This window comes from Xenopus laevis, chromosome 5L (assembly GCF_017654675.1).
Source record: "Xenopus laevis strain J_2021 chromosome 5L, Xenopus_laevis_v10.1, whole genome shotgun sequence".
NCBI lineage: Eukaryota > Metazoa > Chordata > Amphibia > Anura > Pipidae > Xenopus > Xenopus laevis.
This window is the reverse complement of record NC_054379.1, coordinates 169952705-170096883: the sequence shown is the minus strand read 5'-3', so window position 1 is coordinate 170096883 and position 144179 is coordinate 169952705. Positions and strand designations below refer to the sequence as shown.

Here is a 144179-nt window from a genome sequence, read left to right as displayed (position 1 = left end):
TTATCACAACTGGTTCTGTTGGAAGAAATAACTTCCCCTTTTTCAGATTGTGTGGTTGACACCACCACTGTAACAACTTTTTCAGTCTCTCCGTCACTCTCATGATTTTTTGTAAACCTGACACCTTTCGGTTCTATGCTCCCAAAATTTTTGCTTGCAAGGTTCTCATCTGGGCTTTTGCCCATGGAACTGCCTCTATTGCTGCTGTGAACAGCCCAAGAAGTTTCATCGCTTTGCGAATTGTCACTCTTGATCATCAACTTTGTCTCTTGAACAATCCTGTTCAACTTTTCTTGTGGCAGAATAATCGCCATGCTCTTGGTATTGATGTGAAAACCCAAGAATTTTACTGAAGTTGATGGCAGAAAATTTGATTTTTCTCTGTTCAACAGCCAGCCATGTGCTTCTAGAGTCTCTACTGTTTTTTGTAGATTTTTTTCCATTTCTTTGACGTTGGACCCCTTCAACAACCAATCGTCTAGATAGGGTATGACGTAAATACCCTCCTTCCTCAAGGCCGTTGCCAACACCACGATAATTTTTGTAAATACCCTTGGTGCTGATGTTATGCCGAAGGGAAATGCCTTGAACTGAAAATGCTTGAGATTCCCATCCAGGAATACCGCCACTCTCAGATATTTTCTGCTTTCCACATGAATTGGCACATGCAGATAAGCGTCCCTTAGATCGATAGTTACTATCAGATCTTTCTTGTTGAGCAAATTTTGGACTGACCTTATAGTCTCCATTCGGAACTTCTTCTTTTCTATAAATTTGTTCAGGTACCTTAAATCGATAACCAGTCTTACTTTGCCGCTGGTCTTGGGTACCAGGAACATTGTGGAATATATCCCCCTCTGAAGGGTTTACCTCTTCCAAAACGTCCATATGAATAAAGTCTTTTACCGCTGTTTGAAATGTTTTGTCTCTTTGATGCGAGACTATAAACCTTTCTGGTGGCTTGTGAAAAAATTCTATTTGGTATCCTTCTTTGATTGTTCCCAGAACCCATCTGTCTGTTGTGGTTTTTTGCCATTGGCGAAAAAATTTAGATAATCGGCCCCCCACCTTCTTTGGTTGAGGCCTGGCGTCAGAATTCCCACTTCTTACTACTTGTGTCTTTGGTCTTGGCTCTCTGCTTATTGTCTCTACCTGACTCAGTCATTCTTGTTCTCCTGGAACCCCTGACGAACTCTCTATTCCGAAAGGGTAACCTTGGTCGCTTGGATCTTGGTGATCTGCTTCTTGATCTATAACGAAAAAAAAATTCTCTTTAATGCTCTCCTGACTCTGATTCACCTGACACCTGGTCAATTACAATCAGGTCATCCCTATTCACATCCTCTGCCTCTCATTTCTTCAAACGTCTGTGACATCATGTTTTTAAACCAATCAACGAAGCATTCTGATTGTCGCGCTTGGTCTTCTCCCACAACAGATCTCATGTATGTCATACACATTTTCTGAACATGGTCGTCAGGCAATGGCTGTTCACACGCCAAACAAGCTCTATGCTTTAACTTCTGTGTCTTCTTAGCAGGAGACCTAGACATCTAAGGCAAAAATCTAATTAGACATGAATACACCCTGTATGCAAAACTAACTACACCTTTAGGCTGCTCCTTACCTCAGGTACAGCCTGGCAGCCCTGGATCCTCTAAGGTAACGCAGAAAAAATACTGGAGAAAGGAACAAAGCACCACCCAGTCTACTAACTGCAAGAAACCTAACCTATCTGCAAGAAAACCAGAGATATAAATACCTTAGGTTAATAGAACGCCGCAGAAACGCTGGTTCCAGCCGTTTTGCCCTTCTTCCTGTTTGCCTGCGTAAGGGCGGAAGTGACATCACGCCACTGCACTGCCTTGTCTGTGAGCTCTGTGTACTGCTGCCTTCAGTTCCCCCAACAGAGAAAACTTTGGCCAGCCACATCAATCGCCACCATTAGTGATCTATCTGCCTAGGAATGCTGCTATTCCCCCAGGGCCTGACCTACAGGTAGTCCCCAGTCGGCCTTCAAATCCCTCAGGACCTGGATCTTCATCCACTTCACTACCCCATTGTCAGGGAACCGGGAGTTCCCTCTGGGGAGGTTGTCTGGATCTAGGAGGAAGCCCCTCAGGAGGGATCAGGATCGCGGTATCCAGGGATTAAGCAGAAGGGGTAATAGAGTTCAGGCAACAGGTCAAAAGGCAGGCAGGATACAAACAGAGTCCAAGGTCCAGGCAGGGGGTCAACAACAAGAGATCAAATAGGAATAGCAACAGGGAACCCAGGAATCTACTCAGGAACGAGATCCTATTTTCGGGCGCCATCTTGGCGCCTCAGGCATCCTTTTAAAGGGGATTTTTGGCGCCCTTGCGTCAGCGTCCGTCGCGCCGTTGTGATGTCTTCGCGCCTGCGCACTCTGCGCCGGCGCCGCTACCCACGTGGCGGCCATGGGCGCTGCCATTTTGGGAGCGGCGTCGGAAGTGGAGGCTGCGCCGCCCGGAGCTCCTGGTCCTGCTCCGGGCGGCGATCGTGACAGTACCCCCCCTCACGGGGGGCCTCAGGATCACCGGGACAAGGCTTCTGGGGAAACTTGGCGTGAAAATCCCTCACCAGACGAGGAGCGTGAACATCACGGTGTCCTTCCCAGGAGCATTCTTCAGGGCCAAAGCCCCTCCACTGAATGAGGTACTGAAGGGACCCTCTGGAGATCCTGGAGTCTAGGATTTTCTCCACCTCGTACTCGAGTTGACCCTCCACAGAGATGGCAGGAGGAGGAGATTGACCGCCAGAGAACCGGTTGGTGATGGCGGGTTTCACCAGAGAGACGTGGAACACGTTGGGGATTCTCATCTCTGGTGGAAGCTGGAGTCTGACAGCCACAGGGTTGATTATCTCCAAGATGGGAAATGGACCCACGAATTTTGGACCCAACTTGGGAGATGGTATCTTCAACCGGATATTCCTGGAAGAGAGCCAGACATTATCACCCACCTTGTAGGGAGGAGAGGATCTTCGACGACGATCCGCGAAAGTCTTATGAACAAGAGCGCTCTTCTCTAGGTTCAACTTGGTAGCAGCCCAAATAGCAGACATATGGGCTGCGGAATCGTCAGCAGCCGGGACGTCAGATAACACAAAGTCTTGGGGAAAAGCTTGAGGATGCTGACCATACACCGACATGAACGGAGACCTTCCTGTAGAGGAATGACAAGCATTATTATGAGCGAATTCCGCCCATGGGAGGAGATCAGACCAGTCATCCTGGCAGAGGGATACGTGGTTCCTCAGGAACTGTTCCAGGGCTTGGTTGACTCGTTCAGCTGCCCCATTCGTCTGCGGATGGTATGCAGAAGAAAACTGAAGAACAATTCCCAAGTCTTTGCATAGGGAACGCCAGAATTTGGCAGTAAACTGGGTGCCTCTATCGGAGACAATCTCCACCGGGAAACCATGCAGGCGGAAGATGTACTGGATAAATAGCTGGGACAACTCCACAGCAGAGGGCAACTTCTTCAGGGGGATGAAATGGGCCATTTTGGAGAATCGATCAATGACAACCCAGATCACAGTATTCCCACAAGAGGGAGGAAGTTCGACAATGAAGTCCATGGACAGGTGGGTCCAGGGACGGGAAGGAACCGGCAAAGGCTGTAGTAACCCACTGGGGCGAGAGTGGCTTGACTTAGATGTGGCACAAACATTACAAGCAGCAACAAAGTCCTTCACATCTTTGCGGATATCAGGCCACCAGACCAGGCGTCGTAAGAGTTCAAGAGTCTTAGCTGGGCCAGGGTGTCCGGCTTGCCTGGAGCAATGGGTCTGTTGCAGGATAGGCAAACGCAGCTCAGGAGGAACAAATGCCATTCCAATGGGAGTATCTGAAGGAGCAGAAGACTGACCAGCCAGGATTTGGTCGGCAAACTGTGGATACAAGGAGGCAATAATCTTGACTGGAGGGATGATTGGCTCTTGTCTCTCAGGAGAGCGATCCACCAGAGTGAAGCTACGAGACAAGGCATCGGCCTTCTGATTCTTGGAGCCTGGGCGATAAGTCAAGATAAAATTAAATCGAGAGAAGAAGAGAGCCCACCTTGCTTGTCTGGGGTTTAGCCTCTTGAGGGACTGGATGAACTCGAGATTCTTATGATCGGTGTAAATCTGAACAGGAATCAAAGAACCCTCCAGGAGGTGACGCCACTCTTCAAGGGCAAGTTTAACAGCCAAGAGTTCTCGGTTCCCGACATCGTAGTTCTGCTCTGCGGACGAGAACTTCTTGGAGAAATAAGCACAGGGATGCAACTTCCCATCAGCGGGGTGTCTCTGAGACAGGATGGCTCCGGCTCCGACTTCAGAAGCATCCACTTCGATGCAGAAGGGTAGTTCGGGATTGGGGTGTCGGAGGACAGAAGCGGACGTGAAGGCCTCTTTCAAGGACTGAAAAGCTTCAATGGCAGATGGAGGCCACAAGCTGGGTTTACCCCCTTTCCGGATGAGGGCCAGGATAGGTGCAATGCGGGAAGAAAACCCCCGGATGAACTGCCGATAGTAGTTAGCAAATCCGATAAATCTCTGGATTGCCTTGGTACTCAGCGGGAGAGGCCACTCCTGGATGACACTTTCACGGGATCCATCTCAAATCCCTCAGGAGAGATAATGTATCCTAGGAAGGGGACCTTGGACACCTCGAAGACGCACTTCTCCAACTTGGCGAAGAGAGAGTTCTTCCTCAGACGAGAGAGTACCTCCTTCACCTGGGAGCGATGGCTTTCTAGGTCTTTAGAAAAGATCAGGATGTCGTCCAGGTACACGACTACGAATCTTCCTAGGAGATCCCGGAACACATCGTTAACAAACTCCTGGAAGACGGCAGGGGCATTGCAAAGGCCGAAGGGCATAACGAGATATTCATAGTGCCCGTCACGAGTGTTGAAAGCCGTTTTCCTTTCATCACCCTCACGGATGCGAATGAGGTTGTACGCCCCCCGGAGATCCAACTTAGAGAATATCTTCGCCCCCTTCAGCTGGTCGAAGAGCTCTACGATCAAGGGCAGAGGGTACCTGTTTTTTACAGTGATTTTATTCAGGCCCCGGTAGTCTATACATGGCCGAAGGCCTCCGTCCTTCTTCTCCACGAAGAAGAACCCAGCCCCTGCAGGAGAGGTAGAAGGGCGGATAAACCCCCGCTGGAGATTTTCTTGGATGTATTCTTTCATTGCGATAGTCTCAGCAGGAGAGAGAGGGTAAGTGCGGCCTCTGGGGGGCATGGCTCCTGGCAGGAGTTCGACAGGACAGTCGTAGGAGCGATGTGGAGGAAGGAACTCCGCCGACTTCTTACAGAACACATCGGAGAATTCTTTATAACAGGAGGGAAGAGACTTTAACTCAATTGAGGAGATAGTTACCTTCTTGAGAGGTTTAGCAGGAAGGCAATGCTGTAGGCAGAATGGGCTCCAACGAGAAACCTGCCCTGTGGACCAGTCTATGGTGGGATTGTGCAGGCGCAGCCAGGGGAGACCCAAAACAATTGGAACAGCGGGACAAGAGATAATAAGAAACGAAAGTCTCTCTTTATGCAGGGTCCCAACCTGCACAAGTAGTTCGCCAGTGGTCATCGTGAGTACAGACTCCAGGGGTTTATCATCTATGGCGACAATCCTCATGGGAGAAGGCAAAGGAAATAGGGGGATTCCCATGTACTTAGCAAAGAGAGCGTCCATGAAGTTACCCCCGGCTCCGGAATCGAGGAAAGCATTCCCGAAGATGGTCTTATCAGTCAGACGAATCTGGAAGGGAAGGAGAAACCTGTGTGAGTTTCCTTGAGTCTTCCCCTGAGACTTTTGAGTAGTGCCCCCTACATGAGTTACCATAGACATACCTCGGGGTACAAAACTCTTAGCCTTTGCAGGACAGGCATTGGCAAAGTGGGAATGTCCGCCACAATACAGACACAGGCCTGACATCCGTCTGCGGAGTCTCTCTTGTTCAGTGAGGCAAGTTCTTCCCACTTGCATGGGTTCCTCCTGGAGAGAAATGGATGCTTGGGCAGGTGGGGTGACAGGAGCCTGCAGGAGAGGCCTCTTGAAGCGGGGTGCCAACATGGGTTGAAACTTCCTGACACGATCTCTCAGGGTTTGATGCTCTCTCAGAAGAGTGTCCACCTTGACAGCCAAGGCGATGAGGTCTTCAACTTGCGTGGGTAATTCACGGGAGACCAGGTCATCTTTGATGCGGAGGGAGAGACCATTATAAAATGCAGTATGGTATGCGTCGTTGTTCCAACGAGTCTCAGCAGCAAGTGTACGGAATTCAATAGCATACTCCGCTACACTGCGACTCCCTTGGCGGATTTGGAACAGACGGGAAGCAGCGGATGTCACCCGGCCGGGAGCATCGAAGACGATCCGGAATTCTTTGAGAAATGCTTCTGCGTCATCCATTAGTGGGGACTGCTTCTCCCAGTGTGGAGATGCCCACTCGAGAGCTTTCCCTGCCAGACGAGTAATCACGAACCCCACCTTGGCACGTTCAGAGTCAAATTCAGTGGGGTATAGGGCAAATCGAATCTGGCACTGATTCACGAATCCTCGACAGGCTTGAGGATCGCCATCGTAGAGAGGCGGAGCAGGAGTATGTGCACCAGAAGTGGAGGACTGGGTAGCCATGGCAGCAGCCGCTTGCGGAGGAGGTGCCGGCAGGGAGGTCGCTGGTGTCAACAAGGAGAGCTTTTCCAGGATCGCCTCCAGCGTGTGTCCCACGTAATTCTGCCGGGCTTCATATGCCTCCATGCGGGAATGCAGGCCCCGAAAGGCCCTGCCGAAATCTGGCTGAGCTTCCTCAGTGGAATCCATGGCCCGAAAATAATGTCAGGGAACCGGGAGTTCCCTCTGGGGAAGTTGTCTGGATCTAGGAGGAAGCCCCTCAGGAGGGATCAGGATCGCGGTATCCAGGGATTAAGCAGAAGGGGTAATAGAGTTCAGGCAACAGGTCAAAAGGCAGGCAGGATACAAACAGAGTCCAAGGTCCAGGCAGGGGGTCAACAACAAGAGATCAAATAGGAATAGCAACAGGGAACCCAGGAATCTACTCAGGAACGAGATCCTATTTTCGGGCGCCATCTTGGCGCCTCAGGCGTCCTTTTAAAGGGGATTTTTGGTGCCCTTGCGTCGGCTTCAGCACGTCTGCGACCGACGCGCTGCGCCTGCGTCCGTCGCGCCGTTGTGATGTCTTCGCGCCTGCGCACTTGCGCGCAGGCGTCTCTGCGCCGGCGCCGCTACCCACGTGGCGGCCATGGGCGCCGCCATTTTGGGAGCGGCGTCGGAAGTGGAGGCTGCGCCGCCCGGAGCTCCTGGTCCTGCTCCGGGCGGCGATCGTGACACCCATCCACAGGTAGGACAGGAAAAAAACATGATGAAGGAGGGGTTAAGAGGGTTGTTAAAGGCTGACTAATTATTTATGCTACCTACCTACCTGTCCTACCTGTCCTATCAGGAGGAACTGGAGTTTAACCCTTGGTGTGCTGCCTGTAGGACGCAATGGAATAAACTGTACTGCACATATTCATCCTACATGCCAAACACACAATGAGAGAAGTAATGCTGGAGAAAGATGATCAAGGACTTAAGATCTATAGAGGAAACATCAACAACCTACAACTGTGCTCATAGGTGCAAATGAAGTGGACCTGGAAAACTTGTCTTTGATAACAAATGTCAGCATTGGGTAGGCTATGGTATTGGTATGATTTTTTGCTCTATATACTAAACATTAAGGGAGAAAAAAAGAAGAGGATGACCATGAACAAGAAGGACAGATTCAATCACAACGATCACAAATATGGCATTGAGAAGGCCAAAGAGACAGAGAAACGATTGTATATTTGTGAGGAGTCAAAACCACCTTGAGAACAATTATTATTATTTTTATTGAGTTAATACATTGCAATAAATAATAACACCAATAAAAAATATGCTTGGTTCACAATCATTTATTAGTGTCTGGCCACCAGTCAGTACCTGAAACTGCTTTAGACTGATATTGCACCCAAAAGGTTTTGAGTTAACTTTTTGTATGAGATTCTTTGGTGGCCATGCTTCCAGTATGTATCACACACATTACAGAAGAGTGAAGGGTTAATGTGAGAGGCCAGCAGACAAAGAGTTAATAAAAGATCCCCCAAGTGTTACCCTGTGCAATCCCTGGCCCTATGAAAGTTCTGAGCCTGAGAAATGAGAGGGAAGAGTTAAACTGGCAGTGAGTATTTGGGGAGAGGCCAGGGGGATTTGGCTGATCTATAAAGAATAAAAGACACATGATAAAGATAGAAGTTTTAAAATATATAAAAGTGGCAGCTGCAAATGTAGCCCAGATAATTCTCTGGTGAATGAGCTCACGATTTGGAACACACAGACCTTATATACTCCCAGTGTTTTACTCTGTACTAGATACCCCCAGTCTCACTGACCAGAGCCTCTGCACATGGGGGAGTCATCACTTTCCCTCCTGCTCTTCTCTATGGATCCTTCTCCCTTCCACCCAGCCCTGGCTCTGCTTCCTCTGATCAGACAATTCAGCCTTTTCGTTGTGCTCCTGGCCCCGGCCCTTCCTGCTGGAAACCCCTTGAATCTCAACTGGCAGTTAGGAAGTGCCTATGAGGAGGGGTATTACAAGGAGGGAGATTTCCTACTGGGGGCAGTAATAGACCTGCACCATCTCTGGAAAGTTAAAGTTATACATAAGAAAGAAAAGCCGCGCCAGATTCGGTACTATACAGAGTAAGTGATTTTTCCATTCTGCACATTATTGGGGTACAGCACAGCCATTTCCATTCTATCCTTACAACACAGATTATATTAACACCAAACATATAAATCCATCATTAAATAAACAGTTCATTATCAGTAAAACCACACAGAATTCCTAACACTTACTGAATTAAAGTGCCAAAGCTTCATATCCAATCACTGAGCAGAACAATTCCTTGTACAATAAGAACTAAATGAATAAAGTGCTGGTTAGACAAGTGACTGCTCATTGTACAGACCAACAAGTGTCTCAGTTACACAACTCATTACTAATCATACAACTCATGGCAAACCCACTGACTGCCCACTCAGCCCACCATGACTATAGACTGTGTTGTATTGTATATGGGCTGTATATATGTTACTTTAGGTATATTGACTTCATATTGCACAATACTAAGATATAACACACATACAAGGCTGGGCTGTGGGGTAACTGGGACCAGACGAGCTGATGGACTTGTACCCTAACTGCCCTTGGTTGTACAAACACCCTCTGTCATTTCCCTACAGTGAGTACCTGCAGCATTTTCGCCACCATCTGGTTATTATTTATGCCGTAGAAGAAATTAACTCTAATGAGAAGCTCCTGCCCAACATCACCCTTGGGTTCCACATCTACGATTCTTTGGCTTATGAGTCTCAGGCACAAAAACAGATTTTAAGGATATTATCAGGGGGACGTAACATGGTCCCTAATTATCTCTGTTCAAGTGCTGGGATGTTGGCAGCATTTATTGGGGACAAGTCTTCTCCAAATTCTCTATCAATGGCCACCCTCATTCAGATGTACCACTACACTCAGGTGAGGGGAAATGCTTATACTGGCACTGAGTCTGCTCAATAGAACTAATTGTAGATCTAACTTCTTCTATAATAAGCATATGAAGGTTAATTAGGAAAGTGTGTTTTAATCAGGTCAGTTATGTAATTCCATATATGAATGGCAGGGTCACATGGTACAAACATGGACTGGGTTTTCACAGGATAGAATAAATTAGGCTTTTCCTTTACCATAATAGGACTTGATTTAAATGGATTTCAGGGCACATTTTGTTTGTTGAGATTACAGTGGACTAATATTGCCTCTTAAAGGAGAAGGAAAGAGATATTATACTCTACATAATGGGGGTCATTTATCATCACTGGGAAAAATTGCCCATGTGCAGTAACTCATGGCAACCAATCAAATTGTTGCATTCATTGTTCTACCTGCAGCTGGCTGAAGAAAGCCACTCACTGATTGGTTGCTATAGGTTACTGCCCATGGGCAAATTTGCCCATTGTTGATAAATGAGCCCCAAAGTGCCTCAATGGCAAACATATAGAAATGAAGTTATAGTAAGACTTTCCTTCTCCTATAAATACACGAATATGAATTGAATTTGGCCAAATAGTATATTTTGTCATATAATTGTGCAAAATGAAACCTCTATGAACAAGCCTTGCTATATAGGGCCACTGCCATGTGCAGCTCCTTGGAATTCAATCAGCTGGCCTCTTTCAGCCAAAAGTAAATATAGATCCCACTTTATAAAGCACAAGCACCGTATGTGATCCATTGGTGATTCATTGCTATGGGTTAGTAGACCTGATGCCTCATCTCTCTGCATGTGAATCTCAAGTTTATTGAGGTGAGGGTGTAAGCCTTTTTTGACGGTATTACCTCGTTCCTAGCAGAACTGTGACCCTCTTTCTCAACGTGGAAGAAATGTTTTAAGAAGCTGTAACTCACAACAACTGAGTAATTTATAAAATGTCTGGGTGCCACTGATTCTTAACCAATAAGATAATTTACTGATCAGAAGTAAAGGTATCTCCGAAGTATAACAATACAAAATACGAGAATACGTGGTATAGAAAAGAGTTACAGTCTACATTGGCTCAGATACCCATAGAACTTGTGAAGGATTAGTGTAATCAGACAACACTCTGACTAAAGAGGAAGAGCCATGTGCTGTCTCCTATTATACAACCTATGGACACAACCTGCAGTCGCCTACTAGGGATGTCTTCTACATACAGGTCATAGGTAATAGATCTGAGACTTTCCGAAGAGTAGAGAAGAGTAGAGAAGCTTCATCCCTTTGATCACTTACAAGTGTACATCAATGCTTTATTCTAACCTTTGTGCGGCACCTTTCTATCACCTTTTTTGAATCATCAGAAGATAATTCATTTTCTCACAGTACTATGTGTTATGCATAAATGTACAACCTTGGTGCCCACAGATCAGCTATGGAGCAATGGATCCCATCTTGACCAACAGACTCCGCTTTCCTTTCTTCTATCGCACAGTCCCAGATGGATACACTCAGCACAGAGCCATCATAAAGATCCTCCAGCACTTTGGCTGGAACTGGGTTGGGATCTTAACTTCTGATACTGAAAGCAATCAGAGGGGGAGCTGGGAACTCAAGGAGCAGATTATCAGAAGTGGGATGTGTGTAGAGTATTTGGAAACAGTTCCTGACAAATTCAACTTGGAAACAGGAAAACTTTACAAAATGAAAAGTGTTCTCACACATGCAACAGCAAATGTGATTATATTGTACAATTCTTCTGAAAATGTAAAATGGATTCTACTAAAATTGACATTCATAGAGATGCCGACCCCTGTTTGGATTAATCTTGCCTCAGAGTTTTATCCCACTGACTTGGAACATGGTTTTCTGGTGACATTGTTCAATGGTTCTCTGGAAATTTCCTTAAAAAAAGGAAATATACCTGGATTTAAAGATTTTCTCTATAGTTTATCCCCAGAAAAATATCCTGATAATATAAGGCTCAAATGGGCATGGTCTTGGACCTTTAGGTGTCATTATAATGGTACTAATCCAGCGTTAATAGCATGGGAAACCCTTCCCTGTACCGGCTCTGAGTCTCTGCAGGACCTTCCCAAGAATAAGTATGATACATACACCTTCAGGACAACCTACAGTATTTACACAGCTGTCTATGCCCTGGCTCATGCATTACACACAATGTTCTCTGAGACACCAAACAAGGACACCGCCAGACTGAAGAAGGACTACCAGCCATGGCAGGTAGGTCTGAGATAAAACTATGCAGATAAATTAGATAAATACTTCAATCTAAAGCATCATCTGGTGCAGGTGGGTCCAGAGTTGGACTTCTGGTGGAATATAATCATGTACTATGGAGTAACCATAATATATAATATTATGGAAAGTTCTTTCTGGCCGGTTGTGTAAATGCACTGCAGCCCTTTTACTTCTCTACTTGTTTTTATCTAGAAAACCTTGTGAATCGAAACTGCATGAAGGGCTAGGGCATGATATAATAGTTACACATGTAAGGACATCCTGACATGTCTGTTAACCTCAAAGGAAAATGGTTCTGGAATACAGAGGGGTTCACTTTATTGCTTAATGTCAGCCTGTGTGGGGTGAATGGGAATGGAATGAGTAGGTGATATGATATTAAACTAGGGACTTCCCAACCAGAACCAGTCACAGAATAGAGAACTTTTTACGTGTAAATTCAACATATTCACAATGGCAGATGGCAGCCTATGGGTGGCACCAAACCTCCTAAAGGACAGACATTCAGACTGGTACATGAGGCAGATTGCAATGGCAAACACTGGCATATCCCAATCATGTTAACTGGCCAACATATCATATAAAGACAAGAATTAGCGTGTTCCTCTGTACACCCCACTCCACATGCAATTCTTACACACATGACACCTTCTGCCTTAGACTTCTGAGAAAAGGTCTCAAGGGAACACAAAAAGGTAAAAATAAACAAAAAAAAAAGAGGAAAGAAAAGAAATGTGAAAAGAGATAAGAGAAATATTAAAGAAAAAGAGAGTGAAATGAAGAAAGTAAAAACAACAAAAAGAGGGAAAAATTAGAAAGAAAAGTATAAAGTAAAAATAAAAAAAAGAAGAAATAAAGAAAGATATATAAAAACATATAAGAAATGAAATAAGAAAATAATAATATAAGAAGAAGAAATAAAGAATCAAATAAAATAATAAAAATGGAAAAAAAGAAATAAGAGGAATTAAAAAGACAAAGAAAAAAAATTGAAAATTATGGAAAAAAAGAAAAAGTACTTGTGATTTTACTGATTGTATCACACGTAAGTAACATGGGTGTTACACATATGTGGAAGTCACTATTAGAGTAACACAGTGAGGAGTTGGTGAGGTAAAGCAATAGATGGACTTGGTGGAAAATTGCCTCATCAATCATATTACACTTTTATTTTCTTTTGATTTTCATATGCAGTTGTTTCATTTTTTTGTTTTCATTATTTTTTTTTTGGTATTCCCCTCCCCCCCTCTTTTTTTTGGTTTATTTCTTATTTGTTTTCCCATATTTTTTCTTTTTCTATTTTCCTTTTTTTCTCTTTCTTCTTTCTTGTTTGTTCAATATACTGTATGTTTGTATCTTTGCAGCTCAGACATTACGTCCAGAATGTTGGCTTTGCCACTGCCAGTGAAGAGTTCTTCTTTGATGAGTATGGGGGGCGGCCGGCATTTTATGATATTGTAAACTCAGTGGTTCTACCTGACCTGAGCGTCACACGGGAAACAGTTGGACACTTTGACTCTACTGCTCCAGAGACCCAACAACTCCACATCAATGACAGCGCCATCCGGTGGCACCATGGGTTCTCACAGGTAAAAAGAAAACTGTAACTTAACTGTATGAAGTGAGGTAAGCAAAAATAGTAACATGCAGTGCCGGAACTAAGGATTTGCTTCTAAAGGAGCAGAGTTATGGAGCAGGGTTGGTCCGATCTGGGCCATGGTGACTGTATGGGGCCCACAATTCCTCATGGTAATCCGGACTGTCAGCATTTTGTCAGCTCTACAAGTTATGCAGACTTGAATCTCTACAGAATCTATGGGATATCTACAGGTTTTAGGTGGCACATTTTTAAATTAATATTTTCATTATTTTTAAAAAATAAAATATGTTTCAAATTCTTTTTATAATTTTTTAAAAAATATAGATGAAAAAAATTATTAAAATCACGAAAGCATTACTGCTCCCAATTTATTCCCTTGAGAAATAAATGTAGAAGCACCAAGAACCACCCTATATGGCTTATTATAGAAGCAAAGAAGTTAATAGGAATGAAGAGAAAGGCATTTAACCCTTTCACTGCCAGCCAATATAGTGTTTCTGGTACTTTTATTGACAGTTTTTTTACTATTTTGCACTCTTTTACTATAAGGTGGGTGACTTTTAGTTTAACTAGGAAAACTATGGGTTTTTTTTCAGGACAATCTAAACTTTCACACTATGCAATAAGCTCTGTGTAATTCCACTTCTGTAACAAGATATAGGCTTCTAAAAAAATGGAAAAAAAAAATATTCTTGATATAAACACATATATCATAAAAGAGAAAATTAATTAATACTTACCGAGATTTTCTTTTCCTGGCCATACCCCCTGGCAGCATAACAATTTGGGTTTTATCCCTGTACTGGTCGGACACAGAAGGGTTAACCTTACAAATACCCACCCCCTTCCCGCCCTCACCAGTCTTTACCTGATGTACTGGACGGACAATGAAAAGGGTGGGCATGCTGCCAGGGGGTATGGCCAGGAAAAGAAAATCTCGGTAAGTATTAATTAATTTTCTCTTTTCCTGGCCATCCCCTGGCAGCATAACAATTTGGGTTAGTACCCTAGCAATTAAATGGGAGGGCAACTGAATGATGCTTGATAACAGAATTTAATTAGGTTACAGCTGCGGCCTGCAGTACTGAACATCCAAACTGTGCCAAAGACGCAGATCTAATATCTAATTTGTAATGTTTAATAAATGTGTTTGGAGTAGCCCATGTTGCAGCCCTGCAAATTGACTCAGGTTGTGCTCCTGCTTCTGCTGCCCATGACGATGCAACGGCCCTTGTAGAATGTGCTTTGATCCCCTCAGGCACCGGCTTACCCTGTTCTTTATAGGATTTCTGTATTGCCGTCACTATCCATCTCCTCAATGTTGCCGTTTTGGCTGCCTCTCCCTTCCTAGCCCCTGCTGGGACTATAAACAGCCTATCAGTCTTCCTGATGCCCTCAGTCCTTTGGAGGTACATCCGTAGACAGGCATGCACATCTAGAGATCTCCATCTCGATTCCTCTTGTGTCCCAACCTCCGGAATGAAGGCTGGTAAAACAATCGGCTCATTCATGTGCAGAGAAGAGACTACCTTAGGCAGGAATTGTAATATTGGTCTAAGGACCACTGAATCCGCTTTGAAGATAGTATAAGGAGGCTTAGATGATAAAGCTTGTAGCTCACATGCTCTCCTGGCTGATGTCAGAGCTACTAATAGGACAGTTTTTAGGGTGGCATTCCATAGTGTGGCCTGTTCAAGAGGTTCAAAAGGGCTATCCACAAGAGCATTCAGGACTAAAGGCAAGTCCCAAACCGGAGTGAGTGGCTTAAGTGGTGGAACAATCCTGATTGCTGCTTGAAAGAATCTGGAAACCAAGGGTTCCACTATCCATCTTCTTCCCAGAATCGCGGATAATGCTGACAATTGTACTCTGAGTGTACTCAGGCTCAGACCCTTCTCTAGGCCTGACTGTAGGAACTCAAGAATGTTTGGCACTGATGGGTTCCACAAATCCACAAAATTCTCACTTGCCCATGCCTGAAACACTTCCCAGATCATGTAATACCGGTGAGACGTATTTGCCTTCCTTGACCTCAACAATGTGTTAATCACAGCCTCAGAACAGCCTTGTTGTCTTAACCTTCCCCTCTCAGCTTCCAAGCCATCAGGTTCAACCTGGCGGGGTTCGGATACCACAGAGACCCCTGAGACAGAAGATCCTCCCTGTCTGGTAGGCGAAAGGGATTGTCTGCCGCCATCCTCCTCAACAATGGATACCACGGGCGACGTGGCCAGTCTGGAAGTACCACCACTGCTTCCATCCTGGTGAAAAAGATCTTCTGTAGAACTCTGAATATCAATGGAAAGGGGGGAAAGACATATGCACATAGACCTGTCCAATCCTGGACTAGCGCATCCACTGCTGTCGACTGGGGACAAGGGAACCTGGAGAAGAAGTTCCTCACTTTCCGGTTCAAGGCTGTAGCCATCAGGTCTACCTTTGGGCATCCCCACCTGGTTATGATCATAGTGAATACTTCTGGGTGAAGACTCCACTCTCCACCGTCGATCCGCCTCCTGCTGAGGAGATCTGCCTGTACATTCATTACTCCCGGTATATGAAGAGCAGTGATGTGTAGTAAATGATTTTGAGCAAACTCCATGATCGGAAGTAATTCTGTCATCATACTGAGGCTCCCTGTGCCTCCCTGTCTCTTTATATATGTGACTGCTGCCACATTGTCCAAGCGGACTCTGACAGAGTGACCTTGTAGCTCTTTCCTGAAAGCCTGAAGTGCACATGCCACTGCCCTCAGCTCGAGGATATTTGATGGAAGATAGGACAGCTCCCTGGCCCAAGTCCCTTGGACTGACAGATCTGCTATGTGGGCTCCCCATCCTTGACCTGAAGCATCGGTGAACAGCTCTACATATTCCGGCTCCTGCAGAGGCATTCCTCTCCTTAGGTTGAACAGAGTTGCCCACCACTGCAGATGATGCTTCAGCTTCCAAGGCAACCATATTGTCTGATTCCAGTTCAACTCTTGATGCTTCCATTGGTCCAAGAATACACGCTGGATTGGGCGCATTTGCCATCTTGCCCATTTGACCAGTCCTATTGTTGATGTCAGGGAGCTCAAATATTTCATTAATTGTCTGGCAGATAGATAGTCTAGTTCCAGCATGGTCAAAGTCATCTCCCTGACCTTGGAGATTCTTGCCTGAGGAAGAGATATCATTCCTAAGACTGTGTCTATAGAAGCTCCTAAGTATGTTAATCTTTGGACTGGACTCAACTGACTTTTGGTCTCGTTGAGAATCCATCCGAACTCTTGGAGAGTTGCTTTGACCTTGTCTCTGTGCTGTATTAAGATGTCTTTTTGTCTTGCCACTAATAAGAGGTCGTCTAGATAGTGATATAATTCTAGACCCTCTTCTCGAAGCTTTGCAATAACCAGCACCAGCACCTTGGTAAATGTTCTGGGAGATGTGGCCAGCCCGAAGGGCAGGCAAGTGAACTGTAGATGATGACAACCTATTGCAAAACGAAGAAACCTTTGATGTTCTAAGGCCACCGGCACATGCAAATAGGCGTCCTTCAAATCGATTGTACAAAGCCAGTCTCCCCTGTGTATGGCTGCCTTTATAGTCTGAATCGTCTCCATTTTGAAGCTTTGGATCTTTAGTCCCCTTCATAATTTCCCTGCTCGCCACAGATCGTGGCCAAGGGGTAACAAAAAAATTGTGAGGGATTGGCTTCTGTATGAATTCCAGCCGGTAACCCCTTCTCACAATGGACAGAACCCAGGAGTCCTGAAAATGTCTCGCCCAGACTTCCTGAAATTGAAGAAGCCTTGCTCCTACTCTTGGAAGCTGGACAGGCCTCCCGTCATTGTGACTTCTGCTGGGACTTGGGAGATCTTGGGGCCTTGGCCTTTCCACCTCGAAAAAAACCAGACTGCCCTGTCTTCCAAGATGATGACCTAAAAGTCTCCCTACCAGGCCTATAAGCTTTAAAGTCGTCCTTTTTCTTTGAAAAATACCTGTCTGATTGACGTTTTGGGGGATCTTTAAATCTCCTTGGAGCCTGTGGAAGGAATGTGCTCTTTCCTCCAGATGATTTGGATATTATATCCTCCAAAGCTTTGCCAAATAACATCTTGCCCTCAAACGGTAGCCTGCATAATGCATTCTTTGAGGCAGTGTCTGCAAACCAGTACTTAAGCCAAAGGGCTCTACGAGCCACTACTGATGAGGCCATAGATCTCGCAGACAATCTTGTTAAATCGCCAGCGGCCCCCAGGCAAAAAGATGTCGCCAGTCTCAGATCCTCCAGAGCTGCCAAAATCTTCTCACGAGGCTCCCCTTCTCTGGTCCTCTGCACTAAATCCTCTATCCACATTGACAGGGCCTTGATCACTGAAACTAATGATACTGCCGGTCTCAACATGGCTCCAGTCATCATGTATAACTTTTTTAATTCTGTTTCCATCCTTCTCTCCATTGGCTGTTTCAGGGCGGAAACATCGTCTATTGGTAGTGCAGTCTTTCTGGACAATCTAGCTACTGGAGCATCAACTGTTGGAGGATTGCTCCAAATTTCCTGGGATTCTGGAGGAAAGGGATATAGCTTCTCCATCTTTGCCTCTACCGGAACTTTCCTAGACATCCTTTGCCATTCTGCAGAAATGACATCTTGCACCTCCTTATGCACTGGGAAGACATGTTTTTTCTTCCTGGCAAAAAACACACCTGTGTCTGTTTGGTCCTGCTCCTCAAGGACTAATGTGTGTCTCACTGCCTTAATAAGGTCTGGAACAAATTTCATATCAAAAAATGAATTCTCTTCCTCCTCATCTGAAGAAGAAGAGTCTGAGTTAATCACCTCAATCTGATTAGAATGCGGGTCAGCAGGCATCTGATTTTCAGAACCCTTTGCCTCTTGAATTCCTAAGGCTACTGCCTGTTTAATCCAGGCTAATAAGTCTGACTGAGAAGCATCCTTAGACGTTGAAGGAATGTCTTGAGCAGGTATACGCTTCTGAGCAGGTGGAATATCAGCGTCACCTTCCAAAATCTCTGCAATACAGTCACCACATAATCTCTTGCCCGGTAATGTAGGCTTTTTGCAAGCTTTACAGGCTCTAAAGTCCTTATCCTGAGATCTTTGCCTTTTCCTGGCAGTATCTTCAACAGGTGAAGTAAGCCTAGAGTGACAAACACCCAATTAGTAATGCACTTTTTTCGACGCAAAAACACTCAGTAGCTCTAAACCCACCGTGAAGCCTTCGAGGTAGCAGCTTTCTCGGCAGCCGGATCCATCACAGATGCGTCAATGCGGGTGCAAAGGCAAAACTGCACCCGTTCGGAGGCAAAATAAGGCGCCCTTTGATGACGTATATGCTTTCTTGCGCCACTACAGACGCAACCTCCCCCCGGCTGTACAGGGACCCACTCCTGAGAAGGCGCTATGGCGATCACAACGGAGGGGCTTCAGGCAGAGAAAGTGCATGAAAAACTGTGCCTGGAATCTGGTCCCGAAGAACCAAGTGGGTAGAGCATACAAATCCCCGGTCCGGCCAGGACAGAAGGAAAAAAGACTGGTGAGGGCGGGAAGGGGGTGGGTATTTGTAAGGTTAACCCTTCTGTGTCCGACCAGTACAGGGATAAAACCCAAATTGTTATGCTGCCAGGGGATGGCCAGGAAACATAATTTATTTTATGCAGAAAAATTTAACTCATTTGGAAAGTTCAGCTTCTTCTGAATGTGACAATATTAAATATGTATAGTTTTACAGAGATTTCTGACTTGTACAGGTAAAATGAACTCCCAGCAGTACATTAACAAAGTTGCCCTACTGAAATTAGCACTGCTCAAAAAATCTGTATTTGTCAGATTTCAAGGCCAAACATTCCACTAACAGTAGGTTTACCCTAGCAAACAATACATTTTTGGAAACAACAGATTCTGGCAATCCAAAATGAGTACATATGTCTTTCTACTCCAAGTACCCAGTTGCAATGCTTTCCTAAACTTATTGGTTTTTATAAAGTTTTCTGAAATTTTTGAAAAATGACCTCAAAGCTTCTAGTTTACAACATCTTATATCCTCGAGGTCATTAGGTACCAAGATAGACCAAGATAGACCCTAAATATGAAGGCCAAGTCTCCACTGGACAGTTTGATGCCCAATGTGCATAGGTTTACCTAAGAATTTGTCTTTTAGGGGCCCCCATGAAGACACCCCATATGAGCTATCATTTCTGTCATCCCACCTACTGCAAAATCAACACATATACTGTATTTTATGTAGGGTAAAAATACAGTACATTTGGAAAGTACACATTGTCATGAATCCAAAATGGGTAAATATATCTTTAATATATCTAAATATCTAAATGTATCTTTCTGTTCCAAAGTACCAAACCACAAAGCATTCCTAAATAGGTGGTTTGGATGATATTTCTTAAAAACGCCACAAAGCTTCCACTTTTCAGCATCCTATTGTCTACATATCATTCCGTACCAAGATAATTTACCCTAAATATGAAGGCCAGGGGTCCACTGAACAGTTTGATGCCCAATGTGCACAGGTTTATCTCAGTATATGGTATTTCAAGACCCTAAAATGTACCTTGCAGATACTAATTCCATGGCATACATTTCAACTAATTCAGAAATTCAGTCTTTACAGTTTTATGTGGGGTAAAAGCTACAAAAAAGTATGCTGACCCATGAAAACCATATATTTTTGGAAAGTGCACAGATCTACTAAAGAATGTGGCATTTAGGGACCCAAAAATGAAAAAAGTGCATATGATTTTTTTCCAGCTGCCAATTCAGCTTCTGCAAACATGTCCCTAACGTGCATATTATTTGTTGTAAGACCCCCCCTAAAAGCACAAAGACCCCAGAAAGCCATACATTTTTGGAAAGTACACATTCTAACAAATCCAAAATGGGAAAATATGTCTCTCAACATGTAAAAACTGCAAAGCGCTGCTAAAAATGTATTAGGCAAAAACAATAACAAAAATGGAAAAGAAGAAGAAGACAAAGATACCTAAAAAAAAGTGAATGTGTGTGTGTACGCATGAAAAAAAGGGTATAGGTGTGTGTCTGTGTGAGTGTGCAATTGTGAGTAAATATAAAAACTTGGGGGAAAATGAAATAAAAACAAATATAATAAAAGAATGTGAAATATGGGTGAGGATTGTGCAGTGTGTGTAGAATAGTGCAAATGTCAAACCTTGGAGCAGACAAAGTAGATAAATCAGCAGGCAGCAGACATCCAGACATTCCAGGAGCAGCTCAGCAGGAAGGGGCAGTGCTGGGGGTCTGCACTCACATTCCCCAGTAGCAGACACATGATATGTCATGGGGTTGTCTGGCATGTGATCTGATTGCTCGGATTTGGGGGAGAAGCCTCTGCTCATTACTTAGGTGATCCAGGTACCTGCCAGTGGCTGTCTGCGGCCCAGGGCAAGGGGACTGCGGTTGGAGTACGTGATTTTCTTCCCCAATGACAGACATGTTTATTATGTGTCTTGCTGTTGGGGGGGGGGTAGGGCTGCAATTGGGTGGGCAGGAGGGTTAATGAGCAGCCTCTTCTAATTCCCTATAGGATATCTGGAAGCTTTAGTATTCTGCGGCTAAAACTGAGACATTACTTAAAATGCCAAAGAACTTATTTTATACGTTCTTGGCATTTAGAGCCTTTGTCTGCCAGCAGGCAAAGTGATAATAACTACAAGTCTGTGGTGACAGAAGCTGCATTTAATGAATATTAACACTATAATAAATGTTGTAAAACAGCAATCCAGAAAGCAAAGATTGGAAATGAGGAGCACATTACAGAAGAGGCTAAGACTAACCCCAACATTTTTTAAAGTATATTAATAGTAAAACGATGTAAAAAATGTGATCTTAAATCATGGAAAAATGTGATCTTAAATTTTAATATATTTGGCCCTAGGAGTTGAGGTTTCATTCCCTTACAGAATTTCCACATAGACTGTCAGCAGAACAGGTCTAATGGGTGTTTCGGAGGAGCAGGTTAGACTGAAGATAAGTTTGCCAGTAATGATGTAGGTAGGACCAGGGAGGAGGCTCAGTGGCAGGCTGGCACCTGGGCTGTTGCCAATAATGTCTTGTCAGGGGTTGATATGATTTGCTGTTCTCTTCCCAGTTCCCCCAGTCATTGTGCACTGCACCCTGTGAGCCTGGATACAGAAAGTCTCCCCAAGAAGGAAAGCCCCATTGCTGCTATGCCTGTGTGCAGTGTTTGGAGGGAGAGATCTCCAATACAATGGGTGAGTTGGTATGTCGGATACAGTTGAGTTATTCTCTAGGCAGTTGGTAGCAGAGATGCGAGCAGATTGCAAGAGGGCAGTATAGAAAGAAGGAAGGACAGTAAGAAAGGACGAGAGCAAAGAAGTTAGTTAGACCAGTTTTCTAGGTGAATTAAATATATTGCTGCAGCAAATACTGTATGAGATACTCAGTAATGTCTGTTACCTTTACAGACATGGACTCCTGCCTGGCCTGCCCTGAAGATCATTGGTCCAACCAAAGACGAGATCGATGTATCCCAAGACTTAGAGACTTTCTCTCCTATGAAGACCCATTAGGTGCAGCCCTGGTGTGTGTTGCACTTGTGCTGACACTAATAACAGTGTTAGTGCTGGGGGTATTTATTTTATACCGGGACACTCCTATAGTCAGAGCCAATAACAGGAATCTCAGCTACATGCTCCTCCTCTTCCTCATGATGTCCTTCCTCTGCCCATTGTTATTTATTGGACCCCCTGACAATCTGACCTGCCAACTTCGTCAGGTAACTTTTGGGATTGTATTTGCAGGAGCCGTCTCTTCTGTCCTGGCTAAAACCATCACAGTGGTCTTAGCCTTCAAAGCCACAAAGCCGGGGAGCAAGTTAAGGAAGTGGCTGGGAAACAGAATGTCCTTCTCTCTGGTCTTTATCTGCTCACTGGTCCAGACTGTTATATGTATCATGTGGCTGATCCACTCTCCACCATTCCCAGACTATGACACGTGGTCAGTTAAAGGGAAGATAATATTACAGTGCAATGAGGGCTCAGTCACTGCTTTCCATATGGTGCTGGGTTACATGGGATTTTTGGCAGCTCTGAGTTTCCTTGTTGCTTTTCTAGTGAGGAAGGTCCCAGACAGATACAATGAGGGCCAACTTATCACCTTCAGCATGTTGGGTTTCTGCAGTGTCTGGGTCTCCTTCATCCCAGCCCATCTGAGCACCAAAGGCAAATACACTGTGGCTGTGGAGATATTTGCCATCCTGGCATCTGGGGCCGGCCTCTTGGCCAGCATCTTTATCCCCAAATGTTATATTATCTTGATCAGGCCAGAACTGAACAGAAAGGACAAACTTATCAGAGTAGACCTCTCTGTAGAAACAACAACATGACCATCACTTATATTTTTCACGCTCATCTAAACCTCTTACACCTCTGGTTTTCTCTCTGAATATCTGGGAAATTATTAAGGTGAGAAGGACTTGGTCTGCCTAGATGAAGTGAGCCTACTCCTTTATATATACAGACTGAAATTATTTGAACTCCTAGCTATTTAATACCTCATTCTCTTTGGCTGTTTGTAGGTTCTCTAGGCCTGTCCAGTGTGTACATACTGTGACTCTGAACTCCTACACTTGATTTTGGCCTGTTATTCTGACTACTCCTGAAACCTTCCTGCCTTTACCTGTGGCTGGACCTTAACCTCTGGAGGAACCATGATATTGTTCCCATAAGGGACCAAGGGTTTAACTATAAAGAGAGAAGAACCTGTGACTGCCAGGGGTGCTTAGAAGTATAGGTGGTCAGTGGGGCACTGTTTTATTATATGTTAATTCATTAATTGTCATATTACAAAAGTATAGGGGATCCCTAAAAGGATTTTGTTGTGGGACCTGATAACTTGTAGTTACATTACTGTAAGAACTAAACTTCAGCCTCTTTAAAACCAAACTTAAATCCTGCTTATCACAATAGAATGGTATGTGGTCTAATCATGGCACTGATGGGCTTGTGCCACATTTTATTTAAACTACTTATTTCCCTTCCCCTTTCTAAACATGTTTATTACATTTTCATAAACAAGTCAAAATCAAAGACAATATTTAAAAAGTATTGCTAATAGAAAAAAAAATGTATATAATATTAATACAGCACTCACAGGAAGGTCCCCATAGGCTTGGCTAACTTTTTTTGGTCGAAGGATAATCCTTCGATCGTTGGATTAAAATCCTTCGAATCGAACGATTATTCCTTCGATCAAACTATTTGCGCAAAATCCTTCAACTTCGATATTCGAAGTCGAAGGATTTTAGTTCCCAGTCGAATATATTAACCCTCGATATTCGACCCTTGATGCATTTGCCCCATATTATGTTATTATATTATGTTATTATGTAAAAAGACATCTTACATATCACATCTAATAATGCACACAAACGGTTAACGCCTTATTCTTGTTTTTAAACAAGAAAGACCCCAATTTACTCCATTGTTGAGAAATGAAAGGTCCGGACCAAAAAGCGTAAAATAAATAAATTGATTTTCTCTGCATTACACTTTGGACATAAAGAAATAGAATTATAAAATAAATAAAATGTTGTGGCCTGTATAGACCAATATATATATATGTGAACAGGCGGGTGTGTGACTTACATATTGGGCCTGACGTTTTACCACAAAACATTGGATGAATTCATTTATGTCCTGACTACGTCAAATGATTATTACTCTAGTCAGGTAGTAGAAATCCTGAGTTTTTATGAGCAAACTCTAGTTTCTGCCTACTTCAAAGTATTATCCACCCAGTAGTCTCATCTACTGTGATTGTGAAATTGTGAAGCACTGATATGGCCACTCATACATTTGGACCATCTATCAGCAAATTTTGGAGGGGACAATTGTCTTTTATACATGAATCCAGACATTTTTATTATTATATGATTATTGCAATGAGGAAGTTCAATTATCTCAACAATTACATATGACCAAAAAGATAATATATAACCATATGGGGCTTGCCATAACTCTATATCAGGATTAGTATATCTATCACCACCATGAATCCATTCAATCCCATAGTAGCATCTTAATATCAAAGCCATATTAAGGAGTTTAATTATATATTATTTTTGTTTATTTCCACAAAAAAAATCGAGTTTTCAAGGGTATTTTTTGGTCAAAAATAGATTTTACGGGCTAAAAAACTCCAATCTTTGGAGATTTATTATACCCCAAACCTGGAAGTAGCTTGAATCTGAAAATACACCATCTAAAACCTGTCTGGGTCATGTAGAAGTCAATGGCAGAGGTCCCTTTAACCATTTGAAGATGTTAATAGCCTTAATGATGTTCGGTGGGTTTCCCTTGAAAACGCAATCAATTTGAGAGATTCAGGGGTTATTTTGCTGAAAACTTGGTAATTCCAAGTTTTCAGGTTTCTCAACTCAAATTCAATGATTCAAGCTTTTTACATTCAAGTTTTTCTTAAATTAGAACCATTTGCTCACAAAGCTCTAAAATTCGATCGTTGATAAATAAACTCCTAAATTTTCCTAAAATCTGCCAAATTTTGACCACCCTTTGGAAAATGAAAATCTCAATTAAGACAAAGCAATCTTTGTTTTTCGGAGTTCCAAATGAATGAGGAAAGGGATTAATCCAAAGATTTGATGTCCGAATGTTTGTGTAATAATTGTAAACTTATCAAGGGATAAATTAATTTAAGAAATACCCTGTGAGGTTACTTTTTGAATGGCAGGAGAGATATTTAACAAGTACACATGAATCTGTTTCAATTAACTGAAGTTTTTAATTCCAAATAAAGTAAGTGATCCTTGGGGGGTTTTCAAGTTAATTTTTTTCAATATTGATTTAGAGATGGAGCCTATAATATATAAGATTTATGATGAATTTTGTTATTGTCCTTATTTGATGTTTTGTTAACAATTTATTGTTGCATACTATTTATTTTCTTATTTTGTAATTGACAGTTATTATTACTTTGTTGCTCTTTGTTTTTTTTGTTTATTCAAAAAATGTCAATAAAAAAAGTAAAAAAGAGAAAGAGGTGACTATTGACAAGAAAAATACCTTTAACCTTTGGTTTCTGTACGAAACTGTAATTGAAAAATCCACTGAGCATAGACAAGTATAAGATCTGTATAATCTAAGCATACAAGAAACTAAAACATCAGTAACAAAAACAAAACCCAAAGTAACTTTGCAAGTCGATCTAAAAATATGTGACACTTGACTTCCTTTTTTCTTTTGGAGATAGAGGGTCAACACTTCCCTTCCCAACGGAGAAGCCCAAGGAACTCAGCTCACACTTCACAGAATATTCAAAACATTACGTTGGTGTCTTCATATAGGTGTGAAGAGTTATGTCTCGGATAACTTGGATACCTAGATCTTGTTCTCTGAGTATTTTCTCTAGAATTCTTCTCTTAAGACACTTTGTTTCTTTTAGTATGAGAAAATTCAAAACAAATTGACTTCACATCTTGTGAAACTCTCTCGTTTGAATATGTGGAAACACTGGATTAAGAAAACCTGGTGGTCTAGTGTGGCGGGGGCGATTGTCTGCAGCTTCTTTTCCTCTTGTGCACCAATCCACGTTTGACATGCGCTCGCACTGCTTCCAGGTTTTGACATTCATCTGTATCTGGCGTCATATCTATTGGCAAGAAATTTGAATATTTTAAGGGCCTATGGCCAATTAATGATGGCCCAATGTAATGTTATGTAAGGTATCCCAAACCCAAAACAAACCCCAAGGTACCAGCCTTGGATCACAATTCCGCCTCTAAAAGCTGCCCTTCGCTTTGGGATTAGCCCCCCACTGCTCCACCAGGTATTATAGTGAGAGGACCTAGGAGTGACTTCGGGGCAGACAAGGGAACCAAATGTGGTTATGGATCAAAGCTATCAGTATTGCAGTTCCAAAACTGGATCCAAGAGAATGGTCAATAAACAGGCAGATGTCAGGACAGGCAGAAAACTAGGAATGATCAGGAACAGGTTAGGTCAGGAACAGACAAGACTAGAAACCGCACCCAGGAGCTATTGAAAAAAGACCTACCTTGGGCAATGATTGATTGGCAAGTGCAATTACGCCAGATGAACGTTAAAACCTGGAAACAGTGTTGGTGTGCTTCAAACGAGGACCTGCGCGCAAAGGAAACGGTGGACATCCCCTGCGAGAGTGCGATGGGCTTCCCCACCACACTAGACCATCACGTAGTCTCACAGTTGCTTTTCCAGTTGAAGAACAAACTGTGCGGCTTCCTTAGGGTTATTGAACATATTGCTAGATGGCAAAATTATATTTTAACTTAGCAGGATAATTTAAAAAAAAGTTTAAAGAAAGAGAATAAGCTTGAAAAATAAGTATTTTTTTCCTTCAGTTTCTAGGCAAATTTCCCATTTGTAATAATATGTTTTTTTCAGAATAATCTAAAAGAAAAAAACCTTGAAAAGGGCAGATTATATGTAGTCTTTCCAGTTTGAAACCACCAGTATCTAGAATGAGACCCAATTTTTGAGTGATAGTCAAAGCTATTAAGAAATGTAAAGGATTTAGTAGTCATCCAGCTTGCGTTGCATTTCTTTTGCAAATTTTTCCAAAAATTATTGTTGGGTATTAATTGAGTCATCATAAATTGACAACACCATATCTTCCAATTCTCTGAAATTTGGTTGATTTTTTATTGGAGTTTAATCAAAGATTTTTCAATAGTAGAGTCTATTAGAGGATTAATTTTGCTACCTCTGAAGTTTTAGCCAGTAATCTTCATTTGTTGTGGCTTTTTGAGTTGGTGAATTATGAGAAACAACTCTAGTCTGGTCTTGTTCTACATTTTTTTTAGTTTTTAAATCTATTACCGTTTTTTATAAGATATACCAATGTGTTCAGCAGAAACAAGTATACCCGTTGCAGTGAAATCCATTGGGAACATTGTTAAATAGTTAAGTTGGGTTGGAAAAAGACCAAAGTGCATCAAGTTCAACCCTCCAAATGAAACCCAGTGCCCATACACACACACGCTCACACCAACCCTCCATATACTCACATTAATTCATAGGCAGCAGAATATGGTTCTAGTTGGGGGGGCCCAAGAAATAAGCCACGCCCACGTTATTAGTGCCACGCCCGCTGTATTAGTGCCACGCCCCCTTGAAGGGCACACCCTGCCTCATGTTAAATCTTAAGTGATGTTTATGCTTACCCCCATCTGAAAGCTGAAGAAAGGCAGAAGACAAAGTCTATAAAAATGACCAATTGAAATGTTACTAAGAATAGGATACAGTCATACTCAAATTTAATAATGGATCCCGTACCTGTACAACACAATAAGTTATCTTGAAGGTGAACCACCCCATTAAACTATTTTTTATAGTAAAGAATGGCCAATTCTATTTAGTTTTTTCTATTTTTTATTTACGTTTTTCAAACACTTCCCAGGTTTCAAATGTGGGTCACTGGCCTCATCAGACAAAAAAAAATAATAAAAAAAATAAAATAATATATATATATATATATATATATATATATATATATATACACACTCTGTGAGGCTTCAATCTTGTTGTTGCGAGCATAATTTGGATCCTAGTAACCAGATAGCTTCTAACATATAAAAACTAGACAGCTGCTGGAAAAAGTCAATAAAAGAGACCAATTGCAATTTTATTAAGATATTCAGTCTACATACAAAAACTTTTTTTATGCGGAACAATCCCTTTAAAACTTCATCATGTAAACTTCCCACAAAGCACACTACAAGCACATATGTTACATTTATATAAAAATGCACATTTTTAGTTTTCAAACATGAGTTAAAAAAAAAACCTGATCATTCAATAGCAAACATTTCCATTGTAAACATCTAGTATTGTTAGCATGATCTGTTCTACTACACAAAACGAGCTCTTCTGACATACAGCATTTACAAATGTTTCCCCTTAACCAAGGGGTTAAAAAACGTAAAAGATATCCAGTAAAAAGTAGATTATCAGCCAGGACAGCCATTTAACCCCTCATTTTCCTGGAACCTGCCCAGCAAAGTCTGAACCAGCAGCTACTAGCCCAACCTGTTGCCTTGTGCTAAAAACATTTGTTACAATGAATAAAGCAGCCACTCTCTACTGTGTGGCACTGACGATGAACTGAGGTATAGTCAGCCCAGGCCTATAACAAGTTGCCACTTTGACTGTGTGGCACTAGTGTTGGCTTAAAGTCCCCAGCCCAACAATTTTTATTTAAAATGGGGGAGCAGTGGGGGACTCATACTGGGAGTGAAAACAAGTTGCCAGCCCAGTGCCACCCAACCAACCCAAAGTCAGCCAGCACATGTGCGAACCGTTTTGGGCTTTTACTAAGTAAGGTAAGAGATGGAAGGAGGGGGGAGGCAGGGAGCAGCAAGCAGGACAAAGGTGGCCATACACGGGCAGATAGAGCTGCCGATATCAGTCGTTTGGACCAATTTGACAGCTTATCTGCCCGTGTATGGGGCAGGGGCGTAACTATAGAGGAAGCAGACCCTGCGGTTGCAGGGGGGCCCAGGAGTGTAGGGGGCCCAGTAAGACCCTAATTAATGAGCAATTTTAATATATCTTGGTAAAATAGGCCAACTTATAAATATTTTGGGGCCCTAAATTGAATTTGCTATGGGGCCCAGTAACAACTAGTTATGCCACTGGTATGGGGGCTTCCGACGGGTCTTCCAGATTGATATCTGGCCACTATATCGATCGGGAAGGTTTGATTTTTAACCGACCTACCCGTCGGAGCCCCTTGGCGCATCGTAATTCGATCGTACGGCCGAACGTTCGAATTACCCCCGATATAGCCATGCCGTTAGTGGCATATCGGGGAAAGATCCGCTCGTTTGGCGATGTCGCCAAATGAGCGGATCTTTGAGTCTATGGCCAGCTTTATTCTTACCACAGTCTTCTCACAGAGCTGCACGGCAGGTCCTCTCTCTCCAGGAAGCAGCAAAGGGGTGACAAGCTGCACCCGGAAAAGCCTAATTTGGCAGTCTATTAGCAAGTGAACTTTTTTGCCCCATTATGCAAATTAACTTAGCGTGATTGGTTAGTTTTACTCATACATGCTATCGGCTTGTTCTCCCTCAAAAAAGCAAGATAAAGGCTGCAGTATTTGGCGCAAATAGGTAAAAACCACTGGGCACACAGTTATAAGTAAAATTGGTAAAGAACAAAAATTTGGGGAGAATTTTTTTTGGGGAGGCTGTAGCCCCTGTGGCCCCCCTGGTTCTAACGCCTATGCATAAACTACATATACCAATATCTATACTAATTGTAAATTTTATTATCACAATAGCCTTTGATATTATGTCTTTCCTCATTCTCTGGGTACTGTTCCTCAACTTCCCTAAGGTTTACCATCCTTGGGACCTTTCCTTACTTCAACTTAATGGAGAACTAAACCCTGCTCCCCCCTAGCCTAGCTGTTACCCCTGGTAAATGCCCCTCGGTGCAGATTCAGGGCATCGGAATTCACAGGCGCAATCTTCTTCTCCTCAGTAATCTTTGATAAGTAAGTGCTGTATTGGTGCATGTGCAGTTGGAGCAATCTTCAGCTTTACGACAACTGTGCATGCGCCAAAAGTCACAGAAATTGCTGAAGCGCCGGAAGAAGACCCAAAGATTACCAAAGAGAAGAAGATGACGTCCGTGAACTCTGATGCCCTGAATCTGCACCGAGGGGTACATAAAGTTAGGGGCATTTACCAGGGGTAACAGCTAGGCTGGGGGAGCAGGGAGGTCTATGTAGGGTAGGATTTTTTAATTAAGGGTTTAGTTCCCCTTTAAGTCCCAGGCTCTCAAGCAAACATGTATCTTCCTCAGTATGTAGAAGCGAAAGGAAGAGTACATGGTGCCTCTCCTTTTGTTATAGGAAATAGGAATTATATCGTCTTATTTGGGCAATCTTAAACATTTTTGGAAGGTGCTGTTATGTATTTATTGTAAATGGTTTTAAACCTTTTTTTAATCTTATTGAGGAGTGTTTGGTGGAACGAAATTTCAATACACTGTAACAAGTTATAGTTAGTATTGACAATAAAGTATCTTTGTAACCCTTATAAAGCCTTAAAGGGGAAGGAAACCTAGTTGGCGCAAAAACCCTCCCCCCCTCCCGTGTGTTGCCCCCCCTCCCTCCTCCCCCCTGGCCTACCCGTCCCGCTGGGCAAATGCCCCTAACTTGTTACTTACCCTTCTGCGCAGGTCCAGTCCAGGGAGTTCACAGACGACATCTTCTTCCACGCGATCTTCTTCCATGCGCAGTAGGAGCATTTCGCCGGTACGATCTAGATGTCGTCTGTGAACTCCCTGGACTGGACCTGCGCAGAAGGGTAAGTAACAAGTTAGGGGCATTTGCCCAGCGGGACGGGTAGGCCAGGGGGGGAGGAGGGAGGGTGGGCAACACGCGGGAGAGGGGGAGGGTTTTTGCGCCAACTAGGTTTCCTTCCCCTTTAATGACAATTGCATTTGCCATTAGTAAATACATACTGCCCACCAGTTCCTGACAGCCAGCAGTCCAGAATTCCACATTCACTTTTGCGCAGGCTTCAGTAACCAACGCCGTCCATTCAGTTTGGTAGAATTACTGCCCAACACAAGCAGCCGACCGCAGACCAGAATCACCCACTGTCCACAGTCACTGGTTTCCCAGGATGTTCCACACACAGGACTGTCCTTCTGTCTGTTATTGTGTCCGACGTCCAGCCGCACGCACAACACACTCCACCGTCTCCACCTGCAGTCTGCACAGCTGCACTCGCGTCTACGCTATTAAAGCCCCAGTCACGCTGACGCCGCCCACAAATCTTGTCATCATCACGCGAGAGTGCGCCGCAGTGCAGCCCACATAGCTGAGCTGGGGAATTTGGAGCAGGGAGGGGGGAGGGAGCAGCTTAAAAGTAAGTGGCATTTCTCCACGCAAAAAATTACAGGCCATGTAATTGCCAGTATTATCTTAATACCGGCACTGGCCTCGATACCTGGTTTACCGGCTAGGCCGGTAAAATCCCGGCTGGGTGGCAACCCTAGATGGGGTCAGTGACCCCCATTTGAAAGCTGCAAAAAGTCAGAAGAAAAAAACTAATAATTATAAAACTATAAAAAATAAATAATGAAAACCAATTGAAAAGTTGCTAAGTTTTGGTCATTCTATCACACTACTAAAAGTTACCTTAAAGGTGAACCACCCGTTTAAAGCAGGAACAGGAAACAGTTCCCCCTCCCGCCTGTATTTCAGGCCCCAGTTCGGCATCTATAACACTGAGGGATGCTGGGGATTTGACACAGCCGTGTGACGTCATTTCCGGTGTCTCTTGTTCCTGGAATATAATAATAAGAAGCACTTTGAACGCTATGATGTTTATACTTATGTGTTAAATACTAATTGGTCGACACCAGACGGTTCCATGACAATGTGACAAACTTCGTGTAACTGTTTCTTTATGAGTTTAACCATACCTCCCAACTGTCCCGTTTTTAGAGGGACAGTCCCTCTTTTGACAGCTCAACCCGCGGTCCCTCATTTGTACTGGAAAGTCCCTCTTTTCTCTGCACTGAACGGCCAGAAAAAGAAACAAAGTTTCTCACTTAATTGGCTTTTAGTAGAGAGCCCAGAACAGCTAACAGGTGCAAATAAGATACTTTGTAACAATTTTGAGACACAAAAACACAGTTTAGATAAGGAGAAATATTTTCAAACGTTGAAAACCTGCCAAATTTTTTTTGTCCCTCTTTTTACTTCCAAAATGTTGGGAGGTATGGTTTAAATAAACAGCTGAATTTAATAAGAGAAATAGACGGAGCCCCGCGAGCTGCATTTATTACACGTGACTGTCCCCACGCTATGGCCCCGCCTCTCAATCAATAATATCCTCATGTTTCTCTCAGTGAGTGACCAGTAAATAGCGCCTCAAATTACCCCCGGGGTCACCCTAATAACTACTGACCCTCCTTCCCAATTGGACATTCCAACCCATCAAGGACCACGACTCCCAGCATGCCTCACTCCAGCCGTAAAACAATGAGACTACTGAGTAACGTCGCCCATTATCTGCCCCTACGTAACATGGCGGCCGGTACCTCGCCCGTACGTCAGTGAAGGCAAATTGTGGGCACCCTTTACAACTATTTCCCTGTCCCGCCGCTTGTTTGCCCATATAAAACATGGCCGCGGTAGGACAGCACGTGGAGGAAGTCATTGCATTGCAGCTCACTGATTGGTGGGCTGTTACATCTCTAGCTATGGCCGCGCTTCTCGTCATATGTACGCATGCGCAGTGAGTACGGGGAAACATTGACAGTCGGGCCGGCATGGACAGGAGAGGGGAGAGCGAGCAGAAGGCCGGTAAGTGCTCGGGAGGTTCTTACTTGGCTCCTATGGGCTCTGCACTTACCCCTTGTCTGTGTTACCCCTCAGTGAGACGGGAGTGTGAGCGAGTCCCAGTTACCCCTCCCAGGGGCAGGAAGGCTTCACTTTATACTTCTGTGCGACTCTTACCCCTCCCCACCGACTCCAGCAGCTGCCACTGACCCCACTGACTGACAAACACGTGATTCACTCCTCCCAGGGGCAGTCAGGTGTTATTTACCCCTCCCAGGGACACAGCCACTTGTTATTTACCCCTCCCAGGGGCAGCCAGGTGTTATTTACCCCTCCCAGGGGCAGTCAGGTGTTATTTACCCCTCCCAGGGGCAGTCAGGTGTTATTTACCCCTCCCATGGACAGTCAGGTGTTATTTACCCCTCCCAGGGGCAGCCACTTGTTATTTACCCTTCCCAGGGGCAGTCAGGTGTTATTTACCCCTCCCAGGGGCACAGCCACTTGTTATTTACCCCTCCCAGGGGCAGTCAGGTGTTATTTACCCCTCCCAGGGACACAGCCACTTGTTATTTACCCCTCCCAGGGGCAGTCAGGTGTTATTTACCCCTCCCAGGGGCAGCCAGGTGTTATTTACCCCTCCCAGGGGCAGTCAGATAAGTGGGCCCGTATATCCCAGCACTTACTGGCTCCTCAGGGTCAGGCCTAATTTATAATACTTCTATGTTATGGCCCCATATAGGTCATTACTGACTAATCCGTTCATTCATCATTCACTGGCCTGTCTGTCTGTACTGTAACTCCCTGCCTGGGCCCTGACATTAGTAACTCCCAGCACCCACAGGACTGTGCCAGGGAATACATGTTGTGCTTCAGGCTGAGCAGAAAGTGCAGTGTCACCCACCCACCCACGGATTCCAGCCCAGAGCTCCCCCACACTGGGCCCTAAGGCTTTATCAGGCTGGGAGTTGCTCCTCCATCAGTTATAAGTGATTGAGTCACAACGAGGCAGAGACTCCCTGTATCCTGACCCACTGGGCCTTAGAGATCTGACGGCTTATTTAATAACAGGCCGTAAAGGGCATTTACTGAGGGGAATTATTGATATTTAAATAGCAACTCAGCGAAGCCCAAAATGTTGGTGTTGTTGGACTACAACTTCCAGCTGACAGGTGGAGAATTGACTGGGGGTGTAGTTCAGCAGAAGCTGGAGGGTGTCAGGCTGGATATAGCAGGTGAATGTATCGTCATTGTGAGTACGGGAGCTGCCATGGCTTCTCAGTGTTTGCTGGACTGAGGGTGCTGGGAGTTTCAGCTGATGAGCACTGGTACCCCATGGGGGGAATCTTGTTGTGGCCTGGCCTGCTGTGAAAGCATATGGGCTTCTAGATGAAGGGATGGCGTTTGGGGTGGATTGTGGGGGTTTGGCTAATTGGGGGCGTGGCCATGCTGGTACAACGAATCTCCAAGGAAGTCCAGGTTGCCGGAGAGAAATATGAAATCTAGGGTTACCTGTGTGGGTGGGGTCAATGTGACATATTTACATTTCTCCTACAGGTGGTGGTGGTAAAGTAAAGAAGTCTGAGTCTCGCCATGCCAAGGTACAGTGCTGGGCATATTATTCACTGTGTGCCCCTCCCTCTGTGCCAGTCTCAGCCTGATGTACAGCGTCACCCCATTTATTGTAATACCATTAGATAACTCATGCGATAAAGGGGAGATGTTTAGTGAGTATCTTATAGACAAGTACTGGGGGGCCCAGACATAAAGACCAGCGCTGCGATTGGATGATGGGTCTGTAGGCATCTCCAGAACCTTCCCAATGTCCAGTGATGGAAATGATCTGCTGATACTATAACCTTTTATGGGGCACATATATACCTACACCCATGCAGAGAGCCTCTAGTCTGGTTCTGTCCTCTAGTCTGGGACTAGTCCAATTGCCATTTTGGAGTCAAGAAGGAATTTTTCCCCATCTGAGGCAAAAATGGGTTTTTTGCCTTTCTCTGGATCAACTGGCAGTTAGGCAGATAAAAAAACAACCAAAAAAAACTAAAACGTTGAACATGATGGACGTCTGTCTTTTTTCAACCTTACTTACTATGTTACTATGTTGAGAGGGAATGGGGTCCCCCCTAATGTTGGTACTAAATGTCTGTCTCTGGCAGGGGGAAGGGCAAGAGATGAGTAAGGAGGAGAAGCTTCGTCTGCGCAAAGAAAAGAAACAACAGAAGAAGAACAAGGAGAAGGCGTCATCTGAGCCAACCAAGGAGGCCCCAGTCATAGAGAGAGGTTGGCGTGGGACAGGGCATTGCTACCCGGGCACATCCATACAAATTGTAACCCATCACCTTGTTTCTCTTTCCCTTAGATGCTCCGCCTAGTGCCACAAATGCCACCTCTCCATGCTCTTTGCCCCATGTACCTGCCCCAGTGGCAGAGGAGGTGACCACTGATAAGTCAGACCCAGTAGCCAAGGCTCCTGCTGGGGGAGGAAAGGGCAAGTCAGAGGCAGTAGGGGAGGCGCCCGCTGGAAGTGCAAAGAGCAAACCTGGGGCAGGAGCAGAGGGATCTACTGGGGGTGGAAAGAGCAAATCTGAGCTTCGGGCAGAAAGAAGAATAAAGCAAGAGGCTGAGCGGGCACAGAAACTGCTGAAGAAAACAGAACAGAGTGCAGGGCCTGGGCAGGGCAAAGCCAAGGCTGTTTCCATTGAGGGACAGACAGGTGAGGCACCAATTGGCAGACTGGTAACAGTTGTGTGTCCTGGAGAAGCTCTGGCAGGACTGTTGGCAAGAACGGAGGAGTGTGTCTGGCGCATGGTGGGAGGGTGTCTGTGCTAGTTACAAATAGGAGGGGTCTTGTGACACTTATGAGGAATTACCTGATGAAACGAATTCTGAAGGACCAATGAGTAGCCACTATGGTAGATTAGCCAATCCGCTGTGTCTGTGCTTTGTCTCCAGTGAAACGACTTCCAGAACACATTCAGGTGGATGATCCGGCAGCACAGAAGAAACTTGCAAAGAAACTGGAGCGGCAGCAGGTAGAGCCCATATTATGTACTAACGTGGCCCCTGAGTCTTACACACAGGCTGCACATGATAGTAGGCAGATATGAGGTAGAGTTGGATAGAAGTTTTCCAAGATGGGGCCTCTCATGCTCTTTTCTGCTTCCCAGATGCAATTGGTGGAGCCCCCCACACGAGGTCCTTTGATGCAGGTTTGCCCGGTGTGTGTGTATTGTGTGTTGCGTATGTGTGTGTGTATTGTGTGTGGGTATTGTGTGTGTGTGTGTATAGTCAGTAGTATTAGAGCAGCTCCGGCAACAAGAGGCGGCCCTGAGATCTGATTGTCTGTCCGTATTAAAGTAATCAGGTTCCATGGAGAGAATTTTCCTTCCTCTGACTCTTCTGGGATGTCCCCGAGGTTGAGTTTTACTATGTGAGATTATGTGGTTTATGGGCCAGAGAAGAGAGTAATTCATGTTGCAGGTTTCTGTACAGCAGCAGATATCTACAAGAGCCCATTCCTGCTTGCTTAAAGGGCATGTAAAGGCAAAAAAAATTATATCCCATTTTTACTTTCTTTAATGAAAAAGAAATCTATCTTCAATATACTTTAATTAAAAAAGTCTACTGTTTTCATAAAAAACCTGACTGTATGCAGTGAACTTCCCCCTTCATTTACTTGCTCTGACAGCTGCGGATATGAAACTTCAGACGGTCCCTAACTGCTCTGCAGGGAAAGGATCATACTTTCAACCACCTTACTTCCCTGTTTGTTTCCCTGTAAAGCATCCAGTGATTGTGTAGGAATTTGTATCCGAAGACCCAGTGCTATATCAGCTTATATGGCAGATATTATTTGACATGTGCTGTTTTGATCATTTATGACGATCCTTAAGCAGCCCAGACCACACTGAGCATGTGCACAGTCTTGGTCTTGCAAAGATGTATAACAAAGTTACAAGATGACAGCCCCCTGTGGCCAACTTCGAAAGCATAAATCATTTGTTTGATTAGGCTTGTGGTGCAGTAAGTTTATGTTTAGTATACAAAATACAGCATTTCTAGCATTATTCTATGTTAGACTTTATTTCCCCTTTAAATATCTAAGTACTGCCAACCTTCCTGATTTTCACTACTTTGGGAATGTTTTGACTTTGCTTTGAACCTTGGCTGGTACCTTGTTGGGATCTGCAGCCGTTTCTGGATAATGTTGCACACACATTGCTGGGAGCTACAGTGTTGAATTTGGTAGAGTTAATGTTGACTGTGCAGAGACACATTGCTGGGAGCTACAGTGTTGAATTTGGTAGAGTTAATGTTGGCTGTGCAGAGACACATTGCTGGGAGCTACAGTGTTGAATTTGGTAGAGTTAATGTTGGCTGTGCAGAGACACATTGCTGGGAGTTACAGTGTTGAATTTTGTAGAGTTAATGTTGGCTGTGCAGAGACACATTGCTGGGAGCTACGGTGCTGAATTTGGTAGAATTAATGTTGGCTGTGCAGAGACACATTGCTGGGAGCTAGTGTTGAATTTGGTAGAGTTAATGTTGACTGTGCAGAGACACATTGCTGGGAGCTACGGTGCTGAATTTGGTAGAATTAATGTTGGCTGTGCAGAGACACATTGCTGGGAGCTACAGTGTTGAATTTGGTAGAGTTAATGTTGGCTGTGCAGAGACACATTGCTGGGAGCTACAGTGTTGAATTTGGTAGAGTTAATGTTGGCTGTGCAGAGACACATTGCTGGGAGCTAGTGTTGAATTTGGTAGAGTTAATGTTGGCTGTGCAGAGACACATTGCTGGGAGCTACAGTGCTGAATTTGGCAGAGTTAATGTTGACTGTGCAGAGACACATTGCTGGGAGCTACAGTGCTGAATTTGGCAGAGTTAATGTTGACTGTGCAGAGACACATTGCTGGGAGCTACGGTGTTGAATTTGGTAGAGTTAATGTTGACTGTGCAGAGACACATTGCTGGGAGCTACGGTGTTGAATTTGGCAGAGTTAATGTTGACTGTGCAGAGACACATTGCTGGGAGCTACGGTGTTGAATTTGGCAGAGTTAATGTTGACTGTGCAGAGACACATTGCTGGGAGCTACGGTGTTGAATTTGGCAGAGTTAATGTTGACTGTGCAGAGACACATTGCTGGGAGCTACGGTGTTGAATTTGGTAGAGTTAATGTTGACTGTGCAGAGACACATTGCTGGGAGCTACGGTGTTGAATTTGGTAGAGTTAATGTTGACTGTGCAGAGACACATTGCTGGGAGCTACAGTGTTGAATTTGGCAGAGTTAATGTTGACTGTGCAGAGACACATTGCTGGGAGTTACAGTGTTGAATTTGGTAGAGTTAATGTTGGCTGTGCAGAGACACATTGCTGGGAGTTACAGTGTTAACACTTCAATAGTAACTTAAAAGTTACAATAAATATTTTTTGAGTTCACTATTGGATAAATAAATGTGACAGTGTTTCCAGTCTATAGATTTCAGCAGGAGTAGTTCACCTTTAAGTTAACTTGCAGTATGTTATAGAATGGCTAATTCTAAGGAACTTTTCAGTTGGTCATTGTTTTAGCTCTTTCCAGCTTTCACTGACCTTTATTTAAAAAACAAATGCTCTGTAAGGCTACAAATGTATTTTCTATTGCTAATTTGGACCGCAGCATCCAGATGGCTGTAATTATAAACTGAAGAGCTGCTGAATAAAAAGCAAAATAAGTCAAAAGCCAATTGCAAATTGTCTCAGTATCCCTCTATATCGTATCTAACATATCACTATCATATCTATAGTTAATTTAAAGGTGTATGTGTCCAGATAAAATCCTCCACACCCACTTCTGTGAGCCTATAGCAGTAAATGTATGTATTCTTCACAGTCGTCCAATCACAATCCTGTATGGTTCCTCGCTGATCCCTGAAGGTGGCGCTCTCCTGTATTTATAAAGGGACAGTGTTGTACCCCACACATCTCTATGGTTCCTTGGCTAAAAGCCTTGGCTTTACCTGAGATTTGTAACTTTATTTACCTGCACAGGTTCCTCTGCGGCCAGACTATGGCACAAAGGTCAGTCTGTTCTCCCACCTGCACCAGTACAGTCGCAAGTTGCCCCTTACTCAGCACATGAGGTGAGTTCTTTGCACATCCAATGGCTGAGCCACACATTACACTGGCTCTCACTAGATTTACTAATGGGGGGGGGTCCTGTCTGTGTTGTTGTTGGTAAATAAACAAATCTGCCTCCCTCCTGTCCCCGCGCAGTATTCCTTCCTCTGTCATACACCCAGTGGTGGTGAGACTCGGCCTGCAGTACTCACATGGGATCATCAATGGCTCCAACTCCCGCTGCATCGCTTTACTGCACTGCTTCAAACAGGTAATAGCCTCACTGTCCTGCCTCCACCCTTCCCTCCCTGTACCCCTGCCCCCACCTGTCCTCCCTCCCACCCTGCACTCCTGCCCCCCTCCCTCCCTCCCTCCTGTCAGTACTTTATTTCTCTCTGCCATTCAGTAATAAGCAGGAGGGCCACAGTCTGTAATAACTAGAGAATTTGCAGCACATTCCAAGTGGAAACACAGTCTATGAAGAGGGTTCCTGTTCTTGTGAGGGGCACATTATTACCCCCCCCCCCCTTTGTTCTCATCACAATAGTTGTTCCCTGTCTCTCAACAGGTCATTCGGGATTACACGACCCCCCAGCAGGAGGAGCTGTCCCGGGATCTTGTGAATAAACTGAAACCTTATATCAGGTGAGATGTATGTTTGATTGGGGTACCAGTATATATATGATTGACATGCTTACATACACTCTTACATTTACCCTTACATTTACCCTTACATTTACCCTTACATATACTTTTCTTTCTTGCTTGTGTAGTTTCCTCAATCAGTGTCGCCCCCTGTCAGCCAGTATGGGAAACGCTATTAAATACATAAAGAAAGAAATCTCCAATATCAGCCAATCAAAAGGAGAGGAGGAGGTGAGGGATGAACTAGTGAGGCTTCCCCTGCGATTTTTATTTCCACCCCTGTCCATCCAACTAATCATCTTCTTCCAAACACAGGCCAAGTCCGACCTCCTCTCCTGCATTGACAGATTCATCCATGAAAAAATCTTCCTGGCAGCGGAAGCCATCTCTAAATCTGCAGCAGAGAAGATCAGCGAGGATGACGTCATACTGGTCTATGGATGGTACGTGCACCCCAAAACTGGCCTTCTTATTCTGACACTAAAAGCACTATTGGCCCAATGTGTTCTTCCCCTCTGGGTCTCACACTTAGGGGCCTATTTATTATGCTGTATAAAACTAAAATTGCACATTGGCTTCAGACCTTGCAGAATACATTAATGCCAATGGGGAAAATTATAGTTAGTTATTCTCTGGGAAAAACCAATGCAGCAATGGATGAAAGTCGTATTTTCCCATAGCATTTTTATGCAGTTGCTTTCAGTTACGCCACATTTGTACACAAAGCACAACTTTAGTATGATGTGTCGCAATTTTATTTTTAAACAGCTTAATAAATTGGCCCCTTAGTACTGAGCTGTGATATGTTTCAGAGTTCTAAAGGGGTCTGGGAAACTTACAAGTTAAATGGTTTGGGGATAAATGGAGATAGAGGATGAATAGGAGGAGCTGGAGTGGAGGGTTTGGGTGCAGATGGGAGGATAATTAGGAGGAGATGATGGGATGATTACAAGGAGAATGGTGGGTTGCATGGAGATGGGAGGATGAATAGGAGGAGATGGTGGGTTGGATGAGTAGAAGGAGATGGGAGGACAAATAGGAGGAGATGGGGATGGGTTGCATGGAGATTGGAAAATGAATAGATGGAGATTGTGGATGGATTGGATGGAGATGGGAGGAGGAATAGGAGGAGATGGTGGTGGGTTGGATGGAGATTGGAGGATGAAGAGGATGCGTTCTCCTAACCTATTCTCCTGACCTATTTTTGTTGGCAGTTCCTCATTGGTGACATGTACACTCCAAGAAGCTCACAGGAACGGGAAGAAATTCCGTGTCATTGTAGTGGACAGCCGCCCACGGCTAGAGGGACGAGAGACACTGAGACGACTTGTGAATTGTGGAATCCACTGCACGTACATTATGATCCCAGCCATCTCCTACATTCTCCCCGAGGTGAGTGGGCACATTATACCTCATGGCAAGGCCCGGGGTCTCCCTTTCAGTTGTGGGAGATTAAATTGAATCTCAGCCTTTGGGACCTACAGAATCAGGGGCCTCAAGAAGCCACAAGTTCATACCAACTTCTCTTACAAGTCAGGATATGGCTGCCTGGTAATTCTATTGGTGTTAACTTACCCTGTATGATACTCATGGTCATCCTGCTTCCTACCCACAGGTAATTCTATTGGTGTTAACTTACCCTGTATGATACTCATGGTCATCCTGCTTCCTACCCACAGGTCTCCAAGGTGTTTCTAGGGGCACATGCCCTTCTTGCTAATGGCTATGTAATGTCCCGCGTGGGCACCTCTCAGATTGCTTTGGTAGCTAAAGCCCACAATGTCCCAGTCCTGGTGTGCTGTGAAACCTACAAGTTCTGTGAGAAAGTTCAGACTGACTCCTTTGTGTCCAATGAGCTGGGTAAGTACATGGGGGCCAGGGGTTCCCCGCATACAAGCATCATAGTAACTGCAAGAAGCTGGGGGATAGTTGGGGAGATTAGTGTTACGAGACCCACTATTGAGCAGAAAAGGGGTAAAACAAGGGCACGCGGAACATTTTACTATTTATTTCCTGCTCATTGGCCACTGGAGGGCACATGTCCCCCAAAGTCTGCAGCATAGTTTATATAAAGCTAGCAGTGCAGCAGCAGTGTTTTCTTAGTAACAAACAATGGCGTAAATAAGTCTCATGAACTACATGGCCAGTATGAAAATAACGGCAAGTTAAATCCTGTGTTCTAATGTGGGTGTAGTTTGCCTTTAATAACTAATAGAACTGAAGGAAGAGGGTGAATAAGACTTATTGAGGCACACGCAGCAGAACTCCTACATAAAGTAGCGCAGCAGCTGTAAGTTACTGTAAGTCGTCCATTTAACTGACTCTTTGTGTCCAGATGACCCGGACGAGCTGATCTTGAGCAGGAAGGGACGGTGTCCCCTAAGGAATTGGCAAAAGAACTCGTCCCTGCGGCTGCTGAACCTGGTGTACGACGTGACCCCCCCAGACCTGGTCGATTTAGTTATAACAGACATCGGCATGATCCCCTGTACGTCCGTACCAGTCGTGCTGCGCCTCAAGAGTGGGGAGCAGTAGCTGCTCTTGTTGGGGTGTAATAATTAACAGTCTCAAATAAAACAAAATCTGACAGTTTTCACTTGGTTTGTTGACACTGATGGGGCGGGGCTTATGTCAGACTATTAATTGTATTTATGTTGTTTCATGTTAATGTGAAGGAAGGAACACACACAGTGACACACACAATCACTAGCACTTTTATAGGTTATACATGTACAGGGCTGAGTATATAAAGAGATACCTACTGCATCACCACTGGCTCTACCTACCTCAACTAAAGACCCAAAGACAAATGAAAGGCTACATAGACTGGAGATGCCCCCGATACCTTATAAACACAGGAGCTGATCCCCATCATGTGAATAATGCAGGTTTTCAAATCTGACTCAGAAGTAAAACTCGGTATCGATACACACTCACTCAGTATCGATACTCGCTTGGTAACGATACTCATTCAACACACACTCAGTATCGATACTCGCTCGGTAACTATACTCACACATTAATATTCTATCGATACTCTGCACTGATGTGAATATTCTGGAATTGGATCGATACTTTGCTACAACATTAATAGTTTATTGATATCCTGCAACAACATGAGTATTCTGAAATTGTATCAATACTCCATAACAACATTTATATTCTGGAACTGGCCAAACCAAATACATGTATGGGACTTATTATCCAGAATGCTCAGGACCTGGGGTTTTCCAGATAACTGATCTTTCTGTAATTTGGATCTTCATACCTTAGAGCAGTGATCCCCAATGAGTAGCTCATGAGTAACATGTTACTCTCCAACCCCTTGAATGTTGCTCCCAGTGGCCTCAAAGCAGATACTTATTTTGGAGGCAAGTTTTGGTTGTATAAAAACCAGGTGCACTGCCAGACAGAGTCTCAATGTAGGTTGACAATCCACATAGGGGCTACTAAATGGCCAATCACAGCCCTTATTTGGCACCCAAGAACATTTTTCATGCTAGTGTTGCTCCCCAACTCCTTTTACTTCTGAATGTTGCTCACGGGTTCAAAAGGTTGGTCTTAGAGATACTGACATCAGAAAATAACCTTTTTTTTATTATCTATCATAACATTGTCTTTGAATGTTATTTATAATTTTTCCATAAAAGTATTTGCCTGATGCTTTTACATTCCCTTTCTTACCCCCAATGTTCCTGTATGAGGGGGCGGCCATATTTGTGCAGCAGGAGTCCGTTACCATTAGAAACGAACTGACAGGCTGAGAAGGGACAGTCAGGTTGACAAAACTGTCAGGTTTAGGAACTTTAAGTGACACTTACAAAATTATCAGTGAAAAATGATCAACATGACCTATAAGTAACTTTTAATGTACATTAATATTTTGAAAAGAAAATTTTTAGTGACAGCATCACTTTTAACTCGAAAATCATATAAACATTAAATAAAGCCAATAGGCTGGTTCTGCTTCCAATAAGGATTAATTATATCTTAGTTGGGATCAAGTACAAGCGACTGTTTTATTATTACACAGAAAAAGGAAATCATTTTTAAAAATTTCAACCTATACGGAAAAAAGTGTTAATTCTTCCTCGTGCCACTAATGTCGGCCCGTGGCTGGGGTTCAGATTCAGTTCAGTACTTGGATCTGGAGAGGAGGGTTTAGCTGAACATTGACTTGTAGGGTCTGGTACAACCCTTATTCTGCAACATCTTGAATATTCTCTGTGAGAACATGAACATGTGGAATTGTATTGATACTCTCTCACACAACATGAATGGAATCCCCAAGATCATGTGAACCCCCTGTACTTTGATACATTCCGATCATTCGATTTCCCTTGAAGAATAGTAACTAAGAACAAAAGCTGGTTGTTGTAGGTTTGCATTTGTGGCTTGAAATACTGACTTGTTCCCCGCATTCTGCAAACAAATTTGGCACCTTTCCTGTGTAAATCCTTCAGTCGTTATTAACACTGAGACTGCAGACATCCATGACCGCTACTAATAGACACCCTAATGTCACCCATGACTGCTCTTCCCCAAAAGAACCGGCCACACTTAGAAAAAGGAAATCATTTTTTTAATATAGTCTGATATTCTATGTATCCTGCTAGAGAAATTTATCATTTCCCGATATGCGGGGATCAGCATCATGTACAGAAAATACAGCAGAATCTTAAATTTAAAGGAGACATATTGTATGAAAAAAAGAATGTATCAGTGCATTATACTCTCTTCAATATAGTCAAGTAAAGTCCTGAAAAAGTAGTGTTTTGGGTTGACCATGAAAATGTCCTCAAATCCTCTTCCGGTCCCGCCCACTTGCTGCTGCCTACTTTCCCAGGCTGTGAAGGGTGGTTGGCAGGAACCAATCAGCAGCTAGGCAGACTTGATAGGGAACTGAAGCCTGTCTTTGCTTGTGTGACTGCAGGGCTGTGATTGGCTCCCCCCCTTCTACTGTGTTTTTTTTTTTTTGCAGGGACCTTTCAGACACCCCCACCTCTCGCTTGATACTCTAACCGTGACTGTAGCAGATGTATATGGAGCTCCAAAAAAAGAGGCTTTTTTTTAAAGTGGACCTGTCACCCAGACATGAAAATCTGTGTAATAAAAGTCCTTTTCAAATTAAACATGAAATCCAATTTCATTAAAGCATTCATAGCTGTTGTAAACTCATTAAAAAAAATCTCAGCTGTCAATCAAATATTGTCTGCCCCTCCTCTATGCCTTAGGCAATTACTTTCACTTTCCATTCAGCACTTCCTACATGTCACTGCTCTCCCCACATTCCCCCCAATCTCTTCACCATTTAATTGTGTAGCCAGGACATGGGGATGGACATCAGGTCCCCCAATCTCTTCACCATTTAATTGTGTAACCAGGACATGGGGATGGACATCAGGTCCCCCAATCTCTTCACCATTTAATTGTGTAACCAGGACATGGGGATGGACATCAGGTCCCCCATTCTGGTGCACAAACAAGATTCTGAGATGATACAAGACTTGTCTTAATAACAGTGTCCCACAATATGGCTCCTGTCTGCTTGTTATAATTATGAATTCCCCGACTGAAGGAAACAAGATTCAAATAATTTATACAGTGTAATTAAAGTTCATTTTGCTCGACTAATGTGATAAAATAGGTTTTTGAATAATTTTTTTGGGTGACGGGTCCCCTTTAAAGATATTAAAGGAGACATATTGGATAAATGAAACCCCCCCTTATTTTGTAGGCAATCATGTATAATATTTGGGGCTGAGGTTTACTTTTGTTTGTAAATTAACATCTTCAAAAATGGCCCCTTGATGGGAGCTCCCTATAGATTTTCTTTAGTCCCTGTTTCAAAGAAAGGTGGGTGTATCCTAACAGTCCCTGCCATTGAGGGACAGCCAATCACAGCCCTGTAGTCCCACAAGCAAAGTGTTATGAGTGGAGTCCAATACCCTGAGCAAACTCCAAGGTCCCGGCTCACTCTTCCGGCTCTAGCAACCACTGTTGGCATCGGAGGAGCCCTCTTCTACTTGGGTGCCGCCACTGTTGCACGCAACATTCACTGTCTAACAAAGTCCCAGGGCATCGAGTCTCTTATTCAAATGGCAACCGCTTTTTTAAAGTGAGTTCTACAGTGTCGGCGAAGGCTACTCAGGAACCCAAAGCACCGCCCACATTTCGAACAAGAAAATGGTTTCTCTCCGGTGTGAATTCTAAAATGCCTCTTCAGTTCCGACTGGCATTGAAAATTCTTCCCGCAGTGAGAACAAGAAAGCGGCTTCTTCTCATCGTGAATTCTTAAATGTCTGCTAAGGTCACGCTCACACTCAAAGCCCCTCCCACACTCAGGGCAAGACAAGGCTTTCTTTTCTTTGTGAGTTCTAAGGTGTCTGTGAAGGTCGCTCTCAAAGCCAAAGTCTTTCCCACAGTCGGAACAAGATAACTGCTTCCGTCCCGCGTGGGTCGTACTGTGTCTGTTAAGACCGATCTCACGAGCGAAGCATTTGCCACATTCGGAACAAGATTTCTTTGTGACGTGAATCCTTAAATGGTTGTTAAGATGAGTCTGAAGCACAAAGTTCTCTCCGCAGTGAACACAGGAGAACTGCTCCTTCCTCATGTGAAGGCTGAAATGCCTACGAAGGCTGCTCAGAAACCCAAAGCGTCGGCCACATTCAGAACAAGCGAATGGTTTCTCCCCCGTGTGGATTATGCGGTGCCTATTGCAGTCGCTCTGGGAATGGAATCGCTTCCGACATACAGAACAGGAAAATGGCCTGTCCCCCTTGTGGCTCTTCATGTGTCGGTGAAGATCGATCTGATGCACAAAGCACATTCCACATTTGCTGCACAAAAACGTCTTCTTTCCCGTGTGGATCCTCAGGTGCTTGAATAGATCCCTCTGGCTCACAAAGCATTTCCCACATTCGTAACAAGTGAAGCTTTGCACCTCCGCCTGCATCGGGGACGCGCTTTCAATCACTTTATTATATTCGGTGCAATTCTCCGCCAGCAAACTGTCAGTCAGGCTGGTTCCCATGGTATCAGCAGACGGCTCTGTTCCACGCGGCTGTTCCGTACGTGTATTGGAGTTAAAATCCGAGGGTTCTCCTTCTATTTCCCAAGGAGACGCTTCTCCATTACTGCAATTTGATAAGCAGTCGGGTAAATGATCAGCTATAGAAATGTCAGTATTTGGGGGGGCTCTTTTATCCCGAGAGGCCGCTCCCCTCATTATACTAAGATATCCTGCTGCTCCGTGCTTTAGGCCTATGATATCAGTGGGTTGATGCTCAATACTGGTGCTGGAATCTTCATTCCAAGAACATGGCTCCTCTGTGATGTCATCCGATATATAATTGGCTAATAAACCTCCCTTTACGTTGGATCCTAGATCAGCAGATGTTTCGTTCACTTGTCTCTGTATTAAAGGGAAAACAATGCTACAATCAGAATCTTCCCTTGAAACTGGTTCTGCTTTCATTCCAGGCGATACATAGTTACCTGAGGAGCTTTGATTTAAACTGGAAGGCGTGAGGTCACCAGGAGGGATTGTTCTCTTTATTCGTTTTTTAATTCGTTTAACGTTTGAATCAGAATGTTCTCTTAATTCCCATAGCAATTGTTCCCCGTAACCACGTCCTGATTGGTCAATTGCTTCCACTGTGTCAGTAGGTGGGTCTGTGCCCTGGAACTGTTCTGTAGGGGGATTCCTGCTGCTGCCTAAGTCTCCTCCTTCCTCACATGAAGCCGATTCCTCCTTAATTCCATGAGAGATACAGTTGGTCAGGGTTTGGGGATCAGTTGGGGAAATGTCAGGGTTGGGGGGTTTCCTTCTCCCCAGGAATAAAGGGCTCCTTTAATATCACTATCATTATCTGATTGGCTGATATTCAGGTGGGAGCCCACAGTGTCAGTAGGGGGGTCTGTGCCCTGGATCTGTTCTGTAGGGGGATCAGTGTTCCACTCACAATGTTCTTCCTCTTCCCATGATTCCTCCTTAATCCCATGAGAGATACAGTTGGTCAGTGTTTGGGGATCAGTTGGGGAAATGTCAGGGTTTGGGGGGTTTCCTTCTCCCCAGGAATCTGCTTCTTCTGCCTCAGTCTTGTCTGGTTTATTTGCATTGCGCACATCTGCCCCCACATCCCATTCACAACCTGATAGAAATACGAGAATGACATCATTGATATTTTTATCATTAAATTCTACTCCACATTATTTTGTATCATCATTAGAAGTATTAATATTGAGTCTGTGCATTTGCAGTAACCCTCTATATAAGGTTCATCAGCAGGTTAATTGTTTCCAATGATCAGTATTAATGTGACTGACAGCTCTGCTCTAGATAAGGGGCTCCCCCAGCTGCACCCACAGTCCCCTGTGTAGCAAATTAACCCCGTGCATTCTATGGCTCCGATAAACAACAATGTCATTACATATAATAATATATATAATATAATGCACCAGGAGAAGCTGAGGCTGCTGCATCCACATCATTGCCCAATGGCCACTACATCTGCTACTAGAATATATAATATCAGGGCTACCAACCCTTCTAATTGGATTATTACTAAGTACTGTAACAAACATTACTCACCCAGTGGGCGGAGCTGCTCCCAGTTCTCCTTTATCACTTCCCTGTAACGGGTCTTGTTCCCCTTTAAATACTGCCACTCTCCCAAGGAGAAATAAGAGGGAGACGTCCTCACACCTTATGGCAACCTGGCACACACAATGGCACAGTCACCCCCAGCCAGAGAAAGGGATTATCATACACTGTTACTAAGCAACAAGGGATTATTGGGGGGCTGCTGTACCCACCTCTCCAGTCAGCAGCTGGATGATGTTGGACATCAGTTCCAGGATCTTCTTGGCATTTTCCTTCTGTATGACGGAGCCAGGGGGAGGGGCCACCGTTGGGCTGGTCACATGGTGCCTGCAGGCTCCTCCCAACATACAGTCAGTGCAGCTCTGTGGGAGGGGCATGTCATCACCTGACTTCTTTGTAACACTGTATCCCTGTATATTGGGGAGATGATTAGGGACCCCTCTACTGCTCACCCTCCCCACTCAGCTGTCTCACTGCCCCACTCACCTCCCCACTCAGCTGTCTCACTGCCCCACTCACCTCTCCACTCAGCTGTCTCACTGCCCCACTCACCTCTCCACTCAACTGTCTCACTGCCCCACTCACCTCTCCACTCAGCTGTCTCACTGCCCCACTCACCTCTCCACTCAGCTGTCTCACTGCCCACTCACCTCTCCACTCAGCTGTCTCACTGCCCCACTCACCTCTCCACTCAGCTGTCTCACTGCCCCACTCACCTCTCCACTCAGCTGTCTCACTGCCCCACTCAGCTGTCTCACTGCCCCACTCACCTCTCCACTCAGCTGTCTCACTGCCCCACTCACACTGACACTCACCTCTCCACTCAGCTGTCTCACTGCCCACTCACCTCTCCACTCAACTGTCTCACTGCCCCACTCACTTCTCCACTCAGCTGTCTCACTGCCCCACTCACACTGACACTCACCTCTCCACTCAGCTGTCTCACTGCCCCACTCACCTCTCCACTCAGCTGTCTCACTGCCCCACTCACCTCTCCACTCAGCTGTCTCACTGCCCCACTCACCTCTCCACTCAGCTGTCTCACTGCCCCACTCACCTCTCCACTCAACTGTCTCACTGCCCCACTCACCTCTCCACTCAGCTGTCTCACTGCCCCACTCACCTCTCCACTCAGCTGTCTCACTGCCCACTCACCTCTCCACTCAGCTGTCTCACTGCCCCACTCACCTCTCCACTCAGCTGTCTCACTGCCCCACTCACCTCTCCACTCAGCTGTCTCACTGCCCCACTCACCTCCCCACTCAGCTGTCCTCACTGCCCCCAAATCACCTCTCCACTCGGCTGTCTCACTGCCCCACTCACCTCTCCACTCAGCTGTCTCACTGCCCCACTCACCTCTCCACTCAGCTGTCTCACTGCCCCACTCACCTCTCCATTCAGCTGTCTCACTGCCCCACTCACCTCTCCACTCAGCTGTCTCACTGCCCCACTCACCTCTCCACTCAGCTGTCTCACTGCCCCACTCACCTCTCCACTCAGCTGTCTCACTGCCCCACTCACCTCTCCACTCAGCTGTCTCACTGCCCCACTCACCTCTCCACTCAGCTGTCTCACTGCCCCACTCACCTCTCCACTCAGCTGTCTCACTGCCCCACTCACCTCTCCAGTCAGCAGGTAGATAATCTCCAGTGTGAGAGTCAGGATTGTCTCATGCAGCTTATCTGGATCCTGGTTCCCCATCACTGGCTCAGTGGGTTCCTGGGAGATTCCCATTTGGTCCCTGTGGAAGTGACTGAGCAGGAAGCAGCAGTGAATAGAGATGTATAAAGGGAATTATTGCCAGTGTATATTACAGGACACACATATATATATATAATCCCTGGATATTCACCAGGAGAAGAAGCAGATTGAGGAATTGACTAATTCCAGTGGCCGGTCTGTATATAAAGGGCCAGGGAATTAGTAGTAATTAACTAGTGTTTGTACAGGGGTCGGGGATTAAGAATATGATAAAACAAATGTGTCAGAAGTCAGACCGGGTACATACGGCGCCTCCAGCAGAGAAAAGTCCAATAAAGACCGATTCCTATACGTACCGACTCTCACACCTGGGGATCCCTCTCAGACCCGCTCACTACTCTGTATTTACAGGAGGTTCCGATTGCTTCCACTTCCGGGTATTGCGTTTCAAGCCTCGTCTGACCATCGGCTTGAAGAAGAACAGAACACCCTACTTCCGTTATTAGCGTTACAAGCCTCTCTCCAATGAGCACAGCGAAGCTGCACGTTCCATGCGTGCACGCAGCATCCAATCAAACTGGGCTCCTCCCACACGTACAACCATTTCTATCCTCCCGGAATCAAACGCAGCAGGTGAGCCGGCCTGGGGCAATGGTGGGCGTGTCCCTATTAGCATATTAAAGGAACAGTTCAGTGTGACAAAATAACAACTGGATAAATAGATAGGCTGTGCAAAATAAATAATGTATCTAATATAGTTAGTTAGGCAAAAATGTAATGTATAAAGGCTGGAGTGAGTGGATGTGTAACATAATAGCCAGAACACTTACATACCTCCCAACATTTTGGAAGTAAAAAGATGGATAAAAAAATTTTTCCCGCATGTAGCGTAGCAATTTTCTGACCACACCCCTTTCTGTGGCCACACCCCCTAATTACCATGTTTGTTTTAGAAAATTTGGCAGGTTATGAAAGTTTGAAAATATTTCTCCTTATCTAAACTGTGTTTTTGTGTCTCAAAATTGTTACAAAGTATCTTATTTGCACCTGTTAGCTGTTCTGGGCTCTCTGCTAAAAGCCAATTAAGTGAGAAACTTTGTTTCTTTTTCTGGCTGTTCAGTGCAGAGAAAAGAGGGACTTTCCAGTACAAATGAGGGACTGCGTGTTGAGCTGTCAAAAGAGGTACTGTCCCTCCGAAAAAGAGACAGTTGGGAGGTATGTTCCTGCTTTTCAGCTCTCTAACTCTGAGTTAGTCAGTGACTATAAGGGGGGCCACATGGGACATAACTGTTCAGTGAGTTTGTAATTGATCCCCAGCATTCAGCTCAGATTCAAAAGAAACAGCTATGAACCATGTGACCCCTCGAGTCTCTGATTGGTTACTGCCTGGTCACCAATCAGTGGAAAGCAAGAGAGCTGAAAAGCAGGAAGTAGTGTTCTGGCTATTATGTTACACATCCACTCACTCCAGCCTTTATACATTACATTTTTGCCTAAGTAACTATATTAGATACATTATTTATTTTGCACAGTCTATTTATTTAGCCAGTTTTTATTTTTATACTGAACTGTTCCTTTAATGAAACCTGCCCTCACTGGGGTATAGTGGGAGTTCCATGTGCAGCTCATTTCTGACCTGAACTGCAACCCGCTGGCTGCAATTAAACAATGTAGGAAAACCTTTTTTTTTTTTACTTCAATAAATTTTTATTGTTTTGCAACATTTGTATACACAACTATTTTGTGACAATAAACATCTGTAAAAACAAAAACATTGTCTGGTTTCATTGTGGATTATACAGCCGTTATTATCCAATCCGACATATTCATTTGCAGAACAGACGACAACAGCAGAATCTTTACTAATACTCAAAATGTAATTGTTCATGAAGAATATCAACATTTTAACCTGTCACTATTTTTCACAGGAATAATTCTTATAACAAAATGAGCAAAAAAAAAGGAAAAGGACAAGAAATAAAAAAAAAATAGAATAAAATTATCAGTAAGACTTCAAGGGGCCCATTTACTAAGTTCGAGTGAAGGATTAGAATGAAAAATACTTCGAATTTTGAATTTGTTTTTTGGCTACTTCGACCATTGAATTGGCTACTTCGACCTTCGACTACGACTTTGAATCGAATGATTCAGACTAAAAAACGCTAGACTATTCGACCATTCGATAGTCGAAGTACTGTCTCTTTAAAAAAAACTTTGACCACCTACTTTGCCACCTAAAACCTACCGAGCACCAATGTTAGCCTATGGGGACCGTCCACAGTTTTTTTGCTTGAATAGAAATCCTTCGATCGATCGCTTAAAATCGTTCGAATCGTTTGATTGGAAGGATTTTATCTTTCGATCAAACGATTTTTATTCTATCGTTCGATCAAACTTTTTGCACTAAGGATTTTACTTCGAGGGTCGAATTCGAGGGTTTTTTAACCCTCGAAATTGAACCCTTGATAAATCTGCCCCTGTGTGTTGTTTACGTCTTTAGGTTTTGAACCCAACAGGACTATTCCAGGGTCTCTAGGAATGGAAATCCCAAGAACAGAAAATATCAAAGTAAAGATTCTGATCCAAAACCTGCGGCCATTAGGGCACGGCCACCAAATATGGAACATTGTACCTATTTTCCCACACCCCCGAAAACATCTGGGGCTAGCCGCGGGGGAGAATTTCCCAATACGAGCTGGGACCAGGTACCATCGAAGGAGGACTTTATAATTAGTTTCCTGCAAGGATCCATTATTTGAGGATTTCTTAGCTGTGTTCCAAATTTAATCCCAGTCCTCAGGATCCAACTCTCTATTTAGGTCCAGGAAACCTTTTAAAGGTAACATCATACGACAAAAGTGTTTCAAAGAAATAAAAATATAATGCAGTGTTGCCTTGTACTGATACAGGATACACAGTAGATAACAGATAAGTACTACTATAGTTTATATAAACAAGCTGCTGTGTAGCCATGGGGGCAGCCATTCAAGCACAGGATACACAGTAGATAACAGATAAGTACTACTATAGTTTATATAAACAAGCTGCTGTGAGCCATGGGGGCAGCCATTCAAGCACAGGATACACAGTAGATAACAGATAAGTACTACTATAGTTTATATAAACAAGCTGCTGTGTAGCCATGGGGGCAGCCATTCAAGCACAGGATACACAGTAGATAACAGATAAGTACTACTATAGTTTATATAAACAAGCTGCTGTGTAACCATGGGGGCAGCCATTCAAGCACAGGATACACAGTAGATAACAGATAAGTACTACTATAGTTTATATAAACAAGCTGCTGTGTAGCCATGGGGGCAGCCATTTCAAGCACAGGATACACAGTAGATAACAGATAAGTACTACTATAGTTATAATAACAAGCTGCTGTGTAGCCATGGGGCAGCCATTCAAAGCACAGGATACACAGTAGATAACATATAAGTACTACTATAGTTTAATAAAACAAGCTGCTGTGTAGCCATGGGGGCAGCCATTCAAGCACAGGATACACAGTAGATAACAGATAAGTACTACTATAGTTTATATAAACAAAAGCTGCTGTGTAGCCATGGGGCAGCCATTCAATCACAGATACACAGTAGATAACAGATAATACTACTATAGTTATATAAAAACAAGCTGCTGTGTAACCATGGGGGCAGCCATTCAAGCACAGGATACACAGTAGATAACAGATAAGTACTACTATAGTTTATATAAACATAATATATATAAAATATATCTAATCTATACATTATTTATTGTAAGTATATCTAATATATACATTATTTATTGTAATATATCTAACATATACATCATTATTGTAACTATATCTAATATACACATTATTTAGTATATCTAATTATACACATATTTATTTAATATCTAATAATACATATTTTAATGTAATATATCTAATATACACTAATATTATTATTTATATGTATATATCTAATATACAACATTATTTATTGTAATATATCTAATATAACATATTTATTGTAAGTATTATCTAATATACACATTATTTATTGTAAGTATATCTAATATACACATTATTTATTCTATTATATCTAATATACACATTTATTGTATATATCTGTATACATTATTTATTGTAATATATCTAATTATACACATTATTTATTGTAATATATCTAATATATACATTATTTATTGTATATATTATCATTATTAGTAATATATCTAAATATATACATTATTTATGTAATAATCTAATATTATACATTATTTATTCTATTATATCAATATACACATTATTTATTGTAATATATCTAATATATACATTATTTATTGTAATATATCTAATATATACATTATTTATTGTAATATATCTAATATACACATTATTTATTGTAATATATCTAATATACACATTATTTATTGTAATATATCTAATATACACATTATTTATTGTAATATATCTAATATATACATTATTTATTGTAATATATCTAATATACACATTATTTATTGTAATATATCTAATATATACATTATTTATTGTAATATATCTAATATACACATTATTTATTGTAATATATCTAATCTATACATTATTTATTGTAATATATCTAATATATACATTATTTATTGTAATATATCTAATATATACATTATTTATTGTATTATATCTAATATACACATTATTTATTGTAATATATCTAATATACACATTATTTATTGTAATATATCAAATATACACATTATTTATTGTAATATATCTAATATACACATTATTTATTGTAATATATCTAATATATACATTATTTATTCTATTATATCTAATATACACATTATTTATTGTAATATATCTAATATATACATTATTTATTGTAATATATCTAATATATACATTATTTATTCTATTATATCTAATATACACATTATTTATTGTAATATATCTAATATATACATTATTTATTGTAATATATCTAATATATACATTATTTATTCTATTATATCTAATATACACATTATTTATTGTAATATATCTAATATACACATTATTTATTGTAATATATCTAATATATACATTATTTATTGTAATATATCTAATATACACATTATTTATTGTAATATATCTAATATATACATTATTTATTGTAATATATCTAATATACACATTATTTATTTAATATATCTAATATACACATTATTTATTGTAATATATCTAATATATACATTATTTATTGTAATATATCTAATATACACATTATTTATTGTAATATATCTAATATATACATTATTTATTGTAATATATCTAATATATACATTATTTATTGTAATATATCTAATATATACATTATTTATTGTAATATATCTAATATATACATTATTTATTCTATTATATCTAATATACACATTATTTATTGTAATATATCTAATATACACATTATTTATTGTAATATATCTAATATACACATTATTTATTGTAATATATCTAATATATACATTATTTATTGTAATATATCTAATATACACATTATTTATTGTAATATATCTAATATACACATTATTTATTGTAATATATCTAATATACACATTATTTATTGTAATATATCTAATATATACATTATTTATTGTAATATATCTAATATACACATTATTTATTGTAATATATCTAATATATACATTATTTATTGTAATATATCTAATATACACATTACTTATTGTAATATATCTAATATACACATTATTTATTGTAATATATCTAATATACACATTATTTATTGTAATATATCTAATATACACATTATTTATTGTAATATATCTAATATACACATTATTTATTGTAATATATCTAATATATACATTATTTATTGTAATATATCTAATATACACATTATTTATTGTAATATATCTAATATATACATTATTTATTGTAATATATCTAATATACACATTATTTATTGTAATATATCTAATCTATACATTATTTATTGTAATATATCTAATATATACATTATTTATTGTAATATATCTAATATATACATTATTTATTGTATTATATCTAATATACACATTATTTATTGTAATATATCTAATATACACATTATTTATTGTAATATATCAAATATACACATTATTTATTGTAATATATCTAATATACACATTATTTATTGTAATATATCTAATATATACATTATTTATTCTATTATATCTAATATACACATTATTTATTGTAATATATCTAATATATACATTATTTATTGTAATATATCTAATATATACATTATTTATTCTATTATATCTAATATACACATTATTTATTGTAATATATCTAATATATACATTATTTATTGTAATATATCTAATATATACATTATTTATTCTATTATATCTAATATACACATTATTTATTGTAATATATCTAATATACACATTATTTATTGTAATATATCTAATATATACATTATTTATTGTAATATATCTAATATACACATTATTTATTGTAATATATCTAATATATACATTATTTATTGTAATATATCTAATATACACATTATTTATTTAATATATCTAATATACACATTATTTATTGTAATATATCTAATATATACATTATTTATTGTAATATATCTAATATACACATTATTTATTGTAATATATCTAATATATACATTATTTATTGTAATATATCTAATATATACATTATTTATTGTAATATATCTAATATATACATTATTTATTGTAATATATCTAATATACACATTATTTATTGTATTATATCTAATATACACATTATTTATTGTAATATATCTAATATACACATTATTTATTGTAATATATCTAATATATACATTATTTATTGTAATATATCTAATATACACATTATTTATTGTAATATATCTAATATATACATTATTTATTGTAATATATCTAATATACACATTATTTATTGTAATATATCTAATATACACATTATTTATTGTAATATATCTAATATACACATTATTTATTGTAATATATCTAATATATACATTATTTATTGTAATATATCTAATATACACATTATTTATTGTAATATATCTAATATATACATTATTTATTGTAATATATCTAATATACACATTATTTATTGTAATATATCTAATATACACATTATTTATTGTAATATATCTAATATACACATTATTTATTGTAATATATCTAATATACACATTATTTATTGTAATATATCTAATATACACATTATTTATTGTAATATATCTAATATATACATTATTTATTGTAATATATCTAATATACACATTATTTATTGTAATATATCTAATATATACATTATTTATTGTAATATATCTAATATACACATTATTTATTGTAATATATCTAATCTATACATTATTTATTGTAATATATCTAATATATACATTATTTATTGTAATATATCTAATATATACATTATTTATTGTATTATATCTAATATACACATTATTTATTGTAATATATCTAATATACACATTATTTATTGTAATATATCAAATATACACATTATTTATTGTAATATATCTAATATACACATTATTTATTGTAATATATCTAATATATACATTATTTATTCTATTATATCTAATATACACATTATTTATTGTAATATATCTAATATATACATTATTTATTGTAATATATCTAATATATACATTATTTATTCTATTATATCTAATATACACATTATTTATTGTAATATATCTAATATATACATTATTTATTGTAATATATCTAATATATACATTATTTATTCTATTATATCTAATATACACATTATTTATTGTAATATATCTAATATACACATTATTTATTGTAATATATCTAATATATACATTATTTATTGTAATATATCTAATATACACATTATTTATTGTAATATATCTAATATATACATTATTTATTGTAATATATCTAATATACACATTATTTATTTAATATATCTAATATACACATTATTTATTGTAATATATCTAATATATACATTATTTATTGTAATATATCTAATATACACATTATTTATTGTAATATATCTAATATATACATTATTTATTGTAATATATCTAATATATACATTATTTATTGTAATATATCTAATATATACATTATTTATTGTAATATATCTAATATATACATTATTTATTGTATTATATCTAATATACACATTATTTATTGTAATATATCTAATATACACATTATTTATTGTAATATATCTAATATACACATTATTTATTGTAATATATCTAATATACACATTATTTATTGTAATATATCTAATATACACATTATTTATTGTAATATATCTAATATATACATTATTTATTGTAATATATCTAATATACACATTATTTATTGTAATATATCTAATATATACATTATTTATTGTAATATATCTAATATACACATTATTTATTGTAATATATCTAATATATACATTATTTATTGTAATATATCTAATATACACATTATTTATTGTAATATATCTAATATACACATTATTTATTGTAATATATCTAATATACACATTATTTATTGTAATATATCTAATATACACATTATTTATTGTAATATATCTAATATACACATTATTTATTGTAATACACAGGTGTCAGTGAGTCACGTGACAGAGTTGCCTCAGCAGCAGCAGTTACACAGCTTTATTATTAAATTATACACAGTATATAATACATACCTCCCAACATTTTGGAAGTAAAAAGAGGGACAATTTTTTTTTTCCGCACGTAGCGCAGCAATTTTTTTGACCACACCCCTTTCTGTGGCCACACCCCCTAATTAACATTAACAACTCTTCTGTCTCTAAACTTCTTTCACTAACCTCCTCCCTAGGCTTATCTTTGTGCTCAGACTCCCCCTCTCACTCCAATGGTAATGCTCTGGATCTCATATTTACCAGACTCTGTTCAACCACCAATTTTACTAACTCACCATTTCCCCTCTCTGATCACAATATGCTCACATTTCAACTCTCACTAACTCCCTCCTCACCCCCTGCTATTCCCCAAACACGTACCTACCGTGACTTGCAAGCTATAGACGTGTCACATCTCTCTTCTTCCTTTGACTCTCTTCACTCTAATATCTCAGCCATCTCATGTCCTAATGTGGCTACCTCTGTCTACTATAGTACTCTCACCACTGCCCTAAATGAGCTTGCTCCTTTAAAAACTAAACGTTCTAGACCCAAACCACTTCAACCTTGGCATACTGCTCATACAAAAGCGCTCCAAAGACACTCACGTGCACTTGAGCGTCGCTGGCGCAAATCCCGTTCAGAATCAGACTTTTGGAGCTACAAATCTGCCCTGCGCTCCTTTAACACCAGCCTCTTCCAAGCCAAACAAACATACTTTACTTCACTCATTAACTCCCTTTCTAAAAAACCAGCACAACTTTTCTCCACCTTTAACACTCTCCTTTCCCCTTCTCCACCCCCTCCATGCACATCTGTCTCTGCTCAAGATATTGCTGAGCACTTCAAAAACAAAATTGACACTATCAGAAGGGACATTACACTACTCAACCCCCCTAGACTTCCACCACCCTCCCTCCACACTCCCCAGTCCCTCCTGTGCTCCTTCACCCCTGTCACTGATGAGGAAGTCTCAAAGCTTCTGGCCTCTTCTCACCTTACCACCTGCCCGCTTGATCCAATTCCCTCAAAACTTCTCCGCAATACCAATCCGTGTCTAATCAAAGCCTTAACTCACCTATTTAATCTTTCCCTCTCAACTGGACTGTTTCCTTCTCAACTAAAACATGCTCTTGTCACCCCCATCCTGAAAAACCCTCTCTTGATCCCTCCAATCTTGACAACCTCCGACCTATCTCTCTGCTACCTTTCATCTCTAAACTACTTGAGCGCCTAGTCTACAACCGACTTACCTCATTCCTCTCTGACAATAACCTGCTGGACCCCCTACAATCTGGTTTTAAGCCACAACACTCCACGGAAACTGCCCTGACTCGACTGACTAATGACCTTTTAACCGATAAAGCCAACAATCACTTCTCACTACTAATACTGCTTGACCTCTCAGCCGCATTTGACACTGTAGATCACCCTCTCCTCCTCCAGTCCCTCCAGTCACTTGGCCTTCGTGACACAGCCCTGTCTTGGTTCTCTTCTTACATCACCAATCGTTCCTTCAGTGTCTCCTACAATGGAGTAGCATCTTCTCCCCTACCTCTTTCTGTTGGAGTTCCCCAAGGCTCTGTCCTGGGACCATTACTATTCTCCCTCTATACTTCCTCCCTTGGCAAATTAATAAATTCTTATGGTTTCCACTACCACCTCTATGCTGACGATACTCAGATCTATCTCTCATCTCCTGATCTCAACCCAGAACTCCTAACTCGCGTCTCCTCCTGCCTGTCCGCTATCTCTACCTGGATGTCACAACGCTACCTTAAATTAAACCTCTCTAAAACTGAAATGGTTCTCTTTCCTCCAACTAACAACAGTAGCATCCCCGAAGTATCCATCATAGTTAACAATTCCACTATCACCCCCTCTCCCAGGCCCGGTGCCTTGGGGTTATCCTAGATTCTGCCCTGTCATTCACTCCTCATATCCAGTCACTTATTAAATCTTGTCACTTCCACCTAAGGAACATATCCAAAATACGATCATTTATCACCCAAGACGCTGCCAAAATTCTTATTCACTCTCTCATCATATCGCGTCTAGACTACTGTAACTCTCTTTTAATTGGCCTCCCCCTCCAGAGACTGTCACCTCTCCAGTCCATAATGAACACTGCTGCGAGGCTCATACACCTCAGCAACCGCTCCTCCTCTGCCTCGCCATTCTGTCAATCCCTGCACTGGCTTCCGTTACCTTTCAGAATCAAATTCAAATTAATGACACTGACTTTCAAAGCACTTCATAACTCTGCCCCACCCTACATCTCTAAACTCATCTCTATATACTCACCCACTCGCTTACTACGCTCCTCTACTGACCTGCTACTCAACTCTTCTCTCATTACCTCCTCACATGCTCGCATTCAAGACTTTGCAAGGGCTGCACCCCTCCTCTGGAACGCTCTCCCACGGTCTGTCCGACTTTCTCCCAACCTTTCTACTTTCAAGAAATCTCTGAAAACGCACTTCTTTCGAGAAGCCTACCCTCACTCTGCTTAACTACCAAACGCAATACCACATTTCTCACCCACTTAATTCGATCTTGCCCACTCCCACACCTTGTGTATTACTCCCTTCCCTTTAGACTGCATGCCTATGCTTAGGGCCTTCCTCACCTTTTTGTACCTATATTGATTGTGATGTTTATTACTCCATATATTCTATGTATGTAATTCATGTGATGTAGTTGTATAATCACATTTACTTTACAGTGCTACGCAATATGTTGGCGCTATATAAATACATGTTAATAATAATAATAATAATAATAATAATTACCATGTTTGTTTTAGAAAATTTGGCAGGTTATGAAAGTTTGAAAATATTTCTCCTTCTCTAAACTGTGTTTTTGTGTCTCAAAATTGTTACAAAGTATCTTATTTGCACCTGTTAGCTGTTCTGGGCTCTCTGCTAAAAGCCAATTAAGTGAGAAACTTTGTTTCTTTTTCTGGCTGTTCAGTGCAGAGAAAAGAGGGACTTTCCAGTACAAATGAGGGACTGTGGGTTGAGCTGTCAAAAGAGGGACTGTCCCTCCGAAAAAGGGACAGTTGGGAGGCATGTATAATATAGAAATGTAGAAATGATAGAATTAATATAAATGAACAAATGCTACTCAGGCCATTCCATTAGAAATTTCCTCAAATCAATTTAATTAAAGCCACTCCCCCCATAGGACACATTCGCTGTAAATCCCGGAAGTAAGGCTGCTGTACTGTCACACACAGCTGGGACGTCACACCCGCTGCAGCCAATCACAAGTAGCGTCTGAAAAATAATTCAAAGCTGCAACAGGCGGGAAAGTTATATAGAGCAGCGCCTCATTCCACCAGCCTCAGCCATTACTGACATTCCTTAGTTCAGCGCCTGACAGAACGTGTAATAAGCGCAGTGCATGCTGGGAAATGTAGTTTCGACGTTGCTTCCACCAGGAAGTGAAATCTGCGCGCTGCATTCTGGGAGGCGAGGACGCCCACTTGCCTCAACCTGCCGCTTCCCCTCCCAGCATGCACTGCGACTGAAAGATGTCAAGTTTAGTGATGGAGACTGGAACTACCGAGAAGGATGGGGATAACGCGAGGGCCCGAGCGCGCAGGTGAGTCACAGACACGGGGAGATATGTGAGGAGACTGGGCAGATATATGTGAGGAGAGACTGGGCAGATATATGTGAGGAGACTGGGCAGATATATGTGAGGAGACTGGGCAGATATATGTGAGGAGACACTGGGCAGATATATGTGAGGAGAGACTGGGCAGATACATGTGAGGAGAGACTGGGCAGATATATGTGAGGAGACTGGGCAGATATATGTGAGGAGACTGGGCAGATATATGTGAGGAGAGACTGGGCAGATATATGTGAGGAGAGACTGGGCAGATATATGTGAGGAGACTGGGCAGATATATGTGAGGAGACTGGGCAGATATATGTGAGGAGACTGGGCAGATATATGTGAGGAGAGACTGGGCAGATATATGTGAGGAGAGACTGGGCAGATATATGTGAGGAGAGACTGGGCAGATATATGTGAGGAGACTGGGCAGATATATGTGAGGAGACTGGGCAGATATATGTGAGGAGAGACTGGGCAGATATATGTGAGGAGAGACTGGGCAGATACATGTGAGGAGACTGGGCAGATATATGTGAGGAGAGACTGGGCAGATATATGTGAGGAGACTGGGCAGATATATGTGAGGAGAGACTGGGCAGATATATGTGAGGAGACTGGGCAGATATATGTGAGGAGACTGGGCAGATATATGTGAGGAGACTGGGCAGATATATGTGAGGAGACTGGGCAGATATATGTGAGGAGACTGGGCAGATATATGTGAGGAGAGACTGGGCAGATATATGTGAGGAGACACTGGGCAGATACATGTGAGGAGACTGGGCAGATACATGTGAGGAGACTGGGCAGATACATGTGAGGAGACTGGGCAGATACATGTGAGGAGACTGGGCAGATACATGTGAGGAGACTGGGCAGATATATGTGAGGAGACTGGGCAGATATATGTGAGGAGAGACTGGGCAGATATATGTGAGGAGAGACTGGGCAGATATATGTGAGGAGAGACTGGGCAGATATATGTGAGGAGACTGGGCAGATATATGTGAGGAGACTGGGCAGATACATGTGAGGAGACTGGGCAGATACATGTGAGGAGAGACTGGGCAGATACATGTGAGGAGAGACTGGGCAGATACATGTGAGGAGACACTGGGCAGATACATGTGAGGAGAGACTGGGCAGATATATGTGAGGAGACTGGGCAGATACATGTGAGGAGAGACTGGGCAGATATATGTGAGGAGACTGGGCAGATACATGTGAGGAGACTGGGCAGATATATGTGAGGAGACTGGGCAGATATATGTGAGGAGACACTGGGCAGATATATGTGAGGAGAGACTGGGCAGATATATGTGAGGAGACACTGGGCAGATATATGTGAGGAGAGACTGGGCAGATACATGTGAGGAGACTGGGCAGATATATGTGAGGAGACTGGGCAGATACATGTGAGGAGACTGGGCAGATACATGTGAGGAGACTGGGCAGATATATGTGAGGAGACTGGGCAGATATATGTGAGGAGACACTGGGCAGATATATGTGAGGAGACACTGGGCAGATATATGTGAGGAGACTGGGCAGATACATGTGAGGAGACTGGGCAGATATATGTGAGGAGACTGGGCAGATATATGTGAGGAGACACTGGGCAGATATATGTGAGGAGACACTGGGCAGATATATGTGAGGAGACACTGGGCAGATATATGTGAGGAGAGACTGGGCAGATATATGTGAGGAGAGACTGGGCAGATACATGTGAGGAGACTGGGCAGATATATGTGAGGAGACTGGGCAGATACATGTGAGGAGACTGGGCAGATACATGTGAGGAGACTGGGCAGATATATGTGAGGAGACTGGGCAGATATATGTGAGGAGACACTGGGCAGATATATGTGAGGAGACACTGGGCAGATATATGTGAGGAGACTGGGCAGATACATGTGAGGAGACTGGGCAGATATATGTGAGGAGACTGGGCAGATATATGTGAGGAGACACTGGGCAGATATATGTGAGGAGACACTGGGCAGATATATGTGAGGAGACACTGGGCAGATATATGTGAGGAGACACTGGGCAGATATATGTGAGGAGACTGGGCAGATATATGTGAGGAGAGACTGGGCAGATATATGTGAGGAGACACTGGGCAGATATATGTGAGGAGACACTGGGCAGATACATGTGAGGAGACTGGGCAGATACATGTGAGGAGACTGGGCAGATACATGTGAGGAGACTGGGCAGATACATGTGAGGAGACTGGGCAGATATATGTGAGGAGAGACTGGGCAGATATATGTGAGGAGACTGGGCAGATATATGTGAGGAGACTGGGCAGATATATGTGAGGAGACTGGGCAGATATATGTGAGGAGACTGGGCAGATATATGTGAGGAGAGACTGGGCAGATATATGTGAGGAGACACTGGGCAGATACATGTGAGGAGACTGGGCAGATATATGTGAGGAGACTGGGCAGATATATGTTCAGCATGAGAGCAATTTCCTTGTATTAAACAACCTTAACTTTCTAACACCCTGTTCTGCCAATCCACTGATTGTGTAATATAATAAATATCCATTCCCACATGAGCCTCCTGCTGATGAGCTGCTCCTTATCTCCAAGCCTATCCCTGACTCACTTTATATACTCAGCAAGTTACTCTCTAATGGAAAGTGAGCCTTTCATATATACGTGGCACTTTAATAAGTTCCTCACACGCTTCCATTAGTCCCTTTTTTTTAATTAAAAGAATAGTTAGAAGACATTTTAGACACAAGTCCAATTTGTTTTGCTCATTTTTAGCAAACGTGTATTTAGTCCTTTTAATTAGAATAAGGGGCTTGGAACCTAATAGACTATACCAAGAGCTTATTTCCTCAGACTCATTTTCATCTGTATGTTACCTACACATTGGAGAAAAGTTGTATATTGGGAAGTTGTATCAGGAGTCAGAGGCAGCAGTGCAGAGAAAGGGACAGACACAATGACAGTTACACAGAACTATAAACCCAGTGAGAATGAGGAATGAATGGATATTGGGAAGTTGTATCAGGAGTCAGAGGCAGCAGTGCAGAGAAAGGGACAGACACAATGACAGTTACACAGAACTATAAACCCAGTGAGAATGAGGAATGAATGGATATTGGGAAGTTGTATCAGGAGTCAGAAGCAGCAGTGCAGAGAAGAGAAAGGGACAGACACAATGACAGTTACACAGAACTATAAACCCAGTGAGAATGAGGAATGAATGGATATTGGGAAGTTGTATCAGGAGTCAGAGGCAGCAGTGCAGAGAAAGGGACAGACACAATGACAGTTACACAGAACTATAAACCCAGTGAGAATGAGGAATGAATGGATATTGGGAAGTTGTATCAGGAGTCAGAAGCAGCAGTGCAGAGAAAGGGACAGACACAATGACAGTTACACAGAACTATAAACCCAGTGAGAATGAGGAATGAATGGATATTGGGAAGTTGTATCAGGAGTCAGAGGCAGCAGTGCAGAGAAAGGGACAGACACAATGACAGTTACACAGAACTATAAACCCAGTGAGAATGAGGAATGAATGGATATTGGGAAGTTGTATCAGGAGTCAGAGGCAGCAGTGCAGAGAAAGGGACAGACACAATGACAGTTACACAGAACTATAAACCCAGTGAGAATGAGGAATGAATGGATATTGGGAAGTTGTATCAGGAGTCAGAAGCAGCAGTGCAGAGAAAGGGACAGACACAATGACAGTTACACAGAACTATAAACCCAGTGAGAATGAGGAATGAATGGATATTGGGAAGTTGTATCAGGAGTCAGAGGCAGCAGTGCAGAGAAAGGGACAGACACAATGACAGTTACACAGAACTATAAACCCAGTGAGAATGAGGAATGAATGGATATTGGGAAGTTGTATCAGGAGTCAGAGGCAGCAGTGCAGAGAAAGGGACAGACACAATGACAGTTACACAGAACTATAAACCCAGTGAGAATGAGGAATGAATGGATATTGGGAAGTTGTATCAGGAGTCAGAAGCAGCAGTGCAGAGAAAGGACAGACACAATGACAGTTACACAGAACTATAAACCCAGTGAGAATGAGGAATGAATGGATATTGGGAAGTTGTATCAGGAGTCAGAAGCAGCAGTGCAGAGAAAGGGACAGACACAATGACAGTTACACAGAACTATAAACCCAGTGAGAATGAGGAATGAATGGATATTGGGAAGTTGTATCAGGAGTCAGAACCAGCAGTGCAGAGAAAGGGACAGACACAATGACAGTTACACAGAACTATAAACCCAGTGAGAATGAGGAATGAATGGATATTGGGAAGTTGTATCAGGAGTCAGAACCAGCAGTGCAGAGAAAGGGACAGACACAATGACAGTTACACAGAACTATAAACCCAGTGAGAATGAGGAATGAATGGATATTGGGAAGTTGTATCAGGAGTCAGAAGCAGCAGTGCAGAGAAAGGGACAGACACAATGACAGTTACACAGAACTATAAACCCAGTGAGAATGAGGAATGAATGGATATTGGGAAGTTGTATCAGGAGTCAGAAGCAGCAGTGCAGAGAAAGGGACAGACACAATGACAGTTACACAGAACTATAAACCCAGTGAGAATGAGGAATGAATGGATATTGGGAAGTTGTATCAGGAGTCAGAAGCAGCAGTGCAGAGAAGAGAAAGGGACAGACACAATGAAAGTTATGTGGAATGACATTCAGTTCAGAATTTGCCAAATCCGAGGAAATCACGTGACTTCAGATTTCTGGGCAGTGGAAGGTGGAGATTTATTTTTAGTGTTATTATGGTTATGTGATTTAACTCATATTCATATGCAAATGAGTGACCAGATTCAGTTTGTCATTCTGTTAAATATTTTGGGCTGGATTCAGTGCAACATCACATTTTCTTTCATTATCTAAAAGAAATTGTGTTTTGGGTGGAGTTCCCGTTTAAGTAGGAATTATTTGAAGTAAAGTTTGATGTGTCGCATACAGTGCAGTTAAGGGGTGTGTAGGACACAGGCTACTCCTGCTCCGTGAGTTAACCCTTGCAGCACAGGGTGTAAGTCAGTGCAGCACATGCAGGAATGGTCTGTAATTCACACTCTCTGCCTGTCACACCCTGTGCTGTGTGAGTCTGGGGGGTGGGGGGTTAACAGTGAAACTTCCAGAGAAGCAAATAGTATTGTCCCAAATTTCACCCTACTTGGTATTCAGTTTGGGAAATCTTTCCCTATGGGTATGTGTTAGAGTGTGGGGCAACAGTGCAGTGGCAGTCACACTTACTCCCGTACATTCAGATCTCGCTGCTATTTTTATGCTGGAGCTGCAGGTTGGCTGTTGCCTATTTTTGGCAGTGACTCCAGAGCTGGAGGTTTGTTTACACTCAATGTGTGCGTGTGAGCAGCAGCCAAGCAGTCGGATTCCCCTGGGCCTGACTCTTCTTCTGTCTCACAATGAACCCTGTGGGTGCAGAGTGTTATTTTGGGGCTGTTATATCTGGCTGCTCCAGCCTTCACCCACTGCACAGGTAAGTGACCAGAAAGCTACAGGAAGAGAATGGGAGTCTGGCCTTGGTGAGAAGTTTGTTGTGTGCAGGAATGGAGGAGAGGGAGCTGAGAGCACAGGAATGGTGGAGAGAGAGGGAGCTGAGAGCACAGGAATGGAGGAGAGGGAGCTGAGAGCACAGGAATGGTGGAGAGAGAGGGAGCTGAGAGCACAGGAATGGTGGAGAGAGAGGGAGTTGAGAGCACAGGAATGGAGGAGAGGGAGCTGAGAGCACAGGAATGGTGGAGAGGGAGCTGAGAGCACAGGAATGGTGGAGAGGAAGCCAAAAGTACAGGAATGGAGGAGAGGCAGCGTAGAGCGCATAAATTGAGCAGAGGGATCGGAAAGCGCAGGAATGGTCGGAGAGGGAGCTGAGAGCACAGCAATGGTCGGAGAGGGAGCTGAGAGCACAGCAATGGTCGGAGAGGGAGCTGAGCGCGCAGGAATGTCTAAGAGGGAGCTGAAGAGCGCAGGAATGGCAGAGAGGGAGCCGAGAGCGCAGGAATGGCAGAGCGAGAGCTGAGAGCGCAGGAATGGCAGAGAGGGAGCCGAGAGCACAGGAATGGCAGAGAGGGAACCGAGAGCGCAGGAATGGCAGAGAGGGAGCCGAGAGAGCCGGGAGCGCAGGAATGGCAGAGTCTTGGAGGCTTGTTATAGAGTTAGACAGTGATAGGGTTAGTTCCTTACACATTGCACTGAATGTAAAACCAATGACATGTTTGTTTTTGCAGTGACAGCGGCGAAGACTCATTGGATAATCTGCTTACTCGTCTGCCCCTCACTCCTTCTCTTTCCCCTCGCAAACGAACCACCAGTCAAAGCAAGACAGAACCCCCACTGCTGCGCACCAGCAAGAGGACCATTTATACTGCTGGCCGCCCACCCTGGTACAATGAATCCGGGACACCTTTTAAAGAAGCCTTTGTTATAGGTAGGTGCTGTGTCGTGGAGGGTGTCCAGATTGGCACCAGGGCACAGACTGCAGCATGTTGCATGGAGTGTACAGGCTGTGTGGCATAGTCTCTCTGGTATGGGGATTACAGACTGGAATGTTGGCATAGAGCGGTTATAGTGGTTATATACTGAAATGTGTTGCATACCTCCTGGCATGGGGTAATGAGACTGAAATGTGACAAACCCATTAGCACAAGAAAGGGGAGCTGTGACTGGAATTTGTGGGATAGACCCATTGGGACAAGGAAGGGGAGCTGAGACTGTAATGAAGGAGACAGACACATTGGCATAAGGAAGGGGAGCTGAGACTGGAATGTGTGGGGTGCATAGCAAGGGGGTACAGACCCACTGGCACAGGGCTGCTTGTACTGGAGCATAGTCTACTCACCTGAATGGATAATACTGCACTGGGGGTTCCATAATGATAAATATGTGTGAGTGAACAGGAAGTTATCATGTTGGACACAGTATTTGGGACATATTTAACTTCAGCCTGACAGTTCTAAACCACAGGGCACCCTTCACCTTCAGCTGCTGTAACAGGGTCACCCCATACTGACTGGTTGTGTGCACAGCTGCTGTAATAGGGTCAGCGGCTTTAGTATCACATTGGGGTTCAGTTGCAGGCTACTGAAATTCCTTCTGACAGATCAGCTGTAGATTAGGCCTTCTCACCCGGGAGTTACAGAGGACTGTATATGCCACTTACTGTACTGGAGTAATATGATCTGCAGGGGGCTCTGTGTGATAACTAAACACTATTGTCATGAATGGGGCAATAGAGTATGTTCTGCCCCCCTTAGGATTCTGTAGAAATCTGCAGAGAAGGTTAAGGAAACAAAATATTGTGACTCTTCCAAATTATTCCTAATCATTCATACTCCATGTCTTTGCTCTCATACTGTAGGTCTTTGTGGTGGGAGCGCTTCCGGCAAGACCACAGTGGCCAATAAGATCATTGAAGCTCTGGATGTTCCCTGGGTTGTTCTTCTGTCAATGGATTGCTTCTATAAGGTGGGCATGGCTGGGCAACATGCTGCCCTTCTTTTATGTATGGGGTGTAGTCAGCTGGAGGGCTGCACGTTTCATATTATTGCACATTCTTTTTATACACAAAACTGGAAAGTTATTTCAATTCCAGATTAAATTCCAAAGCATTATAGGAGTGTTGCCCTGACCACCGTATATATATATATATATATATCTATCCTCATACAAAATATGTATATTCTAGCTCCAGTTCAGACTTTAGTGTCTGTCCACTCCCAATGGGCGCTTGCTAAAAAGGCATCCGACCCTTCCTTGAAGCTATCTAATGTGTCTGTCTGTACAACTGCTACAACTTTCACTGTAGTGCACACATGTAAGGTAAGTGTCGGGATCCACTGACTTTAGCTGATTAGATTTGCCCACAACATCGCAGATACACAGATAAGTAGTGACTTACATCTGGCCCTACATCTCCCATGGCAACTGCAGTGTTCTTTTCATTGCTTATTGGGTACTGAAATCAACCAACCTGTAATGAGGTTTTTTTGGGTGCACCCAGATACTCAGTAAGGAGGAACAGCAGTTCGCTGCCAAAAACGAGTACAACTTCGACCACCCTGACGCGTTTGACTTCGATCTACTGGTAAATGTGGTGCGCAAACTCAAGAAGGGGAAAAGCGTGAAAGTTCCGGTGTATGATTTTACTACACACAGTCGCAGGAAGGAGTGGGTAGGTCTGTCTTTGTGTTTATGAGAGAATTCCTGGCTACATTTACTTTATATTCCATGTTACAGCGAGCCTTATTTATCTGCCCTGTTAGTAATGTGGGAACTGCAATACTGCTGTCTCTGCTGAGAGCCAGTGGAATGAATGGATGAAAGTGTGATCCCTGGAAGGGGAATGAGCTTGATAAAGGAATGCTTGCGTGTGTTTGCTGTAGGGATGCACCAAATCCAGGATTTGGTTTGGGATTCGGCCTTTTTCAGCAGGATTTGGATTCGGAAGGATCCTTCTGGCCGGCCAAACCAAATCCTAATTTGGATATGCAAATTAGGGACGGGGAGGTAAAGCGTGTGACTTTTTGTCACAAAACAAGGAAGTAAAAAATGTTTCCCCCTTGCCACCCATAAGAATCGGTTTGTTATTCGACCGAATCTTTCATCCAAGATCCGGTGCATCCCTAGTTTGCAAGGTATCTACCAGGCACAAGGTTGTTATATTTAACCCAGCAAACACTGCTCTAAGTAACATCGTATGGCTTTTTTCCTCTGCAGAAAACCGTCTATGGAGCCAATGTGGTGATATTCGAAGGGATCTTGGCATTTGCCAACAAGGAGCTACTGAAGGTCTGTCTGACAGTCTCTAAACTCTATGTGCAACGTTTAGTCCATTAGGTGTTGTACTACAACTCCCAGCATCCCTTTATATAACCAGACACTGCACTATGTATACAGTACATTGAGTGGCTCATTTCTCATAACCTGTGATGGGCAGCTCTGTCTGCCATGATGAAGGTTCTTTTATGGCATTTGGAGGATTCTGGGATGAGATTGCAGAGAGAAGGGAACAAGAAGTCCTCCTTATATTTGGAGGTGATTTTGGGGCTAGCCCGGGATGTGACTTGGGGACTTACCCAAGATTCTGGTGTTTTTTAGGCCCTACATCTGTTCCCTACTGTGTTCCATTTGTCGTTTTGCTAATAATTTCCTCTTCTCCAGCTCCTTGATATGAAGGTGTTTGTGGATACTGACTCTGACATCAGATTGGTGCGCAGACTGAAGCGTGACATCACTGAGCGTGGCCGTGACATCGTAGGAGTGATCAAGCAATATAACAAGTTTGTGAAACCGGCCTTTGAGCAGTATATAGAGCCCACAGTGCAGCTGGCTGACATTGTGGTACCCAGAGGTGAGTCAGAGTTTCACCTTCCCACTCACACATGCACCTGATATATTAAGAAGGAGGGGGACTGTGATTGGCTGCCTGCAATTACTCTGTAATCCTCTTTACAATTTACATCGTCTGGCACCTCATTGTTTGCTGGCTGGGGCTAAAGACATGCATTTAGTAAAAGGGTTCCTTTATCTTGTTGCTGGTTCCCCCATACTAAGAAATCTGTAGGGCCCTTGGACAGTCCAGGGGTCCTTAGCAAACAACATTATAGGCCTTAAATTCTCTGGTTGGGGATCCCTGCTCTTCAGAACTTTAGATGTGCAGAGTGGGTCTGTATGTGTTTGACTCAGCGACTCTCATATATTCTTTGTATTTTTTAGGTGGAGAAAACTTTGTGGCGTTGGATTTAATTGTGCAACACGTGCATAGCCAGCTGGAAAAGGTAGGGGCAGATCTGCTATGTGTGGGGCAAATGTTCTGCTAGTACACCACATAAAATCCACTTAACCAGTTTATAATATGCTCTACGCTTGTCTATTAGAGAGAGAGAGAAAAGAAAGACAGAGTGGCTAATACATAAGGGAGGCAATGAATAAGGCTTTGACTCAAGTCACCAGTCTGCCAGCATTAAAGGATAAATGAGCCTTATTATTTTAAAATCCCTAATTAGACTCTAATAGCCCCCAAAATGACATACCTCTCTCCCTATACTAAGTTTATTGTCTTTAAAAAAACCTGTATATAAAATCAGTCATTTCCTTATTTAATGTGAATCCCAGCCCCCTTTTGTATACTGAGCTTACCTTCTAATTTAAACTGGAAGTCGGTCAGAAAGGTGTTTACTGCACTTGCTTGCTGCCCTCTACGCCCATGGAATTCAATCAGGCATAAATATTACTCATACATACTACACATACATACTACACATCTCTTTTACCTACTTCAGATTAGAAGGTAAATTTGCTGTGCTAAAGGGGCTGAGCTTGAAACTGGATAAAGAAGTTAGTGATTTCTGCTACAGGCATCTGTTTCTATCTTGGAAAAGACATCATACAAGATACAGAGAGAGGGGTTTGTCATTTGGGGGGCTGTTAGTCTTTGTAGGATTATTACAATAAAAGGTTTAATTATTCTTTAAGCTTCTCCGATCGCTTCCCAATATGATACATGTTATTGGCAGTTGGTGTGGGAGTCTTTGAATGTCCAATATCTGCTCCATACCCCGACATGTTTAGGTCCAATTGCATTGAGATTTGGTGCAAGAGCATCTTTCTGATTCACAGGTCACTAAACCCATGGCACAATGTGTGTTCTCTTACCGACTCCCCCAACCCCTTACAGAGTTGGGTGCCACTTTTGGTTTTCTCTACTCTCTCATGTTGTTGCCCTGGGTACCATACAGTATATAGTACAGTCTCCGTGCATGAGAGTTGTGTATATACAGGCATGACACTAACAATCACTCTTTGTTATGATAATGTTCCACTAACTACTGTTGGTGCCCTTATGTGCCAGGATGTCGAGTGAAGCTGCCATATTAGCATCAGGCTCTTCCCAGGCCTCTGGGGTTGCGTTAAATCAATACCACTGGGCTTTGTGCAGTGGATACAGAAAACAAATGCACTGTGGATTTGCATGGTTTGATATTTAATATATTTTATGTTTTTCTCTTTTCCCTTTATCATCTCCACTTTCCCTGAACATCCATCTTATTCTCCTGCTCACCCAATGATCATCATCCCCTGTCCCCTTAATCGTTCCTTCTTTCTTGTCCAAACCTCCCCTGATCTTCCCTCTTACTCTCTGACACCCCTCACTTTCCCCCACCACATCTACGGTCTTGGTCCCCGTGTTCCCCTTCCTTCTTCTCTCCCCATGCCACTTGGTGTTTTGCCTGTGATCCGCCTGCTGTGACCCTTAACCCTTGGTTGGCCTGTGTCTTGCTGTGTCAGCGAGAAATCACTGTCAGGTAGGCTCCTAACTGGGGAATAAATACAGGGGGCACTGTTTGTTTGGGCTGCATGTGTTCTCTAACACACAGTGGGTGTCTGCGTGCTTTTCAGGCACCAGCATGCTGTATATTTGTGGCACAGTGCTCCCTCCATATACGGCCTGCCTGAAACCCAGGCTACAGCTGCCATTATAAAGTGTTTGGTTGAATAAGAGGAACTCATTTAACAACATTAATGCAATTGACTGCACATTTGGTAAGAAGCAGGTAGTGAGGGCAGTGCCATACATGATAGTGGTATAAGGAGGAAGCACTGTATCCATATTTCAAACGTAGCCTATGTAACATGTATCTGTGATTTGGTCTTACTGTGCACACCTGCTGCACTTGCACTATACTTCACCAGTCTGATAAGCTCCCTGTACCTATCCTTATATAATCTGCCTCTGAATTGCAGCCTCCTTCTCTCACCCACCCAATTTACATACTGACTGTACCCCTTTTTCCCTCCCATGGCCTACAGACCTGAACTCCCTTCCACTTCTTTTACCCACACTTCATCCTTCCTCTCCTGCATCCGTGTCCCTTCATACCTTCCCTCCCTCCTGCATCCCTATTGCCTGCACCCCTACCCACCCTCTTGTATTCCTGAGCCTGCAACCCTACCCACCCTCCTGCATCCCTGAGCCTGCACCCCTACCCACCCTCTTGCATTCCTGCCCACCCTCCTGTATCCCTGTGCCTACACTTTTATCCACCCTCCTGCATCCCTGCGCCTGCACCCCTACCCACCTTCCTACCCAGTGCTCGCTTGCCTAGCCTTCCTTGCTTCCCACAATATCCAGAAATGCCGTAGATCATTTTACTTTGCCTTATTGTGACTGTATGGCACATTCTCATTTATCTATTTTGTTTGTCCTGTCTGTGCCCCTCTTCCTGTATTCCATTCCTTCTGTATTTCACAGCGGATGCAGCGATGGGACATGTGAGCTTCTCCTTATTGCATGTCTGTATGGGTGGGGAGTTGCTTTGTTGTTTGAATTGAGTATTGGAATTCTCTTGAGCAGTTTTACAATTGCCCTGCAGTGTTATCGTATCAGTAGGATGTATCTAGTGCTTACTTTTTGTGACATTATCAGTGGGATGTGGTTAGAGCAGAACTGGGTGTGTATATTTATATGTATTCCTCCTGCAGGTTGCACTGATGGCAGCTCATACAGGATCTATGGATAATTAGCTATATTTAGATCAGTTGGCATGGGGCCCTTCTACTAGCCAGAATGTGACCAGTGCCCAGCCAATAGCCATGTCCATTAGAGCAATAGTATGTGTGTGGCACAGCATTAAACAGATACAGGTCCATCAGTAGCCAGACGTGTGGCTGGGAAGTGTTGCAGTGTTTGCCCTATGATTGAGTGGTGCTGCTTATTACCCTTTGTGGGTGTTGCCACAGCAGTTTAACCCTGTATTTGGGTGGAGTGTGTTACTAAATTAAAATCTGCCCCCCCCTCCCCAGCCGTGTGCATGTCTCACTGCAGAGTTTGCATGAAGTGATTCTTCTTATACATCTGCCCCCCTTTTCCATTCAATACAGGGCCAACATCTTGCCCCTCCCACTGCAGGGTCAGGATATGTCACTAATAGAATGACTCAATGACACATTTAGCATGTCCCTCCCCCTGCAGGGTGACACAGAGGAACTGTGGACATTAAGTTAGCCCCTCCTTCTACAGGGTGGTTCCTGTCCTCGGTTTCTGCACTTAACCCCGCCCCAATAGAACCTGCTTCACCTGTTGTGCATGCATGCAGTCAGACCCCGCAGTGCAAGAGCGCTACACTATGTGTGTGGGGAGGTCATGGAAGAGGCCAAACTCTTATTTTCCTTCTCTTTCTAGGGCTGCACTGGCTTCTGCTCACCAGGGACAGCCCCTTCCTGACACCCTCAGTGTTCTGCCAAAAACCCCTCAGGTACGAGGGATGCACACCATTATCAGGTAAGGACCCCGAAAGAGTGATTATAGATAGTGACCTGCTTGTTCTGTTAATCATGAGATAAGGAACAGAACTGTAGCCTCATTCCCAGCTACTGCCTGGCCATCCCAGCGGTGCCCAATGAAAGGCCAACAATTTGGGAGTTTTAATCTTAGAAAGGAAGTTACTAGAATTCTTAATGCATCAAAATTAAGTTTAGGACTGGCCAGACAAGGATGAGTGAACCTGTGTAACTGCCAGTTGATCCAGAGGAAGGCAAAAAAACCCATTTAGAGCCTCTCCAATTTGCCTCAGAGGGGGAAAAATTCCTTCCTGACTCCAAAATGGCAATGGGACCAGTTCCTGGATCAACTTGTACTATGATCTATCTTCCATATCCCTGTATTCCCTCACTTGCTAAACACCATCCAACCCCTTCTTATACCTATCTAATGTATCAGCCTGTACCACTGATTCACTTGCCAGCTCTCCCTGTAACACCCCTTTCCCTCCTCTAATCTCATTGGCTCCCTCCTGTCTGCTGGGAGGAGCTACTGGTGAATAAAGCATCCGACCCTTCCCTGTACCTATCTAATGTATCAGCCTGTACCCCTGATTCACTTCCCAGCTCTCCCTGTAACACCCCTTTCCCTCCTCTAATCTCATTGGCTCCCTCCTGTCTGCTGGGAGGAGCTACTGGTGAATAAAGCATCCGACCCTTCCTTGTACCTATCTAATGTATCAGCCTGTACCCCGGATTCACTTCCCAGCTCTCCCTGTAACACCCCTTTCCCTCCTCTAATCTCATTGGCTCCCTCCTGTCTGCTGGGAGGAACTACTGGTGAATAAAGCATCCGACCCTTCCTTGTACCTATCTAATGTATCAGCCTGTACCACTGATTCAAGGAGACAATTCCACATCTTCACAGCTCTCACTGCAAACCCCTTCCCAATATTTAGCTGGAACCTCTTTTCTTCTAATCAGAATTGGTGACAATTGTGTCAGCTGGAAGAGGCTACTGGTAAATAAATCATTAGAGAGATTATTATATGATCCCCTTATATATTTATACATAGTTATCATATCTCCCCTTAAGCGCCTCTTCTCCAGTGTGAACATCCCCAATTTGGCCAGTCTTTCCTCATAGCTAAGATTTTCCCTTTACCAGCTTAGTTGCCCTTCTCTGTCCCCTCTTTAATACAATAATGTCCTGTTTGAGTGATGGAGACCAAAACTGTACGGCATATTCTAGATGGGGCCTTACCAGTGCTCTATACAGTGGGACCCCCTCCTCCCGTGACTCTCTGCCCCATTTAATACAAGTCAAGACCTTATTTGCCCCTGATGCTGCTGACTGGTATTGCTTGCCAATGAGCTGCTCCCTATTGCAGAGTGACCAGAGCTTATTTGTAGGCTGGTACCTTGTATAACTCCCAGCTCCTCTGCAGTGACCATAGATGGTAAAAAGGCCTCTCTCTGTCTTTACTGACCAGGAACAAGGACACCAATCGGGATGAGTTCATCTTCTATTCCAAGCGCCTGATGCGACTCCTAATTGAACATGCTCTTTCCTTCCTCCCCCTCAGTGTAAGTTCCTTTGTACCAATCCCTTGTGGCCTTTCATGTCCCTCATAATAAAGTAATTTTACTCCCACTGACACACTGCCCCAATTGGTCTCTCACCCCTCCTGATCTTGCTTATAGCCTGTGACTGTGGAGACTCCCCAAGGCACTTTATACCAAGGGAAAAGATTTCATCGACAGAGGGTAAGTGTCAACCAGACAGGTGGAATCAGTAGATCTATTGGGATTTTCTGGGAGGAGTAGAGAAATCAGTAGATTTGTACAGTTATCTGACTCTCTTGGGGTGTTTGGTGGCAGGAGGCAGTTGGTACAGCAGATGGGGAGAGGATAGGGCGGTTGGTGCAGTAGATGGGGAGAGGATAGGGCAGTTGGTACAGTAGATGGGGAGAGAATAGGGCAGTTGGTACAGCAGATGGGGAGAGAATAGGGCAGTTGGTGCAGTAGATGGGGAGAGGATAGGGCAGTTGGTACAGCAGATGGGGAGAGAATAGGGCAGTTGGTGCAGTAGATGGGGAGAGGATAGGGCAGTTGGTACAGTAGATGGGGAGAGAATAGGGAAGTTGGTGCAGTAGATGGGGAGAGAATAGGGCAGTTGGTACAGCAGATGGGGAGAGAATAGGGCAGTTGGTACAGCAGATGGGGAGAGAATAGGGCAGTTGGTACAGCAGATGGGGAGAGAATAGGGCAGTTGGTACAGCAGATGGGGAGAGGATAGGGCAGTTGGTACAGCAGATGGGGAGAGAATAGGGCAGTTGGTGCAGTAGATGGGGAGAGAATAGGGCAGTTGGTACAGCAGATGGGGAGAGAATAGGGCAGTTGGTACAGCAGATGGGGAGAGAATAGGGCAGTTGGTACAGCAGATGGGGAGAGAATAGGGCAGTTGGTACAGCAGATGGGGAGAGAATAGGGCAGTTGGTGCAGTAGATGGAGAGAGAATAGGGCAGTTGGTACAGTAGATGGGGAGAGAATAGGGCAGTTGGTACAGCAGATGGGGAGAGAATAGGGCAGTTGGTGCAGTAGATGGAGAGAGAATAGGGCAGTTGGTACAGTAGATGGAGAGAGAATAGGGCAGTTGGTACAATAGATGGGGAGAGAATAGGGCAGTTGGTACAGTAGATGAGAGGATAGGGCTGTTGGTACAGTAGATGGGGAGAGGGTAGGGAGATTTAGTACATTAGTTAGTGGTATCACAGAGTAGAAGTGAATCAGTAAATGACTAACCATTACTAGTTGTCTCCCTGCAGCTGACCGGTGTGTCTATTCTCAGAGCTGGAGAGACCATGGAGCAGGCGCTGATGGCAGTGTGTAAGGACATTCGCCTGGGGAAGATCCTTATACAGACCAATCACAACACAGGAGAGCCAGAGGTGAGAGCAGAGCAATGTGATGTCTCTGCAGGTTCCACTTTTCACCAATAACATATGGCCCGAGAGCCTGTTAACAACTTTCTGGCCTCACCCTCTTAGTACAATAGCCATAGTGCAAAGCTCTTATTACAATACCCATAGTGCAATGCTGTTAGTACAATACCCATAGTGCAATGCTCTAATTTCTCATCCTGTACCGATAACTGTCCTGTCGCATGCTGTCTCTGCAGTTGCATTACTTGCGTTTGCCTAAGGAGATCGGGGAGGATTATGTGATGTTGATGGACAGTACTGTATCTACTGGAGCTGCAGCCATGATGGCAATAAGGGTGCTACTGGTAAGTGCTCATTGGGATGTGTGTTGCCCTTACACTGACACAGAGTCTGTTCTCCCACCCCCTGTAATGTACCATTGTGCCCAGTAAACCCTGTCCTGTCTGTCTGTCTATACTCACAGGACCATGATGTTCAGGAGGAGAAGATTTTCTTGCTGTCGCTGCTCATGGCAGAGATGGGGGTCCATTCGGTGGCGTATGCCTTCCCACGTGTCAGAATCATCACCACAGCAGTAGATAAACGCGTCAACCAGGAGTTTCACATCATCCCCGGCATTGGTAAGATGTCGCCCTGTACTGGGAGGGGCTCTAGTCATGCCTAATGCTCTAGTAAAGGGGTCGTTCAGCTTTAAATTAACTGTTAGTATAATGTAGAGAGGGATAATCTAAGACAATTTGCAATTGGTTTTCATTTTTTATTTGTGGTTTTTTCTTTTAGTTATTTAGCTTTTTCTCTAGTCGGCCCTCCTGTTAGTGCAAACATGTGGATTAATGTCAATCTCATCTCTGGAGGCGGGACAGAAGAATAAGACTCTTGACCCCTCCCCTGGTATATAAGTTGTGGCTCCACCTCCTATTGCCAGTTCTTTGTCCTGCCTCGGAGGTGAAGGACAGGCTTTATTACTGTATTACATTCTTTTTCTTATTTTATCATCTGGATCACTTTAATTCTACAGAACAAAGGCACAACACGTAGAGGACACGCAGAGCTGTCCATCAGGTGTGCTCAGCAGTCGAACTGCAGAATCTGCCCAGGAAGGGCACAGATTAGGGTACACAGAGCTACCCGCTGCATTCCACAACTGCTGTTGCAGAGGCAATACATGGCACGCAGAGCTGTCATATGGCACAACCTTTAGGGTACGCAGAGCTACCCGCTGCATTCAAGGGTTGATGCTAAACCTCAGGACAATGAGAGTCCATTCTCCTTACAGTGTGTTGTACAGCAAGTGGATCCACCTAAAGATATCAGCCCTGGATGGAACAGAGAACATTAAGGTCCGTAATTCCTTCCCTCCTCATATTACAGCAAGAGGAATCAGTGAACACCAGGCTGCTGCTAGGCCTAATACTATTCAGTAGCACTTGTATTACAGTAACAGGTATGCTGAGCTGCCTATTATTACTCCTTATGGCCAACACTGTCTGTGTATTAGAGTAAATGGTATGCTGTGCTACCTAGTATCACTCTCTGTGGCCAACACTAATAAGGTTAGAGTAAAACAAACTACAGTTTCTTATAATTACTCCCTTAAGGCAACCAGGTTGATACCTGTGTTTTGGCACCTTTTCTCACAGAGCTTTTGGCGCCACGTGCGTCATGCGGGCGTCAATTCAGGACGCGGGCATCTCGATTTCGATGCCGGCATCAGTATGAACATGGGCGTCCAGTTTCTCCCAGCGCCGGCGTCAAACCTTGGCACGAGCGTCAGAATGCCGCAACACAATGACGCCACAAACTGTACGGACTTCTCAACACTGTGTCACACACACCACAGAGAAGTGCAGCAAAGACGCATAGAGTATATTACACTCTGCACCACAAGACTCTACATCAATGTGAGTTACTAGTGGCCATAGCACAAAAGCACAGAAGGCTTATAACACTGCTCTACAGTGATAAGTGGGTCACCATTATGCTGTAGCAGCTCTATGGAAAGCCAGATTTCCTACAGGAACTTATGGTGATGGATGTTTAGACTGCCAAATCCACAGAAAGGCCGAAAAAAGGGCTAAACTGCAAAAAGTTGCATACACACCCACTTTGGAAAAATCCAAACACAATTATTGTTCTGACAGTATTACATCCAAGGCACCAATCTTATCACACATCACTACTACTCCAGAGAATAACTCTCTGTTTAATACCTACAATAAGGGGCAACAGCAATGTACTACCAGCTCCCCTACAGGGTTAACTTAACTCCCCAGTCTAAATCTGAAGGAACAACTATCCACATCCCAAATGCTCCTGCATGAAGCGGACTTTATGGGAAAAAAAAGAAAAAACCTTCCAACCTCTACCTCGGCATACACACGTGCTTCAGTTGAACTGAAGAAGCTGCTCGGATGAGTAGTGAAACATCTTCATTGATTACTCATCAAGTCCAGTTGTTTTTTTTTAGATTTACCTATACTAGAAACTTTTCTAGTATTTAGGGTAACTACTCTAACTATAGACATTGAATGGTCACAGCCAGAGTGCAGCTCAGCCTTGACCAAGCGATTTTACAACACATTACCCTATTCCAGACTAACAAGGCAAAACAGGAGACAGACCCTCAGGTTGATCCTGCAGTTGCACCCGTATCAAAACAAACTGCAGCTTTTACAGACCCCATGGTCATAAAGGTGGAATCAGCTCTCAAAAGAGCCTATTCACAGTCAGTAGCCCAGTAACCGCAGCTGCGGGACAGGCAAGTACTGCCAAACACTTGGCCCAGGAACTACTGTTTCAACCATCTCAATCAGCACAAGTTTTAGCTGCAGAGGTGAGGAATCTCCATGCTCCACTCGCTCTATTAGCAGATTCAGCTTTACACATAGTTCCACTAATGGCAAAATCCACAGCCAGGACAGTGGTTGCCAAAAGGGCTCTATGCCTATTGCACTAGTCAGCTTCTCACCATACCAAACATTTCCAGTTTTCAAACTAGAACAAACTCAAAATTTTAAGAAACCCCCTGTTTAAACCAGATTTCAACCAGATCCTTACAAAGGTGACAGGAGGTTATAGCACATGCCTTCCAATGGGAAAGAAGGGACAACTAGAGCAACACCAAGCGCTACTATAGTGCAGTGACTTGAAGCAATGCTTTGCAATGCAAATTTTTTTAATAACAAAACCATGGTCGTCTCCACAGGGATCGTGGAGAAATAGACCCCTATGGCAGAAACCAGAAGGCAAACCAGGAAATCAGTTGTCTCAGAATCCATATTCTCAGGAAGGTTGCCTAATACAGTTACCCCCTCTACTGGTAAACACATGTCATAGCAAGGGGTGCTGCACTTCATCCAACTTGGATATAAAAAATCCCTTCCCAACCCCCCTCCAGAACAATTTGTTTTGGTTTTGCTCTCTCCACTAAGAAGAGAGGCATTACATTGAGCAGTCTTTTCTCTGCTATGAGCAGAAGACATCGCTCCATTTCCAGAACTTAAAAAGTTTTGAGGGTTCTATTCTACCCTCCTTCTTGAGAGATAGAAGGTAGGCTCTTTCACACCAGTCCTCAACGTCAACACGTTAAACGGAGTGTTTCCAAACACAAGTTCAACATGGAGTCCATACGCTCCACCATAGCCTTCAGGGAAGCTGACACTTTCATGATGTCACACAACTGCAGGATTCGTACTGCACATCCCTATTCATACAAGGTCACAGCCATGCCTGCGATTCAATGTCTAAGACCAGCATGTCCAGTTTACAGCACAACCTTTTTAGCCTCTGCATGGCTCCAAGGGTATTACAAAAGTCTTGGCACCGGTTAGGGCACACCTACGATGCTCAGAAATTCACATTCTGCCATAACTGGACAATTTACTCCTGAGAGCTTAGTCTGTAACACAGGTGTCAGTCCACACAGAGATCTGTATACAGGTCCTACAACAGTAGTATTCATTTCCAGAGTCTTAAACTGGGAAGCGGACTTTCGCAGCAGACAAAAATAGACCAACGGAAATGAGCACTACACTGGGAGGTATTGGCACATCTAGTACAAAAGTGGGACCTACCAGACATAACACAGTACTGCTGGATGAGAAACCAACGCAAGAGCTCCCTCATGCCGTCTCTAACTATTCAGATTCTAAGACTGATGTTCAACTCCAGTCAACAAATAGTTCAGATTACACAACTACTAAGTTATATAGTGACAGCACTAGAAGTCAGACCTTACACAAGGTCCCACATGCGACTATACAACGCAACTTCCCTCAATGTGGACACAAAGATCACCAAGATCTTCAGCAGGTCATTCCATACTTCCTTCAAACAGAGTGAGATTATCCTGGTGGACAGTGTGTACTCGTTTGTCCCAGGGCAGAAGCTGGGATCAACCACAGTGACAGATAAGCTACAACGCCAGCAAGTTCGAATCGGAGTAGGTTACCACACCTTCACAATACAAGGGTGTCAGGAAACCCGAAAATCACAGCTCCCTATAAACATCCTGGAACTACGAGCAATAACCCTAACTCTCCGGGGCTAGTCCTCCAGAGCCGCCCACTACAAGTACAATCCACAGCGGTGGCTTATGTCAACAAACAGGGAGGTACGCGGAGCAGTCTAGCTATACAGATGCACTGGTTATTCCATAGACTTTCAATAAAATGGCTGCATTCCCTCTACTGGCGATTCTACCGAGGATAATTGCCAAGATCACATAGGGAGTCAACCAGACTGCTTGGTCTACATGTCACAGTCCAAAACATGGCGACTGCCTCTACCATGGGAACTTCTCACAGCCTGGCCATGCTCAAATAGATGGTCTGGTTCGGGAGGCCCAATTGTATCACAAAAAAAAAAAAAGATGTTGTAGCTCAAGGGTTTTGTGCCGTTGCAGTGCAAAGGTTGTTTTCAACACAAAAGCATACCACAATTCTTGCCTGGTGTTCAGCCAAACACTTACTGTGCATGGACAGTACACCACAGGTACAGAATTCCATACAGATGGCCCAAGCTCTCAGTTTTCAGCCTTGTCAGTTCTCTCAACTATTCATTGGGCACAAGACACCACTATATACCTTTTTACAAGGAGTCGCACAGGCCAGTCCGCCACGCTGCAAAGACCACCTTTTGAGATCATAGTTCATCTCTTGTGACCTTAGATGGTTGTCACTCAAGGTTGCATTCCTCATAGCCATAACATCAGCTAAGAAGGTATCAGAAATGATGGTTCTCTCTGGTAAAGAACCATGATTGGTTACACATCAGGATAAAGTCATCCTCTGAACAGTACCAAGTTTTCTACCAAAGGTCGTAACCAGTTTTGACATTAATAAGGAGTTGGTATTACCATTCCTGTGCCCAAATCCAGCGAATGATAAAGAAAAACAGTTACACAAACTAGATGTAGTAGGAACAATCCGCATCTATTTAAAATTGGCTGCAGTCTTAAGGAAATCAGACTCTCTGTTGCTATCTTATTCCAGAAATCACAAAGGGCAAGGAGTTTCAAAAAGAACCATTGCTAAGGTGGTTAGTAGAGACCATCAATTTTGCTAATGAAAGTAAAGAAAAAAAACAAACAAACAAAGCCCTTTCAAGTCAAGGTTCACTCTACTAGAGCACTAAGTACTTCATGGGCCTTACACAACTTGGCTACACCTGAACAGATATGAAGGACAGCCACTTGTTTTTTTTTTTTTTCCCCAATACTTTTATAAAGTTTTATAAACTACGTTTTTGCTTAATTTTGGGCCGTGGTTGGCACAGTTAAGCCCCTGTGGTAAAAAGACATAACCGTATTCTTCTTAAGTTTTATTGTTGCCATGATAATACTTGCATTGTTTTATTGCAAACAGTATTCTTCACTGTGTTATTGTGGGCTTCGTACTGTTGCATGTTTATTGCATTATACAGTAAACTTAACATTGAGTTATCTAGTATAGGTAAATCTAAAAACAACTGGACTTGAGAAGCTGCTCGGATGAGTAGTGAAACGTCTTCATTGATTACTCAGCAAGTCCAGTTGTTTTTAGATTGACCTATACTATATATACCATGACCTGTATGAATGAAAATCTTCATTGACTTAACATGGAGTTGTTATGAAAAGTTTCTATTATTACCCACCCTAAATTACGGGACAGCTTTTGGACGTCCCCACACATTTGCACTGACCGGAGGGCCAACTAGAGAGAAAGGGATTTTATACTTACTGGAAAATCCTTTTCTACTAGGCCCGAACTGTCCCAACAATAAGTCCAGCCCAGACTGATTTTAGTAATGGGTCTGTGGACACAACATTTTCTATATGTTACCTACTTTCCTAATACACTCCACCTTATCAAGCTTTACAAACCAACTGGCAATGGGAGGTGGAGCCACAACTTATATACCAGGGGAGGGGTCAAGAGTCTTGGGAGGTGGGGCCACAACTTTTATACCAGGGGAGGGGTCAAGAGTCTTGGGAGGTGGAGCCACAACTTTTATACCAGGGGAGGGGTCAAGAGTCTTGGGAGGTGGAGCCACAACTTATATACCAGGGGAGGGGGTCAAGAGTCTTGGGAGGTGGAGCCACAACTTTTATACCAGGGGAGGGGTCAAGAGTCTTGGGAGGTGAAGCCACAACTTATATACCAGGGGAGGGGTCAAGAGTCTTATTCTTCCAGAGATGAGATTGACATTAACCCACACGTTTGCACTGACAGTTCGGGCCGACTAGAAAAGGATTTGCCAGTAAGTATAAAATCCCTTTTTATTCAGCAGCTCTCCAGTTTGCTATTTCAATAATCTGGTTGCTAGGGTCCCAATTCCCCTAGCAACCATACACTGATCTGAATTAGAGACTGGAATATGAATAGGAGAGGCCTGAATAGAGAGATGAAAGATTTCAGCAGGTATGTGGTTGCTAAGGTCCACATTCCCCCCTAGCAACCATGCACTGATTTGAATAAGAGACTGGAATATGAATAGGAGAGGCCTGAATAGAAAGATGAGTAATAAAAAGTCACAATACATTTGTAGCCTTACAGAGTATTTGAAAGCCGGAAAGAGTTTGAAGAAGAAGGTTAATAATTAAAAAACTATAAAGAACAGAAAAATGAAGACCAATTGAAAAGTTGCTTAGAATAGCCATTCTATAACATACTAACAGTTAACTTAAAGGCGACCCAACCCCTTTCAGTCACCCTGAAGTAGGAAGGGCAGACTCCAAGTCGAAAATCTCCCTTCTACTTGTGTCTCTTGCAGTGGGAGGAGCTAACTGTATTTACCATTTCTTTGCGGTCACATTATTGGTCTGTAGTGGGAGGGGCTTGTGATATACTTATGCACTTCCTTCCTGTTAATGTCCCGCCTCTATGTTTGCAGGTAACTTTGGGGACAGGTTCTTTGGTACAGACGCCCCCTCTGACTGGCATGAAAGTGATGAGTACAACATGGATTACTGAGCCCCTCAGCTGGGGGCACATTAACTCTTTCCTGTATTTATTGCTCATTTGAGCTGATGCTTGGGGGTTATTGTTTGAGTGACAGGTTTCCTTTAACCCATTCCCTGCCTGCTGATGTGAGCGCACCATTCCCTGCCATGTTTGCACTGGCCACTGCCCCCCCCTCGTGCGTCTCAGATTCCCGGCAGTTTTCTTTGGAAATAAAGTATTTTTAGTTAGTGAGTTTGTGCTGGTGCCATTCTGTGTGTCCTGCTGCAGCCTGAGCTGGAGGGACAGCGTGTTTGTTGCTGCACATACTGACTTTCACCAGCAGGGGTCGCACTCATCCAGCAAAATACCAAAGAAGCTCCCTAACTGCACTGGGCTTAGTCTGTGTGCTCCGCATTTCTGCCTGAGATCCCAGATTTTATTATGGATCCACATGGATTTGTTCCCCATTTTGTGTGTTACTGAGTGGGCGGGAGTTTGTGGTGCAAGTGGCTGCTATAGGGCAGCAAGTTCCGGCCAGTCAAATGGTCCCTCTGCATTAAGGGAACTTTATTTTAGGGACTGGGTACAAAGTAACGTCCTGTTGCCCCTGGTCCTTGAACAAGGCAATACATGGGCTTGTGTCATGTGATTTCTCATAGGAACCCCTCGATTCACTGCTACAAGAACATGTGGATTTGAGCACCCCATAAGCTGCCAATCTACAGCGTTGCCTTGGATACTGACCTTTAAGAGGTCAATGTTAATCCTCTGGATCCTTCTCTGGTTTCAATTGCAAAATGTGGGAGGAATTTTCTGAGCAAATGTGGATTGGGACTAAGAGTTTGACTGGGGAGTAACAATGGAACACTAGCCGGTAAACACCTGCCAAGGCCGGGGCTGGTATTACAAATTTACTGGCAATGTAGTTGTTGCTCATTTGTAATACCCTTAAGAAAAAGTCCTTGGCCCGCCCCCTTTTGCATCACTGTGCATGGCTCCGCCCCTTTTTACATCACCGACCACACCTTTTTGTTCCCGCCCCCCCCACTAGCTGGTAAAAATGTTTTTTTAGAAAAGGTGACAAACCCTAACTGGACCCCTAACCCCATAACCAGGAGTTATTCCTACAGGGGACCCAACAACTCATACAAGAGAGCACATGACTACAGTTACGCCCAGAAATCTTCAGACAGAGACACGTTTTCTCTAATTTTGGGTCTGTACATTTTACCACAATGAATTTGAAATGAAACAACTCAGATGTAGTTGAACTTCAGACTTTCTGCTTTAATTCAGTGGGTTGAACAAAAAGATTGTATAAAAATATGACAAACTAAAGCTTTTTATTTAACACAATCCCTTCATTTCAGGGGCTCACAAGTAATTGTACAAATAAAATGTTCATGTCTAATAGTTGGTGTAAAATCCTTTGCTGCAATGACAGGCTGAAGTGTTGGACTCATGGACATCAGCAGATTGTGGGTTTGCTCCTGTTTAATGCTCTGCCAGGTCTTTACTGCAGCCGCTTCTTTCACTTGCTCTTTGTTTGTGGCCTTTCTGTCCCACGTTTAGTCTTCAACAAGTGAAATGCAGCTCAATTGGCTTCACATCAGCTCAATATTCCACTTCTTTGCTTTAATAAACTCCTGGGTTGCTTTGGCTCTATGTTTTGGCTCATTATGAGACGCCTCCCAATCAATGTGAGTGCATTTAGCTGGATTTGAGCAGACAGTGTCTCTGAAGAGCTCACAATTCATTCTTGTGCTTCTGTGTCACATGATGGATAAACACTAGTGTCCCACTGGCAGCCATGCACCCCAAGCCATCACACTGCCCCCCAAATGTTTTATACACAACTGTGCTATGCTTTGGATCATCAGCTCTTCCCAAGCCTTCTCCACACTTTTTTACTCATCATTCTGCTAGAGCTTCATCTTGGTTTCATCTGTCCAAACAATGGTTTTCCACAACTGTGCGGCTTTTTTAGATGTTATTTTTAGCAAAGTCCAATGTAGCCTTTGTATTGTTGATGCTTATGAGTGGCTTGTACCTTGCAGTGCCCCCTCTGTATTTACTTTCATACAGTCTTCTGTTTATGGTAGACTTGGATATGGAGACTCTACCTCCTGGAGACTCTTCTTCACTTGTTTGGCTCTTGTGAAGGGCTTTCTCTTCCCCATGGAAATGATTCTGAGATCATCCACCACTGTTGTCTTCCATGGACGTCCAGGTCTTTTTGTGTTGCTGAGTTCACCAGTGATTTCTTTCTTTCTCACCATGTACCAAACTGGAGATTTTGCCTCTCCTAATATTGGAGACATTTCTCACATGGGTTTTTTCTGTTTTTGCAGCTTAAGGAGGACTTGTTTCACCTGCATGGAGAGCTCCTTTGTCCTCATGTTGTCTGTTCCACATACACCCCCCCCCCTCAAATCAACTCCAGGGCTTTTATCTGCTTCATTGATAATGATATAACCAAGGAATTGCCCCACCTGCCCATGAAATAGACTTTGACTCAATGGTCCAATTACTTGTGAGACCCTGAAATGAAGTGATTGTGTTAAAAAAAGACTTTAGTTCCTCACATTTTTATACAATCTTTTTGTTCAACCCACTGAATTAAAGCTGAAAGTCTGCAGTTCAACTGCATCTGAGTTGTTTCATTTAAAATTCATTGTGGTCATGTACAGAACCAAAATTAGAAAAAAGTTGCCTGTCCTAAGATTTATGGACCTTACTGTATACCTCTGTCTTATAACAAGTCTCTTCCCTCTGTTACCGGTACAAAGATGAGAGTAAAGAATGTGGCTCCATTAAAAAGATAGACATGTTTTTGTTTTATATAAAGAGTATAGAAGCCAGTGTTACACTTCAGTTCAAGCAAGTTGTCCGAGAACACAGGGTTCTCTTGTTGTCTGAGACCTCTCTCTTATCTGATATTGCACCAATGGATTGCAGGTCAGCTGATGTAATTCCATCACTTATAAATGGACGACAGTCTCAGTCTGGCAAGTATACGCCTGTAAGTCTGACATCAGTGTGTGTGGGGGGGAAATATTATTTAAAGGTTTGTTAAATCAAATTTAAGATTTTGTTCTTGAGAATGGCATTATGGGCAGGAATGATCTTGGCTTTATGGGGGACACATATCAAGCAATTAATGCAGTAATGGGATATTTTGGAATTTGCCAGTGCATTCAATACAGTGTACTGATGTATGTCACTATAACAAGCAATGCCACTCAGCAGCAGGATCTATACACAGGACAGGAGTATAGAGTGGCTCCGATGTAGGGAAAGACTGGACAGACAACGTTCACTTACAGAAGAAGAAGATGATCCAGAAGATGGCGCCCATGAGCTCCACTGCGCTTACTCTGCACGATACGTGAGCAATGTATTTGAGACACTTTCAGGGGTAATAAACTATGTGGGGGGGAAGCGGGGAGGGGGACTATCTAGGGCAGGGATCCCCAACCTTTTGAACCTGTGAGCAACATTCAGAAGTAAAAGGAGTTGGGGAGCAACACTAACATGAAAAATGTTCTTGGGGAGCCAAATAAGGGCTGTGATTGGCCATTTAGTAGCCCCTATGTGGATTATCAACCTACATTGAGACTCTGTTTGGCAGTACAACTGGTTTTTATACAACCAAAACTTGCCTCCAAGCCTGGAATTTAAAAATAATCAACTGCTTTGAGACCACTGGGAGCAACATCCAAGGGGTTGGAGAGGAACATGTTACTCACGAGCTAACTTTTCTTATTGGGGGGGTTTAGTTAAACCAAGGAAGAGCAGTGTCAAGTGACAGCCAAGTAGAAAATGTCACGGAGTAGGGACCTTTAGCTTTGCCTTTGGTGAGTGCGGTTTCAATAGAGTGTGTTGGGCTAGATTACAGGTGTTGAGATGTTTGGGCGTGTATGAAAGTAGGAAGACTTAGTAGTGGGGACATTTGGTGGGAGAGTGGAGACTGGGGGACAGTTGGTTTGTGAGTGGAGACGGGGGACAGTTGGTGGGAGAGTGGAGACTGGGGGACAGTTGGTGGGAGAGTGAAGACTGGGGGACAGTTGGTGGGAGAGTGAAGACTGGGGGACAGTTGGTGGGAGAGTGGAGACCAAGGGAAGGTTAATTGCGTATGAGAATTGTGTGTATGAAGATGGAAGAGAAGCAGCAGAAAGTTACAGATGAAAGAGGTGGGTAAGTGCAGGGATGAGGGTATTTGAATTGGCAGAAGAAGGTGAGAAGGTCTGAGGTCAGAAGTTTGGTCATGTTGTTACAGGGTGAGACAGTGATATAAGTAGAAAGTAGGTGGAAGCAGTTGTGATTGGACTGTAGGTTCATTTGAGATTGTCAGATGGGGTGCACTTACCTGAGGGGCAGGTACTCAATCTCTGCACATTTAGACCCAAATAATCACTGCCGGAATATATAATGCCAATTTTAATTCCATGGGACAGTTATGGGGGAGGGGGGTCTTCCAGTTTCAGCACAATAATGCCCCCCCCACGCATGCACAGAGCTGGGTCCATAAACAATGCTTTTGAGATGGGAAGAACCTGACTGAGCCCAACAACTCCCAAATACCATGGTGCAACATGTAGTGCAACCTTCCCACAAGCACCGGCGCAATTATAGCTGCAAAGGGAGCGGCATTTTCATATTCACCCTCTTGGTTTGGGAATGTTGGGGGGGGGGGTAGCTACTTGGTAACTTGGGCAAGTAATGTATATTTATATATTCAGTACCAGGAATAGAGAGAAGAACAAAAGAGAATATAGTGTTCACTTCACACAAAACTGCCTGTAAGTTGTATTTGAGAACCCCTGTATTAGAGGAAAGGAGTTTCCATGTTCAAGAGGGAAAGGGGTGTTACAGGGAGAGCTGGGAAGTGAATCAGTGGTACAAGCTGATACATTAGATAGGTGCAAGGAAGGGTCGGATGCTTTATTCACCAGTAGCTCCTCCCAGCAGACAGGAGGGAGCCAATGAGATTAGAGGAGGGAAAGGGGTGTTACAGGGAGAGCTGGGAAGTGAATCAGTGGTACAGGCTGATACATAAGATAGGTACAAGGAAGGGTCGGATGCTTTATTCACCAGTAGCTCCTCCCAGCAGACAGGAGGGAGCCAATGAGATTAGAGGAGGGAAAGGGATGTTACAGGGAGAGCTGGGAAGTGAATCAGGGGTACAGGCTGATACATTAGATAGGTACAAGGAAGGGTTGGATGCTTTATTCACCAGTAGCTCCTCCCAGCAGACAGGAGGGAGCCAATGAGATTAGAGGAGGGAAAGGGGTGTTACAGGGAGAGATGGGAAGTGAATCAGGGGTACAGGCTGATACATTAGATAGGTACAAGGAAGGGTTGGATGCTTTATTCACCAGTAGCTCCTCCCAGCAGACAGGAGGGAGCCAATGTGATTAGAGGAGGGAAAGGGGTGTTACAGGGAGAGCTGGGAAGTGAATCAGGGGTACAGGCTGATACATTAGATAGGTACAAGGAAGGGTCGGATGCTTTATTCACCAGTAGCTCCTCCCAGCAGACAGGAGGGAGCCAATGAGATTAGAGGAGGGAAAGGGGTGTTACAGGGAGAGCTGGGAAGTGAATCAGGGGTACAGGCTGATATATTAGATAGGTACAAGGAAGGGTCGGATGATTTATTCACCAGTAGCTCCTCCCAGCAGACAGGAGGGAGCCAATGAGATTAGAGGAAAGTGGTGTTACAGGGAGAGCTGGGAAGTGAATCAGTGGTACAGGCTGATACATTAGATAGGTACAAGGAAGGGTCAGATGCTTTATTCACCAGTAGCTCCTCCCAGCAGACAGGAGGGAGCCAATGAGATAAGAGGAGGGAAAGGGGTGTTACAGGGAGAGCTGGGAAGTGAATCAGGGGTACAGGCTGATACATTAGATAGGTACAAGGAAGGGTCGGATGCTTTATTCACCAGTAGCTCCTCCCAGCAGACAGGAGGGAGCCAATGAGATTAGAGGAGGGAAAGGGGTGTTACAGGGAGAGCTGGGAAGTGAATCAGGGGTACAGGCTGATACATTAGATAGGTACAAGGAAGGGTCGGATGCTTTATTCACCAGTAGCTCCTCCCAGCAGACAGGAGGGAGCCAATGAGATTAGAGGAGGGAAAGGGGTGTTACAGGGAGAGCTGGGAAGTGAATCAGTGGTACAGGCTGATACATTAGATAGGTACAAGGAAGGGTTGGATGACTTTTTGGCAAGTGAGAAATCACAGGGTTACTTAAGTAATTTAATGGGAAGAATTTTAGTTCCCATTCTGGGGCAGTTGAGGAATGAGACGGGTGTTTTGCCCTCTATGTATAGGAAGGCTGGAGGTCTTATTGTTCCTACAAGGGGCTGGCTCTGTACATGAGGGACACTGACATTCGCTCCGGAGGGAATGACACTGGGAACGACAGGCAATTGACGGTGCAGCTGATACACGGGGGGAATGTCGGAGGAGCTCACACTGGGACTGATCATTGGGGGGAGAAGACGTGGGACAGGGGGAGACTGGAGTTGCTGAACATTCTCTTCTCTCTTACAGACACACACAACTTTATATCACATATCAATATATATATATATACTCTGCACAGCAGCCCTTCCACTTCTTTCTCTGCACTTTTACTGTGCCCTCCTGTCTGGCACCAGAACCTACAGACCCACTGGGACACCTTCTCTTCCAACACTGGCATCACTGCATTCTGTTCTGATTGACACTGGCATCACTGCATTCTGTTCTGATTGGCACTGGCATCACTGCATTCTGTTCTGATTGGCACTGGCATCACTGCATTCTGTTCTGATTGACACTGGCATCACTGCATTCTGTTCTGATTGGCACTGGCATCACTGCATTCTGTTCTGATTGGCACTGGCATCACTGCATTCTGTTCTGATTGACACTGGCATCACTGCATTCTGTTCTGATTGGCACTGGCATCACTGCATTCTGTTCTGATTGGCACTGGCATCACTGCATTCTGTTCTGATTGGCACTGGCATCACTGCATTCTGTTCTGATTGGCACTGGCATCACTGCATTCTGTTCTGATTGGCACTGGCAGCACTGCATTCTGTTCTGATTGACACTGGTGTCACTGCATTCTGTTCTGATTGGCACTGGCATCACTGCATTCTGTTCTGATTGGCACTGGCATCACTGCATTCTGTTCTGATTGGCACTGGACTTGTTGCGTTGTGTTCTGATTGGCACTGGATCAAGCTCTCTGTAGCCCCGAACTCACTGCATTGTGTTCTGGTTGGCACTGGACTCGCTGCATTTGGTATGGGATGCGCAGTGTGGCAGTCGGCACAGGACTGCATTGTTGCACTGGATACACAAGTCTGAGTGACGCCGCAGGATTGGCTGCAAGTGCCACGCGCTGTACAGCCCAGTGATTCCCAATTACCAGCCCAGTGGGGAGACGCAGTGATCGGACTCCTTCCCCCTATTCCTGCGACTCAGGCTGGTGATGTGACCCAAAAGCAAAGCAATGATGAATCCTGGGGCTGATTCCGAAACCCAGCGGCTGGTGCATCAGGAGAAGACTGGGAGCAGCATCCGGATAAAGAGGTGAGACCCCCCCCCAATCTGCAGCCCCCGATTCACATCTGCCCCAATAGATATGTCACTGGCACATCTGCATTGCTCATAGCACGGCATATCTGGGGGTGCAGTGCTTATATCAGGGGTACATATAGGGTACAGTGTAAATATCAGGGTGCGGGTGTATCTGGGGGTGCAGTGCTTATATCAGGGGTACATATAGGGTACAGTGTAAATATCAGGGTGCGGGTGTATCTGGGGGTGCAGTGCTTATATCAGGGGTACATATAGGGTACAGTGTAAATATCAGGGTGCGGGTGTATCTGGGGGTGCAGTGCTTATATCAGGGGTACATATAGGGTACATTGTAAATATCAGGGTGCGGGTGTATCTGGGGGTGCAGTGCTTATATCAGGGGTACATATAGGGTACAGTGTATATATCAGGGTGTATATATATATATATATTTGTATGTGAATTGTGTAGCAGCCAGTAATCAGGAATCACGAGTGTGAGTTGAGTTTTGGGTGATTACCCCGTGTGCCCCTGTGCCCGCTGCTGCCTGAACTGCTTTGTATAATGAGGCCTCGGGCAAGTCCATTGGAAACCCAGTTGCAGAGATTTAGTCCATGAAGACAAGTGGACTCTGGGGCGACTGAGAAGCTGACAGTTGAGCAGCGAGGGGTTAAACAGCACTTGGTCCTTCAGTTGTGGGATGAGAATGAGACTCTGGGGACAATTGAGATAATTGGGCACTTAACTGCCCTGTGATGTCTCCTTGTGCCCCTCTCACTGCTTTGATACTTGTATTTGTAACTACACTTGGATCTGATGAAAGGCTCCTTATTTGCCCCATTATTATTTCTGCCTTTAATTCCGTCTCCTGTGAATTGTTTCTGCACATGTAGAGTAAGTCTATTGTGTCTCAGTCTCTCCATTACATGAACAGCCAAATCCATTTCCAGGGCACCCATCCGCAAAATCTCCAGCCTGGGGGAGGGGGTACAGGAATCTTCTATTCACAACCACAAATCATTTGTTACTAAAATGTCCTCATAGTTATTATTAGTATTAGAGTTATTATTAGTTGGGTTATTATATGGTGGAACCCCCAATTTACCCTTTTTGAGGGGACCAGAAATAAATTGTATAAAATCTGGGAAACACAGTAAGAATTGTATAAAGAGGTGGGACAGCAAAGAAATGTGTAAATGAAGAAACATTTAAAATCAGCGGTTTTCATTGTAGATTTACCATCATATATGCACCATTATACATAATATAGTATATACACCGTTATATATAATACAATATATGCACCATTATATATAATACAGTATATGCACCATTATATATAATATTGTATCTGCACCATTATATATAATATAGTATATGCACCATTATATATAATATAGTATATGCACCATGATAAATAATACAGTATATGCACCATTATTTATAATATTGTATATCTACCATGATATATAATATTGTATATGCACCATTAAATATACAGTAATAAAGTATATGGACCATTATATATAATACAGTATATCTACCATTATATATAATATAGTATCTGCACCATGATATACAATATAATATTTGCAGCATGATATATAATACAGTATATGCACCATTATATATAATATTGTATAACTGCCATGATATATAATATTGTATATGCACCATTATATATAATACTGTATACACACCATGATATATAATACAATATATGCACCATTATATATAATACAGTATATGCACCATTATATATAATATTGTATATCTACCATATTATATAATACTGTATATGCACCATTATATATAATATTGTATATCTACCATGTCATATAATATTGTATATGCACCATTATATATAATACAGTATATGCACCATGACATATAATACAATATATGCACCATTATATATAATACAGTATATGCACCATTATATATAATATTATATATCTACCATGATATATAATATTGTATATACACCATTATATGTAATAAAGTATATCTACAATGATATATAATATTGAATATGCACCATGATATATAATATTGTATATGCACCATGATATATAATACAGTATATGCACCATTATATATAATATTGTATGTCTACCATGATATATAATACAGTAATACAGTATATGCACCATTATATATAATATTGTATATCTACCATGATATATAATATTGTATATGCACCATTAAATATACAGTAATAAAGTATATGCACCATTATATATAATACAGTATATCTACCATTATATATAATATAGTATCTGCACCATTATATATAATATAGTATATGCAGCATGATATATAATACAGTATATGCACCATTATAAATAATATTGTATATACACCATTATATGTAATAAAGTATATCTACCATGATATATAATATTGAATATGCACCATTATATATAATATAGTATATGCACCATGATAAATAATACAGTATATGCACCATTATATATAATATTGTATATCTACCATGATATATAATATTGTATATGCACCATTAAATATACAGTAATAAAGTATATGGACCATTATATATAATACAGTATATCTACCATTATATATAATATAGTATCTGCACCATGATATACAATATAATATTTGCACCATTATATATAATACAGTATATGCACCATTATATATAATACTGTATACACACCATGATATATAATACAATATATGCACCATTATATATAATACAGTATATGCACCATTATATATAATATTGTATATCTACCATGATATATAATATTGTATATACTCCATTTTATGTAATAAAGTATATCTACAATGATATATAATATTGAATATGCACCATTATATATAATATAGTATATGCACCATGATATATAATAACAGTATATCTACCATGATATATAATATTGTATAAGCACCATTAAATATACAGTAATAAAGTATATGCACCATTATATATAATATAGTATCTGCATCATGATATATTATATGCAGCATCATATATAATACAGTATATGCACCATTATATATAATATTGTATATACACTATTATATGTAATAAAGTATATCTACCATGATATATAATATTGTATATGCACCATTATATATAATATAGTACATGCAGCTGTTTTATTATCAAGCCTCAACGTTTCGATCCCTGTGGGGGATCGAAACGTTGAGGCTTAATAATAAAACATTTTTTGTTTTTTCACTAAAACCCTGTGAGTGCCGCAATCCTTTTTCACTATATATATATATATAAAAATATATTTATATATATATATATATAAAAAACAGGAGTAAGTCTCGCACTCACAGGCCTTAAAAATCAATTAAAGGTTTCGTTTCGGTCGGCAATCTCCACTTTGAAAAAGGTCAGATTGTTGACCGAAACGTCAGCTCTTCCCTCTGTGAAATAAAAACCTTTAATTGATTGTTAAGCCCCGTGCGAGACTTACTCCTGTTTTACATTTTTGTTCTTGGTTTTTGCACCCAGGCATCGTTCATTTTTAGATGAGACTGCTGCTATTCCTTCAGCATATATATATATATAAAATAGCGTATGCACCAAGCAATTATGCACTGATTATTGTTACATGAAACGTAGTATATAAACTAATTCTATATAATGCAGTATATGTACTGATTAATAAAGTATATGAACTGTTTGTTATATATAACATTATATAAACAGACAAATACAAGAGTCCTCTGCACTCAACCCATTATCAATATATTTAAGACAGCGACATTTTGTGCTACTGCTACTGAAAAATGCCTTACCCTTTAAACAACACAGGGATTGTTTGTCCATATATTGCAATATATTTAATAATAAACTCATCCCATATCTGGCCAGTCCTACACTCAGTTTTCATCTGATTCATTAAGAATTCTATTGCTTCATTATACATTTTACACAGGGACTAAGTTTTACCTGCAACTTACTTGCTACTTTCAAAGTAAAACTCCCAAACTTGGCTGCCCTTTTATTAGACACCAGTGGGATCACCTGACTATAGCTGGGAAAGCTAATTTGAATTTACTATTCGACCCTTTATTAAATCTGCCCCTAGGGAAAACATCTGCCTTATAACCAAAATATTTCCATTTATTCCTCTTGCTTCTCATCTTTTTACTATTGATACACCAGCAGTTTTGGCATTAGTCTTTGCAAGTGAAGCAATCAGTTCCACATTTTCTATTGATACCTTCTTGATTTCAGCACTCTTTGTAGTATTTTCTCTAATAGCAAAGGTAATCATTCAGTGGTATAATTGAAAAAACATTTTTTTTACAGCCCCCCCTCCAGCCGCAATTGCAGGTCATCAGGGACCAGTTGAAGAGCTGCTTAGGATAGGTCCATCTTTAACATACAATATGTTAATGTAAACATGATCTTCTTTTATGTGCAATTTTATACTCTCAGGGGCATATTTATCAAGGGTCGAATTTCAAATTGAAAAAACTTTGAAATTCGAATTCAAAAAGACCAACCGAAATTAAGTCGAAGTTTCTTTTGGTCAAATAGATCCATTTTCGATCAATTAGGGCCGTATTCGAATGAATTCGAAACATAAGAATCGAAGGAACATGCATTTGATCAAATTCAATTAGAAGTTTTTCCCAAAAAAACCTGCAGTTTTTCAAAGTCCACAAATTGACTCCAAATTAGTTCTAGGAGGTCCCCCATAGGCTAAAACAGCAAGTTGGCAGGTTTTAGATGACGAATGGTCAAAGTTGAATTTTTAAAGAGACAGTACATGATAAATTTTGATTTTTGAATTCTTTTCAAATTCGAATCGAATTTGGACTATTCCCTAGTCGAAGTACACAAAAAATAACTCAAAATTCGATTTTTTTTCATTCGAAAATTCACCTCGACCTTTGATAAATCTACCCCAAATTTTGCCCAAAGGGGTTGAATAGATATTTCATAGAAGATTCAAGTATCACATATTTGCATTAGAAGCTTCCACCATAAGAAGAACTCCTAGTGCCTACTAGCCTTTAAGACGATGTGTCTTTAGCTCAGACCCAATAGCAGTTGACTTCATATTGAGACCTTGAATTTCTATCTCCCTCCCCTCAGTCTTTTCAAAGGCACCAAAGATTTGTTCCCAGACTTTCCCTTCCAGAACGGCAGCTCCACAGTGTCCATTGAGCTGGAGAGACCTGTGCCACGACACTGCCATGGGGCCTCCCTGTCCTCTGCTGAGACCCAACAGAAGCTGCAGGCTCGGAGGAAGCTCTACTTTGCCTGTGCTGTGTGTTTTATCTTCATGATTGGAGAGATTGTAGGTGAGGGCCCTGTACTATGTTGCTGGTAGAGAAGGAGCCTAAGGGGCACGTGTGACTTATGTTGGGGTCTCTTTTGTCATTAGGTGGGTCACTGGCTCACAGCTTGGCCATCATGACAGATGCTGCCCACCTTCTCACAGACCTGGGCAGTATGTGTGTCAGCATCTTCTCCCTCTGGGTCTCTACTCGACCACCAACTAAGACTATGAACTTTGGGTGGCACCGATCTGGTAAGTCCCATAAAGAGGAAAGTCATTTTTATGGACAATATATAGAATAGGAAAGCTGTGATAATATGTGTATGGGGGTCTCCATGGGAGGGTGTTCATGTATTATGATATTGTTTGGTTTGAGGAAAAGGGCAACTTGTCACTTGTTTTAAAATGATGAAAATAACTTATACTTAATATATATAATAAACATATACTTACTGTACCCCGTTATCTAAGTAATAACATTTGCCCATTCATCCTACTCTTCATGGTTGCAGAGATCCTTGGTGCTTTGGCCTCTGTGTTCTCCATCTGGATTGTGACCGGGGTGCTGGTGTATTTGGCCACCGCTCGTATTATCAATAACGATTATGATATTGACGGCAATGTCATGCTGATTACATCTGGCTGTGCCGTTGGAGTCAATGTTATGTGAGTATCAGGAACCCCATGTCTCTGCCCCTATATAATACGCACCAGTTCTCCTTTAAATGATTCCTTTTAACTGTATCCAAGCCCAATCTTCTCCTACACAGTCCAGCATGGATCCAATCACATTTGCACCCAATGAGACTTCTCTCCTTGTGTCTTTCTCAGCATGGCCTACATCCTCCACCAGTCCTCGGCCTTCCATGGCCACAGTCATGGCTCTGGTTATGAGAAGATTGGAGAAAGTCCATCCAACTCCCTTGCGCTGCATCTGGGGCCTCATGGAAACACCAGTGTGAGGGCAGCTTTCATTCATGTGATTGGTGATCTCCTGCAGAGCATTGGGGTCATGGTGGCAGCCATTGTTATCTACTTCAAGGTGACAAGGAGTTTAAGAGTAATTGGAGGAGAACCTTTAATGGGGTTTGAGGTTGCAGATTGGATTACTTGTTTTAAATGTTTCCTTTGTTTGCAGCCTCAATATAAGATCGCTGATCCGCTCTGCACCTTCCTCTTCTCTGTCTTTGTCCTTGCGACCACAGTCACCATACTCCGCGATGTCTTCTGGGTGTTGATGGAAGGTAAGTTGCCTCCTTTTGGCAAATTGGCTGAAATTCCCCAGATTCCCTTCCTGGTCTTGCAGATCATTTCCCTGGCAGGAATGTAGTGCAGGGTATTTACCCAGGGCTGGTAGTTAAGGGCAAAAGAGAAAAGTCAACAGTTGTTGGAAAGATGAGTAGGAATTGAGCAATGGGAGAGAAGATCAGGAAGGGGAAGAGATATAGGGGGTGATGGAGATAAGATCAAACAAATGAGGGGAAATACTAAAGGGGAGAAGGAGAGAAACACAAAGGGGAAGATAAAAGGGCTTTAAAGATGGGAAGAAATAAGGCAGGAGAAGAAGAAGTGAGACAATAAGGGGAGAATAAGGTTGAATCCCTAGGGAGAATAGAAAAGGAGAGAATGGGGAGAATAAGGTTGAACCCATGGGGAGAACAGAGAAGAAAAGAATGGGGAGAATAAGGTTGAACCCATGGGGAGAATAGAAAAGGAGAGAAATACAAAAGGACAGATAAAGGGGAAATAAGAGAAGGAAAAGAAGAGAGAAGGTGAAAGAGAGAAAATGACGCCAAATGGTGCACAATCACTCTATGCCACTACCTACACTGCCTTAAACTACAGGATTGAGTGACGTTTGCCTTTAATTCTGTTTGTTGCCTCTTCTGAATCCCAGGTGCCCCCCGCAGCATTGCCTACAACTCAGTAAAGGAGGTTCTGCTTTCCGTGCGAGGGGTCCGTTCCGTGCACAGTCTGCGTCTCTGGGCTCTAACGCTCAGCCAGAATGCTATGACCGTTCATCTGGCTATAGGTGAGCAATTCTGTCCTCTGTCTGGAGGCAGTTAGGGGCAGGGCTTTTATTGTTCCTCTGTTACAAAAGGAACCCGAGGGCACTTCCCTTAGCTACCTGCCCCCATGATGGAGTCTGGGCAACTAGTTAGATAGACTTTGAAGGAAAGTTTCCTGTGGGTGCCAATTGTCAGGCACCTCCCATTGACTGTAATCATTTAGCAGATACCCTGGGCCGGGGCTCCTGTTAGCAGAAATCTGCCCTGACCTGGGGTACTTCCCAGTGAGCACTGTGGAGCAATCCTCTTCCTGCTGCTTCTTTCTTTGCTCCGTGTTCACAAACCTTAACAAAAACTGGGGGATTTCACTTAACATTGACGGGAGAAGAAGCTGGAAGAGGATGCTCCTTGGACTTCCCTGAACAGGAGTTGGCTGCTCTTATAGCTTAAATACTGCCAGAACCAGGTCTAATGGCACCGAACTCTACTACCTCTTCCTCCCCAGCCTGATGCCCTGCTCTTGTTGATGCTGTGGCACTAATGGAGGAGTGGAGATTATAGGCAGAATGGCAGCAGGAGGGGCAGTTATAGGCAGGGCAGCCTTGTCTGCTTTCCAAACGTCTCTTCTATTTCCTTGTCAGATGAAACCATAGAGTCTGAGCTGGTGGTGAGAGAGGCCACGGAGCTTCTGCAGAGCAAGTTTGAGTTCTCCCACTGCACCATTCAAGTGGAGAGATACTTAGAAGAGATGGAGGAATGCCAGCAGTGCCAGGACCCCCTGGGCTGAGGGTTATGTCTTTCTCCATGAGGACCTTGCCATAAATCACCCACAGCAGAACCAGAGAGTGTGGTGCCCTACTGCTAACAACGGCACTGACAAAGGGCAACACCAACACATGCCCATCTGGCTGGTCATCGAGATCCATGCTACATTGCTACATTTGATTTAGTGAAGACCATGAGGACCATCCTAAGTTCCAGTCCATCAACAACTCAAGTGCCCTTCGCTGTCCTTCCAGACTCATTCAGGGGTATCTTCAGTCTCATGCTATGTATCTACTAGTTCCTCTTGTATGGAAATCCATTATAGAGCATGATGAGAGATGAAGCTGACCTTGCTGAGCTGCCACACACCATCATTCCATTGGTTATTTCTGAAGTAGAAGCCACAATGAGGTAAAACACAAGCGTTGGAGCCAACTCTGATGTCATTGTCTCATCTGTAGTTTCTTTAGGGAATTGTAGGATCTGTGATTAGAGATGGCGTTGAGATAAAACTCAATGTAAGGTAAGATCGGAGTCAACCTTGTTGTGTTGCACCTTCCATTGCAGGACTGGGATTGGGCATTAATTAAGGCTTATATCCTGGGATGTCGGTGAATAATCAATTGGCCAACAGAGACTTGCTTCTTCCTGGATTCAGTAAGGCTGCTGCCAGGGAAGGGAATTCTGGGAAATGGAGTCTGTTCTCCTTATAGGTGCAATTTGTTTGGGGGGTACCACTTCCTTGCACACACACATCCAAGTCATTGGCCCAACAGGGGCACCTTGCACCACAGCTGCATGATGGGGCATTTAGCTCTGCACTGCCCAGTGTTATTCATTACTTATATTGGCTATGCCCCCAGTAATTGGTTTCTCAGGGTCACCCCCCCAGTGAACATTGGTTTCCCCTAATAATGACCCACTGGTGTTGAGTGGCACAATAGCAGCACATGGGTGAGAGATTGGAATCCCCCAACACAAGGAATAAAACATTGTAAATCAGAGATGTCCCACCTGGGGAAGCTGGGAGTTGCAGTCCAACAACTGCCGAGGCCCTGTCGGCTGGACATCCCATGATGGATCCACTGGTACCACCAAGCTCTGTAATTACCTGTATGAAGGGGCCCCCTAGGCCCCATCAGTAAAATTATATATCACTGTTAGGGGCACCTAAAGCCTGAAATTAGGCTTCTACAAGTGGTTTTGGGGACCTCCACACAGGCTCATTGAAAGCAAATGGCAGTGATGGCTTGAGATGCAGAACATGTGATGATACACCAACCTCTGGTCCATATCTGGTACCTACCTGTCACATGACTCATGTCTCTAACCTCCCCCCAACTCCTGTATCTTCTCATCCTCTCTCTCTTGATCAGTGGTACCAGTAGACAGGGGCATCTCAGGGTCTGCTGTTGCCTTGATTCTGCCCCTTGACCCATCCCCTAGTATATCTCTTTTTCATTTGAGGGGGCTCTATCACTAGAGCAGATTCTGGAGAGAATTTATCTCCTTTTATCTGAGGAGGCTTTTTGCTGCCCAACGAGAATCTGCTGACTGGAGCAGTCCTGCCAATGGCCACCCAACTCATGTAGTGCCCCCACACCTACCTCCTACTTCTACCCAACTTAATGTACCACAGTTGTCACCAACACCCCCTAATTCTGTACCAGTGGTCACCCTACTCCTGTCCTTCATCCTCTCAATGGAACAGCTGAACAACTATTGCCCTGTGCCCCTCCTCCACCTGAGGCAACAGCCCCAATGACGCCCCCTTATCAGTTCTGTGATTTCTTCTTTGGTATCAGAGTGGGGGGGGGCTGCATCGCTATTGCACTCCCTGAACCAAATCTCTATTTTATAAAAAACAGATATAAACTCTTATAGTTACCAGAGGCTTTTGTAACCGGTCACTAACTGCCACCTGAGCTTTCTCACTTTGCCTCATGGAAGGATTGGCCCCTCCCTCTCTATAGCTGAAGCAACTGCCATCAGATTTGTACCATCCTACACATTCAATTTCAATAACTGCCCCCCATCTATGTTCCACCCTCAAACCTGCTCATAACAAATGCCCCTTGTCCTCTCCACTGTCATCAATAGCCGCCCAACTCTTGCTCAGCTCTAATTATTTACCCTGCTGTGCCCATCATTGGCTTTACCCCTTCATCTCAAGCCCTACATACCCCCCCCTATAACTCAAGATGCCCCATGGTCTGCCCCTCTGGTTCTCTGCCCCACAGCAGCTTCGGCCGACATTCCAAAGTGATGCGTCAGTGACATCATAACGTGATCATAACCCTCTGACTCGCTGTCGTCTTGTGAGATCCTGTCCGTGTGTCTGGTGTTTGTCTGTCAGAGCCGGGCTACCAGTCATGTGACTTGGCATTAAACAGTTTGGGGACCTCTCCAATTGCTCTTCCCTTGCCGAGTGGATCACAGAGACCTTGTGTGGTACCAGCAGGTGCAATGGTGCAGTACAAATCCAGAAAGGCCCCCTATGCACCCCAAGAACAAGGTAGGACCGGGAATGTGGCCCCTCTCTTGTTGTAAGGGTAGAGAGTTGCTGCATTTGAGGAAAGAATTCATTATATGGGACCCCCTCGCTTCTATAATGAGGGACATATACAAACCGAAATGTCCCATTCCCCCCTGGACCTGGCTGCCCCCCAACTGTCACTCAATGGACTGATCTGCACCGCTGCCCGTGTGTTGGTTCTATTGTGTCGTCCTGTAATGTGTGTAATTGGTCCCAGGCATGTACAACTATGTATTGTCTTTATACTGGAGTTGTGGCCCCTAATGTACCAAACAATCCCCCCGTGCCGTGTTTGTGACCCAGTCATGTGGTTCTGTGACGTTAAGTGTAAGCTCTTCTGCCGCTTGTCTTTCCTTGGCCCAGAGTCCAGCACCAGTGGCTACAGGGAGAATGAAGGGGTCACACTGCTCATCTGGGCCCTAGAACAGGCACTTCATTGGCCTCTAATGGGGGGTCCATGTGGGTTCTGCTCCCCAAATTAACAATCCCACACAAGATTCTGCTTTTATGGCCACTGACCCACAAAAAATATTAAAGGGAAAAAAAGCCAAGGGCATTGTGTGTGGGTTTCATTCAGACTCTGCCCTCCCCCCATTAGACAAATCCCTGCCCCTGCGGAGCAGCTGGAAATGGGAAGGACTAATACAGGAAGAGGAGGAGCTAAATGAGTCAATGTGCCCCTGTATTACTGCTGCTACCGGCCTCACACTGGGCACATTCATGATCCATTGATGTTTCATGTAACCAGTTGTGTTGTTCTGGGTGTGTCGTGTGTGGATTTTGTGCGTTTGTATCTGTGTCTGGTCTTTTTAATAAAGTCCCTTAAAATACACAATGGTGTCAAATTACTGCCCCACGGGATCCAAGAGAATAAAGAGAAGCATACTGAAATGGAGACTCCTACTTTCAGCCCAACAGTAAAGCAACATCAAGACTCCTCCCACCTTCTCAAGGTATAAATCAGGGCCAAGTCTCCTCCCACCTTCCCTAGGAATAAATCGAGGCCAAGTCTCCTCCCACCTTCCCTAGGAATAAATCGAGGCGAAGTCTCCTCCCACCGTCCCTAGGAATAAATGGAGGCCAAGTCTCCTCCCACCTTCCCTAGGAATAAATGGAGGCCAAGTCTCCTCCCACCTTCCCTAGGAATAAATCGAGGCCAAGTCTCCTCCCACCGTCCCTAGGAATACATCGAGGCCAAGTCTCCTCCCACCTTCCCCTGGAATACATCGAGGCCAAGTCTCCTCCCACCTTCCCTAGGAATACATCGAGCCCAAGTCTCCTCCCACCTTCCCTAGGTATAAATCGAGGCCAAATCTCCTCCCACCTTCCCAAGGAATACATCGAGGCCAAGTCTCCTCCCACCTTCCCTAGGAATACATCGAGGCCAAGTCTCCTCCCACCGTCCCTAGGAATAAATGGAGGCCAAGTCTCCTCCCACCTTCCCTAGGAATAAATGGAGGCCAAGTCTCCTCCCACCGTCCCTAGGAATAAATGGAGGCCAAGTCTCCTCCCACCGTCCCTAGGAATACATCGAGGCCAAGTCTCCTCCCACCTTCCCCAGGAATACATCGAGGCCAAGTCTCCTCCCACCTTCCCTAGGAATACATCGAGGCCAAGTCTCCTCCCACCTTCCCTAGGAATACATCGAGGCCAAGTCTCCTCCCACCTTCCCTAGGAATACATCGAGGCCAAGTCTCCTCCCACCGTCCCTAGGAATACATCGAGGCCAAGTCTCCTCCCACCTTCCCCAAGAATACATCGAGGCCAAGTCTCCTCCCACCTTCCCCTGGAATACATCGAGGCCAAGTCTCCTCCCACCGTCCCTAGGAATAAATGGAGGCCAAGTCTCCTCCCACCTTCCCTAGGAATAAATGGAGGCCAAGTCTCCTCCCACCTTCCCTAGGAATAAATCGAGGCCAAGTCTCCTCCCACCGTCCCTAGGAATACATCGAGGCCAAGTCTCCTCCCACCTTCCCCAAGAATACATCGAGGCCAAGTCTCCTCCCACCTTCCCCTGGAATACATCGAGGCCAAGTCTCCTCCCACCTTCCCTAGGAATACATCGAGGCCAAGTCTCCTCCCACCTTCCCTAGGAATACATTGAGGCCAAGTCTCCTCCCACCTTCCCTAGGAATACATCGAGGCCAAGTCTCCTCCCACCTTCCCTAGGAATACATCGAGGCCAAGTCTCCTCCCACCTTCCCCAAGAATAAATCGAGGCCAAGTCTCCTCCCACCTTCCCTAGGAATACATCGAGGCCAAGTCTCCTCCCACCTTCCCTAGGAATACATCGAGGCCAAGTCTCCTCCCACCTTCCCTAGGAATAAATCGAGGCCAAGTCTCCTCCCACCTCCCCGAGCCATAAAGCAAGGGCCAAGGAAAGAGATGGGGAGGAGATAAGGAATGTTGGTTCCTGCTGTTCTTTTGTCTCGGGGGCCCAAGGGCCCTGTAATCCCCCCCCCCAGGAAACAAAACAGACAAACTGAAAAAATGAACATTTTAATAAACAGACAGTGGACCCCCCCCAGCACAGCTCAACATGAGCCAATAGAAAAAGAGGGGAATGTGTAACACTGGGGCCCCTACAGACAGTGTGCCCCCCCCCCCCCCATTTTCAGGTAATCTTGGGGGTAAGTAGGAAAGGGCAGACCATACGCACAATAACCCCCCCCCCAACATAAGTGCAGGAAATAAAAGGTAGAAGCAACTGGGGGGCTTATTATTCTAAAGGCACAGAAAGTGGGGGTGCAAGAGGCACATTAACCTTATCAATTGCCATTTATTTACCATTTATTTACCCAAATAACAATAGTGAGTGGGGCTGGACATAATTGGGGCAGACTGTGCCCCTCCCAGTACTGGGAATAGAGAGAGTAAAGTCGAGGCCAAGTGCTTTGGGTTAGTGGCCAAGTCTCGTGCCCAGTGAACCCAGGCCGGGCAGCGAGTAAAACAAATTTCTAGGTTAAAAAACAGTTAAAATAGAAAACATATAAAAGGGGAAATGCAACGTTATAAGCAGTAAAAGAGATTTACCAAATTAACCCTTTCCTCTGAGGCCTGGGGGCAGTAACAATAACTCACTCTTGCTCCTGGTTGGTCCACAAATACCTTGGGGGCAGGGCTAACAGGATGCCCCAACCAATAACATTAGCTTAGAAACCCCCAGAATCCTCCAGCGCTAGGACCAACTACAGGCATTTGTACTGCTGGGCCCCATTTATACACAGCTGGGGGGCTCCCAAGTTACACTGCGCCAGTTCCACAGATCCCGTGGGGCCCCCGTGTGCTCCTTACACACGTGATACAGTTAGTGGCCCGCGGGCACAATGACTGGCCGTGATTCTCGCTGTACTAAGAGCAGATTGGCCCTCAGGAGGCAGGAGGGCCCCAGTAAATGAGTCACTACACCTGTATCACACAGTGCTGCACCTCAGCGTTGAAATCGCACTCCCTGATTGGCTCACTCTGCTCAAACATTGCTCTGAACTGTGAGCTCTTCTCCTGGATCAGCTTCCGACCCACCGACGTCATTAGTCCCTGGATACAATGGACTCTCAGTAGCCCAGAGTGGCCCCCAGATGCCACCCACGCGTATGTGTCCAGATTTGGGCTAAATCTCACCTAATGAGGAAACATACGAGAGACTGATCAGTTACAGTCACAACTCTGTCCCACAAGCCTCCCATTTGTCTCACAGCAGCCCATTCTGCTCCCCCGGAGTCCTGGGAGCAAGTAAACCACTCTCATTGATGCCACACTCTGGGCCACACCCACTGTATAGGCTTAGGGAGGAGCAATGTAAAAAGGGAGGAGTCTCACTCACCTTGTGTACAGCCTCTATCTGCACCCGCTCCATGTTCAGATCCCCCTTAGTCTCATTAGAGTGCATCCTCTTCACTGGCTCCCGGCTCAGCAGTCTCTTAAAGTCCCTCTGAGAGAGAAGAGCCGTGTCATTCGCCTGCCGACAGATTATACTAGAGCCCCACATATACCATATCCAGCCATTACTGCAGAGCTCACAATCTAATGACACATGCAGGACCTTTTATTGGTAACTCATGGGCCCTAACTCACCACTGCCCCTCAATCTACTAAACTTGTACAGAGGGACCCACTATAGTTGGAGGAAAGGAGATCTCACCATCAGCATAGGAAGGGGTTCTTTACTTTAAGGGCAGTCAGGTTATGGGATTCCCTACCAAGAGAGGGGGAATGAGTGATTCATTGGTGGGGAGGAAAGGAGATCTCACCATCAGCATAGGAAGGGGTTCTTTACTGTAAGGACAGTCAGGTTATGGGATTCCCTACCAAGAGAGGGGGAATGAGAGATTCATTGGTGGGGAGGAAAGGAGATCTCACCATCAGCATAGGAAGGGGTTCTTTACTGTAAGGACAGTCAGGTTATGGGATTCCCTACCAAGAGAGGGGAATGAGTGATTCATTGGTGGGGAGGAAAGGAGATCTCACCATCAGCATAGGAAGGGGTTCTTTACTGTAAGGACAGTCAGGTTATGGGATTCCCTACCAAGAGAGGGGGAATGAGAGATTCATTGGTGGGGAGGAAAGGAGATCTCACCATCAGCATAGGAAGGGGTTCTTTACTGTAAGGACAGTCAGGTTATGGGATTCCCTACCAAGAGAGGGGGAATGAGAGATTCATTGGTGGGGAGGAAAGGAGATCTCACCATCAGCATAGGAAGGGGTTCTTTACTGTAAGGGCAGTCAGGTTATGGGATTCCCTACCAAGAGAGGAGAATGAGTGATTCATTGGTGGGGAGGAAAGGAGATCTCACCATCAGTGTAGGAAGGGGTTCTTTACTGTAAGGACAGTCAGGTTATGGGATTCCCTACCAAGAGAGGGGAATGAGTGATTCATTGGTGGGGAGGAAAGGAGATCTCACCATCAGCATAGGAAGGGATTCTTTACTGTAAGGACAGTCAGGTTATGGGATTCCCTACCAAGAGAGGGGAATGAGTGATTCATTGGTGGGGAGGAAAGGAGATTTCACCATCAGCATAGGAAGGGGTTCTTTACTGTAAGGACAGTCAGGTTATGGGATTCCCTACCAAGAGAGGGGAATGAGTGATTCATTGGTGGGGAGGAAAGGAGATCTCACCATCAGCATAGGAAGGGGTTCTTTACTGTAAGGACAGTCAGGTTATGGGAATCCCTACCAAGAGAGGGGACTGAGTGATTCATTGGTGGGGAGGAAAGGAGATCTCACCATCAGCATAGGAAGGGGTTCTTTACTGTAAGGACAGTCAGGTTATGGGAATCCCTACCAAGAGAGGGGACTGAGTGATTCATTGGTGGGAGGAAAGGAGATCTCACCATCAGTATAGGAAGGGGTTCTTTACTGTAAGGGCAGTCAGGTTATGGGATTCCCTACCAAGAGAGGGGAATGACTGATTCATTGGTGGGGAGGAAAGAGAGGATTTGGAAACTAACAGATTCTGTGTGCAAATTAGAATCCAGGATCCTAATTTGCATATGCAAATTAGGGGCGGGGAGGGAAATCACGTGACTTTTTGTCACAAAACAAGGAAGTAAAAAATGTTTTCCCCTTCCCACCCCTAATCTACATATGCAAAGTAGGATTTGGTTCGGTATTCGGCCAAATCTTTTGAGAAGGATTCGGGGGTTCGGCCGAATCCAAAATAGTGGATTCGGTGCATCCCTACAATTAACCCCGCATGTGGCCACTACACAGCAGAGGAGAACAATCAGTTACTCACTATGTCCATGTCCTGGAAGCGGAGGCCAAACCTGTCGGCAGCGGCACGGAATGACTTTGGCTTGAGACTCCCCCACTCGCTGGTCTGTGCCAGGGGCCCCGCGGGTAACTCAGTGGCAGCACATTGTGGGGTCACCGGGGCATGGGGCAGGAAATCTGCTTTATAGATCGGCTGCGGGCAGAAGAGACTATCACCATGGCAACACTCACACGAGACCCCACCCCATGTGCTGGAGGACCACTTCTTACCCACAGCTAATGGAACATGCAGGGATCCGCCCATTACATGTGACACATGGGATCCAATTGTACCACAGCTCACTGGTACTAATGAAGCTAAAGGGGGCCCCTCCTGCTCAGGAACTAATGAAGCTAAAGGGGGCCCCTCCTGCTCAGGAACTAATGAAGCTAAAGGGGGCCCCTCCTGCTCAGGAACTAATGAAGCTAAAGGGGGCCCCTCCTGCTCAGGAACTAATGAAGCTAAAGGGGGCCCCTCCTGCTCAGGAACTAATGAAGCTAAAGGGGGCCCCTCCTGCTCAGGAACTAATGAAGCTAAAGGGGGGCCCCTCCTGCTCAGGAACTAATGAAGCTAAAGGCCCCTCCTGCTCAGGAACTAATGAAGCTAAAGGGGGCCCTCCTGCTCAGGAACTAATGAAGCTAAAGGGGGCCCCTCCTGCTCAGGAACTAATGAAGCTAAAGGGGGCCCCTCCTGCTCAGGAACTAATGAAGCTAAAGGGGGCCCCTCCTGCTCAGGAACTAATGAAGCTAAAGGGGGCCCTCCTGCTCAGGAACTAATGAAGCTAAAGGGGGCCCCTCCTGCTCAGGAACTAATGAAGCTAAAGGGGGCCCCTCCTGCTCAGGAACTAATGAAGCTAAAGGGGGCCCCTCCTGCTCAGGAACTAATGAAGCTAAAGGGGGCCCCTACTGCTCAGGAACTAATGAAGCTAAAGGGGGGCCCCTCCTGCTCAGGAACTAATGAAGCTAAAGGGGGTCCCTCCTGCTCAGGTACTAATGAAGCTAAAGGGGGTCCCTCCTGCTCAGGAACTAATGAAGCTAAAGGGGGCCCCTCCTGCTCAGGAACTAATGAAGCTAAAGGGGGCCCCTCCTGCTCAGGAACTAATGAAGCTAAAGGGGGCCCCTCCTGCTCAGGAACTAATGAAGCTAAAGGGGGCCCCTCCTGCTCAGGAACTAATGAAGCTAAAGGGGGCCCCTCCTGCTCAGGAACTAATGAAGCTAAAGGGGGCCCCTCCTGCTCAGGAACTAATGAAGCTAAAGGGGGCCCCTCCTGCTCAGGAACTAATGAAGCTAAAGGGGGGCCCCTCCTGCTCAGGAACTAATGAAGCTAAAGGGGGGGCCCCTCCTGCTCAGGAACTAATGAAGCTAAAGGGGGCCCCTCCTGCTCAGGAACTAATGAAGCTAAAGGGGGCCCCTACTGCTCAGGAACTAATGAAGCTAAAGGGGGGCCCCTCCTGCTCAGGAACTAATGAAGCTAAAGGGGGTCCCTCCTGCTCAGGTACTAATGAAGCTAAAGGGGGTCCCTCCTGCTCAGGAACTAATGAAGCTAAAGGGGGTCCCGCCTGCTCAGGTACTAATGAAGCTAAAGGGGGTCCCTCCTGCTCAGGTACTTACAAATTTCCGGTCACCGGGCCGCTTGGTGTTGATGGAGGGCACATTGAGGTTGGGCAGAACAATGACAATGACTTCCCCAGTAATGTCCCCGGCAGTGATGCAGCTCAGCCAATCAGAACCAGAAACGCTCTGGAAGTGACAAGAAGAGAGTGAGAGACTGGACCCCACATTCAGCAGCAACTGACTGGTTCTTTCAGCCAATCACATGGACCTTTGCTCACAGCCAATCAGAAACAGCGACTGTCTGACTGATGGACTAATGAGAGAAGAGGATTGTGGGGCCCAATCAGATCACTTTACAACAGAAGTTAAATAAAAGCGGAGGCTCCTGGTACCAGAGGGGAAGAATTTTTCTCACCCAGACGGTTCCTTTCCGCGGCGTCACAAAATACGGCTTGTAACCAAGGAAACCAGAGTCCACATAATGGATCCCACACAGGCCGTGCCTAGAGACGAGAAGAGATCTCATCAGGTACATTCCCATTCTATAGGCCCGTGTGGCCTGTCCCATAGGAGTCCATGGAACCTATTTGTGCCTGATGCTGGACTCTACGCTGGGTACTTACGAGGCATAACAATTGTCCTGCGCCACCACCACGCCCGTGTATGGGAGGAGCCAGCTGATCTCGGTGCTGTGGAAGCGCTTCATGTTGTTTATCGGCTCGGGGAGACGTCGCAGGTCCCAGAACTTCAGCCGCCGGTCGTTGCCGCTGGTAACCAGGAAATTACTGAGGGAAAAAACCTCACTATTAAACTTACATGGCACTTCTTAAATACAGGGGTACCCCTCCAACTCACTCTAAATACAGAGAACCCCAAAATACCCCTCCAACTCACTCTAAATACAGAGAACCCCAAAATACCCCTCCAACTCACTTTAAATACAGAGAACCCCCCAAATACCCCTCCAACTCATTCTAAATACAGAGAACCCCCCCAACTCACCCTAAATACAGAGAACCCCCTAAATACCCCTCCAACTCACTCAATACAGAGAACCCCCCAAATACCCCTCCAACTCACTCTAAATACAGAGAACCCCCCCAACTCACCCTAAATACAGAGAACCCCCTAAATACCCCTCCAACTCACTCTAAATACAAGGAACCCTCCAAATACCCCTCCAACTCACTCTAAATACAGAGAACCCCAAAATACCCCTCCAACTCACTCTAAATACAGAGAACCCCTCAAATACCCCTCCAACTCACCCTAAATACAGAGAACCCCCCAAATACCCCTCCAACTCACTCTAAATACAAGGAACCCTCCAAATACCCCTCCAACTCACTCTAAATACAGAGAACCCCAAAATACCCCTCCAACTCACTCTAAATACAGAGAACCCCCCAAATACCCCTCCAACTCACTCTTAATACAGAGAATCCCCCCAACTCACCCTAAATACAGAGAACCCCCCAAATACCCCTCCAACTCACTCTAAATACAAGGAACCCTCCAAATACCCCTCCAACTCACCCTAAATACAGAGAACCCCCTAAATACCCCTCCAACTCACCCTAAATACAGAGAACCCCCCAAATACCCCTCCAACTCACCCTAAATACAGAGAACCCCCCAAATACCCCTCCCACTCACCCTAAATACAGAGAACCCCCCAAATACCCCTCCAACTCTCTAAATACAAGGAACCCTCCAAATACCCCTCAAAATCACCCTAAATACAGAGAACTCCCCAAATACCCCTCCCACTCACCCTAAATACAAGGAACCCTCCAAATACCCCTTCAACTCACCCTAAATACAGGGAACCCTCAAATAGCCCTCCAACTCACCCTAAATACAGAGAACCCCCTAAATACCCCTCCAACTCACCCTAAATACAGAGAACCCCCTAAATACCCCTCCAACTCACCCTAAATACAGAGAATCCCCCAAATACCCCTCCCACTCACCCTAAATACAGAGAATCCCCCAAATACCCCTCCCACTCACCCTAAATACAGAGAACCCCCCAAATACCCCTCCAACTCACTCTAAATACAAGGAACCCTCCAAATACCCCTCCAACTCACCCTAAATACAGGGAACCCTCAAATAGCCCTCCAACTCACCCTAAATACAGAGAACCCCCTAAATACCCCTCCAACTCACCCTAAATACAGAGAACCCCCCAAATACCCCTCCAACTCACCCTAAATACAGAGAATCCCCCAAATACCCGTCCCACTCACTTTAAATATAAGGAACCCTCCAACTCACCCTAAATAGAGGGAACCCTGAAATACCCCTCCAACTCTCTCTAAATAAGGGTTTTCAGCTTCCCTTTATGTAGACGGCCTGGAGTGCAGACACGGTGGGATTAAGGATCCACAGGACAGAAGAAGAAGAAGAAAAGAATGGAATCTGGACTCCGGCTCCTCCTGATTCTCCTCAGTTTAGTCTGAGGGCTCAGTTAGGAGAATAGAAGGGACAGCAGAGGAAGAGCGAGAAGAGATTCACAAACAACAACAACAGTATTAACTTCTCAACATTTTGAGGTTAATTGAGAGGGTGGGACTCACTGCACTGACAGTCCGGCCCGTCTAGAAAAAGGTTTTCCGGTAAGTTGAAAATCGTTCATCTGGCTATCGTACGTTTTGAAGCAGGTGACCTTTTGTTGATGCCAGAAGTCACCAAAAATGCATCTGACTCCCTATAAGCTTTGGATCGGTCTAGATAGTAACGTATTGCTCTAACCACATCCATCTTACGTAGTGACGTTTGGCATTAGAAGGCTTAGGACAGAAGGAAGGAAGATTTATTTCCTCATTTCTGTGGATACCACCTTGTGCTGAAGTGACGGCATAGTTCTGAAAACTGCCCTATCCTGGTGCAGTATGAGCCATGGTTCCTGGAGATAAAGCTGCCATGTCTGATACTCTCTTTGCTGAGGTAATGGCCAAGAGAAAAGTCATCTTCCAGGTAAGGAACTTAAGGGCACAGGATGCCAATGGCTCAAAGGGGGGTTCCTGAAGGACATTTAGGACCATGGTGAGATCCCAGTGAGGTGTTGGGTCCCTGAACGGGGGCCTGACCTTGCCCACCCCTTGCATAAATTGTATGAGGTCTGGTTCTCTTGCCCACTGGTGTTGTAGTAGTAAGGAAAGGGCTGAAATCTGTCCTTTCAAGGTGGCTAAATGGAAACCCTGTGTAAGGATTTCTACAATTGTCTGAACTGTCGCTTGCTGCCACTGAACCTGCGTTGGTTTCACACCAATCTATGGAAACCCTACAAGTTCTATGATAGACTTTTGTTGTGGACTGCTTCCTACCTTTCAATAATATATTGGTGGCTTCTTTTGAGAACCCTTTAGATGCCACAATTCAGTTTCAATAGCTAGGCCATCAGATGCAACATTGGCAAGTTGTCATGTTTGATTGGTCCTTGACTTAGCAAGTCTGGTCAAAGAGGCAGCCGCCATGGTGGAGCTGCTGACATATTTATGAGTTCTGAATACCAAGGTCTACTTGGCCAATCCGGGGCGATGATAATGGTCTCTGTGTGTTCCTGACGTATCTTGCGTATTACTCTTGGAAGGAGTGCTAGTGGGGGAAAGGCATAGACTCTTTTGAAAGCCCATGGTATAACTAAGGCGTCCACGTATGCTGCCCTTGGGTCCTGTGACCTGGCGCAGTACGTAGGTACTTTGAAGTTGAGTCTTGACGCTAGCATGTCTATGTCCGGTCTTCCCCATCTGGTCACTAGCTGTGCGAAGATGTCTGGATGAAGGGACCTTTCCCCTTGGTCTATTTGTTGTCGGCTGAGGTAATCCGCTTCCCGGTTTAGTATTCCTGGAATGAAAACTGCAGAGATGGCTGGAACATGGAGTTCTGCCCAGCTGAGTATTTGAGTTACTTCTCTCATTGCCCTGTTGCTGCGTGTACCGCCTTGTTTGTTTAGACAGGCTACAGCCGTGGCATTGTCCGACTGAATTCGGAGTGGCCGATTTGTCAATTCTTGAGACCAATGAAGTATGGCATTTCTTATTGCTCCCATCTCTAGCACATTTATGGGCAGTTTTGACTCCACTGGTGACCATGTCCCCTGGCACATCCGTGGTGGCCAAGTTGTCCCCCAACCACTGAGGCTGGCGTCTGTAGTCACTACTGTCCACTGGGGTAAGGCCCAAGTCTTGCCCTGGGAGAGGTTGAGAGGTGATGTCCAGCAACTCAGTAAATGCCTGACTTGCATGGTAAGTGGAATTCTCTGTGACAAGTCTGAGTGGTTCTTGTTCCAGTGACTTAGAAAGTGGTTCTGAAATCTGCCGAATGGTAGTGCCCCTAGTGCTGCCACCATGTATCCCAGTAATTGCAGGCACTGTTCCACTGAAATTGTGGACTGAATGCGAACTTGCTGAGCTGTACGTGCAATTGTCTGAATTTTCACTGAAGGTAGTGAGATGGTCTGAATGGATGAGTCAAACAACATTCCCAAAAATTTAATTTGCTGAGTGGGTGTGAGGTGACTTCTTGTGATTCACCCGTATTGTTTGAGTGTCGTGACACAAATCTGGGTGTCCTTGTGACTTTGTTAATACGATGGTGATCTGATGAGCAGGTTGTCTAGATATGGAGTGATTGATATTCCCAGACGCCTGAGGTGTGCAATCAGGGGGCTGAGTATTTTTGTGAAAACTCTGGGCGCTGTGGAAAGGCCGAATGGAATTGGTAATGTTCTTCCAGAACTGTGAACCTTAAGACATTGCTGGGATTCCCTCCTGATGGGTACATGCAAGTACGCGTCTTGAAGATCTACCTTCGTCATGAAGCAACGGTGGGTCATCGACATTACCACTGATCGAATGGATTCCATGAGGAATTTCTGTTTTGACACCAGTCTGTTCAAAGATTTTAGGTTTAGTACCAGTCTGAAAGTACCCACTTTCTTTAAGACCAAGTAGAGATTTGAGTAAAAACCTTTGTAACGTTCTTTGTGAGGTACAATGACATTGTTGTTCTGTAGTTCGTTGACCATTGTAACTAGAGCTAGTCTTTTTGACGGCTTTCTTGGTGTAGTTGAGCGTTTGAAAGTGCGCGGGGGTAGGCAGCGAAAGGAATTCGGTATCCATTGAGAGTACCCATTTGTCCTGTATCTGGTCTTGCCATACTGGAAAAAATTGCTGAAGACGACCTCCTATCCTCTCTACGCTTAGTAAGTCAGGCTGAGTTGGGTTTTGACTGACTTGGCTTCCTGGCCTGCCTTTGTTGATTGGACCAGATTGTGAAGGGCGTCCCTGGGAGCTCCAAGGTACGATCTATTGGGTTGTTCTGATCTGGGTTTTTTAACAGAAGGTAAAAATGTGCTCTTACCGCTGTAACTTCAGTAATAATTTGCTTTAATTCAGGTCCGAAAAGTGTCCCCCTTAAATTTAAGATTCAGTAATTTGGTCTTGGATGCTGTATCTCCAGACCAATGGAGTAACCAGACTGCTCGTCTTGCCACCACTGTCAACACTGGTCTTGGCTGCTAACCTTAAAGTGTCCATGTCTGCGTCTGAGAAAAAAAGCTAATGCTGAGCTAAGACGTAATTCCTCCTGCAAATTCTCTAGTGAAGTGGGGTTCTTTTGTAACTCCTGGCACCAGAATTTGGCCGTACACGCTAAACCTGCAGATGCTGGTCTGAGGACTGATGTTGCATGAGTGTATCCCCTTCTTAGGGAAACCTCCATCTTTTTGTTCATTGGTTCTCTGAAAGACGCCTCCTCTGTAGGCGAGCCACCGCCGAATCTACTTTAGGGGCCTTGTCCCATATTTTACGTTGTTCCTCTGGAACGTTAAAGAAATGTTGAGTTTGGGCAAGTCGTGATCTGGTTTTGACCATTCGTTCTCTATAACTTGAGATATTGATTTAAATATAGGAAAAGCTCTTGACTTTCTAGGTTGCACACCCAATACTTTGTCAGCCTTTGACGTGGCTGTTGTCTCGTGTTTAATCTCCTGTGTAGCTAGCATTTCACAAAGTAATCGTTTGGCTGTTTCTGGCCCCACAATTGATCGGTACTGCCGTCATCAGAGGAACTCTTACTGGCGGAGATTTCTCCTGACTCTAGATCACTATCTTGCTCACTAGCCTCTTCAGAATCAGAAGAATTTGTGTGTGCCTTCCATTTCTTACTATGTTTAGCAGGCTGACTGATGGAAGACTGAATGGTCGACTTGATCCAGTCAAACAATTCCTCAAACTGAGGAGGTTTAGATGTAGAAGGACCTTGAGCCTCTAATTGTGGAGGGCTGCACTCTGGCTGTTGCATTGGAATTGGCTATGGTGTCCTCCAGACCCATGTCTGTATCCATGGTTTAATATCTGCAACAATTTATAATGTCTTAGCGATCATGTGATGCTGTTTCCTGAAACTATTACTAAGATTGGCTATATAAGTGCCTATAAGCCTGTGTGGCCTATGTAGCCTGCCATGTTGCCATATCTATTGGGAAGCGCATCTGGCAAGGAGCAGGAGCCTACTGGCTAATCTGCATTATGTCACAGTGAAAACACGTTTATGAGCCTATAGGCTTTAACAGTAATTTCTCGGGTTAAAACCCTTGCGCTGTATGTACCTGCAGCTGAAGAGCTTGGCTGTGTAGTAGTCACTGCTCCTGGTACCTGTGCGACTGTGCGCAGCGAGGTGAATCCAAGATGGTGCTTGTAAACGCGTCATTGCACATAGGCACGCACGCCGCATCTTGGCGCCAAACTGGCGAACCCCAGAAGTGCGGCCAGGAACTTGCGCCTGTGAAATGGTGCCTGGTAAGCGATGAAAGCTTGCACCCTCTTGATCCATCCACTGCACAGCAACATCCATCTCTGAGAGAGGACGACTGTGAAGCAGGGATCCCCTAAATTGCCTAATCAGTCCTGCGGGTAAAGAGCTAGGATGCCTCCTGCTCATGGAAGTTCTTTCTTGAAGAAGAAAATAGAAAAAACGAAGAAAAAAAAATGTTTTACTGTCCTAACCTCCAAGCAGGACGGAAGGAAAAAAACTTAGGGGAATCAGGAGGAGCAGGAGCTTATATAGAGAGGGAGGAGTCGAGATTCCATTTTGTTCTTCTGTCCTGCCTCTGGAGGTGGATACTTAACCCCATGGTTGCTGCACTGACAGGAAGGGCCGTTCTAGAGAAATACAGGATACAACCCAAATAGCCCTCCAACTCACCCTATATAGAGGGAACCCCCCCAAATACCCCTCCAACGGACCCTAAATACAGGGAGCCCCCCACATACCCCTCCAACTGACCATAGATACAGGGACCCTCCAAAATTCCCCATCCAAATCACCCTAAATAGCACAGCACCCCTGCAACTGATTACATAGCTCACCTCTATGGCCAGCCCCCAATACCCATAATGCCCCAGACATTGGGCACTTACCTGTCTGCTTTGCACCACTCTACACTGCGCACGGCATGATCATGTGACAGGAAGCAGAGGGAGGGGTATTGTTTGATGACTCCGCCCTGGCGCACTCTCTGCAGCACCGACTTGGTCTTCAGGTCCCAGATAGAGACAGTGCCTGGGGGGAGGGGAGACGGTCAGTGCCAGTCTGTGCCTAGATATCCCATGGGGGGGGTATAACTGTACCTGGGGGTCATCCCGCTTTTCTTCATCCTGTGCCCATGATGTCTGTGGCTCTATGGGACTGGCATTGGGCTAATAACGGATATGCTGCAGTTGTATTGGGGCAGTTACACTCCCATGTGACAGTTAGAGGACAGCAAGTGAAAGTTGGACTCCCATGTGACAATAAGGACAGTGACAGTTAAGACTCCCATGTGACAGAGGACAGTAAGTGACAGTAGGGACTCACCATCATAGAATCCAGCTGCCAGGTACTGGTGAGGTTTAGCCGGATGCCAAGCCAGCGTGAAGCACTGACCACTCTCTCCCGGGCTACTGGCCTTGATAGAGCCCACCTGTAGCCTCACCACACAGTCTGTCTGCAACCCAAGCACACGACAGGGGGGCAGATAAGGGGAGGGGCAGATAAGGGGTATGAGGGTCACACAGTTGGATCCCCCCCCCTCTCACATCAGTCTGTTCCCTCTATAGAAGAATCACTGGTTCCACCCGAGTGAATTTAATTAAAAAGGAAGAAGTGAAGTGACCCAGCGAGTGACACCAGGAGACCCCCCTCCTCCTCTGGGGGAAATGTGATTTATTGCCCCATAAACATCATCACAACTTTATACTGGGGGTAATGTCACATGTCACTGACCCACCAGCACCCCCACTATACTGGGCTCTCACATACACATATGGAATGTAACAGAGACACTTATAGGGAAGAGACAGAGATAAGAGAGACATAGGGGGAGACAGAGATAAGAGAGACATAGAAATAGAGACATAGGGGGAGACAGAGATAAGAGAGACATAGAAATAGAGACATAGGGGGAGACAGAGATAAGAGAGACATAGAAATAGAGACATAGGGGGAGATGTTGGGGACAGTGAAATGTTGTTACAGGAGGGAAGTGAATGGAGAGAGACAGTTACACAGAGTGTTTAGGGCTGAGGAGCAAAAGAGACAAGAGTGGCCCCACAACTTACCTTACACACTGTGTGATCCCACTGATTCTCAGCTGAAAAGAGAAGAAATACAGTCACTTGAATGTGTGGCCCCTACCCCTTCATTGTGTCTGTATTACCCTCAGCCTCCGGGGCCCCTACCCCTTCATTGTGTCTGTATTACCCTCAGCCTCCGGGGCCCCTACCCCTTCATTGTGTCTGTATTACCCTCAGCCTCCGGGGCCCCTACCCCTTCGTCACTACAGACACACAGAACACGCAGAGAACACGCTGTACAAGTGAGTTTCCTAGAGATGCTGCACTGTGGGTCCTGACTGTGCAATCAATCAGCTGCCAGTGACAGGTTCATTAATGATGTGAATGGGAACGTGACAGTTGGGAGAGAATAATAATAATGACTGGCTGTTATCTCTGGGGTGCAGGCAGGGACTGGGGGACACTTATCTACTGATCAGCTCCCAGCAGGGAGTCGGGGGTATTTATCATTTATAGAAAAAGAACTGCTGAGCCAAACCCTGGGGTATCTAAGCAATGGGGGCGCTTCTTAAGGGCCAAACAGACAGACATTGGAGCAGGTGAGACAGGGAGTAGAAGGAGGTGGCCCCCAGGGGCCAATACAAGAGGAGTCAGTTAATAGCAGATAAGTAAGTGTTTAAGGGCCATTAATTCCCACGCTCCACTGCCCCCGGGGTGAGTAACAGCTGATATTGACTGAGAGGGGGGGGGGTCATTAATCATTAGAGACAATAGAGTCTGTCACAGGCCGATTCCTGCGCCACAAACTTAACCCTTTCCCTGCTCTCTACACACACATAAATATATAGCCACACGCTGCAGGGAAAGGGTTAATGGTGCAGCAAAAAGAAGGGACAATGGGGGGGGGGGATGTAGCAGCTGTTGGGGGCCGAGAATGTCTCTCTATATCTACTTGTACCTATTACACCAGGCTCTAACCTCCCTCCTCCCAGCATGCACTTCTACAGCAACACAGCTGAACTACATCTCCCAGCACCCCACTAACATTGCCATTCCCTTAGTTACCACTACACTATGAAGGGGCAGAATAGAGCTCAATGTGGGGGAGGGGGCATCTGTAAGACCCCATTATGTCAGTAATGTCCATTCTGAGTCTATGAGGAGACTGGGACTTGTAGTTTGTATGGATGAAGTCTGCAGGTTGCCAACAGACCAACACTACTAGCCCTAACCCACACATACATATACATCCATATATATACACACACACATACATAAAAATAACCATGTGACTTGTCTCATTTGATTTCTCTGTAACTGGACTCATCCCAGTGCCATCACCAGCCCAACTGAACATGCCTTACTGCCCATAATTAAATCAAATTGACAAGCCAATCTCCCCGCAGCTCTCATGGAACTCCCCTCTGAGTGATATATGTCTGCCCCCTGCTGGAAAGAAAAGGCACTGACCCTACAGAGGATTCCAATACACAGTGTAGAGCCATATACAGAGGCAATAGTCTTCCACTGACCTATAACAGAGGCTTAATACTCATCAATGTTACCCGCTAACGAGGTTCAAGGGGAGATTTGGGGTGAGTGCTTATTTGTACCCTGGGTACCCCTGGAACTATAGCAGGGTGACTGTTACCCCAATGTTTCTATATATCTGTAACCTTGTTATGAGCTAAGGGGGCCCAGTCTGAAGGTCAGTTAGGGGGAGATTTGGGGTGAGTGTTTATTTGTACCATGGGTACCCCTGGAACTATAGCAGAGTGACACCCCAATGTTTCTATATATCTGTAACCTTGTTATGAGCTAAGGGGGCCCAGTCTGAAGGTCAGTTAGGGGGAGATTTGGGGTGAGTGCTTATTTGTGCCCTAGGTACCCCTGGAACTATAGCAGGGTGACACCCCAATGTTTCTATATATCTGTAACCTTGTTATGAGCTAAGGGGGCCCAGTCTGAAGGTCAGTTAGGGGGAGATTTGGGGTGAGTGCTTATTTGTGCCCTAGGTACCCCTGGAACTATAGCAGGGTGACTGTTACCCCAATGTTTCTATATATCTGTAACCTTGTTATGAGCTAAGGGGGCCCAGTCTGAAGGTCAGTTAGGGGGAGATTTGGGGTGAGTGTTTATTTGTGCCCTGGGTACCCCTGTACCTATAGCAGGGTGACACCCCAATGTTTCTATATATCTGTAACCTTGTTATGAGCTAAGGGGGCCCAGTCTGAAGGTCAGTTAGGAGGAGATTTGGGGTGAGTGCTTATTTGTACCCTGGGTACCCCTGGAACTATAGTAGGGTGACACCCCAATGTTTCTATATATCTGTAACCTTGTTATGAGCTAAGGGGGCCCAGTCTGAAGGTCAGTTAGGGGGAGATTTGGGGTGAGTGCCTATTTGTACCCTGGGTACCCCTGGAACTATAGCAGGGTGACACCCCAATGTTTCTATGTATCTGTAAGAGAGGGGGGGGAAACAATCACACTTTATAATACACATGGGGGAACCCTAAAAATGCACCTGACAGGCTCCTGACTAATAACAGCCACTTTCTGTGGTTTATTGGAAGATACCTGCAACTAACTGCACAGACTCTTACTAAATAAGGCTGCATACACAAACAGACCCAACTGCAAGAATTCCGCACACAATTATTTAGAAGGAATTCACCGGAGAGGAAATGTATCAGTGTTTCTATTACAAATGAGGCACAAAAATAACTCACATTTTTTACCCCAAGCCAACAGGACAGGTACTAACCCACCCCTAACAGAACAGGTTGGTTGCTTCCTACCTTTTACCTGGGATTTCCGGTGTGAGTACAAGGACTCCGGGTGAGGGAGGCTGTAAATCTCTATGTGGCCACTGGAGAAGGCAGCAGCCAGAAGTCCCAGACGAGCCATCTGTGTATTCTTGGGGGAGACGGAGACAGGGGATTAGCAGACTAACCACGGGCGGTGCCACCCCCAGCCTTATAGGTTAGATTATCACCCACCCCCTTTAATAAGCCAATGACATCAGTCTGCGGTTGTTGAACTCACCTTACGGGAGGTACAGGGCAACTCCCATCCTCCACTGGGGCAGAACTTGAGGTCCCAGATGCAGCCGTGATCCAAAGCCAAACCATAAGAGAACACGGGACCCGAGTCACAGCTGATAGAGCAAATATAGGTGTTAAAGCACCAGCCAGAACACATTACATAAAGGGCAGTATGGCAACTCCCACTACAAAGGAACAGTCCCCCTTCCCCACTTTCCTTTGGCAGGAATTCTCACCTGTTTTCCATATCCAGTGGCCCCAGGCTCCAGAGCTGCAGGAGGGCCGGCCCCAGGTGTACGGAGTCCACTTTATGCCGATCGTCCATTCCCAAGTGACAGTACAGCGCCAGGTATTGGCAAGATCCAGAGCCACCTAGTGTCGGACACCATTCCAACGACCACACGGGCCCCCCCACAAAGAAAGTCATGTCCCAACGCTGATGGTGCGGCGGGAGAGACTGGAACCTGTAAATCATCGATATTAATGTCTCCAGCGAGGATGCTGGGAGTTGACATTACACATATGGCCGTGGGGCACCATACACAATTCCCAGCAGCCACTGCTTCATGTACTCTTTAGAGTGCAGCTCTTCTAGTTACTTCCTTGTCTAAAGGAGCTGCAGATGAACAGGCCGCAGTACAGAAACTAAATAAAGTTCAATGCAGGGGGAAAGTATGTTACTGTTTAAGAGTCGTTTTAGGGGATTTTAAAATAAAGGGCTTACTTTTCCTAAAAGGACCTGTTTGTGCTGAAAGGACTGCAGGTTAGTTTAAGCAATGAAACATGAATGACCGGTCCTTACACTCCCTGTAATAGTGGAGGGTTACTCGGGTACATGGTGGGCACTACAGGTATGGGATCCTTTATCCGGAAACCCCTTATCCAGAAAGCTCCGAATTCACTGTACAATATAAAATGTCATTCCTGAACCAACAAGTGTATTTAGTTGTAATATTGGTGTGTAGCTGCATCTCAGGTCATTTTGCCTGGTCATGTGATTTCAGAAAGAGCCAGCACTTTAGGATGGAACTGCTTTCTGGCAGCCTGTTGTTTCTCCTACTCAATGTAACTGAATGGGTCTCAGTGGGACCTGGATTTTACTATTGAGTGTTGTTCTTAGATCTACCAGGCAGCTGTTATCTTGTGTTAGGGAGCTGCTATCTGGTTACCTTCCCATTGTTCTGTTGTTAGGGGGGGGGGGGTGATATCACTCCAACTTGCAGAACAGCAGTAAAGAGTGATTGAAGTTTATCAGAGCACAAGTCACATGACTTGGGGCAGCTGGGAAATTGACAATATGTCTAGCCCCATGTCAAATTTCAAAATTAAATATAAAAAAAACTCTTGAAACGGATTTCAGTGCAGAATTCTACTGGAGCAGCACTATTAACTGATGTGTTTTGAAAAAAATATGTTTTCAAAAAATTTGTTTTCCAGAGAATGCTGTTGGAATTCCAAGCACCCCTTTTTCTTGAAATTAATGGACTGGCCTCTCAGATGTGCCCTGTGCCAAGTCTAGTAGGGGGAATGTAGCAATCCCTTCAGGAATGCTGCAAGAGCAAAATAGGGCTGCCCAACACCATGGCACCTCCCAATGATACTGGCATCTCCTTTTGGTCCTTTAACAATACAAATCTCATGTGAGCTCAGAGGAGTGCTGTGACATGGAGAATGATTTGTTAGGAATATGAGGGGCCACTGAACGCTGAGCATTTTGGAGGTGAGAGACGCTGGGAGTTGCGGGACAATTACCTGCCACAATATTTAGGATCTGGTCCCACTTACCTGCCGAGGGTGCAGGGCTCGGCCTCCTCCTTTATTCCTTCCCTCTGGATGGTGAAGGGTGGGGAGAGGCTCAGCACTGGGAGGTATAGTTCTGCTTCCCTAGAGAGGGAGAGACAGAGAATGAATACGGGGGGGCTGAACAGCACTGGATGGACTGAGAGGCTGCCATATTGCTTTCATGGGTAGAATCAATGATTTAGAGACTTTCTCCCGATTATTCCATCTACCCACACAGCTATCCAATACCCGGGGTAATTAAAATGAATCGCCCCTGTGCCAGGCCTATGGTGCCCACACTTACTTGTGAGTCAGGAAGTGCCAGTTCTCTGTGCTCGGGATCCAATCAGGGAACTCCCAGTTTGAGTAGCAAGTGTCCCTGCTGTAGGGGGAGAGAAATTCACAAAGGATTATGGGAGTATCGGGGACAATACATGAGCTTCAGCCAGCGTTCATGGCACAATAGGAAGCCCCTAGTTTTCTGTCCCAGATCCACGGGTCACCCCTGTACAACATAATAACAACAGGACAAGGAGTCCATAAGTACAAGACAAAAATCTCTCATCACAAAATGCAGAACGCTGCCCAAATTGGGATAAACAGAAAAGAACAGACTGCCCATAAAAGCCATAAACCAGGTAAAGTGAACGGGGCACCTACAATTCTGCTGTGATGTTTGACGCTTTCCAGACAGGAGCCATGATGGAATTGTGGAATCCATTGTCAGCGAATCCTCGTATCTGAGGGGTGCTCTAAACATAAACAAACCAAACAATAAGTGAGCATATCCCATCAGCCCCTGTGCATATTCTGCCCCATAGCAGAACTCCCAGGAGTAGCCCAGTCCATTGGGAAAAGCTGGAGAATATGAGGTCCCCATGGCCACAACATTATCACATTATCACCCACAATGTCCAGGCAGGGCCCCCCTGTGACTTACCTCCCCAGGAGTGGAGATGTTTTTCCTTCTGAAACTGGGCAGCTCAGCTTCATAGGCCCCAGTCAGACTCTCATTATCCTCTTCCTCAATCTCTGCTTCTCTAAGTACATCCTCCGACAGCACAAAATCCGAATCCTCCTCAGACTCTACAGCTTTCCTCTTCCGACGCCTGCCCTTCCCCCACTCGTCGGTGCTTCTGTCCGACACAGCCGAGGGTCTGGTGGGAGAGGAGAGGCCCGAGGAGGACAGCTCATCCGCCAGTTCATGCAGGTACTTCAATGCTCTGCAGGGAGAGAGGGGGCACATATGAGCACAGGGTTAAAGGTTCCTCGACTTGTCCTATGGAAGGGGGGGGGGAAGCAGGTACAACGGGGTTGGTCCAGAATGCCCAGGTCCCACTGACCCCAAAGACTTATCTGTTTCCTCCATCAGACACTAAAGCTGGCACAGCCCACAACTCCCAGCACCCCATAATAATGAGCTCAGTGTAACCCACCTCACCAATGAATCAGGGCCCTGAGTACAAGGATCTCTCACCCCAAGTGTCAGACAGAATGTAATGCCCCTGGCACAGAATACAATGGGATTATACAACCCCCCCCCCCCACACACACACGCAACTCCTGATGGGCCCAAACAGTAGAGAAGGAAATGCATTACGTTTTGGCTGCGCGCCTTTGGGGGCGCCCACTTGGGGTCATCTCCATGTCCTGGTTGGCAGTTTCATGCTTTGATGTTAGAGATGGGCTTGTGGGGGTCTCAGCATTCAGTCCTTGTGCCTCTCTTATCAGCAGCAGCTCAGCCTTGGATTTGCGCCCCCTCTTCTTGGGAACCTTCACCAGGGGGGTGAGCTGGCTGCCCGTGGGGGGTCCATTCTCAAGCAGACTGGGCAGTGTCGGGGACATTGGTTCTGGCACAGAGGCTGGAAGAGCTGGGCATGAAAGGAGGTCATTTAAGCGTTTTGGCTGTGCTCCTCGCTTCTTCTTGGTTTTCGGGGTCTGAACAACACTGGTCTCGAGCCCTTCTGCATACATGTCCAGCCCAGAGCAACCTACAGACAGACAAAGAAACAAATTCACAAAAGTGACAGTTGCCAAATGCCTGCCCTATGCTCCCTGTGTGTGCCATAAAGCAGGACAGGACTGCTGCTTACAATGGGGATCAGATAGGATCTGTGCAGCCACTGGGACAGAATGTTCTGTTATACAGATAGCTAGAATCTCAGCTGCCATAAAGCAGGACAGGACTGCTGCTTACAATGGGGATCAGATAGGATCTGTGCAGCCACTGGGACAGAATGTTCTGTTATACAGATAGCTAGAATCTCAGCTGCCATAAAGCAGGACAGGACTGCTCCTTACAATGGGGATCAGATAGGATCTGTGCAGCCACTGGGACAGAATGCTCTGTTATACAGATAGCTAGAATCTCAGCTGCCATAAAGCAGGACAGGACTGCTGCTTACAATGGGGATCAGATAGGATCTGTGCAGCCACTGGGACAGAATGTTCTGTTATACAGATAGCTAGAATCTCAGCTGCCATAAAGCAGGACAGGACTGCTGCTTACAATGGGGATCAGATAGGATCTGTGCAGCCACTGGGACAGAATGTTCTGTTATACAGATAGCTAGAATCTCAGCTGCCATAAAGCAGGACAGGACTGCTCCTTACAATGGGGATCAGATAGGATCTGTGCAGCCACTGGGACAGAATGTTCTGTTATACAGATAGCTAGAATCTCAGCTGCCATAAAGCAGGACAGGACTGCTGCTTACAATGGGGATCAGATAGGATCTGTGCAGCACTGGGACAGAATGTTCTGTTATACAGATAGCTAGAATCTCAGCTGCCATAAAGCAGGGCAGGACTGCTGCTTACAATGGGGATCAGATAGGATCTGTGCAGCCACTGGGACAGAATGTTCTGTTATACAGATAGCTAGAATCTCAGCTGCCATAAAGCAGGACAGGACTGCTGCTTACAATGGGGATCAGATAGGATCTGTGCAGCCACTGGGACAGAATGTTCTGTTATACAGATAGCTAGAATCTCAGCTGCCATAAAGCAGGACAGGACTGCTGCTTACAATGGGGATCAGATAGGATCTGTGCAGCCACTGGGACAGAATGTTCTGTTATACAGATAGCTAGAATCTCAGCTGCCATAAAGCAGGACAGGACTGCTGCTTACAATGGGGATCAGATAGGATCTGTGCAGCACTGGGACAGAATGTTCTGTTATACAGATAGCTAGAATCTCAGCTGCCATAAAGCAGGGCAGGACTGCTGCTTACAATGGGGATCAGATAGGATCTGTGCAGCCACTGGGACAGAATGTTCTGTTATACAGATAGCTAGAATCTCAGCTGCCATAAAGCAGGACAGGACTGCTGCTTACAATGGGGATCAGATAGGATCTGTGCAGCCACTGGGACAGAATGTTCTGTTATACAGATAGCTAGAATCTCAGCTGCCATAAAGCAGGACAGGACTGCTGCTTACAATGGGGATCAGATAGGATCTGTGCAGCCACTGGGACAGAATGTTCTGTTATACAGATAGCTAGAATCTCAGCTGCCATAAAGCAGGACAGGACTGCTGCTTACAATGGGGATCAGATAGGATCTGTGCAGCCACTGGGACAGAATGCTCTGTTATACAGATAGCTAGAATCTCAGCTGCCATAAAGCAGGACAGGACTGCTGCTTACAATGGGGATCAGATAGGATCTGTGCAGCCACTGGGACAGAATGCTCTGTTTTCCTGTTCCTTCCACGTGGCAGTGGGCACAATAGGGTTAATCCCTCCTGTCATGTGGACAGAACAGGAATTAGTAGCAAATAAATTCAGCTCCCCACCCCGTGAAGCCATCTTTTTTTCTTCCCGCAATCCCCTCTTATTTTGCCATTGTGGTGGCATCTCCTGCGCGGAGGCTGCCGGACCAAACTGCGGCTTCTGTGAGTCTCTGGAGGGGCTGGCGAGCCCTTGGCTATCTGTTGCCAAGCAGCATAGTAAGCCACAATGCCGGGATCGGCCGGCACATGAGCAATAAATCGCTGTAGGGCTCTTTAAACTGGTGGAAAGGTAATGCTCTTGCGCAACAGTTTAAATAGACATCGATGCCGGTAGTGAATGCTGCTGGGGTTCAGAGTGGCGTTTCTCACCTAAAATTTGCTGCCGTTACAGTGTTTGCTTATTGCCTGGAAAGAGGGTGCAGGTTGTAATAAAACCTCTCTCTAACACACCGAGCGTTGACTGATTATTTGTCTTTTCTAAAAGAAACGTTTTTCATTTTAGCGACTGGTGTGATGAGTTCAAGACGCTCATTTCAGGCTCCAGGGGGTGAGTTTTTCCTTTTGTGCTTCAGTAAAAGAAGGTCGAGATGCTTCTATAATAGGACTTTCTTCTTGCAGAAGTTCCCCTAACAGAGAGGAGCAAAGGAGAAAATCCAACAGAACTGAATGCTAATACTGTGGAGAACCCCCTCCCTTCATTTATCAGCCTGATGAAGGGAGGGTGTCCCCCCGGAAACGTTGAATGTTTGGTGGCTAAATAAAAGGGGACACTCCCCGACTGCATAAACTTGAGTGTGTGCGGATCTGTTTCTATACATGTACGTTGCTAAGGGGCCCGGCTGGGTCGACGGAAGAAGCACCACCACTGCAAGACTGGTAAGTACAGGTGTGCGGTAGGAAAAATGACATTGTAAACTGTGGAGAGGCAGCTTTGCCAAGCAAGTTAGTGTGCAGAAAATGCAGAGAGAAAACGACAGGAGTCAATTCCAAACAATTTCAGATTCGATAAACTGGATGAAGGAATCCTTCAATAATTCCATGTCTAACATGGTCTCTCAAATCAGTGACAAAATTTTGAATACTATGAACTCAGAAAATGTAAGCGCTAGCGGGGGTGTGAGTTCCAAACCCTGAGATATCACTGGAAATAGTGGAACCACTCATTAAGGCTATAAGAAACAGGCTAAGCCTAAGAGATGAATCAACTTCCTCAAGCAAAGATAAGAACGTTCAAGTCCTCGGCCAAAAGAAACCACTTGTTTCCCTTGCATGACGTAATAAAGAAAAACATGGCACTCGAATGGGAGACAAAAATGTAAGATGTTTCCCTTCGCAGAGGAAGATTCTAAAATCTGGGACAACACACCAAAAGTGTTTATGCGGCTTTCACCAGAGTAGCCAGGAGAACCACTCTACCTGTAGATGAGGGGGTGTCACTCAAGGATACCATGGAAAGGAGACAAGTTGCCACTCTCAAGAAGCTATACTTGGCAAACAGAGCCATCTGCAAAGCAGAGGTAGCCAACGCTACTGTAGAGCTAACAAAATCTGGATTAATGAGTTGGAACACGCCATCAAATCCAGTGTAGAAAGATCCAAACTTTTGGAAATGGTCCATGATATTAAGGTGGCCAATGATTATTCAGCAGAAGCCTCTTTAGGGAATGTAAAGTTTGCAGCCACAACTATGGGATTGGCAGTGTCCTCAATAAGTTCCCTCAGGCTAAAACACTGGAATGCAGATTCACAATCCAAACATATTCATTGCCCCTTCAAAAGAGACTTATTGTTCAGAATCAAACTCGACCAAATAATTTCTAAAGCATCTGCTGGAAAATCGTCTGTCTTACCGCAGGAAAGAAGGGATAGAAGATTTCCAAATAAAAATCAGCGCAGCTCCTTTCGGGATGCAAGACAATATAGTCCAGGTAAATACAACACTAGGCAATGGAACGCCAGAAACCAAAACTTTCAACGTTTTCAGGGGTTCAAAAGAGAACCTAAAACTGAAAAACAAAGCAAGAAGGTGCGAGAGTTCAACTTAGGTGGAAGGTTAAAGGGCTTCAAGGCAGTATGGGCTCTATAAAATGGGCAGTGGATATTGTGTCAAATGGATATTGTGTAGAACTCACAAGCAAAACTCAGGACTCTTTCACCTCCTTAGACAGCGCAAGATCAGCAGATGCCACAAGACAATTCAAATCCAACATAAAAAGTTATGGCAAAACAAAGTGATCACAAAAGTCCCTCCAAAGCAAAGATTCAAGGCATTTACTCACACCTTTTACTCAAGAAAAACAAATAAACGGAAACTACAGCGTAATACTGAATCTAAAACGTCTCAACCTCAAAGTACCAACATTCAGAATGGAAAGTCAATTTCTCTGGCCCTATTCAAACTAGACTGGATGATAAAGCTAGATTTAAAAGCTGCATACCTACACATACCCATTCACAGGGACCACAGAAAATACCTCCGATTTAAAATCTTGGGGAAACATTTCCAGTATGCCTGGCATTGGTGAACTTACGACTGATGGGAGTGCAAAGCTTCACTTACTTGGACTACATTCTCCTAAAAGCCCAATCAGAATCTCTGCTGATAAATAATCTAGCAGTGACAAAAGTGAATCTAGAAAATCTAGGCTGGAAAATAAATTGGGAAAAATCCATGCACATCCTGTGCCAAAAACTGGAATACTGTATATACTCGAGTATAAGCCGAGGTACCTAATTTTACCTACGAAAATTGGGAAAAGTATTGACTCGAGTATAAGCCTAGGGTGAGAAATGCAGCAGTTTTTAGCTGAAAGAGCAAGTGAATGCTCAAAAAAATGGTAAAAATGTGCATTGTTTTGTGCCAAAAAGCTAAGTTAGGCACTGTGGGATATATCAGGGAAAGTTGTCAGCAGTACAATTAAAGATATTATATCAATGTTTCACAAGTATCGTGCGCTGGTCGGTGATGTCACACGTAATGCGCAGCTGGTGACATCACTCGCAACGTGTCATGGAGAACCCGGCAATCAGGGGCACGCAGCCATTCACGTTGATCAGCTAGGTATATATTTATACTGACTTGAGTATAAGCCGAGGTAGACTTTTTCAGCCCATTTTGGGTGCTGAAAAACTCTACTTATACTTAAGTATATACGGTATCTAAGCACAATCCTATTGTTGATCTGCCAGAGCATACTGGGGAAATGATCTCCACGATAGAATGTTTAATATGGTCGGGGATACACTCCAGGACTCCCCAGTTCAACTTCCCATCACAATGGAACAAGAACCCGAGTGCTCAAAATCAGCTAATATTTCTGACGAAGGAAACGGTACAAAGCTTGATGTGGTGGATGCAAGTGGAGAACCTTTTGGTGCCTATGCCATTGCTAATAGACCACTGGATCATAATTACCACAGATGCCATCAGCTCCGGATGGGGAGTCCATATAGGAGAATACAGAGCCCAGGTTGGTGGAACACAGAAGCCTATTGGTATTCAGCTCACTAATATCAACAAATCAGTCTTGATCAAATCGGACAACATTACAGCAGTGAGGTACATTATGAAGCAAGGGGATTGTGGACAAGCTCAGCTGATCTTCCCCAATGGAAGGAGAATGGGAGCTGAATCAAGAAATTTTCAAAACAATCTGGAGAAAATGGGGCCCCATTCAAAATCGATCTGATGGCTTTCAGGTTCAACGCGAAAATGGAGACCTTCTGCTCATGGAGGAAAGACCCCAGAACATCCTTTGTGGATGCGTTAATAACCCCAAACTGGGGTCCGTTATACATCTTCCCCCCCGATTGTGTTGATTCCGAAAGTAATCAAGAAGATCAAGCAGATGTAGTCCTGATTGCACCTTGGTGGCCGGGATGAGTATGGTTCCCTCAACTCCTCTCGTTGGCCAAAGGGAATTACGGGAGACTTCCAAGCTGACAAGACTTACTAACGCAGAAGTCTCAAACTCATCCTCATCTGGAGAAATGATCTCCAATGGCCTGGCGATTAAAAGGAACAAATTAAAATCCTTAGGACTGTCTGATGGTTCCATTTCAACATTACTGGCAGCCAAAAAATTTGCCACAACCGAGAAATACTATAGAACGTGGGAAAAGTTTTCTGATTGGAGTAAAAACCATAATACTTTACTCCTAAATGCAGGTAGTGTAGTTCTTACAACAAGTGGTAGATCAAAGCTTAAGTAGTTCCACCCTCAAAGGCCAAATCACATTTCTCGGGAATCAATTGGAATTCTAAACATCTCAAGAGATTCTTCCAAGCACTTAAAAGAATCAGACCAGTGACAAAAGCGAGAGTGCCCCCTTGGGACCTCAGTCTGCTCCTAAACGCTTTAACCATAGCTCATTTGGAACATCTGTATAAAGTACCCTTAAAGGGGACCCATCACCCAAAAATATTATTCAAAATCTTATTTTATCACATTAGTCAAGCAAAATGAACTTTAATTACACTGTATAAATGATTTGAATCTTGATTCCTTCAGTCTGGGAATTCATAATTATAACAAGCAGGCAGCAGCCATTTTGTGGACACTGTTATTAAGACAAGCCTTGTATCATCTCAGAATCTTGTTTGTGCACCAGAATGGGGGACCTGATGTCCATCCCCATGTCCTGGTTACACAATTAAATGGTGAAGAGATTGGGGGGAATGTGGGGAGAGCAGTGACATGTAGGAAGTGCTGAATGGAAAGTGAAAGTAATTGTCTGCCCCGCCTCTACGCCCAAGGCATAGAGGAGGGGCAGACAATATTTGATTGACAGCTGCGATTTTTAAACAAGTTTAGAACCGCTATGAATGCTTTAATAAAAAACAAATTGGATTTCATGTTTAATTTGAAAAGGACTTTTATTATACAGATTTGTGTGTCTGGGTGACAGGTCCCCTTTAAAACTTGCCAATATCAAGTTGACTTTCCTTCTAGCGATTGCTTCAGTGAGAAGAGTAAGTGAGATCCATGCACTTTCAGCAGAAACTGATAAAATATCCTTCTTACAGGACAAGGTTATTTTGAGAACTCTGGATGGGTTCATATCAAAATGAATATCCATATTTCACGTCACAAGACATTTTCCTTCCTACATTGTTCGAAAAACCCTCTCCATTGAGGAAGAGAAAGGGCACACTCTCCATGTAGTAAGATGCCTAAAGATCTACCGTAACAGAATGAAAGAGATAAGGAAAACCAATTCCCTACTTGTTATAGGTCAAGGCATGAGAATGGGAAGTCAACCTTCCAAAAACACTGTAGCCAATTGGACCAAAGAATGCATCCATATGGCATATTCACACCAGTCATCTGCAGTAGCCTTTAAAGTTAAGGCACATTCAACTAGAGGTACAGGGGCATCCTGGGCACTGCAAGCTCAGGTATCCTCAAAAGATATTCCCATAGCAACGGTGTAGAGCTTGTGGAACACTTTGTAAAACAAAATTGACTTATACTCCAAAAGTCTTTCCAGTTTTGGGTCCTCCGTACTTAGTGTATTGAATAAGTAAAAAGTTGCATATCCTACCCTTGTCTGTTGCTTGCTTTTTTACGTCCCTATTGTGCCCAATGCCATGCGGAAGGAATAGGAAAACGGAAAATCAATACATACGAGGTTATGTATACGAGATTTCTGTTTCCTGGACTGGAACATGGCTTCCCAACCCTCGTATTTGGGGGCGTTCAGTAAAGTCCAAAAGATGGAGGCGCGGGGGAGGGGAGCTGAATTTATTTGCTACTAATTTCTGTTCTGTCCACATGACAGGAGGGATTAATCCTATTGTGCCCACTGCCATGTTCCAGTCCCGGAAGCGAAAATCTCGGTATGTATTGATTTTCCGTTATACATGAAGTAGGTGATGATGTAAATCAGGGGCATATTACGGACTAGTCTGAGGGGTGGCATGAGAGGGTACACAGGGGCATGTAGGTATCGCAGTGGGGTAATTACTTGCACTTACCAAGAGATGACTGCATGCTTGGCTCCTCCTTCACATAACCTGGCAAATCAGAGAAGGACAGGTGAGACAGGTTCCTGCGACAGTCTCCAGGCTGGGCCCCTTCTTTCCCAGGAGACGCCACTGTGTGAGACATGATTGGGGTGTGGAGCATGTAAACCACTGGCTCCTGCTTCACCCCCCCTGAGACTGGGCTCCTGCCATCTGGGGCCACTGGTGTGGCATGGGCCTGCCCGTCTGACTCTTCTATCCGTAGAACCATGACACCTTCAGCTTCTCTCTCTGTATTGCCCAGCACAGGGGGGTCCATCAACCTTACAGGCCGTCAGTGAGCTCTGCTGGACCACTCATCAGCACCTGGGAGGGGGGAGAAAGCACTGGAGTTATGGGGGTCACTGGGAGCAGCAGCAGGTGGGAGGTGTGGGAAGGTGTCAATATGGGGGGTATAAATAATATTGAACACGTCAACAGTTTCCTCAGTAAATCTATTTCTAATGGGGCTATTGACATGAAATTGACACCAGATGTAACAAGCCAAGTAACTCACACACACAACTCACAACAAATAAATTGATAAATGAAGTTCTGTGTAGTAAAGTGGAATGACACAGGGAATAAGTATTGAACACGCAAAGGAAAGGAGGTGCAAAAGGGCCAAGAAACCTGCTGAAATGTGTCTATAGAAATCAACTCTGTCCCTATCAGAGCAAATAAATATCAGCTGCTTTAGTCCTAATTGATGGCCTATAAATAGCTCTCATTTGCAGCATCACACAAGAAGCATCTCATAATGGGGAAAAGCAACGAGCTCCCTCAAGACACAACTTTATTGTTACTTGGGATTCACCGAATCAACTATTTTGGAATCGGCCGAACCCACAAATCCTTCACGAAAAGATTCGGCCGAATACCTAACCGAATCGTAATTTGCATATGCAAAGAAAGGGGGAAACATTTTTTACTTCCTTGTTTTGTGACAAAAAGTCACAAATTAGGATTCGGTTCAGCCGGGCAGAAGGATTTGGCCGAATCCGAATCCTGCTGAAAAAGGCCGAATCCTGGATTTGGTGCATCCCTAATTGTTACACAACATACTGATGCCATTGGTTACAGACGTGTTTCTAAACTTCTGAATGTTCCAATGACACCGTTGGGATCATAATCCCCAAGTGGAAAGAAATTCATTTCACCCTTCATTTCGGACTCGTACTTTTATATGATTGTGGAATTCCTTGGTAATTTCTAATATCCTTATAATACACAAAATCCATGAATATGTTATAAATGATATCCTTATAAACGGTGACTAGTGATGTCATCAGTTATAAACGGTGAGTAGTGATGTCATTTCTGTCACATGACTCACTAAAACTTGTGTATTATAATAAATAAAGTACCCCCAGTTGTAAAATATGAGGATATTAGAAGTTACCTCGGAGTACCATGACTTGTATAAAAAACACTAGGTCTTCAGCCTCATATTTTTATATGGTCATGAAACTCCTTAGTGACTTATAATATGTTTATAATTTACAAGAGGGGCTACTTTATTCACTATATAATTTACAAGAGGGGCACTATATATATATATATATATATATATATATATATATATATAGTGAATAAAGTAGCCCCTCTTGTAAAATATAAGGATATTATAAGTTACTGAGGAGTTTCATGACCATATAAAAGTACGAGGCCGAAGGCCGAGTTATACAGGTCATAGAACTCCGAGGTAACTTCTAATATCCTCATATTTTACAACTGGGGGTACTTTATTAATTATAATACACAAATTTCAGTGAGTCATGTGACTGAAATGACATCAGAACTCACCGTTTATAACTGATGACATCATAACTCATCATTTATAAGAATATAATTTACAAAATATTCATGGATTTTGTGTATTATATAGTGAATAAAGTACCCCCTCTTGTAAAATATAAGGATATTATAAGTTACCGAGGAGTTTCATGACCATATAAAAGTACGAGGCCGAAGGCCGAGTGTTTTTATACAGGTCATGGAACTCCGAGGTAACTTCTAATATCCTCATATTTTGCAACTGGGGGTACTTTATTCACTATATAATACACAAGTTTCAGTGAGTCATGTGACAGAAATGACATCAGAGCTCACCGTTTATAACTGATGACATCAGAACTCACCGTTTATAAGGATATAATTTACAAGATATTCATGGCTTTTGTGTATTATATATATATATTTACAATCTCTGCACTCATTATAGAAGTTGCACTCACAGGACAAAGATAAATGTATTTACAGATTAACAACTAACGTTTCAGCTGTTACCGCAGCCTTTATCCAAGTTACAAAGTGTAGAATAATCAACCCCTAAATACGTGTGTGGGGGAGACCCGTCATGTGACCCCGTGACGTAGCCCAAACCATGTAGTGACTTACATTAATGTTGTGAAACAACGTGTATAAATCATTGAGTAGTGCAAACCATTGTGCAGAATTTCATAGGGGTATTCTAGCTTCAGTCATATTGTTTCAGAATCTCTTTTGTTTCCAGGAAACCAATGTAACAAACGGTATCATTAATAGCACCGTGACCATGTGCAAGTTTATTGTGCAAGTACTTCACAGAGCAGTTAATTAAAACAATAAACCTTTGTTATTCACAAAAAAATAGCCATGTGACTGTGTAAAATGTAATACAATAAATTCATCAAGATAAAACCAGTAAAACACTATTAATATAATATCGACCAACTAATGTATATACGTGATCACCTATAGGAGCTCTATTCCCTAATAGTGTTGATAAATCAGCATTTGTTAGCAGGGTATGTGCTGCCAGAGCGTCACAAATCCCTTCTACGGCTCATTTCCCCCCCCAGTTCTGCACTACTCAATGATTTATACACGTTGTTTCACAACATTAATGTAAGTCACTACATGGTTTGGGCTACGTCACGGGGTCACATGACGGGTCTCCCCCACACACGTATTTAGGGGTTGATTATTCTACACTTTGTAACTTGGATAAAGGCTGCGGTAACAGCTGAAACATTAGTTGTTAATCTGTAAATACATTTATCTTTGTAATTGTAAGTCCTGTGACTGCAACTTCTATAATGAGATATTTATAGAACATGAAGCTTAGGGTTAAACACACAGCTCAGTGAGCAGAACTAATGAATTAGCCCCTATAGACCCCCAGTTATCTGCCCCCTCCCCCAGAGACCCCAGTTATCTGCCCCCTCCCCCACAGACACCCCAGTTATCTGCCCCTCCCCCACAGACACCCAGTTATCTGCCCCTCTCCCATAGACACCCAGTTATCTGCCCCTTCCCCATAGACACCCAGTTATCTGCCCCCTCCCCCATAGACACCCAGTTATCTGCCCTTTCCCCCATAGACACCCAGTTATCTGCCCCCTCCCCCATAGACACCCAGTTATCTGCCCCTCCCCATAGACACCCAGTTATCTGCCCCTCCACCATAGACACCCAGTTATCTGCCCCCTCCCCCATAGACACCCAGTTATCTGCCCCTCCCCCATAGACACCCAGTTATCTGCCCCCTCCCCCATAGACACCCAGTTATCTGCCCCCTCCCCCATAGACACCCAGTTATCTGCCCCCTCCCCCATAGACACCCAGTTATCTGCCCCTCCCCATAGACACCCAGTTATCTGCCCCCTCCCCCATAGACACCCAGTTATCTGCCCCCTCCCCCATAGACACCCCAGTTATCTGCCCCCTCCCCCATAGACACCCAGTTATCTGCCCCTTCCCCATAGACACCCAGTTATCTGCCCCCTCCCCCATAGACACCCAGTTATCTGCCCCCTCCCCCATAGACACCCAGTTATCTGCCCCCTCCCCCATAGACACCCAGTTATCTGCCCCTCCCCCATAGACACCTGATGATATTTGTTCTATGAGCCAGTGGCACCACTTAACATTTATATTCAGGTGAAAATGTGACAGAGTCAGTGGAGGGTAAATAGAGTGTAAGCTCTTCGGGTCAGTGTGAGTGAGGAGGGAGGGAGTGCAGTGAGTGAGTGAGTGAGTGAGTGCAGTGAGTGCAGTGAGTGCAGTGAGTGCAGTGAGTGCAGTGAGTGAGTGCAGTGAAGTTGTAGGAGCAGCACATGAGCAGAATGAAGTCCCCAGTGAGTAGAATATATCCCAGCATGCCTCGCGAGCCCGTGTTTCTGTCTTTACCCCTCACCAGTCTCGCTGTTCCCAGCACAGGCCGCACATCCCCGGCAACTTACATGTCCCGTTAATTGTAAGCTCTTTGCCTCCTGTCTTACTGCAAATCCCGACGCCGCAAGTCTCGTCGCGCGAGGCTGTGACGTCAAGACGTGAGCGCTGGGACGCATAACGTAGCCGCCTTGTGGGAGGGACGAGCTGAGACGCCGTAACTCAGTGATACCCAATCAGAAGTTGCTGAAAACTGTTACTAGGCACGCCCCCACAGGTTCTGTGTAGTTTCTGCTCCGAGTTGCGGCTTTTGGCCGAAACGTAACAGACATTTTCCTGGTCCCACCAGCCGCCGCCCGCACAGTCTCCTCTCACTATTGTCCCAGAGAGGGAAGAGATTTTTGGCAGCCGGTGCGAAGTGAGTGAATGTTGTGTAGAAAGTGTGAGTGACAGATAGAGAGCGCGCATTTATATTGTCCAGATCTTTATACTGAGTCTGTAACTCACCAGAACTGTCATTGTGTCAAGAAAAATAGTTCCTCATCCGCCAAACAATGAAAATGGTGAAACAGGACAGAAATTGTACTGGAGCGTGTGATACACCGACACTTCTACTGTCAAATCACACGACATGATGCAGCTCTGAATTCTGAATTTAAATCTGAACCGGAAAGATTTAATGAATTGAAATGTCTGGACTTATTTATCACAATAACACGTGGTCAGGTGTCATGTGACACTGTGTGACCTGACTGAATCCAGACCCTATTGTATTATCTCTATAATTAATCTCTATGTGTAACCTCCTCATTTATTGCCCATGAATCCCTCTCACTGATCTAACAGAATATAGTCCATACCTCCCAACTGTCCCTTTTTCGGAGGGACTGTCCCTCTTTTGACAGCTCAACCCGCAGTCCCTCATTTGTACTGGAAAGTCCCTCTTTTCTCTGCACTGAACAGCCAGAAAAAGAAACAAAGTTTCTCACTTAAAGGGGACCCGTCACCCCCAAAAAAACATTCCAAATCCTATTTTATCACATTAGTCGTGCAAAATGAACTTTAATTACACTGTATAAATTATTTGAATCTTGTCTCCTTCAGTCTGGGAATTCATAATTATAACAAGCAGGCAGGAGCCATATTGTGGACACTGTTATTAAGACAAGTCTTGTATCATCTCAGAATCTTGTTTGTGCACCAGAATGGGGGACCTGATGTCCATCCCCATGTCCTGGTTACACAATTAAATGGTGAAGAGATTGGGGGGAATGTGGGGAGAGCAGTGACATGTAGGAAGTGCTGAATGGAAAGTGAAAGTAATTGCCTAAGGCATAGAGGAGGGGCAGACAATATTTGATTGACAGATGAGATGTTTAAATGAGTTTATAACAGCTATGAATACTTTAATAAAAAAAAAGAATTTGGATTTCATGTTTAATTTGAAAAGGACTTTTATTATACAGATTTTTGTGTGTGGATGACAGGTCCCCTTTAATTGGCTTTTAGCAGAGAGCCGAGAACAGCTAACAGGTGCAAATAAGATACTTTGTAACAATTTTGAGACACAAAAACACAGTTTAGATAAGGAGAAATATTTTCAAACTTTCATAACCTGCCAAATTTTGTAAAATGAACATGGTAATTAGGGGGTGTGGCCACAGAAAGGGGTGTGGTCAAAAATTGCTGCGCTATGTGCGGGAAAAAAATTTTTGTCCCTCTTTTTACTTCCAAAATGTTGGGAGTTATGTAACTGAGTCTTTCTACCTTTCATTTCTATTTTGCCTGTGAGAATATGTGAGAAAATATGACTTTTCCTAATGTTTCCATGAAGCACAAATTTGCCCAAATAATACAATTACAATAAATATTGGTAAAGCAGCTCAACCTCTAGACATTTGAGTGACCAGCAGATTTTTGCCCCGAAATTGTCTGAAGTCACCTTTAAGTTAACTTTTAGTAGTTATAGAATGGCCAATTCTAATCAACTTTTCAATTTGTCTTCATTATTTATTTTGTATAGTTTTATAATTATTTGACTTTTTCTTCTGACTCTTTCCAGCTTTCAGATGGGCGTCGCCGACCCCATTAAAAAAACAAATGCTCTGTAACGCTACTAATGTATTGTTATTGCTACTTTTTATTTCTCATCATTCTAGTAAGGTCCTTTCCTATTCATATTCTAGTCTCTTATTCAAATCAACCCATGGTTGCTAGGGGAATTTGGACTCTAGCAACCAGACTCCTGAAATTGTGGGTTTGGCAAATGCCAGAGGGGCTGCTATAAGGTCCCATAGAAAGTCAGTATTTATTGGGCTGGTGGGGGCTGGTTTACTGTGTACCTGAAATGCCAGGCCCTATATTCATTTTCAGTCCAGACCTGGTGTTACCCCTGGTAAATGCCCCTGACCAGTGCCAGGCCAAGCTGCTGAGTGCCCAGGGCATGGCGCAAGTATCCCGCCCCCATCTGCGTATATGTCTGTGTGTTTTCTCACCCCCGCGCCTCAGAGGCAGGAGCTATAAAGTACTTGGCTGGTCCTTCAGTGGGCGTCAGAGGCAGGAGAGGGGGCGTCCTCTTCACTTGAGGAACACGGGGCAGTCAGGGAGGAGAGGTAAGTGCTCGGCACCTCTTCACCTTTATACCCTAGGCACGTGCCTCTTCTGCCTGCCCCTAGTTCTGCCCCTGCCCCTAACTCTTTACTTTCCCCTTGTTACAGATTCAAGGATCAGAGTTCACGGGCGGCATCTTCTTCTCTTCAGTAATCTCCCGGTCTTCTTCCTTCACTTCAGCAATATCCGTGAGTTTCGGCGCATGCGCAGTAGTCGTGTAACAGAGAATTGCTCCAACTGCGCATGCGCCGATACATCAGATGGTGCCCGTGAACTCCAGTGCCCTGAATCTGCACTGAGGGTTAACTAAAGAGTTAGGGGACCCAGGGTAACACCTAGGCTGGGGGGGGGCAGGGAGGGGATCTATGTAGGCTAGGAGGGGGTCGGGATTTCCCTATTAATAACATTGGGATCACTGACCTTCCTATATATTTCTCTTTATTCCCTATTAATAACATTGGGATCACTGGCCTTCCTATATATTTATCTTTATTCCCTATTAATAACATTGGGATCATATCACTGACCTTCCTATATATTTATCTTTATTCCCTATTAATAACATTGGGATCACTGACCTTCCTATATATTTATCTTTATTCCCTATTAATAACATTGGGATCACTGGCCTTCCTATATATTTATCTTTATTCCCTATTAATAACATTGGGATCACTGACCTTCCTATATATTTATCTTTATTCCCTATTAATAACATTGGGATCACTGGCCTTCCTATATATTTATCTTTATTCCCTATTAATAACATTGGGATCACTGACCTTCCTATATATTTATCTTTATTCCCTATTAATAACATTGGGATCACTGGCCTTCCTATATATTTATCTTTATTCCCTATTAATAACATTGGGATCACTGACCTTCCTATATATTTATCTTTATTCCCTATTAATAACATTGGGATCACTGACCTTCCTATATATTTATCTTTATTCCCTATTAATAACATTGGGATCACTGGCCTTCCTATATATTTATCTTTATTCCCTATTAATAACATTGGGATCATTGACCTTCCTATATATTTATCTTTATTCCCTATTAATAACATTGGGATCACTGACCTTCCTATATATTTATCTTTATTCCCTATTAATAACATTGGGATCACTGACCTTCCTATATATTTATCTTTATTCCCTATTAATAACATTGGGATCACTGACCTTCCTATATATTTATCTTTATTCCCTATTAATAACATTGGGATCACTGACCTTCCTATATATTTATCTTTATTCCCTATTAATAACAGGCAACCCTATCTGTGGCTTGTGGCTAATGCCAGAGGGGCTGCTGTAAGTTGCCATAGAGACTCACTATTTGGACCCTAGCAACCAGGTGGCTGGAGCCACAAATAGTAAAAAATGAAAACCAATTGCAAATTGTCTCAGAATATCCCTCTCTACGTCGGTCTAACAGTTAATTTAAAGGTGAACAACCCCTTTACTACAGTAGTTTATGCAGGTGTAAGTCAGTAGCCTGGGAAGCCAGAATGAGGGTTTGGGCCAGTTGTGTGATGAGTGGGACTGACATTATCACTGGACACAGACCCAGTAACTAGACAATCTCTGTGGCATCTCACAGCAGCCCCTGAATCTACAGTCAGTCACCGGAATTTTCCCCCGACAACTCCATGAAGGGTAAGTCATTTGGGGTTATTATCGATCGTTACAGAAGTAGAAGGTGCAGTTTGAAAGCTCAGGTTGCCATGGAAACAAACAAGTTCTATATTTGCCCCCAAAAAATGCCCAATAAGTGAAAAAGCAGCACCACATGTTAACGAGCCTCCTGGCAGTTAAAGGGGCAGTAAACCCCCTGTGCAACAAATAGGACTAAACATCACTATTGCCTATTGGCTTAATAGAAATAATTCCTCATTTTATTATTTTGTTATAACAAACAAGTCATTGAAATCACTTTCCAACTTCCTGGTTCTGGCGAGTCCATGTGAGAAGGTGGAGCAGGAAGTTACATCAGCAGCAGTTCTCTGTATCATAAGCTGCTCCTTATCTCAAAGCCTCACACAGGCTGCAGCTAAAGGAAGGGAGGGTTCCAGTACTGTATGTATAAAGCATTCCGCAGGGGCCACATACCACAAGAGCAGATTTGAGGCGAGTCCCTCCACACAAATGCACCACCAAAGGGTTTAAAACTACAGCTTTGGGCCCTCAAGGGCCCCATGGAATAGACAGACATTTGTGCACTAAAGGTCCCTGGGAAACTTCTTGGGGCTCATCCAGGTGAAAGGGCAAGTCACAAACTCCTCCCCTCAGGCTGCAGAATGGACCATTGGACCAGAGACTACACAGAACCGTGGCCATGTCTGTAAACAGCGCCGAGTATCATCCCGGCACATAACACAGTCACTATCAGAGTCACGGTATTTACTAATGGCCTGTCCTGGGTCAGACCCACTGGAACCTCCACAATCAATTCAGCTGGAACCTGTGGAACAGAAAAAAGGGGTCATACCAACTTGTGCCCATCAATCGGATTTATATACCCACCATGCTCCTTTATATACCCACCATGCTGATTTATATACCCAGTATACGGATTTATATACCCACCATGCTGATTTATATACCCAGTATACGGATTTATATACCCACCATACTGATTTATATACCCACCATACTGATTTATATACCCACCATGCTCATTTATATACCCACCATGTTCATTTATATACCCACCATACTGATTTATATACCCACCAAACTGATTTATATACCCACTATACTGATTTATATACCCACCATACTGATTTATATACCCACCATACTGATTTATATAACCACCATACTGATTTATATAACCACCATACTGATTTATATACCCACCATACTGATTTATATACCCACCATACTGATTTATATACCCACCATACTGATTTATATACCCACCATGCTCATTTATATACCCACCATGTTCATTTATATA

At 43.8% G+C, this 144179-nt stretch overlaps 7 protein-coding genes across 18 annotated transcripts in view; 4 read left to right on the top strand and 3 right to left on the bottom strand.

Annotated features, from left to right (window-relative positions):
- Positions 1–21387: 21387 nt before the first annotated feature.
- On the top strand, positions 21388–23369 carry LOC108716294 (vomeronasal type-2 receptor 26). The gene is made up of 2 exons (XM_018262417.2): positions 21388–21709; positions 21923–23369. Exons 1-2 carry the CDS (start codon positions 21706–21708, stop codon positions 22840–22842), a joined length of 924 nt encoding a protein of 307 aa, XP_018117906.2. The 5' UTR covers positions 21388–21705; the 3' UTR covers positions 22843–23369.
- A 9326-nt stretch (positions 23370–32695) lies between these two features.
- eif2b4.L (eukaryotic translation initiation factor 2B subunit delta L homeolog) lies at positions 32696–42165 on the top strand. 3 transcript variants are annotated; one of them, XM_041562286.1, is made up of 14 exons: positions 32696–32840; positions 34371–34414; positions 34982–35105; positions 35185–35538; positions 35778–35857; positions 35993–36034; positions 38860–38951; positions 39085–39199; positions 39497–39573; positions 39702–39804; positions 39889–40016; positions 40788–40965; positions 41253–41433; positions 41909–42165. In XM_041562286.1, the coding sequence occupies exons 1-14, from the start codon at positions 32807–32809 to the stop codon at positions 42106–42108; spliced, it is 1752 nt and encodes a 583-aa protein (XP_041418220.1). In that variant the 5' UTR covers positions 32696–32806; the 3' UTR covers positions 42109–42165.
- Positions 42166–45171: 3006 nt separating this feature from the next.
- On the bottom strand, positions 45172–50400 carry LOC108716071 (gastrula zinc finger protein XlCGF17.1-like). Of its 4 annotated transcripts, XM_041563684.1 has the most exons (6): positions 50239–50400; positions 49802–49934; positions 48394–48591; positions 48170–48294; positions 47074–47729; positions 45172–46990 (listed from the first exon to the last, which is right to left on the bottom strand). In XM_041563684.1, the coding sequence occupies exon 6, from the start codon at positions 46802–46804 to the stop codon at positions 45668–45670; it is 1137 nt and encodes a 378-aa protein (XP_041419618.1). In that variant the 5' UTR covers positions 46805–46990; positions 47074–47729; positions 48170–48294; positions 48394–48591; positions 49802–49934; positions 50239–50400; the 3' UTR covers positions 45172–45667. The 4 variants fall into 4 exon arrangements, with proteins under 4 accessions (XP_041419618.1, XP_041419615.1, XP_041419617.1 ...); XM_041563681.1 differs by having other exon boundaries at positions 45172–47729; XM_041563683.1 differs by lacking the exon at positions 48170–48294 and having other exon boundaries at positions 45172–47729; positions 49769–49934.
- An 11479-nt stretch (positions 50401–61879) lies between these two features.
- Positions 61880–86099, top strand: uckl1.L (uridine-cytidine kinase 1-like 1 L homeolog). 4 transcript variants are annotated; one of them, XM_041562282.1, is made up of 15 exons: positions 61880–62153; positions 68449–68648; positions 69579–69685; positions 70221–70391; positions 70937–71008; positions 71381–71570; positions 71936–71997; positions 74472–74491; positions 75402–75500; positions 76972–77065; positions 77183–77245; positions 78307–78429; positions 78660–78767; positions 78887–79043; positions 85798–86099. In XM_041562282.1, exons 1-15 carry the CDS (start codon positions 62083–62085, stop codon positions 85875–85877), a joined length of 1617 nt encoding a protein of 538 aa, XP_041418216.1. In that variant the 5' UTR covers positions 61880–62082; the 3' UTR covers positions 85878–86099.
- Positions 86100–91996: 5897 nt separating this feature from the next.
- On the top strand, positions 91997–104839 carry slc30a3.L (solute carrier family 30 (zinc transporter), member 3 L homeolog). Its single transcript, XM_018262205.2, has 8 exons — positions 91997–93433; positions 98511–98719; positions 98803–98949; positions 99210–99363; positions 99529–99739; positions 99836–99941; positions 100595–100729; positions 101348–104839. The coding sequence occupies exons 1-8, from the start codon at positions 93354–93356 to the stop codon at positions 101491–101493; spliced, it is 1188 nt and encodes a 395-aa protein (XP_018117694.1). The 5' UTR covers positions 91997–93353; the 3' UTR covers positions 101494–104839.
- Positions 104840–106490: 1651 nt separating this feature from the next.
- gtf3c2.L (general transcription factor IIIC subunit 2 L homeolog) lies at positions 106491–139016 on the bottom strand. Of its 2 annotated transcripts, none has more exons than XM_041563680.1 (19): positions 138625–139016; positions 134418–134771; positions 126305–126695; positions 125645–125927; positions 125365–125456; positions 125009–125086; positions 124708–124806; positions 123159–123386; positions 122924–123035; positions 122677–122794; positions 119924–119955; positions 119181–119310; positions 118745–118886; positions 111938–112099; positions 111730–111817; positions 111372–111500; positions 109744–109914; positions 107831–107938; positions 106491–107628 (listed from the first exon to the last, which is right to left on the bottom strand). In XM_041563680.1, the coding sequence occupies exons 2-19, from the start codon at positions 134722–134724 to the stop codon at positions 107410–107412; spliced, it is 2889 nt and encodes a 962-aa protein (XP_041419614.1). In that variant the 5' UTR covers positions 134725–134771; positions 138625–139016; the 3' UTR covers positions 106491–107409. The 2 variants fall into 2 exon arrangements, with proteins under 2 accessions (XP_041419614.1, XP_018117666.1); XM_018262177.2 differs by having other exon boundaries at positions 138671–139016.
- Positions 139017–143088: 4072 nt separating this feature from the next.
- Positions 143089–144179, bottom strand: part of pigx.L (phosphatidylinositol glycan anchor biosynthesis class X L homeolog) — an 8289-nt gene continuing 7198 nt past the window's right edge. The window contains exons 7-8 of one of the 3 annotated variants that reach the window (XR_005961125.1): positions 143485–143681; positions 143094–143448 (exon numbers count right to left, since the gene is read on the bottom strand). Coding sequence is in view for 2 of the 3 variants with exons in the window: in NM_001094259.1 (NP_001087728.1) it covers positions 143538–143681 (144 nt within the window). In the remaining variant the exon portion in view is untranslated. 3 annotated transcript variants of the gene reach the window in all.

Bases quoted from the DNA above. Each gene is read 5' to 3' on its own strand.
- slc30a3.L (XM_018262205.2), top strand. From the start codon at position 93,354: ATGATGAATCCTGGGGCTGATTCCGAAACCCAGCGGCTGGTGCATCAG. The intron at 98,950-99,209 runs GTAAGTCCCATA...TCATGGTTGCAG, and splicing joins CTTTGGGTGGCACCGATCTG to AGATCCTTGGTGCTTTGGCC. The intron at 99,740-99,835 runs GTGACAAGGAGT...CTTTGTTTGCAG, and splicing joins CCATTGTTATCTACTTCAAG to CCTCAATATAAGATCGCTGA.
- LOC108716071 (XM_041563683.1), bottom strand. From the start codon at position 47,053: ATGAAAGCAGAACCAGTTTCAAGGGAAGATTCTGATTGTAGCATTGTT.
- gtf3c2.L (XM_041563680.1), bottom strand. From the start codon at position 134,724: ATGGACCCCCCTGTGCTGGGCAATACAGAGAGAGAAGCTGAAGGTGTC. The intron at 126,696-134,417 runs GTAAGTGCAAGT...GTCTGTCTGTAG, and splicing joins AAGCATGCAGTCATCTCTTG to GTTGCTCTGGGCTGGACATG. The intron at 111,818-111,937 runs GTAAGTACCCAG...TCTCGTCTCTAG, and splicing joins CAGGACAATTGTTATGCCTC to GCACGGCCTGTGTGGGATCC.
- uckl1.L (XM_041562280.1), top strand. From the start codon at position 67,627: ATGAACCCTGTGGGTGCAGAGTGTTATTTTGGGGCTGTTATATCTGGC. The intron at 70,392-70,936 runs GTAGGTCTGTCT...TTTCCTCTGCAG, and splicing joins ACAGTCGCAGGAAGGAGTGG to AAAACCGTCTATGGAGCCAA. The intron at 74,492-75,401 runs GTGAGCTTCTCC...TTCTCTTTCTAG, and splicing joins CGGATGCAGCGATGGGACAT to GGCTGCACTGGCTTCTGCTC.
- eif2b4.L (XM_041562285.1), top strand. From the start codon at position 32,807: ATGGACAGGAGAGGGGAGAGCGAGCAGAAGGCCG. The intron at 32,841-34,370 runs GTAAGTGCTCGG...TTTCTCCTACAG, and splicing joins GGAGAGCGAGCAGAAGGCCG to GTGGTGGTGGTAAAGTAAAG. The intron at 40,966-41,252 runs GTGAGTGGGCAC...TCCTACCCACAG, and splicing joins TCTCCTACATTCTCCCCGAG to GTCTCCAAGGTGTTTCTAGG.